The following is a 144,179-nucleotide window of genomic DNA, read 5'->3' as shown; positions in this document are numbered from 1 at the left end:
AGAAGAAGAAGATGAGGAAGAAGAGGAGGAAGAACACTGGACCGTGACAGCTGAGCTGCCAGGAACAAGAACTGGGGTGCTGGAGAGGATGTCTGAGGGGATGAAACTCATCCCATGGTTCAAAGAGTTGATGTATGACCCATAACCAAGACTGGTATTGGTGCCAAGTCCCTATGGAACAGAACATGTTGACAATGAGGGGGGAGGACCTGTGTGACATTTCAGGCATGAAAAAAAAAAAAAAAAGGAAAACATAGGTTGTTGCAGAGTTATTCTAAGGGTCTCACCACAGGCTGCATACTTGGCCCAGGGATCATCAGCTGCATCTGCTGGGCAAGCACAGCAGCAGCTGTCTTCTGCTGGATGAGGTTGTTGCGCCCATTTATCTCTAACTGGGTTTTCAGGTGAGAAGGAGGATGGAGATACTTGCAGTTTTCTCTTGAGCATCTGCCCTGCATTGGCAGAAAACAAAAACAAAGAGGGTCAAATTTCCTCTTGTGTTCATCTTATTATGAACATTACAGTTGATCTTCCAAAAAAGAAACAAGGCATTTTAAACAGACTCGTATAAAAAGAACCGTTATACTTAATGTTTTTATAAAAATATATTTTTAATTGTAATTGTTTAATACATTTTTGGACCTGATCTACAACATGACAGGCACTATAAGAATAAGCTTAATAAAATTGTAGAACAGCATTAATTGAAGCAAGAAAATTTGTATTTTAAGCATTTCAATACCAGAATTATATAATGTGCTAAATTTCAAAAGTATTTCTGATTCACAGAAAATTGTGTGGGTTCCTCAAACTCTCAAATTCCAGCTTTTCTTTGGGTTGTCTTACATGTTGCATCAGTATTTTTTGACAAATAACAGTACTAAAGTTTAACTATTATGGACTTCTTGTGTACATATTTATTCAACCTGCCTGATCTTCCTAAGATGGATGGATGGATGGATGGAAATAAAATCTGTAAATATGATTTTTTTTCTATACCTTTTTTGTCTTTTTCCTTCATTATTCTGACCTAGAAAACAATTGAAAATAATCTTTTTCAGGACCTTTTCTGACTGCGTTGGAACCCTGAAGAAACTCTGGGATTTCCTTGTAGATCCACCATGTGTGAAAACACAGGGTTTGGTTTAAATTCTCCTTTAAAAGGTTGGTTGTTAAACTTCAGCAGAAATCCTGTTAAACGTTCAAGAAATACAAAGTGCTTTATAAAGAGAGTATAAACATCAAAATGTTTCAAGGTTCACCCTGGTGTGTTGATAAAGTTTATATAGTAATGTTTAACTTCTAAAGGCAGGTGGTTGCGATAGATTATATTTAGGGGTATCTGAGTAAATGTGATGGAATACAACTGCACACCACATTTTTTAGACTTATTTACTTTTTTTTTCAGCACTAGAGGCCTTTATTTTTGATAGTAGGCAGACAGGAAGGAGGGGCAAAGAAAGGGGGAGACATTCAGCAAAGGTTCCAGGACTTGAACCCGGGACGGCCACTTCGAGGTCTATAGCCTCTATATGTGGTCATGCGCTAACCCCTACACCACCAGCGCCACGCCCAAATTTAATTACTTTTTTAATTTTCCCAGTACGTGGAATAGTTAAAGTTAAATACTTTCCCAAGGCACCGCATCATTGCACCATCAGGTGATTATAAACGGCAGCAAGTGTAGGGTTAAGTTTAAATAAAGTTGAAACTAGAGCATGCCTTGTAAAATGTTAGCCAATCATGGCCAAATTTGTCTGAGTTGTTATTTTTTAAAATAAATATCAAATGTTAAATAACATTTATGCCTCATTACAATTTTATAAGATGGTTTTGAGCAGCGGACTTAAAAATGCCTAGATGTATCTCCTAAGGGTAAAATGTCGAGCCATCAAAGAAACAGGATGGGTTTGTGCATCAACAAATTTGATCTGACTCACTTTAGTGAAAGTCAGGAGATACCCGTGAGTCACATATCAAAGCCTGTGTACATTCCTCTTTAACAGCAAGTCAGTTCTGGTAGGGCACATTTGTGCAGCTTCAATAATAATTTCTTTGATCTTCTTTTGTAAAACCTGGAATGTAACAGACCATACAGCCATAGCATGATGAAGACGGTTAAACATGAGGAAAAATATGAGAAAAAAAACCATCTTATGTCCGTATGTCAAAGGTTAGACAGAGTAAATCTTCCTTTGATAATAAAACATTCCTTCACATGGTCAGTGCAAATAAAAGCTACACAGTTGCCCTCAGTAAATCTATAGGAGGCAGTGATAATTTAAAGGTTCATAGCTCAAGTTTCAAACTAGATTCAGATGTTTAAAACTGAAAATAAGAATTACACTTTGAGCATTTGTACAACAGCCAGAACACCTTGGTGCCAAAGTCAGAGATTTGTGTAGTTATCATATGTGCAAATACAGGTAAATGAAGGAGGTTAATGTATGGTTCCTGCACTCCGCTCCACTGAATAATATCGCTAATATATGAGGCTGATCAAAAATTACAAGTGCAAAACTCTCTTTTAAAAAGAGAGAGAATACATAAAGAAATACTTAGTGACGACATTTAAAGATTTCTTTAAAATCTTTTAAATAGCATTGCTGACCCCATCTTTAGATAAAGAAATAATGGAACAGTACTTTGTGTTAATGCTTTTAGCCTCCTGACCACAAGGGCACATAGGAGCGGTTCATAAAAGTAGAAAAAAGAGATCAGGCAGTGACTCAACAGGAGAATAATCCCAGGAGCAAGGCTGTATGCGACTGAATGTGTTAGAGTGGATTAAGGCAGAGACGGTCCCATACAGGCCAACGGAGCAAGCAGGAGGATAAACTGGCTCTAATCCAATTGGCTGCAAGATTTATTTTAATTTTATTTTAACTAAATATAACAGCATATGTCAGTGGCTTATTTGTGGGAAATTGTTTAATTGGTTGACATTTTGCATGATACTTGAAATATTGAGACTAATGAGGTAAGTGTCTGGAAGTGTCTGAAGGTGTGGGAATCTAGATCCGGAGAGGGACTTTGAGAAATCTTCATAAGGGAAAAAAAAAAACAGAAAATAGAGAGGATTATTTCTGTATGGGTAAAACTTAAAAGGGGAAGATACAAATGATTTATCTCATTAAATATCAATTATTTGGTCAGTGCACTGAACTAAGCTAAGAAAGATGCAGCCCCCTCCATATTTATTAGAATTATTTTATTAAATCTTTTATTGGCTCAGCATAATCTCATTTTCCTGCAGCTCTCTAACAGTAAACTGTGAATATTTCTATGCTCTCCCATCACTATGTATCTGGTCAAGATCAACCATAATCCTTCCTCAGCATTGTTTCTATCTTTTAATCTTTGTCATTATTGCTCTGTCACATTACTTTCAGTCAAATAATGCCTTAAAAAGGGACTTAAAATGCAAAATTCCCATTTCTAGCCGTTTTATACAATTTGTTGTGTACTTTGAGTCTGTAGGAGTGCCCAAAAAGTTTATTTAGTCATTTCAGGTGTTGTGTATTTAACTTTATATTCTGTTTGGGTCATATTTTTCAGTCCGTTCAGTTTTCTCTATCATCTGTTACGTTTTTCCAACTGTTATGTCACAGTATTTGCTGCGGAACAGTTAAATAATGTCATGGATTTCTGGTTGATGAATTTCACGTATCGCTGCTATTTTGCAGTATGCCTACGCTGAAAGAGGATGAGATCGGTTCGGTTGTCGGGTGTATTAACCAACACAATTCAGTACACCATCCACCAGCATCAGAACCTCTTCAAAGTGCCTGGTTAAATATTATTTTTCATGGAAATGTTCCCACATCAGCTGGGAGAATTCCTATTTGCCCAGGACGACTATTTGAAGGACGAGTTCTTCAGTGACCTCCACCAGTATCAAGAAGGATTTGCTGAAAGACTTCATCTGATTAGGGGTCAGCTCCTTCTGTTTAGGGAAATGACAAATGCAACAAAGCTGCAAATAACGCTAAAATGACAACAAACTTTATTTACTGAATTTATTGTGTGTTGATATGACATCCTGCCCATTGTTTTAATAGCAGTAGCATTGTGCCTTCTGCTTATGTTAGCGCTGCGTGCTGCTTTTAGCTCCTTGAGGTCAGAACCGTGCTGCTTGCTTTGAATAGTCTTATTACATTAACAGTTTTGCATTGTTTTTGTCTTGTTTCTGCACCGCTATATAATTGTATCTCTGCTATCAAACTACAAAAATTGTTGAACGGGTTAAAGTTCAGCACTCTTTGATCTGGAGGGGGGCAAGGTGTGAGGTGCCTCAAGAGCATTTAAAGAGACGGCACCAAAACGAGTTGCTCTCAGACGCACCTCAGAACAGAAGTAAAAGAGGAGCCTGTGGAGCTACAATAACAAGGAATCTAGACCAAAGCATTGCAGTTCCACTTTATATAGACCACAACTGAATGATTTAAGGGTGAAAAGGAAGGATTTAAAAGCATGATATGTCCCCTTTAATTAACTAACAGTGGCAGCACAATATCAGGCAAAGGAGACAAATGAGTGAATGTTTACTATACATATTTAACAACGATCCAATTTACTACTTTTACTACATTAAGTTTACTTGTTTTAGTCATGTTGCTCCTTTATAAAGTGAGTTTTTCTTTAAAAATGTAATATAGAATCAATAATATATCTTACCTTAAGTGAGTCAAAGCAGGCAATGACTCTCCCATTTTCAACCTGGCAGCTCTTGGGTGGATGTGCAAATTTGCATTCCTCATCACTGCGTGAACAGTTTCCACGCTGAAATTGGCGACACACTTCCAATGTCAGCCATTTGGTGTCTCTTACTGAGGACGTATTTAGCGCCATGTCCAAGAGGTTTTCACCACACAGTAAATGTTAAAAGTTAACTTCACAGTTTAAAAAAAATGAATCACGCTGTGATGAAAGCTAGAGATTAAAACAACATGCAGCTTTGTCCTTTTTTAAAAGAAGTCAAGTCCACAAGTTATTTGAGGGAGACGTTCTTAGGTCATTTTTCTCTGTCCGTTTCTTCTTCTTATGGCTGAAGTTTAGCAATCTTCTCTGTGCTGAATGTGTGACAACTGGCACCCAAAGGTTTGCAGCCGAGGTATCATGTGTTAATTCTTGGATTTGTCTTCAAAAACAGAGCATAGACCAGCTATGACTTTGAACTAATGTCAGGCTGGGTGGGGGTTGTCTTCTTAAAGGCACTTCTGTTGCTGACCTGTAAGAAAAAAAAAAACGATTTAAACCAAAATTTATTACAGCTGAAGGTGTAATATGTTCAGTTTGATCAGAAAACTGATTATTTTAGGTCATATTGTAAACTTTTTCCAAATATTTCAAATGTCATGATTTGATTGTTTCATTTTTTTTTTATCTCAACACAAAGTTAAATTATTTGCATCATTGTTTTACTAACAAACACTCAAATTAACAAAGAATTTTCCATTTTACTGACATCTAAATCACAACTTTTCAACTAAAGGAGGAAAAAACTCAATGGATACTAAATACTAAAATCGAGTCCTATCCCATCTGACATGAGGCAAAAGACACCAAAAAACAACACGTTATACAATGAAAAAGTATTTACACCTTTACAGATTTTTCCTGTTTGCTTTTGTGTCACACTGAAATGTCTCAGATCAGCAAACAAGTAGCAACCAAAGATCACCTGAGTAAAGAGAAAAAACTGTTTTAAATGATCATTTGTATGTTTTGGATCACTGTCTTGCTGCGTAACTCAACGCACCTTCAGCCTCAGGTCACAATCTGATGGCTGGACATTTTCCTTCAGGATTTTCTGCTAGCAGCAGAAGTCCTCGTTTCCATCTGCTATCAAGCTCGTGAAGAAGTAAAGCAGCTCAGACCCATCACACTGCCACCGCCATGTTTGACTGTCGGTTTGATGGAGGCTTTCCTTTTTAAATGCTTAATTAGTTTTAAACACAGATGTAACGGGACGCACATCTTCCAGATAGTTACACTTTTATCTCATCAGTCTACATAATATTTTCCTCAATGTCCTGGGGATCATCAAGATGTCTTCTAGCAAATGTGAGACAGGCCTTTATGTTAATATTGATCAGCAGCGATGTTCACCTTCAAACCCTCCCATTTTTGCCCAGATTCTTTCATGTTGTTGAATCATGAGTGCTGACCATAACCAAGGAAAATAAGGCCTGCAGGGCTTTAGATGTTCTGGGTTCTTTTGATCGGGGCTTTTTGAGATCTTTTAGCTTACTTTATGTTTTTAGACAGGTTTTAACTAGGTCATTTCTTGATCATTGTCAAACACTGATTAATAAATGAAACCATCATTTGATAAAACTCTGTACAAACCTGTAAAGACATAAATTCATGAGACGAGAATCTAGAAATTATCTTCCCAGCGTCAAGGTATTCAAAGGTTTTGAGAAGTATCATAAAAAACACACCTAAAATTCCCCAATATGGTTCCTACATCTTAAAGTCCATTTAATGAGATGCCAAAGAAGGTTCTGGAGTGATCCGAGATTTCTCCACTCAAGCTGTACAGTAACATACAATGCAGTCCCTCCCCCTTCTCTTGGTGTGCACTGCCAGCCAGCTGGCTGAAAGAGGATTACTACACTTTTCCTTGTTTAAAAGAAAAATTATTTTTTTCCATTGGTAAAGTCAAGGTATAAAAACTAAAGGAGAGCCACCCATCATGATAAATAATGTAAAGCTGTTTTAAAACCTGGACAAACAGCCTAACTAGTTAAAAAGTCTACTAGCTATACTCCTTAAAACAGATACTCCTCGTGCATTACTACCTTTGGAGAGGTGCCTGACTAATTTCCTGTTTGAAACTAATTTCTTGGCGAAATGAAAAAATTATTTTAAATTTAAATCTTTCCAGAGAAAAATAGTTTTAAAGTGAAATGATTTTAAAAGCTTTAGGAATAATAATTGTTTTTCTGTTTCGAACACGATTACATCATTTTATGCTTTTCTCTTTTATTCCTGTAAATACATTGAAACCATTGAGAAATACATCTTTAAAGTTAGTTTGTCCTTTTTTTCCCAAACACACCTCTAAAGTCTAAAATATACTTAAAAGCAGAAATCTCTACATAGTGCTAAACCCTAAACACCTAACAACTGTATAGTAACAAATTGTATGCATCTGCAACGCATAAATAATTCACTTTGACAATGTTGCAAAATACCTCTCATTAAGGAAATGTTTACAACATTAATTAAAGAAAACAATTTAACCATTAGTAAGAGTTTTTTCTCTGTCATCTTGCTCCCAGCAAGAATTTCCAGTCTGAAAACCTTGCGTTATGTTTTCTGGTTTTTAGAGACTAGAAATATCCTCATTTATAACCTTGTAATGTCACAGCAAAGCAACACTTTTCACATAAAGGCACACTTCCTCAGCAAACATTAGCTTGTTGCGTGACGTGTGCAGAGCCTCAACTGTTTATCCGCTGCTCTGTGTTGCAGAGTTGAGTCATGAGAATCAATTAATCAATACCAATATGTGAACATTTCCAAGCTCCACTCTATAGTTACAGTACATGAGTACCAAACTTTGGTCACTGTACCATTCTACTTTAGCAGTACCTATTATGTCTTTTTTCCTGTAGCCTAAAGTTTATATGCAAACACTGTGCTCTTCCGGGTCTGTTAATGAGATTACGTGAACATCTGGACAGAAAGGCTGACTCTAAAAACATCGGGTCGTATCCTGAATACAGTGTCAGTAACAAAGAACATACACACCCCACGCTGTGAGAGATACAGAAACCACAGCGTCAAACCTGTATAGAAGACCTACGGCTACAGAGGTGCAAAATCATAATGTATATTTATATTTATATGTAAAATCTGCTTCAGAAGAGAAAAGTTTCTCCCTTAGGAGAAAGTACTGTGCTCAGACTCGTAAACTTACCTCTGACGTTCTTCCTCCTTCTCTTTAGCAACCGTCCGTGTAACACCAAAGTATACAACAGCAAATTCCTTTAGGCACAAGTCAGGAAACGGGGCAAGAAAAGCTTCCTCTCTCTCACTTCATGCAACTCTAAACTACTTTCTGAAGCTGAAAATGAAAGCTAGATGAACATTTATAGCTGCTTGGTTGTTAGAATCATGACAATAAAACACTCTAACCCTGTCCTTGCTGTCCTACCAATTCAATGAGCAAAAACTGGATTTTTTCCAAGCAGTCAAAACAAACTGTCTGCCAGGCTCTAACTGAACCATTTCCAGCCACCCCCTTCCTGTCTGTGTGCTGGCCTCTGGAAAGACCCCTCCCAGTCTGAAACCATCCAATAGGAAAGTGGCAGCAGATCCACAACTGGAGAACTTCCTGCTGATCCATCTATCCTGTTAGTTTGACTACTCAGTGATGTTGGAGTTCAATATTTACTCATTAAAAGGACAAAAGGAGCATCCACACCAGTGTTTTAAATATCCTAACATTCTCTAAAGTTAGTTACTATAAATCAACACAACCTGCCTTCTCATTAGCCTGTAAAAAATTACAACTTTATTTATTTGCATCATAGTAGTACATGCTGTTGTTTGATTCGTTTAAAGACAGAAACTGGTTGGACTTTTTGATGCATTTAATGAACAGGGGCAACAATAGTTGCCAAGCAACAATTAATAAACACTGAAGAAAAAGGATTCTGATTACTTGCTTACTGACTGGTGCATCTAAACACAGCTTTTCAGTAAAAGTATGCTTTTAAAAATTACAGAAAACTGAATCATGAAAAAAGGGTGATTGGAAATGTTTAGTTTCTGTTTGATTTTTGTATTTTGCAGTTAGGATAAAGTCAGCAGCGGTGAAAAACATTTTCACATAAACCTTTTTAATTAAAAGGACATCTCTGCCCCAGATTTTCTGCAATAATATTTAAAACAGCTTCAGTTATTTTATAACTGTACAGTAAACTTTGATCATTGCATTGCAGGACCATTTTTGTTTTATTTTGAAGCCACAGCATTGTTTATAACATATAATATGGTTATACCCAGGATATAAACTATGCTAATATGTTTGTAATTTTCGCAAAAGTTGTTTAAAAAACACTACATTGTTTGTAACCCCATTAAGTCATTTAACACAATTCTTCCCAAACATTTTAAACCCCAAACCCACAAATTAACAGTGGCAGAGACATGTGGTCCAACTGGTTAGCTAATCAAACAGGGGTGTAGGTATGTTACTACTAGCAGTTAAGGGTTGTTGTCTTTGTTCCAGTCCCTGGATTTGCAGTTATCCCCTCAAAAACAGCGTCGTCTTTCCTATAGGTGTTGGATTTATCTGACGATGGGTGGATTTTCTTTTTATTCAAGCATAAAGTATGTTAATTCATGTTATAAAGTACCCATCTATCAAAAATCAAGTGACCTGATGCTTCAGCACATGCTTTTCTAACCCAAAAACTGATATCCATGTCAAACATGAGAGGAGTTTTAAGCTAAGTCATAGCTTTTAAGCACATTTAACACCGACTGTTTAGGTAACTCATTTAAAACATTTAATATGTTTGTCTTTATTGGAGAATTTAACCGTCAGGTTTGTTTTGGAAATGATTCTCGCAGAATGACTTTTTTGTCTTATACCACAATGTTCCCTGTTTTTGTTTTGTAATGGTGAAAAAACTATGTTTCACAAATATTACCTTTTAACTGATAATAAGTCAAGTATGGTAATTATTATTATTAATTCTAAAACCCAAAACAGAAGAACATTAATCAGAGGACATTTGCTATAGGTTTCATGATATCTAAAATGAAAAATAAAAAGTTACAACTTTTCACTGGTTTCAACGTAAATTGAGAAACCTAAATTACCCCCAGAACTTTTCAAATGCAGCAACTTTCCCTATTTTTACCCTATATGTATGCATTTGGTAATAATGTGGAATAGAATATTCCTTTTTACATCCCTTAATGGGGGAATTCCTAGTTTACAACAGCATTTTAAAAATGGAAGCACAGAGCTACACACATTAAAAACTATCAAAACAAATATAATAATAATAATAATAATAATAATAATAATAACAATTCTACTGCAGACAACAATACAGACTGGTAAAAACTATACAGTAAGGAATAATTATTAAATGTAAACCCTGACATATACATCCATATTGGATATTTAAAAAAGGTATTTTATTGCTCTTTCAAATGAAACTATTTGTTTTGAAATACTGTACAACTCCTTCAAAGGGTTTTTACATATCTGGTACATTATTTAAACAAACAGCCTCAATAACCATTGTGCTGTTTTTAATGCATTTGTAAATAGTATTTTTAACAACATCTTGTAACATAAATAAGCTTTCACCAGTCAGTTTTGTTATTTATTTTAACTTACGAAGATGATGTTCACACCCCATCATTGGTGATTTGCGACCACCAGTGGGGCCCAGAGCCCTACTTTGAGAACCGCTGATTTATCTGACGCTATCCTGTATCACACCTTGTCACCAAACAGATTGATGGTTCAAGAAAACCGTTGATTTATATCCTTTTCCTGACCTAAAAGCGTGTTTCATATACTTAGGTGGCAACCTATATGCATCACCGCCACTATACAACACGACAGAGTACATTAACTGTAATATTTATTAGCTTGTGTCAGCGCTAATGAGAGGATCTGCTTACCTCATCGTTAGCAAACGGTATCACGCAGCAGCCAGGAGGACAGACGGACAAAACGGCGACTGAACTTGCGAAAAAAGATGTCAAGATGTCAAGTGTTTCCAATATGTCTGTTCGGCAGCCCGTCTAATTCTTGCCCTGCACCAAGAATTAAAGCTTGCTCGACCTAATTTCTTCTCCACTTTGTAGTGCTGCAAAGATTTAAGCAACAAGCTTTTGACAGCTTACTGTACGACCGTCATTTTAATGTTATGACGTAGTTTCCCGGGGTGAGCGAACAGAAAACAGATAAGAAACACACTAATATGCGTTATTTGGAAGCAATAACAATTAACTAGACGTTATATTAAACAGTAATATACCTAATTTAGACATTGGTGATACTTTGATACGAGTTAAACATAACAATTTTATGAGCTGGGTGTGCCATCACCCCCATTGGCCGCCGCACAGTGGTACAGTCCACACGAATGCCAGCAGGCTAAAAGGGCAAGGTTTTGCTTGTTACCAAGGAAACAGCAGTAAAACCATGTGGGTTTTTTTTTTAAATTAGTTTATGTAAACACGCTTAAATGCACACATATAAACAACTCATTAAAGAATTGTGAAAATATTTGTTTTACAAAATACACAAGTTACAATTTCACCAGATAATTTACAATTACCTCCGCAGCCAAAAGAAATCCATGTTTTTATATTTTATTAGAACAAAATATGGTTGACTTCTTGATAATAACTTCTATTAAAGGCTTTTCATGTGTGCAACTGTAGTCAGAAGCAAAAATAATCAACAGCAGAATGCACCACTGCAGCTATATGCTCAAGGTCAAATAACATGGAAGCTAACCCAGAAAGGATCATGCAGCTAGGAGGTGAAGAGACAGGGAACAATATTTGATTATAAAGTGCAAAAATATCACTGTGCTTTAAAGGTTTTGGAATTACTTCCAATCACTCATTTTGTTACCTAAAGCTACATGTGTCAGTTTTACAAATGATCAACGTTACATTTGACCCAGATGACTAGAGGGCTGATCTGATTTAAAGTGACAAAATGTTAAGACCTGGGAAAAAATAGTTGGCAAGTAGTTTTTTTTTTTTCTAACTAATCAGCCGTAACATACTGGCTGACATATAAGACCAATGCTTGCAAAAGTATTCATAATTATTGAACTTTTGCACTATTTGTCACTTCAGTGTATTTTATACACTGAAGTGACAAAGATTTAATATGATACAAGCTCACAGTTATACATAACTTTGCATTCAAATCCCTTGAGTAAATACAGCCAATTACACATAGCATTTTCCTGCAGGTCAAAAAGCTCAGTTTTATTCTCATTTGACCACAGGATCTTCTTCCACACGTTTGCTGCCCTGTCACCAGATTCTTACACCTCAGCTGTGACTCTCTGCAGCTCCTCCAGAGTTATCATGAGGCTGGTGGTGAGATTTCTAGTTGGTAAACAAGCTTCATTTCTCTAATGGTAGTTTCTATGTGCTGAGCCTATTGTGCCATTTTGAGGTGAATATACAGCTAATAGTATACAATGGCACTGGACGTACTTTGCACTGTTCTAACATGTTTACATTAAGTAAGTATTGGTTTCAAATGTTTTATGTTGTGGAAAACTGAGATTTTCCCATCTGGACCTGGCAGTATAGAGTATGTATGGGGAGTGTGAGTGAGTGTATGACGTCCATTGTTGTTTGTCTTTACGTTGGGTGTGTGGGTGTGAGTGTTTTTATGTGTACGCATGAGGATGGGAATGTGTGATTGTGACTGTGTGCCTGTTTTTTGTGTCAGGTTGGCTCTTGGGCTGCTCCCTCTCCTGGATCAGTTTAGGCGACCCATCAATATGGGGCCATTTTCTCCCCACCACACTACCTGCCGGTGGTTGGTGTACCTGCCCGCTGGTGTACTAATGGTTCATGGTATCCGGGGCTGGGTGCTTGGGTGTGTGCCAGCTCACCCCTGGGCTTATTCGGGCCTCTGCTTGTGGAGTGATATGTCCCTCGGGTCTCTGGCTCCATGGCTGGATCTGCTCTGGCATAGCAGCTGCCGGCGGGGCCTGTGGACCCGTCGCTGCAGCTCCCTGGGGCTTCTGCACTGTTGTGGCTGCTGGGTGGTTCCCTTGGGACTCTCCTCTGTTCTTCTCTGGGGGGGTTGCGGTAGTTGTGGCAATGGTTCTCCTGGGGTTCTTGTGCTCTGAGGGCTTTTGGATGTCTGTGGCTTGGATCCCCTCCATATCTGTCCCAGGTCCAGGGGGGCAGGTCTGTGGCTCCTCACATTCTCTATTGCATATTTTAATGGAGAAACCTTGTATACACAAGCGCACTCACACTCAGACCCACTGGTGTTTAGATTCAGGTGTTAACAGATACACAAATGTTCTTTATTGAGCCGCATTTACCACTAAATACATCTTGCATTCATAAGTACCGTGCACTTTTCGATAAAAAAGCTGTTAAAATGAATTTTTCTGCAGGTGTAGAAGCTAGCAGGGTCAGTCAGTCAGTCATTTTCTACCGCTTATTCCATAGTGGGTCACGGGGGAGCTGGTGCCTATCTCCAGCAGTCTATGGGCGAGAGGCAGGGTGTTATCTTGTAATCTCTTCATCCTTCTTTCTCTCCTCCATTCTTTTCTCCTTCTCTCCCCTTTTCCTTTTTGCCCACCTCTCTCTCTTTCGTGATTCTTATTTTGTTTTCTTTTCATTTCTGTCTCCATTTCTGTTATTGAAATAATCCCAAAGCAGTTTCTAATAAAGTTTCTTTTATACATATCAATCAGAGCTTTAAAGTGTTAGCTTCCACTTGTGAAAGTAAATCTGATGGGCTTCTTCAACAACTCTGAGTGCTACTCTGCCGGACAGGACACGGTTAAAAAAAATAAGAAAAAAAATAAGAAAACTTAGATTTAGAAATGTATGTTTCTTCTGCCCGAATTTACTATTTTCTAATCATGTGATTTAGTTTAACTCATTTATTATTTAAAGTACAAAAACCTGCACATTATATTTATATATTATATTTAGTTTTTATGATTACATTATTGTCACTAATGGAATCAGATTAAACAGTACTACTCAAGTATCCAGTATGTCTTTTTACCAAATGCATTTTTACTCCTACTTCAGTAATTTTTTTAATGACTTCTTTTTACTTATACTTGAGTAAAAATATAAAGTACTGCTACTCTTACGTTAGTACAGTCTTTGACTGTTCTTCCTATCTCTGTATGAAAGATATTTTGAAAAGTGATCAATGATTTTTTTTTTGTATAGCATGCTGAATTAATAAATGAGCATTGTTTGCAGAACTGTGTCTAAATGATATTTTTCTTACATAAAAGTTGGCCTCACATGGCTCACATTTCACAACTTGTCATAAACTGAAACAGTCACCAATATTTTCTCCTTCCTTTGCTTTTTTTCAGCCCTCCCAGGGCCACAGAGGAGCTTTATCTGATCTGTCACTGTGACAGATCTCAAACTGGAAATGTGGCACCGAGTGCCACAAAGAAAGGTCACCATATTGCTTCCTATGAGGAAAATGTCACTGTCAAAGTGAATCAGATATAAAAATAAAGAGAATACAGCAGCCAATGCTTTCATTTATTTGACCTTAACACTGATTGTTGTTTACTTTTTCACCATGTGGTCTTTAGTTGGTTTTGTGCATTCTCTTCTATGTTTTCCACATTAAATAATACTATTACCCAAATGGTTGATGTTGCTGTTTGGAACTCAGTTTGTGTACATATGCATTTATTTATTTAATCCACAGCAGTTATTGTGAAACTAATGAAAAAACAATCATAACTCCACTCAACAGAAAAGAAAACAAAATGAACTAACTTTTTTTTCTCATCACTATTTGTTTTTGGCAAATGGTTATTTGTTTTCACAACAGTACAAATATCATTAAGTGGATCTAAAACTGAATTTTAGAAGCACTTAAAGCTTCTTTTCAAATGTATTATTGTTATAAGTTGTAGTAGTAGTAGTAGTAGTAGTAGTAGTAGTAGCGCTTCTGGATTTTTAAAACAAATAACCTCTGATATGAATGTCCAAAACATCCCATTCAAAATACAGGGGTTGGACAATGAAACTGAAACACTTGTCATTTTAGTGTGGGAGGTTTCATGGCTAAATTGGACCAGCCTGGTAGCCAGTCTTCATTGATTGCACATTGCACCAGTAAGAGCAGAGTATGAAGGTTCAATTAGCAGGGTAAGAGCACAGTTTTGCTCAAAATATCATTATGGGTGACATACCAGAGTTCAAAAGAGGACAAATTGTTGGTGCACGTCTTGCTGGCGCATCTGTGACCAAGACAGCAAGTCTTTGTGATGTATCAAGAGCCACGGTATACAGGGTAATGTCTGCAAACCACCAAGAAGGACGAACCAGTGAAGTTGAACATCTCCCATAGCCTGCACAGTCACCAGATCTAAATATTATTGAGCCACTTTGGGGTGTTTTGGAGGAGCGAGTCAGGAAACGTTTTCCTCCACCAGTATCACGTAGTGACCTGGCCACTATCCTGGAAGAAGAATGGCTTAAAATCCCTCTGACCACTGTGCAGGACTTGTATTTGTCATTCCCAAGACGAATTGACGCTGTATTGGCCACAAAAGGAGGCCCTACACCATACTAATAAATTATTGTGGTCTAAAACCTGGTGTTTCAGTTTCATTGTGCAACCCCTGTACATCAATAACGAAAAGATTAGCAGCATTTACAGGTTCTGACCACAAGATGGCAGTCATAACTTAACTATGATTTCTTGACTTGGTCGTTTACTGGCGCTGTTCACATGAGAATTCAGGATTGCAACTTTGTGAAGAAAAGGGATTGGATAAAATTACTGTGCATTAGAAATGCAATTAGATTAGTAGTCTGCATAATTCCAACTATTTTTGCATGATAACATTTGGATCAACTGGGTTCTATTATCAGGTTTACATACTAATAACTAATGATAAAAAAAATCCACCAATCCTGAGAGAAACAATGCACATTTCCAATAAAGTTAAAACAACCTAAGTTATTTTCTATATTTTTAAATGCATCAGTGCATTTTTATAGATATGGTGTCATCACTCACTCAACAGTACAGCTAAAGGTGTCACAATCTGATATATTTTCTCTGTATTTACAATTTGGAGTTTTTAAGAATACAATAAAATACAAGAAAAAACAATGTCAATACCAAGAGCCTATCAACAAACCTTTTAAATCATTATACACATCGTATGGTTAAACTTTGAATCTGACTGACACTGACACGGTGATACCATCTGGATGGAAATGACTTGCCGCAGTCACCAGCAGAAATGCTGAGCTGGCAATCCTTACTATTAAACCTGAAGGAAAGCAGAAAGCTGGTCATGTTAGACACTAAGCTGGAATATATACTATGTTTTAGACCATATTAAGCTAACTCAGCATAAGCATAGATTGACTAACCATATGTATATGGGGATAAAGCTTCTGTTTCTTCAGGTAAAAACCCTACTTTGGAAAAGCAGAATTTGTTAATCTAATAGCACACTGTTAACATGAGAAGAGCAGCCTGTAGGTCTATGTGTAGATATAATTATCCTCAATATGTTTTTATTTAGATTATGAGGAATGACTCTCAGCAAGGCATTTTTTCCTGTGAAATATCATGTCGGAGAATTTCAAATGAGAAGCAACATAGGAGATTGCTTTGCATAAACCTTATAAAACAAACTACAGTATAACGCCTAAAACTATTTATGCCCCTCATGCTTTTTTATCTTTTTACACATTTCCACTACAAATGGCAGTGTATTAGGATTTTATGTAATAGAACAACACAGTGTAAGGAAAACACTACATGGTTTTTGAAATTTTTACAATAAATGTTACAAATAAAAATCTGAAAAATGTGGTGTGTATTTGTATTGACCCTTCCTGACTCAACTTCTGCTGCAATTACAGCTGTCGGAGTACGTCTCTACCATCAGTTTCCAAATCTTGACAATTCTCAGTTGGATTTAGGTCTGGACTTCGAATGGACCGTTCTAACATCTGAGTATTTTTTGATCTAAACTATAACATTGTACCTGTCAGTATGTTTAGGGCAATTGACCTGCTGGAAGTACAACCTCTACCACATTCTGTAGTGTTTTGAAGCCTCTAGCAACTTGTCCTCCAGAATGGCCCTGTACTTAGCCTAAAGGTCAATGATGAAGAAAAGCATCCCCACAGCATGATGCTCCCACCACCATGTGCCAGCATGGAGATGGTTTATTCAGGGTGATGAGCAGTGTTAGTTTTTTGCCACACATAGCAGTTTGCATAGAAGTCAAAAAGTTTAAATTTGGTCTCATCTGATTTTTACTAGTAAAACCTTTTGGATCCATCCATCCATTATCAATCAATCAATCAATCAATCAATCAATCAATAATTTCTCCTCCACTTAATAACTATATACTACTTTATCTAACATACAATCACATAAAATCCCAGTAAAATACTATAAAGTTTGAGGTTGTAACGTGACAAATGTAAAAAATCAAAGCGCTTTGAATGTCAAACTCAGAAATTATGAGTCTAACAGTACAAGGACAGTATACATCATAACACCATGGCTGTTTGGTGCATGGAGTTCTCATACGGCAACCCAAAATGGCTCTTATTTGTTTCGTTGATTTTCCGACAGGAAAAAGGCGGAATAAATACCCATTTTCATCGCAAGGCTTTTATTATGTACAGAAAAAACACAGAGAAAGTTCTCTTGAGATGTTACCAATTACAGTCAGACAAAGCCATTCTTCGGCAACAGTTAAAATCCTTTTAATTAAACAGATAAATCAGACCATCAGGGAGATTTATTGGAGTGGCAGTACCAGGTCATTAAACACTCCCTACAGAGTGGCATGTCTCATATTTGCTTGTCTTCATCACTTTATTTACATCATCGTGTGAATTACATTTCTCTTATTGAAGGACATTCTTCAGGGTATCATTTGTAAAATCCACAGAGGTGACGTACAGCAAATTTAACATCATGCTGTGGTTTTATGATGGCAACTGAAAAAAATATCATCCATAAAAGACACCAAATGTTTATTCATTGATTATTTGTTTTCATTTTTAGCTTTTGCTTCCCATAAACACACTTATATACATATCCACGGCGTGTGAGAACATTAAAAGAGGCCCAGAGTAAAAGGGTCATAGAAATCCATTGGCAGAAATTGATTGCTCTCTTATCGGCCATCGGTTGCTTGCAAGCAAAAATAATCACAGAATAATAGTGTCCTTCTGACTAACTGCTTGAGAAGGACGTCCTTGAGGCTCTGTGCCAGAGAGTCTGCATCCCATTCTGGCAGAAATTGAGCCAAGAGGAACAAATTCAGCTCCACAAACTGACACAAACAAAAACAGAACTAGGGCTTGAGCAGTTTCCCGTTTCTTTACACAATTATGCTGTGCAGCATAAAGCTGGAAGTGTCATGGTTTGGGAAGGTTTTTCTACAGCAGGTCCAGCTCAGTTCATCATCATAGAATCCAGCATGAATTATACCATGTTTAAGGAAAATGTGAAGCCATCTAAAAAAATTAAAGCTGAAGCAGAACTGGACCCTGCAGTATGAAAAAGACCCAAAATACCAGCAGATCCACCAAGCACTGGTGGAAAATTAGGGAGGGGGGGGGTGGGGGGTGGGGGGACTTGATACGGACTTTACATGTAAAAACAAACCTCAAACATCTCACAACTGAAAGTAAGGAGTAGGTCAGAACAACATCACAGACAAGAAGAGTCTCACTTAAGTTATTTCAGCCACGGTAATATCAGCTGTCAGGGACAGGATGTCCTAACCTTTTCCTCAGTAAGGTGGTTCCAATATAAACTGATCTTAACAAGTTTGTTGTAGCATATTAAGACTGTATGCAGATTATAAAACAATTTAACACACACAAAATAATATAAGTTTGGAGGAAATATTTAGTCTGCAGTACCATGTAAAGAAACCAAAGACTTGCTCCAGAAATTAAAATTTTTGTCCACTCTCTTTCAATGCACTTGGACATGAAGTATAGGTTAGTGTTACTCAGCATGAGTGACGTTTCCCAGCAGGTCTACCACCAGATGGCACTATATCCTGTACAATTAAGCTTTAAAGTAGCAATTCTACCTAAAAAAAGGACATTTTTTCCTGAAAAAAGTAAGTCAAACTAGTACTTTATTACATTAACAACTGCTCAATGACAAGTTCTGACCCTTAAACCTAGGGAAGTTCAAATACCAACACATGCTTTTCCTTTTGTTGGAATTTCTAAGCATTGTCTGTGTAAAACTTTATGGAACTAGTCAATAACCTGTTTAGAGGATAAACTGGTTTGAGCATTCATTGTAGAGCTAAACTGTTTTTCTATTTTTTAAAGGAATAAAAAAGTCTGCATCTGGCCTCTTGAGTTATATTATTCAGTCATTTAATATTCCATCGTGGGTCACGGGAGAGCTGGTGCCTGTCTCCAGCAGTCTACGGGCGAGAGGGAGGGTACACCCTGTACATGTCACCAATCCATCGCAGGGCTTAATTAATTAATTAATTCATTCATTCATTCATTCATTTTAAAAGAATAATACCTTTGGGTTTCAGGGGAAAGCCTTTAAAAGTATAGTTGTTTTGGAAGAAAACTGGAAAGCATTTTGAATTATCCAGTATGCATCACTCGACAGGGTGACCTTGAACTCTTGTTCCACAGCCATGTTAAAAATGGCATGAATGCATCAGTTCTTCATTATGCACAGAACAGTCCTATAATGTGGTGAGCTACACTTAAAACACTTGAGCATTTAAAATGTGCAACACACTTCCTCCTCTCACCTCACACTACAGATGTAAGTGCTTCCATAGCAGCAGGTGCATATACAAGCACACCTTCCCATTAGCTGACAAAATATTCATTCAACACATGCTCTGCAACGGCTCGATAAATCATTTAGACAAGATGGAGCAAAATTAAGCAAAACTGTGCCACATGAGGTATTTCATAAGAAAGTGCAATTAGGAAAAAAAAAAAAAAAACCAACAAACAGCATTAACATTATAGACGGAGATATCTGTGGTGACATTTATTGTACTTTTAATTTGATATACATGTGCTGAATGAGCGTGAGATAAGACACATAAAAGCAAAAAGGCAACTAAAGCCTTTCAAAGCAGCTAAAAACAAGCTTTGAGGGGCTGGAAACTATCAGGCACTGAGAAGTGACAGAAATGTTTTATTTTCCTCAACCATCTTCTTCTCTTAGGCTTCGTCTTTGAGTCTTGGCTCTCTGCTTTCATCAGTGGGCTCTCAGTGCCCACAGCGCAGATGCCGTCAGCTCTACAAATATGTAAGAAGCAGCCAGTGTGGCAGGGGAGGGGCATGACAACTGAATGCTGATCATCTCATTCCCAGTCAGGCCACATATCACCAACATTTACCCATCTCATGACATTCATTGTTTATCAAATATCTATCAACTCTTCCAAGAAGAACCAACTTACCAGTTTTGCAACTTTAATTTTTTTTCCTTACAACAGATACAGTGCTTGTTAAAAGTTACAGGTAGAGAATTGCATGTTTTGGCAATTGGATGTCCTCATCAGAGGTGTTCATATGATTTTTGTTTTAAAATCCAAAACACTAATTCGAAATACAAGTAATTTTTACTTTTTTGTGGTCTAAGATATGGTAAGTAGAAATTTAATTTTGGTTTGATTTTCTTTTCATGGTTAACATATAAAAAAAAAAACTTCCAGCATAGAGAAACCAAAAAATTTGTTTTTTTCATCCTTATTTCTGGGCAGGCATACATATATATTGTGACTTTGGGAAGTTTGTTATGTATACCTCAAAAGTGTTGTCCAGTTTTTGTTAAACCACAAAATAAACAGATCAAAAGGAACATGAATACAAATCTAAAATGTTAATATATTTGGATGAGGATAAGTATTTTGAAAAAAGAATGTTATTTTTACTGAATTCTGAGCCCAAAGTCAAAAACAACGCTACCACATCTGGACATTGATGTCCCGGGATGAAGTATTTATGTTGCTGGGGAAAAGTATTTGCCTGATGGTTGCAGTTTTTTTTCTTTTTTGTCCCCCTTGATACTTGAAATCAGTCAAAGCCAACCCGAGTAAATGCAAAAACATGTTTAAAATTATGATTGTATTTATTAAAGGAAAAAAAAGCTATCAAAACCAACCAGGCCCCATGCAAAAATATAATTCACTCCCTTGTAAAATCATGAATCAACTATGATTGACCAAACTTTTTGAAACGTTGAATTCAATTTTAATAGCCACATGCAGGCCTGATTACTGCCAGACCTAAACCATGAAATCACTTGGATGGAACCCCTTTAGGACATGAAGAAGGCTTAAGGATCTCAGCAGCAACTCATGATTTCACGATCTAAAGAACAAAGTTAGTGACATGTATGAATCTAGTAAAATCATTTCTAAGGCTTTGGTACTTCAGCAAACCACAGCAAAAGGTATTATCCACATATAAACACAATAGATTCACAAAAAGTTAATCTTCCCACGAGTGGCTGGTCTAGCAAAATTAGTCTAAGAGCACATTAAGGACTAACCCAGGAGAACGCAAAGATCCGCCTTGCGTTTGCCAAAAAAACATCTTATGAATCCCCAATACTTTTGGGAAAATATTTTGAGGACTAACAAGACAAAGCTGAACCGTTTTGGAAATCAGTGGTCCTGTTACATCTGGCATAAGGATAACACAATAATTCAGAAGAAGACCATCATGCCCACAGTCATTGTTTGATGGCCTGGGGGCTGCTTAATAAGGTCAGGCTCAGGACCTGGACAACTTGCTTTAATTGATTGAACAATTGGTCCTTAATAAAGTTTGTGACCTTAACCTCAAGACAATTTAAATCATGTGGGCAGGACAATAATCCACCTCTTTTGAAATGCTGTGTGTTGGGATCTTAAAACATTCATTCATGCCTAAAAACCCTCAAATGTGGCTCGTTTGAAACTATTCTGAAAAGAAGCGTCGACCTCCAAAAATTACTTTCCCATTTAAGACTCTGCCAGTTTTTGCAAATGCTTGATAGTTGTTGCATCCAAGGATGACACAATCAGTTATTAGATTTAGAGGCAAACAGTTTTTCAAATAGCACAATGTTGGTTTCGATGGCTTTTTTCTTCAATTAATGATATCATCATTTAAAACTGCATTTATGCAGATTATTTTTGTCAACTAGTTTGATGATCTGAAACAAGTGGGTGTGGCAAAAAAGCCAAAACCGAAGAAATATGTTGGGAGGCAAATATTTACAGCACTGTAGTTTGCTGACAAGTTGAGATGTGGAGCATTTCATAATATGCTGTAAGAAAATGGCCCATTTAGTCGTTTTTCTTTGTCACTGGTTTATGTATCTATTATTTCAAATATGAAAGCAAAATGTATCCAAATTTCAATTTCATCTGTTTTTGACCACCAAAAAGAAAAACAGCTTACAGTTCAATGTAAGGTTTGCATTTTGAAACAAAACCTAATAAGTATAATTTTTTTTTTTTTTTCATTACCAGATTCTGAAGATGATTTCAAATTACAAAAACATGCATGGACCAGACATAGGTTCTTCTGTTAGCAAGATGCCACATATTGCACATCGGAAAATATTGTAAACAACAAAACTGGCATCAGTCAAATTTTTTGAATAATTTAGTTCTGTTGGGTCCATGCAAACAACATTGTCTATAGAGATGCTTTAAATTAAAATAATTTTAATTATTATAGTTCAATGTTATTTACAGTTCATTATTTAAATTGGAAACAGAAAAAAAAACAGTATTTATTTTCTTGTGTGCTGTTGAATTTGCTTTTTCTGCAAGTAAATGAAAAATGAGGAGTATTTTGGGCTTGGTTCAGATACCTGAAAGAGCCCGTCTCTCACTTACCTCACCTCAAGAAGGTTCAAAGGGGAAATAACAGATGGCTGACCATTTTGGAGAGTTAAGATTTCCAAATCCAAAGTGATCCAGCACCAAAATACTGGTGGTCATAATGTTATTCACAGAAGACATCTGGACTCAGGTGAGATTATGCAAAAAATGCCTTGTGCATCTTCTGTCAAGTAAATTCACTGACTTCAACTGTATTGTTATGGTACAGATAAAATGTTTCATGTCATAACTTTTTAAAAGCTGTGTAAAATATTTTTTTGTTTTTCCAACATTAGAAGTCATTAAACTTGACAAAACATTAAACAGTTTGGACTCTTTTAATGTTGGTGGTTAAACAGTAGAACTCCTAAATCAGACATGGAGCTTTTTTCAATGTGTACAATATATATTTTCAAACTCTCTGCAGTTCTAGGTATACTGTGTTTGTGTGACATGCAACCATCTGTTCGTCTTTTAAAACTATCAGACAAAATATGATTTCTGTTAGGGATGTTTGTATTCCTGATATGATTAGTCATGATAGCTCTAGACCGATGCCTCGTTAAAATCAAAGCCATGGATATGCTTGAAAACTCAGTAGCTTTAAAGTGCAGCACTGGCCCTTCACAATCACAGCCCTTTTTGGTAAAATGCATTGCCGTTTCACCCCATTCACTTTAAATTTTGAACACATGTGCTTATACAATTGTTTACCAGTTTATTTTGGTTTGTATTTAAATATTTTCATAAATAACAAAGATAAATAAAATAACCACAAAAATGTATATTATTTTCTTAAAACTTTGCATTACACACCATTTCCATTTATACTTGTTCTGATTCCCATTAGAATCAGTTGGCTTTTATGAAAAATGACCAAAATAAGTGATGTCCTCCTGGTAAATATTAGGTATTGGTGTTATATAACCACATTTACTGAAAGTACACGGTTCGTGTGGCTTCAAACTTTGTTTTGTTGAGCCGACGCATGTTTCGACAGTTTTGGGAACCAAGCACAAGTCATCAACAGTGGGCGTTACTCAACGTGGTGGTGAGACAACAGAGCGTGCTGAGCTGCGCACAATATTCATTTTAATGCAAAAAGAAAGCATCCATAACTTACAGTTAATACAAAAAAGGAGACGGTGGCTAAGTGCAAGAACAATGGTATGTACAACGTTTTCATTTGCATATGTTCAGCATCCAAGAGTGTAACGGAAACGAGTAGTTATACAATTTGCTTTTAGTGTGTTTTGCAAACATATACAGTAAATAATGTTTATACGGTAGGTTCTTCGTCTTTGCCACCGTGCTCATTTCTTTTAATGTCTGCAGCTACGAACAGCACACGGGTAACGTTGCGGTTTGCGCTGAAAAGCCGTGTATTCTGCGGTGCTAGAGTTGAACCAGAGTTCGCGCTCTGGAACCTCTGTTCGTCACTGGAAACACGTTACTGCTTTGAAATCACGTTTGGGAACCGGAACGGGCTCCGAACCGTGTTGGTGGAAAAAGGGAATATGGGTAGAAAAATGCCTTGATTGGGACATCTCATACTTTTGTGGCATTTGTGTCATGGGTGTTCTACACTATATTGATCTCTAGGAAATTTCTTTACAAGCAACATAATCCTTGTGAAGCAGTTGAAAGGTAGGGGAAAGCCACACACATAACCCAACTTGATCTGCATTTTTCCTTACCTGCTTGTATTTACTTACTCATCGTAGACCTTAGATTTAAACCGGTGTTCGACTCACCAATTGTTTTGACAGATTTGGGCAGTGAAGTAAGTGAAGACCAGATTTAAGAAATGCTTTGTTTTGGAGATAAGTTAAGTATTTCACTTTATGTTTGTTGCACAGTAAAAATGTATGCTCAAGTCTACCCCCTCCATCCATTTATAATGTCTGGAACTCCTAGTCAAATACATAAACCTACTGGAGTGAAAACAGTCTGAACATCAATATTAACTTCAATGACATTCAAAAACTTTGTGTGAATATCAAAATCAATGCAGTCAGGATTTTTTTTTGTTCACTCTATCCTTTTGCAAAGTAAAACTAAGGCAGTAGTTAAATGAAAACAATGTATGAACAACATTTATAAATTTAAGACACTAAAGGCTCTCCAAGACTAAAAGACAGTATTTTCTAAAAGAAACAAAGCTCTCATATCAGACAAAACAGATAGATGCAAAGACAGCATAATGCTGAAGAACAAAGAGAGTGCTAACATGTACAAGAGAGTCTGATCTGGTCTGTTGCAGCTCTCTGTTCGATGAGGTCTCACCAGCGGACCACTTGGCTTGTATAATCCTCAGTGGTGGTGGGCAAGTCGTTTTCAGTTTCCTTCTCAAAGACTCTCCCTTTGTGTTTGGACGGCCACGGCCTGCCCTGCTCCCTTTGCTCCCTCAACCAGCGTCTCTCCTCGCGTCTCTTCAAGCGCACCTCCTGGTGCTCCCTCTGCCGGGTGTACTGGAACCGCTGGAGGAACAGGTCCTTCGCATACTCATACAGTTGAACGTCCAAGAAGTTGAGTTCCTCGATGCGCCTGCGCACAACCTCGCTTAAGTCTACGTTGGCCGCCCGCGTGCTGTTGATCTGCGTGAAGGCGGAGATGAAGCGCAGGCTGAACGTCCGCTCAAACAGGTACTGCGTCTTGCGCTGGAACTCAGTCAGGCCATAGAATGCCATGTTCTTCAAGTTGCTCATGGCGCTGCTCAGAAGGATGTCGTTGCGCTGGCTCTCGTTCATCGAGGACAGGTTGTAGCAGCCCACCAGGCTTAGATCAGCCAGCATGCGCACTTGGCGATTGTTGGCCAGGTTTGATGGGCAGTTCATGAAATCTTTTAGGGTGACACCAGACCAGTCATCGCCGCTATAGCAGGTGGGCAGCTCATCCTGGGTGGGTGAGCGTCCATCACACATATGGAGAGCTGTCTTCCACGTGGCTCCTCTCTGGACATGTTTCCACTCGCTCAGGTAGCGGGAGACTGGGTCTCGCAGCATGGTGATGTAGTAGAAGTTCCTGCAGCCAAAACAAACACAGTTAGAGGGCTGTGAGTGCACCATCATCACAGAGAGCCATCCCGCATTGTGCTGACAGATGGTAAGTTTTGTCTCCATATGAAACTTCAAGGTTGAATGCTAATTGGAAAACTCAAAGTCTCACTAATTAGATGATTATAGTTAGTGTCTGCATGTTGCCCTTGGAAATTGACCCAAGCACTAACTTTATAAAAAGGAAGTAAGAACTGTTTCCTTCCACACATTGCTTCCACCTGCCAACACAGGGCATAATTGCTTATCAAGGCATAGTTGTAATTCAGGACCATAGAGTAAAGTGTGAAAAACTGACCCAACTACATCCAAAACATTGTTAAAATTTAATGAGGCCTCAGCTTTTGTGCCACGAATCCATAGCATGTTTAACTGAGAATCCTATCTACAGTAACCCTGTCACAGCAGAGGTCAGATGTCTATTTACAATATTAAATTGTCAAATATGTCTGACCCTCATGTTCAAAGTTGTCTAAGTCATCCAGATAAAAGCATCTGTAAATGTTTTCTTAATTCCTAAAGATTGATATTCAATTTTCGTCTAAAAGGTGTCTTCAGTTTAGACTGTCTACTGTCCCCGGCATTCATGTGACCACAACCTCTCAGATGATGGCTGAGTAGGTAAACAACTCACAGGTCACAACAACTCAAAAGACCCACGGCCCGTTAGCTTACATGCACTTGACCTCAAAGCTTTTCAAGGTGTGGAAGACTCCACCAGAGACTCCTCATCATTCAGAACACCAGCAGCTTTTCAAACAAGAGGTCAGAAGTCATAGAATCTGGATGGGAAAACCAGCTGTCGTCTATTCAGCCACTTCCGTGTCCCAAAGACAAATCAAAACCTACTAAAAATTCTCAACACAAAATAAAAATCTCTGATGTTTTGCAGTGTTTTTACAAGGTTTTACAAGTTTTGTAATTTCTTTTACAATCTTATTTTAGTATAAGTATGTATATGTTAGGACTGGGAGACTGTGTTTCCAGGAGTTGCTGCACACAACAAAAGTATAAATGAACTTATGACAGTAAACACAGCATTTATCAGTACTTTGAAACATTATCTTTCTTACTTTCATAGTCCACAAGCATATAACTGGACCTATAAGTCACATTTCCAAAATAACTTTCTGTAAGCCAATATTTTTGAATTTGTTTTCAGCAACTCAAAAGAATACAGTCTTAAATAATCTGCTTATTAATGTAATTGTCACATAGGAAAAAAATAAAAACAAAAGTGACAAAATAAACCTCAAATGTAAATCTTTGCCTTATTCCCTTATCAATAATGATCCATTTTCACTTTTTATCTTCCATTAGCTAGCTGTGCTGTGATGCCAGTACTAGCTTGTACACAAACGAGAAAGGAAGTTTCAGTTTCCTTTTATTTTAAATTAGAGATGCACCAAGAAATCTGCTGGCTGTTTGGAAATCCAAAGATTTTTCCCGATCCATACATAAGAGTTAACATGTTGCACTGACAGCAAGTTTTGACTGAGTGAAAAAGACTCAAAGTAAGCTGTTCTCAGAATGATAGAGGTGTTTAAAAATTAAGTCAGAGGAAACCCAGAAATGTGAGAACCTCTTTAAAAGGAGACAGTTGTCTATATGCAGACATTTGTGGTTCTTTCAGGCTGTGTGACAGTGAGAGACACCAAGACTTTCAGCATGTAACAGGAAGGCTGAACAGAGTACAGGAAACATGCCAGTTTTTTTATGAGTTTCCAACCTCGTCTGTTATGGAACATGGTCTGGAAATGTTGGCAGTATTTAAGAAATGTCAGAGTTAAGGTAAGGATCTACATTCCCAAAAGGCTACACGCAAAGACTGCTGATTTAGTATTGCAAACCATGCAAATTATTAAAATAAGATGCTACAACTAGTTAAGTCAGTCTTTGTTTAAAGTATAAAGTTTTAGAGTGAGAACTCTCATACACACACATTGTTCAGCCACTTCTGATGCTAATATAAATAATTAATGGCAGGAAGGTATGTTTCTGTAAGCATGTATGCGTATGAAAAAGGAAAATGTTCTTTGCTGCTAATTTATTTGTTTATGTGTTTTCTGTTACGTTCCTATATATGTGAGCCACTACAAGGAGACTGAACAAATGTATCCTTTAATTTTTGTGGTTCTCTAGATTTGTGTCTGTTTTCCTTTTCTCTGATATGCTGTTTTATTGGATACTGTTTTAGGCTTAAAAGTGGCAAACTCCTTTAACTGGGGGAGTGCACACAGTTTAATTTGGTTCCCACACTAAAAGTTAAAAAAGGCACAAATATCTAATTCAAACCATGTAAAAGCCGTTTTGGTGCTCCAAAATGACATCAACATCTCTCACACATTCTGACAGAAAAAAAAGCCTGGACAGGTGAAGCTCTCCCAAGATGATGTATTTTGTGTGTGTGTGTGCGTCATGTGAATTTGTAATGACAGACAAACCCCTAGAGAGCAATGCACGTTGGTAAAGTAGAGTGCTGCACTGAGATCTCAGAGCACCATCAGAGCTTTTGATGCAGGAAATGTCAATGCAGTCACACCTAAAGGTGAAAATTTAGGAAACCTAGGTACCCTCCATTTGTTCTTGAGGTTCAGACTCATATCAGTGCCACATTCAAGTATGTTTTGTGTGGGTTTCTGAATTTGTATTAGACAGATCTTCCTACTTCCTCATGATATACCCCATTTAACTTATATAAAATTCATGGATTTTCTAACTTTTCTAAGGTATTTCATGGAACCAGGCATCTTAAAAAAGAGCTTTGTTGACACGGTATAAAACTGTTCAGTGCTAGCTGTCTGAAGCAGGAGATCAAAAAAACATTGTAGGCTTGTCATAGAGGTACCAAAGGAGAGCCACTGCTAAAAATGTGCTCCCGTATGAATCAAACAAGAAGCTGCGATCTCGGCCCTCGTAAGAGCAACAGCATTCTAGCACTTTGCTCCTGGTGTTGGTTTGCTGTGCATGAATCCTTGTTAAGCTGGGGATGTAAACACATGCGTTGTCTGAGAGCACTCCACAGCCCAAAGGTCAGATGGTGAGCACCATCAGTGTCAAAATACATCAGGATCAGCAGATCTGCAATACCATCTTGTGGTGTGCTTCCCAGAATGACAGAGATAGCTGTTGAAAGGGGTGAATGGGGAACAGGATCCTTTTACTTTTGTCTTCTGTTATCGTCAACATCAGCCCAACAGTCATTGCACACTCTCCACCAGATGTACTGCGAATAGTTTACCAGAGCCCATGGCTTTCCAACAGGATAAAAGCACAGCTTGTCTTGTTTTGTAGGCTTGTGCCAAAGCCATATTCCATCTTTACGTTTTAGCGAGCCTATTTTATAAGCGCTAAAGTATAAAGCCAGCACTGAACTCTAGTTAATCACGGATCAATAATGGATAGGAGGCATATTGCAGCTTATTCTGCCCCAGAACACTCATCTCTAAGCAGCAACACCAACAGCATTACTTCACTGAAGCAAGACTAAACAGGGGCCATTAAACAGAGATGGAAGATGAAGTGAAAAGTACAGATAAAAATGGAAACTAAAGCAAGGCTGGGGAAGGGAACTGAAAGAGAAGATGGCAAAATGTACTTAAGCTCTGTCTGAATTTCTGTCTGAAATGGGAGAGGTCTCATAGTCGTTTGAAGGAAATAGAGTAGATCCTTAAGTGGGGATATGTTTTTCGCTCACCAGAACATCCTGCAGCCTGCCTTAAATGTGCAGCATGAATATAAGGACAAAATCTGCCACAAAAGATAGATGTTAGCATGTTTAATGTAGCAAAAAGTATTGAAGCATGTTTTTGTGCCACCAATTACACACAATTTATTTTTTGAAGTTCATGTTAAGTCATACTAATCCACAGTCCAATACAGGACAAGACATAAGCTGGAAAACATAAAAATAAATTAAGATTGTAAAATTATTTATACCTAAACTGTGGTAATTTTATGCATTTATGGGTATGGCTCACCGGCCAGGGTGCCACCCTTTTCAAAGGTGGCAGCGTACATTAATTGCTTATTTACATGTCCAGTCAAAACAGAGTTGGGAAGCCAGTTGTTGACTGGTTCTATAAAGGAACACAACTAGAGAGCAAGCTGTAAATGGTGAAAGTTCACCTGATTTTTCCAAAATATCCATCCAGCTAGTGGGTTTAAGTAGCTAGTTCTGTGCTTGCTTGGACTTGCGGGATATTACTGTAGGTTTCACAGTGTCAGTGCCATAACACTATGTTTGGGCCCAGCCATGGGTTAAATCAAGGACTAAACTGCACACAGCGAATAACATAGACTGGCAAAAACTTTGAATCCCAGAATGCACAGCATTAACCAATTTTCATGCCAGGATTCCAGCTGTGACTCCTCCCAGGAAGAAGGAGTCACAGCTGGAATCCCCGTGACATCATAGAGCTACAAAACTCTATGTGCAGCAGCATTTCTTTCTCTATACCCATAGCTCTCCACAAAGCGGTGTGGGGGAAGACTCGCACGTGATCTTCTGGACCTCAATGGCCAATTAAAAGACTGCATCTTCGTAGAAACTGCATAACCGAATGCTGCTCCCGCCTGCGTCTGAGCGGTTGCTGGCCTGAGTTCCTAGACCGAGAGCAGCCGCCATATCTGTTCATCAGACCTGTAAGACCTGGGTGGGCAACTCCAGTCCTTGAGGGTCGGTGTCCTGCAATTTCTAGATGTGTCCTTGGTCCAACACACCTGAATCAAATGGCTGAATGACCTCCTTAGTATGCAGTCAAGTTCTCCAGAGTCCTGCTAGTAATCTAATTATTTGTGTTGAAGCAGAGACACATTTAAAAGTTGCAGGACACCGGCCCTTGAAGACTGTAGTTGTCTACCCTTGTGCTAAAGTCCCTAGCCGTTGGACGCACCGCTGTTCCTGAGAATGGGTCACAGTATGGGTAGAGAAAATGAATTGAGGATAAAACAATTTAAATGTTATTTATTTCATTGTGTTTTGCTTTCTTTGTGGCGCTTAACTGCTTGAATGCTAATAGGCCACTGAGCCTAGATTTGTTTTGTAATGTTGAACACTCAGAATCAATTTTATTGCAGAATTTATTAAGGAATTTAAATCCGGTACACTTTGCTATCAGTGAAGATTTTTTCTTTTTATTAATATATATATATATATATATATATATATATATATATAATAGAAAATATCTTTTTAAATGTACATTTATACACAATTGACTTTAAAATAAAATATAATTTGAAATCAGTCCAACTATGCATGGTGTTGTTCTGAAACTCTGAGAAACATCCTGGTACAGAGCTACTTTACTCCTTCAATGTGAGCTTAACCCATTTTTTCTGTCTTTTCCCTTAATCTCCTCTCTCTAACCTGCATAAAATATGTCCACATAGTTCATATAAACACAATCACAATCAGTCACTGTGATGGCTAGTTAACACAACACTAAGAATCAATTGTCCAAAGGGTTATTGATTTCTAATTTGACAAATAACTTTTAAAATATTATTTTATTATTATAATTTTGTACATACCCTTCTTCCAAATTCCTCAAACATTGCTTTGCTCTCTAACATACATATTCATACTGAACTGTGATTTCACTGCATCGTTTTATTGGTTTAATTTTTATTATGTTAATATTTATTTATTAGTTTTCCTAATTAATTTCCTTTTAATTAGCAGTTTAGTTGTATGTTACTAGCCTAGTTAAATAGTTTTTTGACTAAAGTATTTTAACTGGAAGTTGAAGTATTCCGTTACTAAATTCTTGTATTTCGGAGGGAAGTTGACTTTCCATGTTTTATTCTCACCAAAACTGGGTGAAAAAGACAACAGGCTTCTAATTACCTGTAATTAGCTCCAGTGACACCATTTCAGCCCACTGCTTCCCTGTGATTACAGGCTGCTAAAAGCAAAGTGTACTTTCAGCCATGAGTTTCTAGTGTTTTGAAGTCGCTAGGCTGAATTTAAGCCAAGCATGGTGGGTGTTATTTTTTTGTGGGTGCCTGAGGGTCCACTAAGAAAAAGAAGCAAAACAATACATGTATACTGGGCAAAAAGTTGTTTTGAGTGAAGGCTAGTACAGTGAGATATAACGAAAAACCAGGTCCTACAACAATGCCAGTACAAGAATGGCACTGAATATAGTTGGGTTATGGTGATGCACAAACAACAGTTGCATCCTCCCAGGTTTGAAGTAGCTGTTTTTGTGATGTGTGTAACCCCTTTTCTTTCCTGTAAACTGATTTATTCTCACAACGTGGCAACCATGACCTCCATTTATTAAACTGTGGCACAGGACAGCGAAGGAGTGAATAAAAGAATACAAATCATGAGAAATAAACATGAAACATGTGAATGCTCATATAAGTTGTAGAAGGTTTGAATATGAGCAGTGACTCTTGCTGTCAACAATAAAAAAGTAAAAAAAAAAGCTTTTATTAAAAAAATGAAAATCTCATCAAACCTTCTCTTTTTAAGTGACAACTCGTTTAGAAATTATGTTTTATCTCTTTTTCTTTTATAAAATATGCACTATTAAGGGGCAATTAATCTAAGAGTTTCATTCCAGTAAACATGCTTTATTGCTACTTTTCTAGGACCAAAAAAAAACTAATTGAATTTAATCCATAGTAGTTAATATCAGTAATATCAAAATAATTTAATATTTAATTTATCAATATAATAACATTAACATATGGCCATTGGGGATTAGGAATCCCCATTGAGCATTTGTAACCGCATATATTAAACACTAGGTGGCACTTATTAATTACAAACTCCAATTGGCTCTCTCCATTTTGCATGTGAGCACTTCAATATATGTGGTATGTCTTGAAAAAGAAGAGCCAACAGTTTAAAACCCAACCCTGCAGCTCTAGTTGTAATGAAGAAAGCTAATTCCCCAAGATGCCATTAGTGTGGGAGGATAACATTTTTAATGCAAGATCCTGTTCCTCAACTAAAATCAGCCTGGCTGACATTTATGGAACACTGCCAAACACAATCACAAGACAAGCATCAGTGGATGTGTGTTGTTCCACACTTTACCAACTCTTCAGTTGCTGCTCAGATGTGGTAACCTATTCAAAAGGTGACAAATTGTTGGTTGTTGTAAATGTGCTTGCTTAAGGTCAATTTGCCCCACTGCCAATTCATATTACCATTTCTTGCCCACACATTGGCATCTTGCACCTTCCCGCTTCCATTTCTTATCCGTAAACAAACCATTTCATACACACAGACTAAACCAATACATTTTAATCTATTTCTAAATCCAGTTGTATGATTTTATATTGTACCCTACTCAAATGGGTTGTAGCTCTGATTCTTGTGTGGACCAGGTGACTCTGGTGAAAAATAAGAGATAATCACTCTTGATCAAACCAAAATAACTGTGTGACGTCCTGTTGGCAGATATGATTCTTGTGAGTCATATAACCACACTTTCCTACAGTAGACTACACACAGACAGTGGTGGTTCTTGCAGGAATGTCGCCCTGGCCAAGCCCCTCTTTGAGCCCCCCAACTAATTAGAATACACGAAAAGCACAAAATGTAGTCTCCCTCTTCTCAGCAGCAAGCAGGAGGCACCAACTCCCTATTTACTGCAAATGCATAAAAGCACTAGTAGGTTTGTTCAAAACACAACTGACAGATATCTTCTATTTATTTATTTGGTGCTTGTCCGCTCCACTTTCTAATGCCTGCCTGTATGGCCCAGATTAAAAACTGCCATTTTAGGCAGGTTACAGAAAACTACAAAAACTGGTTGTCAAGAGAGGTAGGAAATGTCTGCATGATAGTTACGAAGTGACATAGGATTGGTACAAAACATCCTGCGTCTTGTTTTCGTACCAAAAAGGTCAGGAAAAAATTGACCAAAATCGCAGGAGTGTGAAACAGAAAAGAGGCAAAATTATGAGCACCCAAATTTTCCACGTGTATAACTGCTTTTTATGGCCTTGTTGTCAACTCTGCGCTTTTAAAGCGATAAGCCACATTCAACCCTTCACACAAACATTTATCCTTACATCTTTTCTTTTCTATGTGCTTTTTCCAAACACTAAAACAACTGCTGGGTTTTTTTTAACATAAATACTGGGTTAGTTTTACGCAAACACTGACCCGGTTTGATGGGTTAGAGAAAACGACCATTTTGAACTATATAATATCCTGATTAGACTTCACTCAACCTCTTTCACAGGATGCAACTAAAAATGCTAAGATGGTACCAGTATAATAATGTAAATGTCAGCGTGTTGTGTTAATGTTGTTAGTTCACATTAGATCAAGTTTGTTCTCTTATAAGGTTAGCCTTTTGCCTGCTAAGTATTTGGTGCTATATAATGCCTTAAGTAGCTATTAAGTAGCTAACATCAACATTTTTGCCTATATTGTAATAGTTTCAGTATATTAATAAAGGTCCTATTAGAAATTATGAGGTTGTTTTTTTTTATTTTTTCGGCAATTCTTAATGCACGATTAAACTAAAAAAAGTAATTCTCCACAATGTGACTAACTTCTCAGTAAGAAAAGTAAGTATTAGCTGTCCTAAAACTCCCTAGAAATTGTTAAATTACATCATCATCAGATTTGTCGAAATGTCAATCTGCATGTATTGAATAGTGTAATAGAGTTGAAGAACAGAACCTTCAAGAAGTCACAGTAAAACAATAGTTTTTGGCATCTTTTTTTTATACAATCTACATTAACAACGATTTAACTGAAATGCAGTGATTTTTATTAAGTGCAGAAATTTATTTCAGACAAAGAACATTTTCTATTTACATCCTATAATGAAGGGATCAGACTGGTGGGCAGCTTCTTGCATTCGTGATTCATTAGCAGTTTGAATGCAGAGGGAGCGGCTCTGACTGCTGTGGAAGGACTAGGTCGCCTGTGAGTGCTTTTGCACAATGCTGGGGCCCATGGTACCTGCTGCTTATGGAAAAAGAGTAGAACGTCTCCAAAAGTATTGAATAATACCAGGAAAACGTGACAGATTTGTTGTTTTTCGTAAAAAAAAAGCCATTAGAGGTGTCTGAAAAGTCATTTATTATAGTAACACAGTTGCTAAGTTCAAATCAGTGGTCATCCATTTCATTAAAAATAATTGTAGCCCATATTATGGGTCGGAAACCTCACCCAGTACACTGCGTCAAACCCATTATCAATCCCTATTGTATGTAATGAGCCAAGGGCAGTATTAGTCCAAATTATCCAGATTAGGTTAGCAAAATATCCTAAATTTGGTTGTTTTGACTCAAGCTTTTTTTTTGGAGTGTAATAAATGTTTAAACACTAATCAGCATATCAATAAAAACATAGGATTCAATGCCTAGACTAGGGAAACTTGGATGCGTTCAATAAGGAAGTCCCGTTTTAACTGCTAACCTGTCTCTGTCCCTCCCGAGTTACTGGCTCAGTGTTCTCCTTAATCGCTGGATGCTATGCGTCTGACTGTTGAGGGAGTCTCATGCAGGCCTTAAGTTGTTGCATTAGTGAGTCAGGCAGGCTGTGCTGATCAGAAGTGCTCAGGACAGCTGAAGCCCTGTTCCTCTCCAAGTGAGACGCTGGCATTAAAATCAGACAGCACATGTGTTCTCCTTAGAAACAGGAGCACATAGTAAAGAGAGAGTGTCGCAAGTTTCATTATATTCAAACAGACACAGCACACAAAACAAATGGAGCATTCTACTAATTTAACACCTCGCTTGACTCCTGCCCTTTTCTCCATTCAGCTTCTTTTGAATGTTTTGAAAACACCAGAGTTCCCTCCGGATCTCTAACCTTTTCTTAAAGGTTGTCACATTAATCAGACTGCTGATTTACTCATCAATAGCCCCCTTGTATCGGTTGTGTCTGTCTCTTGTAATGCAGTGTGTTGTTGCTCTCCACTGCCTCCCAGTTGAAGGACCGAATTCATCAATTTCCTCATCTTGTCGGTGATTTCTTTCTTTGAAAAGGATTCAGGTAAATCACTGTAATGTTAACAGTTAATGGATCTTGAAGGCAACATAGTGATGGTCGGATTTTGTTTGTTTGAAAAAAAAAAAAGATTTGATTTGACCTCTTTGTGTGCTCCTACTGAGAGTATTTGTTTTAAGATAGTGTGGATATTACAAACTGGTTAATGGTTTCTGAGTGCTTAGGAATACTTTATATATCACCATTCACATTGTCTTTGGAACTTTCCAAAATAATTAACAGTGAAAAAGCACTTAGTTTCATTTTGAAATATTATTAACAATGTAGATTGCAATAATGTAGGTTTTACAATATGTAAATTTGTACATCAAAAAAACTTTAAAGTTAACTCCATATTCTGCTGGCTTCTACTCTCATATTTTCTCACATCTTGTCCCAACTACATTTGACTATCCGGAAGATATCTGAATTTATATTCTAACTAGTGAGGGAAACAATTCAAGATATCTTCAATCACATTTTGACGAATCAAAATGCCTTTCAATATGTCTCAAATGACGTCACTGGATTCATCATTTGAAGTGTTACACTTCCAGGGTTACAATTCAAGGTATCTTAAACTTAACTATGACTAGTCAAAATTACATTTTTAGATATGTAAATTCAAGAAATTAAGCTAAGGCCCCCAAATATGCTGCCACTTAGCTGTCCTAACTGTTTTTTGGGTGGCTATAATGGCGCTGGATGTTTCGGAGAAAATGTCAGAAAATACTGAAAGACCTCAGCAGAATGGGATATGCGGAGAAGGCAAACTTTGTATACTTGAAGCCTGCCTTAAAAAAACAACTTTCTACCGACACACCATGTCTCTTTGTGACCACTGTTGCTTTTTCATACCGCAAAATGGCCTTAAAGAAGATGTTACAACAGAAGTTACGCTAATAGTGTGGTAGAGGAGGTGGCAGCGACAGATGTGACAATACTGTTCAGTGCCAGGTTTTTCTCAAAAATGTCCCTGAAACCTCAAAATACGGCTTAAATCAAACCTTTAAAAGATAACTTACATGTACGCAAGATTAAAGATCTTAATTAACTAATATGCCTAGTCATGAATCAATTTCAAGTATCTGGAATGAAAGTGTGGTGAAGCCAATTTTATGTTAAAACGGCCTGCAATAGTGCAGGGCTTTTAACCAGTACTTGAAATAGACAGCACATTACTTATGTTTTAATGTCTTTACATTGGCTACCGGTACATTTTAGAATTCATTTTCAAGTTTTAGTCCTCACTTTTAGAGCCCCTGTGTGGTCAAGCCCCTGCCTATATCTCAAACCATCTAGAACCCTACACATCTTCTTGCAGTCTGAGATCTTCCAGGCAAAGGCTGTTTGTTGTTCCACAAACACATTTGAAGACCAGAGGGGTGCATCTTTTAATGCTGTCGCCATAAGATTTTGCCTCCATCTTTGTGAATAAGTTTGCCATTACAACAAAATCATTTTTTGTAAGGTTTCCTCTCAGGACTCAGGGTTGAATGTTTTACAGACTGTTAGCAAGTCCAAACAGGCAGCTGGTTGTGTAGGACACCTGATCAAAGAGCACGTCAGCTCCTCACATTCGGCTTAGTGGGAATGCATGTATGCCAGTGGCTAGCCCTCAGCTGAATTGAATCAGACCTCAGATAGATGTCCCCAGTGCTCACAGATATGGATTGTTAGCTCTCTACACTCCGCTTGCTTTATATTATAGATGTAATTGCACTGAAGAGATGTTTTCGGAGACTCTGCAGCAGAAGTTGAAAGAAGTAGAAAAATAGCACAGACTTATCATTGTTGCTCTTGCAGTTATAGAAAAACAGAGTTTTTCAAATGAGTTACAGGAAGTCGGAATTTACAGGAATCAAAAAAGCAAATAACAAGCCTTCAAGGTGAAACTGAGAAGCTGCAGTCCTTCACCTTCTTTTGCTCTACACACAATATTACTGCTACAGTTGCATCTCAATAAATAAGAATATGATTGAAAAGTTGTTTTATTTCACTAATTTAATTCAGAAAGTGAAACGTTTTATATTAAATGGATGTATTACACATAAGTGATCTTTCTTTTTTAATTTTGCATAGAAAAACCCAAAATTTAATTTCTAAGAAGAATGGAAAATTTGGTGGAAGAAAAAAAGTGTTGTTTACAAAAGATGCACAACCAACAGGGATAATGTCAGGTTTGAAAGGATTGTACAGCAAAGTAAATTTTAAATTGAACCATTAAGACAAGTTGAAGGTCACTATTAAAGTAACGTTGGCTTCCTTAATGGCTTAGTAGAGCCACAGATTGATCGTGTTCATGCCATTATGCTTTGGTTCAATAATTCACTGGCGTGGCCTCACCGATTGCAACCTGCTGATGGTCAGTGGCGTGCACAGACATTTTGGGGGGCAGGTGCTCAAGTGGAAAGAAAGGGCACCTTGTGCGGCACATGGAGCTGTCAGTTGCCTTTGTAGTGTGAGATTTATTACAGGCATGAACATAATTTATATGTATTACTAAGCACCCCCAAAACAAACTGTCCTGTGGGTTGAAGGGAAATGACCACCCAGGAAACTTAAAACAAGAATGCATTTGACAAAATTCTTCAGATTAATAAGGCAACAAAATGATCATAGACTGATTTAAAGTTAGATTACTGATTCACAATCTGAACTTCCTGAGTCAAATTTGAAACTTACGTTATCCTTCATTTTCTTTCTTTTTACACACTGAGCACGTGTTTGTCTTGACTATATCTTTCTGTACTTTTATCACAAAATTTCTTCTGCACCAAATAACCTTATGTTGTAGCAAAGCAGGTTACACTGCCAAATTTACCAGGTAGGTCACACTAAATGAGTTATCTTCAGAAATGTGAGTAACCAGTGACCATTCTACAGCGTAAACCAACTATACCCAAAAAATGAGTTATAAAATCTTTATAGTCAAAATGAAACCAACATCAGAGAACATTGTAATGGAAAATTCTTTTAAAGTGCTCTGATATTCCCTTCACCTCTCTCCTCTGACCTCTGTGTTTTATTAGTGTTCTGTTATTTAGAGCAGATGGACTCTAAATTCAAATGCTGGAGAGTTTTATGGTTAACACTTCCTGAAGTGTATATTTCAAGGGAAGGTAGATGGGTGCCCTCATAAATAACTTTGTTAACTCTGACCCGGGGAGGGTCTAGGGGCCATATTTCTAAAACTCTTTGCAGTTGAGATAACACTGTCATGTTCTGGTATAAATACTGTGTGTAAATGTTGATCGGGGCTCTGTTTCACTGACTAACCTCAGTGTCAGGGTCTTCAAACGCTGAATGCCTTTGAATAAAACTTATAAGACAAAGTCCGGATTTTCTCTTGTTATGAGTCAACTTCTACCCACTTTGATAAATTCCACAACAATTTTAGCGTCACGAACAGGATCTAACGTGCCAGAGGAGACCGCAGGATGGGACACGGACGCCTGGCCAGCCTGGAGACGTTGTCCTCAGTCCACTTCCATTTTACGGAGGGGAGTCCTCATGTCCGCCTGCGGCTTCTGGCTGATTAGATCCGAACAATTTGTCTTCAAATATATCTGGGTGAGAAGTTGCTCTGTATGATATAATGTATATTATTATTTTTATTACACATTAACCATCATCTCCTAACTAATTAATTAGGTTCCAGAGTTGCGAGAGGGAGGACATCAGCTGAGGGCCCGGTTACCCTGCAAAAGGAATTGCAGGGAGGTTCTTATTGGTAACAATAAGATAAAGCAAAACACAGGGTTTTGCGGGTGGTTTTTAGCCATTTTCTACACCTCATAAAGGAGAAAAGCCAGTGGGCAGACGTGCCGCTGAACAAGTAAAAAAAAATGGTTCCGGAACCTTGAGGCATCAGGGGCGTCTCCTTCTTCATACTCTGATTTATAAAATAATGAAAGGAAAAAGTGGGGATGCTTGTGTTAAATGTGCTTTAATTTGGAAGATAAGTTTGGTTTTTCACAGCGTGGGAGTTTGAGTGTGAATAAGTTAAATAGTTTAAAAAGTTTCAAGTAAAACAGTTGATGGAAAAATAAATAAAAAAAACATAAGAAGAATATTAAAAAGCACAGAGTGCATCAATTAAGGGGTTAAAGAGTTAAAAATTCCTGAAGGAAGTTTTGTTTGTCTTAAATATTGCGATCAGTCGGAAAAGAAGGTAAAATTGAAAAGGGACATTAGAGATGCGAAAAGAAAGTTGTTTTAGAAAGGAGTATAGTTCATGTTGTGGAAGGAAGTGACAGGCAGGGGGACGACTGACTGACTGACTGATAATATGTATTTGTACAAAATCTGAACCTATACTAAACTTTTCATTTGCCTCTCTCACACACAAATACACACATATATGGGATTTAAGTTCAACATCTGCGTTTTTGAGTCTGGACCTTAGAAACCTGCCCTTCTCCATGGCTACTCCACCAGAGACGCTTCTCCAGCAAGGCCTGAAAGAGAGAGATCTGCCTTCCTGCATGTTGAAAATCGCAGTGTGACTTTCTACAAGGAAAAAAAAAAAAAACGAAACTCAGAAGAAGTCTGGACCCACTGAGATGGACAACGATCCATGCTGTTTGCAAGAGCCAGAAGAGTGATACACTGGATTTATATTGAAAGCACATCTTATGCGGGCAGAAGAGAAACCGGAGCAAAGTTTCTTCTTTCTCCCTCCTGGAGAAGTTGAAGTGGACAAAGAATGATTGAATGTCTCACCAACAGACCGGGGAAGGGCCTGGTTGTTTTTTGGACTGATAGAGGACTGTGTGCCTGACAGTCTGACTCTGGAGCGATTTAGAAACTGATGGGGGTAACGTACAAACACACATTTGCCTAAATCTTTTCCTATTTTCTGCAATGAAGAACGCTTATTAACCGCTGCTCATGTGACGCTGGCTTGACGTTGACAGATATAGCGGGTTAAAATATTATTTTAGGGTTAGAAAAGTATCTTTAAAAGGGTGATAACTTAACTCATTTGATACTTTCCAGTTAATTCTTTTAGAGAAACAAGTTCTCTTTTGTCGTGGAATATTCAGGGTCAATTATTATAGTTATTAAAAGTTATTAAAAAGCAGAGGAAGTTACAACATCTCCAAAACTCAGCAGTAACCAAGTGTTTCTATGTTATTCTCAGGACAGATCTCATGAAGGAGCATTTTTAAAACCCAGCGCATGCGTAAAACCTGATGGGTTTCTCCTTCAGATATTATTTTCTGTTGTCAGAGTTTGTATTCCATAAATCTAATGGGTAGAGACCTCATTAAAACAGGCTTAGTTCTACTGCAGATGGTCTTCATACAGTCTCTGACACAGTACTTACAGTTTGGTGCAGTTTTTGTCCGCAAGTGTTAACTGACGCTTATGGAAAGTACAAATTCATTGTTTTTCACAGCAGCTGCTGGGAAGAGGTTATATTAGGTTTTTTTCTTCCCTCTTCTGATTCATGCAGCGTGTTTATTTACACTGTACCTTATATCAGGTCCTGACAAAAACTATGAAAGGTTTGGTTCTGCAGGTTCTTTTTTCTCCCTTTGGAGAAGGAAAGGACACCTGATCAGTTCTGTGTTGCATAGAAATATTAAAACACTTGTTGTTTTCTAAGATATCACCAGCTAAAAACTTTTAAAACTTTGAGAGTAATTGGTTTAGTTAAACACATTTCCCTTGGTAAAACAAACCTTTAAAATGAGAATGAAAATTTGGGTTATTTAGAAAGAATCTGTTTGGACAGTGGTACCACACAAAAATTAAACTAATCTCATGCTTCCTAAAAGACTCTGCATGAAAAGGCCTTCAGAACCGTGGAGTTATTTTCCACCACAGTATCAAGTTTTTAAGGATGCTTTTTCTTTATTTTAAAACAGATCTGGGTTTTGTTTTGTTTTTGACTTTTTAGCATAATGTTTGTCTGAAGCTTCTTATGAACTGGGTTAGAAGCAAATATGATCTGAGGTAAATTAGGAGCTGTGAACTAATAATTTTAAACCTGATTATTGTCCAAGCAGAAATAATATATTTAGCCAATCCTTCAATCTCTGCAGAAAGTTAACACCATTGTTCAATGCAGTGGTTCTCAACTTGTGGTTCCTGGACTCCTGAAGCCTGTAAGCCATAGATTTTGGGTCCATGAAATTATAATACTTAATTAAAGGTAGACCGATTACCTATTAAAACAGATCTAAGCCAATGATGAGTTCCAGTCATTTTGGTGACTTTGAAATGCAATAATACTCAAAAATTCTACTCTGGGGACACAGATTGGGGTTGAAGAGTTTAGTTTTGGAACCAAGGTTAGGATTTTTATAACAGAATCAAGACAAGTAAAATCCTTCATTTTAGGAAAATAAAAGAAATAAATGCTCTCTTAACAGTAAGAGGATGGTCGGCTCAAACTCAAGTCTCCTTGTTTGATTTCTTAAGGTTTAAAGATTAAAAGAATACATATGAGTACAAAGATACACAAGGTAATTTCAGATTATTAAGAGATAAAATATTGAAACATTTATCAGCATTTGGATTATTAAAGAGGGGTTCTAGTAATAAGTTTTCCCCAACTCTCAAAATTTAAATAGCCAAATTAAAGAAAATGATGTTTGTTCTTTTTTAAACACTATGTGGGAAAAAGTCCAGTTTGGAGACAAGCTTCTTATCTTAATTTCTGATTAAGTCAAACACTGCAGTTTTGTTTAGTTTGGGTATACCATAGAAATGTCAATGCCGACTTTTCTAATTTCCCCTCGGGGATCAATAAAGTATCTTTGAATTTGAATTGAATTAAATAAAAAATACTTCTTTGCATTTAACTTGAAATTCTGCAATGCAGCTGCGATCAAATTGAGCCAAACAAAAAGAGAACTATAACAATAACTCTCAGGATTGTAGTTATTATTACAGAGTTACAGTACAAAGAATTAGCAAAAGGTTTCAGCATCAGTAAATTTGGATTCATATAAGAGAAAACTGTTGCTGTGCTTCTAAATACTTTGAGATCTCTTTGGACTATGTGCACTCATTTTTAAAAAGTATCCTGACGATTGTCATAACAAAATTGATCAATTATAGCATTAAAAGATATGGCTGAGAAAACATATTCTGAAAAGAGATTGTTAAAAATTTCTTTGAATTCTTGAAGCTTCAAATTTGGCCATTTGTCTGTCTTTGATGTTTTGTCTTTGTTTTGTTGGAATTAATGTTTGTTTATATGTTGCATGAAACAATAATCCATCTTTAGAATAATGTTTCTAAATCCCAGATTGATTAAAACTTTGAGTTTTCAGGAGAGTTAAGAAGCAGCTTGTTTCTCGGGTAGGTGCATGTTAATAGCTAAGCAGTTTAAGTTACACTAATGTGGGATGGGATGAAGAAACTGTGGGTCCGCCCATAGGCTGTCAATCAGAGGTTAGTTCTGCCTGACTCCGCCCACCTACTAGGTTGGTTCATGCCTTTGTTGTCATGGTAACGCTCAGCACCTCCCTTCCTGAGTTTTAACACTGTTTAAGAGACAATAGAATCAAAATGCTTGTAGTGATTGTTGCCTTAAAAACATGTTTTTTTTGTATAATAATTAAGGATGTAGCATGACTTTTAGATTTATGTGTTTTATTACTAAAAGGTTAATGAAATAGTTTAAACTAGTTTGAAGAATTAGTTTTGCATGCAGAATCATTGGTGATTTATTAGATTGAAAGTTTCCCTGGTGCCATTAAGCTAGCTGACAGTTCAAGATATGCAAAAGTAAGGAATATATTTTTGATAAAGAATCAAGCCTTTATACTTGGTGGGAATTATTTATTTGATTCAATTTGTAGGGTTTATTCATCCAAATTACATTGGATGTCCATTAATCTAATACTCATCTTTGTACAAGACAAATTAGGATGATGTGTGACTAATTTCTAAGTGAGACATTGATGACGTGAATAACTAAAGTTTGTGTTTAGTTGTTGATGGAACTGAATTGCAGTTAAAAACATCTGGATTTTCTTTATGTTGCTTTTCTTAAATTCATAGTGACACATAGTTATGTCAGAATTCATTTCTTTGGTTCTATGTAATGTGATCTTGGTTACTAGAACATTTTTGTACAAACTTTTTGCTGGATTGTTGCATGGGTCGGACCCTGCGCCAGAAGAGGGGAATGTCAGAATAAAGTAACATGGGGTTCCAAAAGTTTTAGCACTCATGGGAAAAAGGGTAGCTCAGACCTCCAGTGAGGACTTAGTGACAATGCGAGAGAGACGTTGTACTTTGTTATATAAATGGTGCATAGCTCCCTAAGACCACATTATGATAACCTCTCTGAAATTATGGTGTTGATTCTTTTGTGAAATTTTACATCTCCACAGATTAGACCATTTTTGAAATTATTTTTGGGTTTTCTGAAACTATGAAATGTTGACCTGTAATCAGACCTTCCTCAAACATCATGTCACATTTTTGATATTCAGAATATTTAGCTGATGGTCATTGCTAGTATATCAGGTGAAGTCAGAAGATCAATTCTTTTGATTTTGTTGGATGTTTTGATGAAGTTCATGTAGTTAAGCACTTAGGTTTGAGAATGGGACTTTGAATTGAAAATTAGCCAAGCGTTGTGAAGGCCCTGTTCTCACTTATATGAGATTGAGACAAAGGACACAGGCAAATCTCAGTCCTTTTGAAGTGCTGTGTGGCAGGTCTCCTATTTTGGACATGGGGATATTGCCAAGATAATTTTCTTCCACATCTTTGTGTGAAGATAGGATGTTGTTTTACTGTCAAAACCTGTCCACTGTGTTTTCTCTAGTTTCACAGACGGTGAAGGCTGCATTACCAGAAACAGCCACTTCCACCCTCCAGTCCGTTATTCCTGGCGACTGGATTCTGGTCAGAGAATCTAGGAGAAAACACAGGAAGTCCAGGCGCTGGAATGGCCCATATCAGATCCTACTAGACACCCAGGAAAGCTGCAGGAAAGCTCCAGCTCCTCCAGCTTCATCTGGCTTCCAGGACAAGTCATCTTCCAACTGGATCATCCACGGCCTGAAAGGTGTGAGGACAGCGGACCACCACAAGACAAAGAACTGTAAGCTGATCACTGGCGAGTGATTGAAGAGGTGGTTGAAGAACACTGTTCTTACAAGGACACAATAATCTCTTGGGCAGTGCAACGTTATTTCAGAATCTACTTAAGGCCATCGCATTGCCTGAAAGTTAGAAATCATAAGGTCATTTGCCTCACTGCACACACACACCACAGTGAGAGATTCTTTCCTCCCACTTTGACAGCAAGACTGACTCTGAGGAGGAAATCTCGGATGCTTTTATCTAACTTTTATGTTTATTGCTTGATATTTATCATTATGGTATTATTACAAATTTGAATGTGTTCATTTCCACCGTTGTTTAGTTGGACTATGGAAGCCTAACTTCCAGCAGGTTAGAGTTCCTGTTTCGAAACATATTTCTAGAGGAGCTTCCTACGACCGCCCACCTGTACCAGACTGGTAATAGGGCAGCTTGAAGCCACTCAGGAGAGTCAGCAGGATTCTTTGTTTTTTAAGTTGTGTTTATAATTTGTTTTCTTTAAAAAAAGAAACTGTTTGCTTTCAGTACCAGAAGAAAGGACATTCCACTTCAAGGTCACGATGCAGTTAAATGGAAGATAGTCTGTTCTGATGCTAATAATTGGTATTGCAAATATTTTTTATAACTCTTGTGTTCATTTTGGGAAAGGTACAGCAAAGACAATGTGTGGTTAATCTGACTAATAATATTCATCAGCGGATTCGAAGAGAGATTCATCACTTTTCTGACTACTATGAACATGCTGATAATGTCTGGTGGCAACTGATGCATCAAACCGTGAGGAAGATAAGAAATGATTGTTGTTATGTTTGTTGTTTGATTTCACATGCTATTAATGATCAACCATTTTTGGTACCAGTTCCTATTGATACTACTTATGCTCTAGCTACTTTCTTTCCAGATAACAGGTTGGTGGAGGTCGTTTTTTCTTGGGTGATGGTTTTGTAGAATTTTCTTTTAGTTATGTGATTATCTTGTAATCAGAAGAAAGGAGTGTAATGGAAAATTCTTTTAAAGTGCTCTGATATTCCCTTCACCTCTCTCCTCTGACCTCTGTGTTTTATTAGTGTTCTGTTATTTAGAGCAGATGGACTCTAAATTCAAATGCTGGAGAGTTTTATGGTTAACACTTCCTGAAGTGTATATTTCAAGGGAAGGTAGATGGGTGCCCTCATAAATAACTTTGTTAACTCTGACCCAGGGAGGGTCTAGGGGCCATATTTCTAAAACTCTTTGCAGTTGAGATAACACTGTCATGTTCTGGTATAAATACTGTGTGTAAATGTTGATCGGGGCTCTGTTTCACTGACTAACCTCAGTGTCAGGGTCTTCAAACGCTGAATGCCTTTGAATAAAACTTATAAGACAAAGTCCGGATTTTCTCTTCTATGAGTCAACTTCTACCCACTTTGATAAGAAAATTCCACAACAACATGATCATAAGAAGAATCATCTATACTTCTGCATGTAGCCAGTGTGATATATGACAGAAATTATTCTTAGAGAACAAAAATTAATGAGATTACAAGTTCTGAGAACTGATAAGATGTCTGCTATTTAGAAAATAAAATATGTCGATCACATCATCATTTTTACACACACAGAAGTAGAAAATACAACTTAGCCTACATGCCCCACATTTACTGAACTTTATTAAAGGTATTTTAGTAGTGAATTGTAATGTTAACCAGCTCATTTGGCCGTATTTGCAATAAAAAAAAAACCTGAGTCAAACAGAAGTCATCATGGATCATAATAGTAAATGTAATACCGACATCTATGAGATAGATTTGAATTTATTTTTTTCTTCTAATTTAATCTAAGAGTTAAATCGTAGACATTGTCCTGGCGCCTGGTGGCGGCCATAGAAGACATAGCGGGTAAAGGTATGCCTTTGATTGGCCTGTTCTGTTTAGATAAAATGGTGGCAGGTGAAGTTTTGACTTTTCCATCTGAAGTTTAGGAAGCAAGTATATTCATTTTGTTTGTTTCCTGGATGGTTAGCCGGCCTGTCGGCAGGGCAGGGCTCTATCTGACGGCGGAGGGGAGGAGAGAACAGGTAAGCTGGACCAGCGCAGGTCCAACTCTCCGCTCTGCACGCAGCCAGTCTCCATTGAGAGAAGGGGGGGGGGATTTTAAAACGTGGGGCGCTGGTATTATAGGCCTTTAAATTCAGACATTTTACCTTGGGCCCCACACTATACAGTGTAAAAAAAAAAAAAAAAAGATTTCAGGAGGGCACTTTTTTCTCCAAAGGATAAAAGGGCAGGTGCTCTAGCACCACCTAGCATCTATCTGTGCACATCCTTGCTGATGGTTGTGGCTAAAGAGAACAAATGGTGCAGTGCACCATGATGATTATGTGTAATGGGGATTCCAGCTATAACTCCTCCTTCCTAGGAGCGTTTCTTAAGAATGGATTAATGCTGTGCATCCTGGGATTCTGGGAATCTTTAATTCTTCCAAAATCATTGTGGACCATGTTGCTCTGAGAACAGTGAACCTCAACCTTCTTGTTAAATATCTGAGCTTCCATCAGCTTCAGGTATGATCATAAAATAACGTTTATAGTTGGAGCAAAATTAACTTTGTCTGATATTCAACATAGGGCAACACTCCTGTCTTCCTGTCTTAAAAATTTTCTGAACCTTATTTAAGAGTGAGTCACACACCATTTCAGGAACGACCCCGTTCATGAGCCCCAGAAAAACTGACATTAACTGCAAAGTCATAAAAGCAATGATTCTGCAGAAAATGTTAATTAAGACAACTCTGATTATAGAAGCACATTAAATCAGGAGCCTGAGATGTGTTTCATACTTGCCTGAACATATTTGAAGAGTGTATCATTTCTGTTAGTGCTGACAGAGCAAAGATAACACAACTTTCAGAAGCTTCAGTTGAGTATATATGAATAACGTGGCTATTTTAGCATTATGAGCATTTTTAGGAGGTGGGAAACAATGACTTGTTAAGCAGCAACTATTTGGAAATCTAAGGTATTTTGTAAAAGTACAAAGACTAAAACTATCCAATCTGAGCCATTTTACCAAACACATCAAGATAGTTTTTATTCTAAATAAACAAATTACTGCAATTGTGCAATGTCTCTAAACAGCTGACCAAAACCTTCTTAGTACCATGCTTGAAATGAATGAATGAATAATTTTAAACTGACATGTTGTGGTTAAGGAATGCTGTGACAAATCATTGTAATCCAGGCTCTCTGATGCTCATTACACAGACGTAAAATACTAGAGATGAGATATATCGTTTATTCTTATTTCGAGAAAAAACACATATTGTCAAACTGACTGAAAATAAGCGTTTATCACCCGGAGAAGAGCACACACCTCCAAATTGCCCCAGGCTCAATTTGGAGACTGAAAGTTGACCAAAACTTAATGTTTGTTGGAAAAACTTTATACGTTAATCTAGGGGCTCTTCATTATCTGTAACAGACCATGTATTGGTCTGTAGTAAGGTCATGGTTGTTTATTATTGTGGGGACACCATATCAGGCCTATGGTGGAGCATAGTGGAGTACTGCGACTGCAGTAGCAGCACTCCAAGTACCCCTGCTGTTTCTTCATTAAAAAAGTATTCCACTACCCCACCTCAACAAAGAATGAAGAACTGAGGCCCTTCTCAGCAATAAATACTGTGCTTGCTGCAGATAGGAAGTGGTAAACACTGTTCTCACTGTTGGTGTAGGGCTCCCAGGAGGGAGAAGTTCATACATCTCCAAATTGCCTAGGCTTGACTGTGCTGGTTGTTGGCGGACCAAAGAAAGTTGTGAGGTTTATAGACTGCAGTTTAAATGCAGCAGACCTGTCCAACAGCTAAACAAAAGACCTGCATCACGGTTAAACACTAAAGAGAACCATAAGGAGAAGATAAAAGATTAAGGATTTACATCACTTTGCAGTAGTTGCAGCATGGTTCTTAAAATTATAAAAAAAAAAAACAACTGTAGGTTTCATAACCAGTGTGATCGGTTCTTGTGATTGATGCACAAGCTCACAGACAATTTAGATTCTAAGTGTCTGATTTTTCATGACTGTACCCACCAAGCCAGTGTGCTGCACAGGTTCAAATGATCAAATTTGGGCATAGAATGGCAAGCTCTGCAGAGTGCAGGATCCTGGTCCAGACCAGACAACTGGACAGAGAAACACTTTTTCAGGTGGTCTCGGTCCGCTTCCAAACTGACTAGGTGCGGGATGCTTCTGGTGTGAACACAAACCGGCCTCGACTCAACCCAACTACAGGAAACATGCTTTAATGGACTTAACGAGCCGCCGTAGAACATTGGGATATCTGTGTTGATTGAGCGACTCTTGACATTCACAATGATTTTGCAGCTGCAATAACTGCATGAATATGCAGAACAGAAATACCAGAAGCATAACTTCTATGATAGTTTTCCTCCAGTTTCCGGTCTGTGCTCTGTCCCGCAAACAAGTGTACAAGGGACTTCCATGGTATGAATACAACCTAAGTACAACCTATCTGTCATGATTCCAGCCCTTCAGCTCTACCTTGACTGTGCTGAATACTCATTACCTTCACCTGCAATGGCTGCTGCCTATTTAAACAGCTGCTCAGTGCAAGATCGTCTGTTGCCCCAGTCACAGCCTTCAAGCCTTGTTTCATGTTCCAAAGGAGATTTCTGGTTTTTTGATCCTGCCTGTTTTTTGACCACAGATTTTTGCCAAGTCCTTCTGCTGTTTGGAAGAGTTCTGACCTCCCGTTGCTGAAACCTGCCTGTCTCTGACTCTGTCTTCTGATTACTGGACTTTCATTGCCTGAGACCCTCCCGTGCATTAGCCTGGATCATTTCACGACTCAGCATCTGGTTGGTGGATTTTGTCCCTGTCGTCTGTTTGTCCCCAGAGCCCCAAGACCTTCCATTATCCATTCCCCCAACCCTCCCCGGCTGGATTCCGGCCCCCTGTGGACCCTCCATTCCTGACCTACCAGTTTGACCACACCCTCTGGAGCCCCTTCTACCCTATTATTTTTGTAATAAAACTTTTGGTGGACCGCTCTCTTGTTTGGCTGCGTTTTGGGCTCTGGTTGATTTTGCTTTAACGTTACACTATCCCTGTCCCGTCCTTTATCATATATTGCACTAAATAGGGTTTTTCAGGGTTGTCTTCAATAATCTTGGGTTTACCTTCTTTGCAATGCCATGTTCTGTTGAAAAATTGTGCGGACGATGTTCAATCACTCCGGCATGCTGAATGCTTGAACAGACAGCATGTGTCCTACTTTCCAAATAATTCTGGTAATAATTATCACACCACTTGAAAGCACTCAGATAGCACTGAAATCTTACTCCCAGACATTTAGCTGATCCCTTCATATCAGATAAAAATACAGTAAGATGGTGACATCATGGCAAAACTAGCGCCATGACATTTTTGAACACTGTGATTTTCACACCTTTCATCCAAGACTTCCAGACTTTATATTCCACAAAGTTGCCCTTACTTCCTCATGGTAGACCTGCATAATAAGAGTTTTTTAATACACCAACGTACGTTGCATAGCCATGAAACTGTAAGAAAGCAGTTTTGTGTGCTATTGATCTTCTCTGCCTATAGGACACAAAATGAAAATATTATTATGGAATTTTTTGTGCTTTTTATTTAACATTTTGAAAAAGATAGGTGAAAGGTACATTATTTATTTTAAATAATCCCCATGAGCTGAAAGGATCCAAACATTGCTGCTTCTTAGGCCTGTCTTGTCTGTTTTATTTAGAGAGAATCGTTATGTACAGTACATGCATTGTGAGTCATCTGCTGGAAACGAAACAACTGTCACTGGGTGCCTAATTAACTAAGTATAGAATTACACCACAGTATTGCAAATTCTGTCACAAAAGCTCAATAGTTATCATTTGTAGTCAAACAGTAAGTGGACAGGTGGCTAAGGTTAGTTTTTTTGTTAAAAGAAAAACGTCTGCCCAGCTTTATCATATTTAACCATTTACTATAAGAGAGCATTCAGAAGCGTCACATTAATGGCTGTTTCTAATCTTAGCGCTGGTGTAGCTGTCACACCAGAAGGAGACGTAGATAGAGCAGGAGGGTGTTTGGGGAATGTTTGCTCTTAGAAAATACATGGTGAGTATTAAATAAGTGACATTCAGTCCTGTGCTGAAACTGTCACAAACCTGGCTGTGATCTCTGAGATGTTGTGCTCTCCATGGGGGACTCATCTTCTGCAGGATGTGGGTGTCTAGACATTCTTGATCAAAGGAAGAGAGCTGTGTATATATTTGTGGTATGCGTTTACTCCAGTATACATTTGCATTTTGCTCATCAGAAGTTAAGCATTTTCCAGTAGAGAGGTGCACTCAACCTCATCGCATGGTGTGAATGTGAAATGTAATGGCCATGGCCGGCGGTGTACCGAGGAACATTTAGCCGTCTGTTTGACATCCATCGTCTGCAAGGCTTTCATTCACCCAAAAATCACTGCGTATGAAGGCAATTTAGCTCTCTCATTAAAAAGACATAAGCGCCTCAGAACTTAATGGCATCTCACATTAAAGAGCAAGGTTTTAGAGTTTTCAGATGACATCTCAAGACTGCCACGCACATGAAAGTGGAAGGGCCCAATCCTGCTCCCTTTCATTGCAGTTTGAATCAAAGTGTTCATCCAGCTGTTTATCAGTGAGGTCCTCCCTCTTCCTGACATTATGTCAGGTTCTCAGCAAATGCCAATTCAAAAGTAGATCTGGGTATTACATGATGCCAGATGAGACATGGATGTTATTATTGTGTTGTAATGTGTTTCATTGTTTCTATATAACAAGAGAGCAATACCATCAAAAATGTTGACCAATCTGGGATTGCGATCTTAATTAAACATGAATGGTTTTCTTTATCAACATTCTTTATAAAATCTATTAAAGGGAGGTAATGTGGTGCAGTGCAAGCTTTATGGAGACACTTCTGGGCAAGCTGATTCTTTTCCACAGTGTGAACATAAAATTAACATTAGACTGAAAACTTTACAATGTTATGAGCTAAACCCTGTGAGAAAAAACTACCGGTGAGTGCTGAAGGAGAAAAACTTCCCTAGTAATGACTTCCTCCACACTTACAGTCCTAATTTGAGCACTCATTAAATCTTTGATGTCACTGGCAGCAGAACCAGCCGGGGATTGAATGATGCTCAAAGCACAATTTAATTACGAGGCCCACTACCAGTTCATCACCAACCAGCTACCACAGCACCACTAATATTGTTTTCATGGTATTAAACATCCCTAGTTACATGGTTTACTATTAGGTCAAACAATTAAAGTATATCCCAGAATGGGTTTTGCATGACCCTCACATTTCTCAGTTTATATTATTCATTAAATACAATCCCACACAAAACATTCATTGTTTTTCACATTACGCCACCTTGAAAAAACTAAATTATTTCTTTGTGATAGACCAACACAAAATAATGAAGTGGAGAGAAAACAATGCAAATAGGAATCTGAAAGTGTGACGTACATTTGTTTTAAGCCCCCTTCACTCTGCACAAATGTTCACAAAGTTCTCTAACAAATGTACACCAAAGGAAAACCAATGACCACACAGGCGGGTTAGGGATAAATTTGTAGAAGTCCAAAGCAGGGTTAGGTTATAAATCAATATTCCAAGCTTTGGGCACCTGACAGGGCACTGCTCAATCCATCATTAGAAAATTAGAAAAACATGGCACAACTGCAGACCTACCAAAATGATATCAAAGAATCAGCTAAGATGTTCCAGATCACACTGAAGGAGCTGCAGAGGTCTACAGCTCAGGTGGGAGAAGTTATTGACAGGACAACTGTTTGTTGTGCACTCAACAAATTAAATTGTTGAAATATAGCCATTACAAGTCCCATTTAGAGTTTGAAAAAAACTCATGAAGGGAATAAAGTAAATACATGGAAGAAGGTGCTCTCGTTATATGAGACCAAAATTCAACATTTTGGCCAACATGCAATGTTTGACATAACACTAACACAGGGAACACACTATCCCAGTAGTGAAACATGGAGGTGGCAGCATCATGCTGAGGGTTTTTTTTTTTTTTTCGGCGTGGATAGGAGAGTTGGTCATCGTCAATGGAAAGACAGATGGAGCTAAATAGAATCATTTTTGATAAACATTACTAGATGCAGTATGTGCAGTTTTAAGATCTATATTCTGTGAGAAATCAAATACCCTTTGGGGCCCCTCTGCTGGCCTAGAAGACCTAAGCAACAGCTGAGTTTGATTATGCTTTGGGCCAGTACTGATGGGTTTTCAGGTGACTGATGAGGATATCTTAATATTGTTTAAGAACTGTGATATTATGTTTGAAGCAAACAACAAAGACGATTGCGCTGCGTCATTTACTTGGAGGGAAACAAAGGTGCTGTGTCGTCTAACCTTAATATTATAGTTATATTTCAATTGTTCAATGGCTTACAGGTGGAATTATATGACAAGCTTCTGCCTTTACCTTTTTTCTGGTGAATGGATGTCTTGGTCTATGAACATAAGGGCATTATTAGGAAACCAAGGTCGCTGCAGTGCATATGTATTCCTGTGCTGTCCTGGTTCCCTCAGACAAGATGAGAATGAGACCAGAGACATGCATTATTCGTAACCGATACCATTTATAATGGTGACTGCGCTCCCCCTGGCAGCCCATAATGGACCATTTTTGAGGTTCTCTGCATCTTGCTCAGCTTTTTGATTGTGACAGAATGGGGACAGTGGGTGTCACCTGGGAAGAAAAAAGATGAACGATGGGACCTTTCATTTACTTGTCAGAAGGCTGGCATTGCTAGCACTTGACATTGTGTGCATGTAGGTGCTTGTTCAAGGAGTGGCAGACAAACCAAAGGTGAAAAAATTCCCTTCAAAAAAGTGTTTTATTCTGACCTTTATGGTATGTAAACAAAGGATAAATTTTATTAAATATTTTTTGATTATGAAAGACCCTTAAATGTATTTTGGGGGGCGGGGTTGACTTTACATTTCAGAGTCTGTTTACAGTTCTCTGGGTATACTCTTGCATATGTGGAAAGGTCTCAAATACTTTTGAGGCACAGCTACAAGCTTAGAAATGAAAACAGCTTCAAGGGTGGTGCCACAGAAGGTGCATTTACCAGACCTCTGAAGCTCGTCACACAGTTCTGCTTCAGGCGATCAGCTTCAGGTTACTGGGAATATCACTTTTGAAATTCTGAACTTTGAAAAGTTAAATATAAGAAAGCAAAGCCTTGAAGAATGAGTTAGTGAGGTACTTTGAGCCAAAAGCCATATTCTCAACAAACAAAATATATATTATGTGTTTAAAGCCATTGCTCTACAGTTGAGGCAGACTATGTCATATTGCCATTTAGTTTATAGTGCCAGAAGTGCAAAAAGATTTTGGCTTTGTCCAAATGTTTCATTTTATAGTGTATTTTAATTTCAAACAGAGCACATCCCATTATTGCAGAATATGTAGGGTTATTTAGCCAATATTAATATATTTCTATTCTTAATCATGTGTTAATGTCCTATCTAGTTGAGGTGTGAGTAGGAGGTAAACTAGTGGAATTCTATAACATGGCACTACAAGGTGCAGGGATGGGGATTCACCTTGGACTCAAGTAGCACTCAAGACTTCTCAAGACTTAAGACTTGACTGGAACTAATCCTCTAAAGATTGAAGACTTTACTTGGACTATAGGTCAAAAGACTCAAAGACTGACTTGGACTAGAGCTGTAAAAAAATCAAGATTTGCCTCATAATGGATGTCAAAAGATTTCAGGCATAACTTAAGCTAGAGGTCTAAACTTGAGACCTGAGTCGGTTTCAAGCTCTAAAGACTTGTAACTTGTAACTGACTTAATCTTTAGACTCCAGACTTGATTTGCAATCAAGCTCCAGAGTCAAACTTTGACTTGAAGTGAAGCTCTAAAGACCCAACACTCGACATAGATTTGAGCTCTAAAGATTTGGGATTTGACTTGGACTTGAACTGTAAAGACTTTAGACTTGATTCACAATCGAGGTCTAAGACTCCAGTTTCAAAGTCTTCACCCAAGGTTTGGGACTCAAGTCTTATGAACAATCTTTATCTTATTCATGGTGAAAGTAAGTGGCTACATAAGCCATGGACCAGAGCTGGACAGAGATGCCCAAGTGCTCCTATAAAATGCTGTTTTTGATGTATTTACCAAGGATGTTCACAGACAGTGGCATAGTTATGGTTCATAATTATCTGTTCATGTTTACTATAGTTTCATAATTATAACCATGTAATCACCACATGAATGCCTTTAAACTGAGGTCCTATTTTGACTGAAAAGGTTAAGATTATATAGCCAAAAATATTGCTCACTAAAAAAATATATGTAGCAATCTCATACATTGTATAAACAGATGGTTTGTCTTATTTTTTGAAAGGGAGCTGATAGGAAATGGAGAGAAATTGGGGAAGAAATGCAGCAAAAGTCAATGGGCTGGGACTCAAACTTGTGTTGGGCTGCGTTGAGGACTATGGCCTCTGTACATAGGTCGCGCACTCTACCCCTGAGAACTCTTTGCTTCTTCACTTCAGATATTTACAATCTAGTAAATAAATGGAGGGCCATTAGAGTTAGCAATGTTAACTGTGCTAAAGCAGAACATTGATAAATAAAAATATTCAGAAACATTTAAAAAAATGTCATCATTGTATGGGGCTATTGAACACATACACCCACAGGTGATTAGATTAGATTCAGGTGTTTCCAGACACACAGACATGCAGATATACTCTGTATTGAGCTACGGTTGCCACTAAAGACATCTTGTATTAATCAGTGTTTTATATATGTGTTTATTGTTTGCCCCTGTGGTTTTTCTTTTTTTTCTCTCTCTTTTTCTTTCTCATTCTGAAGGTGAAAAAGCAGATTTCTAGGGTGTTAACTTGTATTCTCTTTATCCTTCTTTCTCTCTCTCTTTTAACATTTGACCCACCTCTTTCTCTCCCTTTCTTTCTTCTTTTTTTCCCTTTTGTTTCTGTCTTCGTCTCCATTGCGTTTGAAAAAACCCTAAAGCAATTTATAATAAAGTTTTTATCTATATAACAAGCGGAGCATTATGGTGAAAGCCGTAATGCTGAAAGTAAATCTGTTGGGCTTCTTCTTGCCACCCACACAACAATTCTGAGTGCTACTTTGCCTGACAGGACACTTAAAAAAAACAACAACAATCTACTTGCACTAAAGGCAGCAGATTTCGTTTGTGTATTTTTTTTTATTCATAAAACGTTCTAGATCGGTATAGACAGATATTTAAATTCAGTAATGGATCGGAGCATCTCTACATTCAATTACACTCACCTCCTCTGACATTCTTTCAAAAGTTGAACATTCTCACTTAATCACTTACTATGTTGACCTCACGCTTGATTTTGTAATTTCTAATGTACACTGGAACATATTTACTACTTAAACTTGGCAACAAATATTTTTAAGTCAGATTTACTTCATGGTTTCCTGAAAGTCTTGCAAAGTCTTTGACTGCAAGTGAAGAGAAGAAAACCGTCCATGTACTACAGGTCCTTCTCAAAATATTAGCATATTGTGATAAAGTTCATTATTTTCCATAATGTCATGATGAAAATTTAACATTCATATATTTTAGATTCATTGCACACTAACTGAAATATGTCAGGTCTTTTATTGTCTTAATACGGATGATTTTGGCATACAGCTCATGAAAACCCAAAATTCCTATCTCACAAAATTAGCATATCATTAAAAGGGTCTCTAAACGAGCTATGAACCTCATCATCTGAATCAACGAGTTAACTCTAAACACCTGCAAAAGATTCCTGAGGCCTTTAAAACTCCCAGCCTGGTTCATCGCTCAAAACCCCAATCATGGGTAAGACTGCCGACCTGACTGCTGTCCAGAAGGCCACTATTGACACCCTCAAGCAAGAGGGTAAGACACAGAAAGAAATTTCTGAATGAATAGGCTGTTCCCAGAGTGCTGTATCAAGGCACCTCAGTGGGAAGTCTGTGGGAAGGAAAAAGTGTGGCAGAAAACGCTGCACAACGAGAAGAGGTGACCGGACCCTGAGAAAGATTGTGGAGAAGGGCCGATTCCAGACCTTGGGGGACCTGCGGAAGCAGTGGGCTGAGTCTGGAGTAGAAACATCCAGAGCCACCGTGCACAGGGGTGTGCAGGAAATGGGCTACAGGTGCCGCATTCCCCAGACCTGGGCTACAGAGAAGCAGCACTGGACTGTTGCTCAGTGGTCCAAAGTACTTTTTTCGAATGAAAGCAAATTCTGCATGTCATTCGGAAATCAAAGTGCCAGAGTCTGGAGGAAGACTGGGGAGAAGGAAATGCCAAAATGCCAGAAGTCCAGTGTCAAGTACACACAGTCAGTGATGGTCTGGGGTGCCGTGTCAGCTGCTGGTGTTGGTCCACTGTGTTTTATCAAGGGCAGGGTCAATGCAGCTAGCTATCAAGAGATTTTGGAGCACTTCATGCTTCCATCTGCTGAAAAGCTTTATGGAGATGAAGATTTCATTTTTCAGCACGACCTGGCACCTGCTCACAGTGCCAAAACCACTGGTAAATGGTTTACTGACCATGGTATCACTGTGCTCAATTGGCCTGCCAACTCTCCTGACCTGAACCCCATAGAGAATCTGTGGGATATTGTGAAGAGAACGTTGAGAGACTCAAGACCCAACACTCTGGATGAGCTAAAGGCCGCTATCGAAGCATCCTGGGCCTCCATAAGACCTCAGCAGTGCCACAGGCTGATTGCCTCCATGCCACGCCGCATTGAAGCAGTCATTTCTGCAAAAGGATTCCCGACCAAGTATTGAGTGCATAACTGTACATGATTATTTGAAGGTTGACATTTTTTGTATTAAAAACACTTTTCTTTTATTGGTCGGATGAAATATGCTAATTTTGTGAGATAGGAATTTTGGGTTTTCATGAGCTGTATGCCACAATCATCCGTATTAAGACAATAAAAGACCTGAAATATTTCAGTTAGTGTGCAATAAATCTAAAATATATGAATGTGAAATTTTCATCATGACATTATGGAAAATAATTAACTTTATCACAATATGCTAATATTTTGAGAAGGACCTGTATATAATGCAGTACACTGTGAACAAGAGGACAATTTGAATACAGGGAGTTAACTACGATATTACAAAGAACAAAAGTAGCTTCTTTTATTCATTCTTTGAGTGCTCAACTTTTTCTTCCTATATTTAAACATACATGCATAAGTTAAACAGGAGAAAACTAAAGAATGCTAGTAATTAGTAAGCAGTCAGACTAAAAATATTAAAGATGAAATACCTTTCATCAAACCTTGCTTTAATGAAAGTATTTTCTATAAAATACATTTTTACATAATAATAATTGCCCGGGTTGATGTTCTGATTTTCCTTTAGAAAAGTAATAAAATTTGTTGGATCGTTTTTTCCTTTTCGCTACTTAATGAAGGAAATCCTATCCAAAATTAAGCACCCTTCAAAGCCTGCTCAGTTGGTAAACATTTCTTTGGTTGCCTCAAAATAAAAGTGTGTTGCAGCCATCAGTCTCTGTGACAGGATTCATGGTGGATTTAGAGCTATTGAAGTATTAGTTTTTGTGCTATCTATTCAGAATTTCGTGTTTATAAGCTTTGTGTTCAGTTTTGGAATGATTTATATCGGAGATTTTTATCTCCCCTCCAAATGTTTCTCTTTTTAGGCACAACCATGCATAGAAAAGTTGTATCACTTGAGAAGGATAGAGAAGGCCCAACTTTGGATCGGACATGGATTGCAGTTGTTTGCTGTTGTTTACAATAAAATCTTGTGGAGCCTCCAAATCCTCATTTATCATCACCTAAATATCAGACTTCCATACCTTAGACCAGTATTTATGAAATAATGGATCCCAATCCAAAAGTGTGCTGTGGAACCTTTTTCAGTGGGTCACTGTCTGGACAACAAATGCCAAGAAATAAACAGAAACCTATGGAGTTTCATCTATTCACTCTGCTTAGTCGGTAGTCCTGTACTGCGAGTTGACAGCTATTGTTTACTTAACTTAAAGGATATGTGCATTATAATATTCTTTGCAAGCACCATATTTTTCTTCTTACTCTCTAGAAGATTAATTTGCATGAGTCACGCCTTGAAGAAATCCCTATATACTGCCTGTTATGCTGCCCCATAAAATTCTTTATACTGCAGACAGACAATATTATCTACTGAGCACAGCACCACTTTCAACCATGGTTCATCTGACATTTTATTATTTCCTGGTCAACTTTCTTGTAGACCTAAAAACAATCATATTTAAAAGATATTTAATTTTAAGACGTTTCAAGTATACCTATGGTCACTTCTGGCTTATTTTGAGATCAATGCATTTAGGAAACAGCAACACTGGTTAGTTTCATCCATTTTTGACATACATTCAGTATACAAGAATAAGTACATGTTGACTTCTAGAGATTAATGAGTTGTATGGATGTACTTGATTTGAAATAAGGGACAGATTTATACTTTTTCAATGACTGGTATCAAACTTCATGGCTAAAATGTTATGCTATTTACCAGATTTTATGTCAGCCACACCTCTGTAAGGCTTCCAAAACTGTTGGAGCCCTTAACACAGAGAACCAGTCTGAATGGAATGTTGTTTGTAGTATAATACAAACCCAGCAAATCAGTAACAGTGGAACAATATATTTCCAAATAAAAAATGGAATAATTTTTTTTTTAAATAACTTGCTCCTTTATAATGAGTATAACCAAAACCTTTCATGATCCACGGGTGGTTTTTTGATCATTTCTCAGTTGTTTATTGTTTAGGGCTCTCCATATTCATTTTATTTCCTTGTGTTGCTCATTATTGTTGTGTGTTTCCATATAGTTCATTCCTTTGTGTTTAGTTTCTTATTTATTGTCTGTGTTTTTTCCTCTGTGTAATTTGGTTTATTCTCTTACGTTAGTTCCAGGCCTTTTCCCTGTTTGCTCTGCTGTTTTTGCATTAATTAGTCTCCCTCCCTCAGTTTCCCTGCTCTCATTCTGCCACAGCTGTTTACATCCCCTCTGATAAGCTCACCTGAATCATTTTTCATTTTCCACCACTGCCTCAATATATAAACACCCTGCTTTTCATTGTTCATTGCTGGTTTCTTCTGTTATGCTGCCTGTCTTTTATTTCCTGTCCTCATCATGTCCTACCTGTTATGTTTTCCATTGTGTTTATCATTAAACCTTCTACTAGCATGCTAATTCCAAGCTCTTGTCTGCATTTTGGTTCTGTTTCAACCACACAATACATGTCAAAACGTTCCTCTGAGTACCACTAACAGCATCCCAGGTACCATCAGTTGTACTTGTGCCATAGTTGGAGAACCATGGCTTTATATTTTAGGAGATAAGTCAGTTTATTTCTGGAATGGCACATGAAGACTTCTTATTTTTCAGTCCATAGTCATACTTGCCTTTAATATTGTGTTGATAAGTTCTCACTGATCATGGCTTCAGCAAGTTACAGTATGGGTGAAGATGTTTTAGAGATGTAAAGGGATTCACTGGGATAACTGCAGCATACATGATACCATATAATCTGGTCAAAGCATGCTGTGATGAAAGGTATAGGCTGAACAAGAAATCTGAACGTCCCCTTACTCTGGAAAGTGGCTCCCTATTGTCCCTCTGTTCTCTTGTAATCCAAGACCAATTAGATATTGTAATACGACAGCAATGCTTCAATTACTATGATCCTGGAAATCCTCCTGTCTAATTATGCTCCCCTTTTTTCATCTTCTCATTTCAAAGATCTTTCAGTGAAACAGCAAGGGAGGAAACAAGGGGGGTACTCACACAGTGTCTGAATTAATAATACTTCCAGAGCAGAGGCACAAGTACACGAGCAGGCAGTGGAAACCACCATACGTGTCACATCACATAATGCCAAGATGAAGACACTGAAAGCTCTGCATGCTGCCATGAGCCTTATGAGACTCTCGACTATCACACACACACACACACACACACACACACACACACACACACACACACACACACACACACACACACACACACACACACACAACTTCACAATGTTATCTGCTCAGTTCCTCTCTGTGTGTCATAATTGTGCAAGAAAACACAGTGGTGACAGAAATAGCTTTTATCTTTAGTGTGGAATTTCATTATCTTCACAACCAATCGTGACTATGATGGCTCATCGCACAGTAAACGCTTGTATAGCTATCTCCCACTGGGTAGTGAATTAAAAAAATGAAGGGGGGTAATAATTAATGACATCAGCAAGTTTCAGTAAGTATTAGTGGTACTTCTCCTTTTCAGTTTATTTTTACGGTATTACTACTGAATTTTTTCTCAATCCAGCAGATACTAAATCAATCAGTAAGAAATTCAGGGGAAATTTCCATTTAGGTTCTGTTGGGTTTCTGCTCAGTCCAGGCAGTTCACTTCATGACAAAATAAAACAGAAAGTAATCATTATTATAGCTACTATGGAGATGCTACCATGCACATGTTAATAGAGTTGTCAGCTTATAGAGACTGAAATAGGAGCTGACTTGTTCTTTTGAATAACAGTTTAGGGTAAATTTCCAAATATGTATTTGCTTGATTTTTTACACTGTTTTAGTTCTTCATCTATGGAGCAGATTGCATTAAGTATACAGTTGCAAAAACAGCAAACAAGTCCAAGAGATACACACATGTGTACCTGTTTTTAGTTGTGTTGCATTAATCTTTGCTTCAGAAGAGGTCCAAGCCCTCCTCAAAACATTCAAAACAAGACCCAACTGTATCGGAGGAATCATGTTCAGAATGGGGTTTTTGAATCCATAAGTGATGAAAACCTTTTTTAATGCACCACTGCAGACTGTAAAAAACAAGTGACTCACTTGAAGATAGAAAGTATTGACTCAAGTGAAAACGTTTTTACCAATTTAAACAATTGTTACACATAGTCTACACAAATATGTACTGTGTGACTGTGTAATATCTTGACAGAGTAAAACTAAAGCCACCTCAATTTCTTGACCCCCTCAACAACATGATTTTAAAACAGCTCAGAGTATTATTTGATTGCTAATTGCAAAAGTAGCAAACAAGTGTAAATGAAAGAGAGGATGAATTATAATTTCTGTGACAGCCTTGCCCTGTTTCTTGTAAAGTCAGGAGTACAGCCAAATTACCACCAGCTTTCAGTTGATGGTATTTTATTCACTTAATGTGCATATTGCAATAGCACTGGTATTTCCTCTGCTTGTTAGGTACAGAAATATGATTGGGCTTTCCCTGAAATGCACACGTTCATTTAAATGCAAGCAAACTGCAGCACTTTTTCCGGAACCATCCTCAGGTTTGCTGTTTGAGAATTACACAGACTCACAAACTCTAATTTGCACACAGAGAACTGCACATGTAAAAATGACCTGTTTTGGTGTAAATCTTTGTTTTATAGCATCTCTATTTTTTCCAGCGTTCAGTCTGTTTTGATGTTATACACAAATTATCAATCTTTTTGATCAGACTAGTTTTCACAATTCAGCTTGGATGAGGTTTAGCTGACAAAAAATGTCAAATTTGCAAACCTGTCCTTTACATTGTGCCAGGAAAAACACATTACTGTTTAATTAAAACAAGCAGTACATTGTGGAAATGGATGCCAGAACAATCCTGAATATAGCCCCAGTTGCTGTGAACCTTCTCTTTATTTTTCCATTTTGTTTTGATTCACTGAAAGGTCTAGTGCATGCTTTTATATTAATATTGGATCTATAACAGATTGGGAAATCTCTTTGTTCAGGCATATAAAAGACACAACTAAAGCAATAATATGGATTTAATATTTATGTAGTCTGTACATTAATACTGTATGTGACAATGTCAGAGCTGTGTCAGATTTTTATTTATCAGATAGGACATGCTGGAGTTTATAGTGCTGCTGTCATTAAATAAATAACTGCCATGCATTAAAAGATATTCTCAGCACACATTTTTATGCAGGTATTCCTCTCTTGATTATGCTGTTAAATTGCATTTTCTTTCTTATTGACTGTTGGTTAATGTAAAATAATATGAACATAAAAGTCTGGGATGGCAAAGTAGATACTGATCAATAACTTAGTATTAATTTCACCTGCTTGGTAGTTTGCCTACAAACAAAACAAATTAATTGCTTGTTGATTTGGATAGAAAATTCAGTGGGTGAAGATTAATATGAGGTAGTTAGCTTAGTTTATCATAAGGTTTGTTGACACAAAGAAACAGCCGGGCTCTGTCAAAAAATAGGGTAATGAAATCTCCTATCAACACAACTACATTCACTAATTAACACATCCTTTCTTGGATCAAAGTCTCCACTGGTTGCCTGGAAACATCTTGCTGACAGTATGAATCCAGGAAGTCAGTGTGCCAGCCAAGAAAAGCTGGGATCATGGACATCACTTCTGTGAAATGCATATATACACATATATATTTCTTTTCACTGTGTACTGACATTAGCTAATATCATATATTAAAGGGTATGTGCATTATAATATTCATTGCAAGTGCCCGATATTTCTTCTTACACTCCAGAAGATTAACTCGCATGATTCACAGCCTGAAAAAAATCCTATACTGCCTTTTATGTGGCCCTTTTATATACCTTACACTGAACACTGACGTTATTATGTGTTGTGCCCAACACCACTGACAACCATGTTCATCTGAAATTGTATTCTTTCATGTAAAACCTTCTTTTGTATTGTTTAAAAAAAACAATCATATTTAAAATGTACAAAATTTTAAGAAATTTTATGAATAACTATAGCCCCAACCGTTTTCCAAATATTCTCACTTCTGGCTTATTTTGAGATCAATGCAGTAAAGAAATTATTAATAAATTAATAAATTAAGTATTTTTACTAGAACAAGAAAAATGAAAAAAAATCTAAAATTTGAAATGTCAAATTAACCTGAAATATCAAATTTTAATTATTTTCTTTAACCGACAGAGACAACATAAAGCCTTGCATCTTTATCTAAATCAAGTATCAACATTAATACCTTTAAGGCCAGTTCATGTTTTCTGGACCAGATGTAAGTTTTACAAATGAAAACACAATGATAATCAGTGGTTTTGAGAAATATGAAAGGAACAGGCTGCCACATGACTAACCTTAGACAGTCTAATATCACAAATATAATGACATATTGCGCAATTATTTTTTCAAGTTAAAACAGTATTTAGCTATTCCAAATAAAACTGTAGCTTAAGTGTTAAACTAAGTAATTCTTTTCTCTGGGAAATGTATTTACACACACTTAGTTAGTCTGTGATGTTGAGCAGAGTGTGGGAACTTTGATGCACAAATATTTCCCAGCTTTACTTTTCACAGTTCTTCCTAACTAAGGTGCAGAAATAGATTTTTGAGGATCCCACAAGACGTTACTTTTATTTTAGAGAAAAAAATGCTTTGCTGTGTCTGACTTATTGCCTTAACGATGACATTTATAGAGTAATGAATTCCTCTTAAGCATTAGCCTTGCACTGAGAAGGGTGTAGATGAGGCTGATAATCTAACTTCCAGAAGCTCATTTTAGTCTCTGTTTGGCACAGAGGACGAAGCCAGCAGAATTGGAAAGGTTTAAACCAAGGCGCTAATCCCTGTCCTGCTGAGAGTCAGCAGAATAGAGGGGGAAGATGAGTGTATGCATTATTATAATACTGAGAAAAGAGTAGGGCTGCAGAGAAGAGGCTGTTGAAGAAAATAATAAAAGCCATGAGTAAACAAAGAGTAATGATTTTGTTATTAATAAATAGACTGTGGTATATAGACAAGGGGTTGTTATCTGAATTAGTCAGTATTTAAATTAAAAACCAATTAGGTCACTATAAAACAATTTCTATTTGAAACAGAAGAAACATCTTTCATCAGAAAATAAAGGCTGCAAAACTATTTCAACAGTAATATGTACAAAGCTATGTTTGCTGCTATCTGTTAACCTGTAAATAATTCTAGACAGACACACACACAGTAATACGTCTTCTCATATACCACGGCCATCTTTTTTCTCTCAAACGGTTGCTTGCTAGCATTTTAAAAGAAAGTCAAGTTTTTAGGTAATGCTGGCACAATAGTGGATGCTGGGACGCTATTATTGCCAGGTGTGGCTAAAAAAAACACCACAATAGAATGTAGGAGATAATTAAAAACATTAAAATTGACATGTGGAGCTAATAACCGCTAATAATCGCTAAATCCCAGATAATTTTACCCCTTGTCAATCAGCCCTAACCCTTTGTTTCTAAGGGGTAAGGCAAGTGTTTCCATGGGTGAAGGGACAGTGTTTAGCTCTTTAAAAGAGAGTTTTTTCAGTGACACACTTTAAATCAAACAAATAGAAATATTTGTTTGATTTACATAATTTAGTTTACATAATTTCAATAGAACTCTACGTAGTCTAATTTGAAATCTGCAGTTAAAACCAGATACTGTAAAAACATACACTCTATCAATAGACACAATCGTTTTTTTCACTCTGTAATTTAATCTGACTAAACTTTCGTGACTAAACAAAGCTGTTTTACTACCCTAACTTTTGTATGTGCCAGAATAATTAGAGAGAGAATTTCTAGAGACCTTTTTGATACATAATTCCAAGTAAGAAAATTGCATACACAAATAATACTATGTCTCATTTTATGAAGTGAATGCAAATACCTGGCTTTAACTGGTGTTGGGCTGTTACATTATTCAGGTGTTTGTGCTTTGGTTTTCATTTGGGTTTTCATCATTTCCTTGTTGTTTATTTATGTTTTTTTATCAGCTGAATCCTTTGTGTTTAGTTTTTTGTTTTGTTTATTTCTTGTGTGTTGTGCTCATTCTATTTAAATCTCTCATTTCAGTGTTAGTATTTTCCCTTTGGTTAGTAGTTCATTTGTGTCTTAGTGTTAATTGGTCTCCCTCCTTCAGCTTCCCTGCCTTCATTCTGCCACAGCTGTTCCAGATGTCCTCTGATTAGATCTTCTGGTTCATTGGTCATTTTCCACCCCTGTCTCAGTATTTAAACCCACTGGTTCTCATTGTTCATTGCTGGATTCTTCCAATAGAATGCCCTTTTCACAGTCGGTACTCCTATACCTGCTCCTCCTGCAAGTCCTCTGTGTGGCATGGGCTGCATGTAGTGCAGTTGTTAGCATCATTGTCTTGTGGCAAGAAGGTCCAGGGTTTGCATGTTATCCCAATGTGGCATGGGTTCTCTCTAGATACTCTGGCTTCCACACACAGACCGAAAACATGCATTATGGGCTAGTTGGCTTCTCTAAATTGCCTTTAGGTCTGATTGTTTGTGCATTGTTGTTTGTCCTGTGTGTCTGTGTTGCCCTGTGATGGACTGGTAGCCTGTCCAGGATGTTCCCTGCCCACTGATGCTGGAAATGGATGGGTATAGTAAGTGGAGTAAGTGGTTATACACAATGCATGCATGTAGGGTGCTAAATTTGACATGTTAATTATCATTGGTAAGCATCAAAAAATTGTTGAACAATAGCAGAAAACCATGGATTTCGAACTGAAACATGACACAGTGACACTACTTAAAATGCAGGGCAAAAATAGTTGAACTGTTTAGGCATAGCCTGCCTGCTATTTCCAACACACATCATGCTGTTCCTTATTAGTCTAATGTACACTGTGTGTGATGATAAATTGAGGCTATTAAAAAATTCTCTCCTGCATACTCACTACATGTCTGCAGACTTTAAAGGTTTTACTTTGTGATTCATATCGTAGCTTATTTTTTATACACTGATAGGATAACTGCTGAGTGAATTATTCACAAGTAACTGCTGCTTTCCTGTTCAAGGAATCGTAACTTTGATCAAATAATGGTGGTTTCTGGTAGTCATCCCACTAAAAGCTTGCCTTAATAGAATGATCAAAGCCTAATCATGTAAACATTTTCTTTACCAACACACCAGGCAAGTCTATATTACAAAGCCTGATTTTTTTGGTAACATGAACTCCTAGAACGGTAATGAGGTACGACTGCATGCAGTGCACAGAGGAGTGTGAGGGTCTGAATTCCTTTTACAAAGCCACTAAAAAACATATATGGCTCAGTCAACCCTGCAGTCCTTCTGTAAAATGTGAGGTTGGGTCTGCATCAATCTGAAAACACATCCTTGTCCAATTACTCAAACAAATTTGGAGGTCAACACCTAATCTATCCTACCAAAGTGACATTTTACATTTTTCCTCTGTCCAACGCAGCTAGTGCAGGAGTCACTCTGCATACAGTAAAGCAAGAAAAAATATTAAAATTGTCTCGTGTAGAAGCTTAAGGGGTATTTACAACATAGAATTTACAAGAATGACCACCATTTTGTTGAAGTTTATATTGAGTTTTCTTCTCCACTGTCGCTACATGCATGCTCAGTATGAGGGATTGCTGCAAAGTCAATTAAAGCGTTTGTCCACTGTCTCTACATGCTCATCCAGGAGGAGCGAAATCTGCAAGTCACTGACTCTATGCAATCTGCTGGGTTTCCTTAGGTAGAAAACGTTTTAACCAATTTGAATAATAAACGGAATCCAACTGCACTGTTTGATAGTTAGGATTAACTGAAATGTATGTACCTGACTTGAAATCTGTATGATTCGACTGAGGTGACTTTGTAGAGTGCCTTGAGATGACATGTGTTGTGAATTGGTGCTATATAAATAAACTGAATTAAACTGAATTGTTTAGGATGGCAAAGATACCCTGTTTTTTTGCAGCTGTTATTGGCAGCTGTTCATTTGTCCAATAGCAAGAAAAGGATCCCTCTAACTGCTGCAGGTTCCTACCCCAGTTAAAAAAGGGAACTGTCCCTATAAACCATTTTAGTGGAATGTAATGCCAGCACAAGCATGTTTAGTAATGCATTAGTCTGAATAAGAAACAAACTTAGAGAAAACACAATGGCAATGCACGCAACTGCACTGTGATCGTTTTCTGGCGTTGTGTGCTAGTTGAGAGTGCCATGCTCTGGCATGTAGCAATCCACAGGCTTTGTTTATTGAAACCAGACAGAAAACGCTTCCTTGGTCCATCAGATCAGCAGGTAAATCAAACAACAGACAGCAGTTAGCTGGATCTGTGACAAAAAAACAATATATTATTCACAACAGTAACAGATGTACACAAATGACTGCACCTCAGTGGACTCGTCCGTGAAACTCCTTAGGTTTGCAGATGACACCACTGTCATTGGACTGATCCAGGACGGTGATGAGTCTGCATACAGACAGCAGGTGGATCGGCTTGTACACTGGTGTTGTCAGAACTACCTGGAACTCAACCCACTCAAGACTGTGGAAATGGTGGTGGACTTTCGGAGAACGCCACCCATATACACCCCCCTCACCATCCTCAACAACACCGTGTCAGCTGTAGACCACTTCAAGGTTCTTAGGAACCACCATCACTGAGGACCTGAGATGGTCTTCACACATAGACACTGTTTGAAAGAAGGCCGAGCAGAGACTGTACTTCCTGAGGCAACTCAAGAAGTTCAACCTTCCACAGGAGCTGCTGGTCATCTTCTACACTGCCATCATTCAGTCTGTCCTGTCTTCATCAATCTCAGTGTGGTTTGGATCATCCACAAAACAGGACAGGTCCAGACTGCAACGAATAATCAGGACTGCAGAGAGAATAATCAGGGCTGACCTTCCCTCCATCCAGGAATTATACAAGTCCAGGGTCAAGAAAAGAGCTGCTAAAATCTCTGCAGACCTCACACACCCTGCACATAAACTGTTTTACCTTCAGGCCGCCGCTACAGAGCACTGTTCACTAAAACCAGCCGCCACAGAGACAGTTTCTTCCCCCAGGCTGTTTCTCTGTTGAACATTTAATAGAGTACAGAACAACAGTATACAGATGTTGCAAATGCACCTTTTTATTTATAAATGTGTATATTTGTATATTGTATATATGTAAATTCTTTAATGCAAAAAACAAAAACCAGAGAGCAAAGTGTACCGGAGTCAAATTCCTTGTTCATATGCACAAACTTGGCAATAAAGCTGATTCTGATTTTCTAGAGTGGGCTGACTGTAAAGGGCTTGAGGGTGTGTGTGTGTGTGTGTGTGTGTGTGTGTTTGCCCTCACTCTATTTTGTGTATGGAACACTTAAAAAAATAAGGTAAGCTGGATTTTCTTTAAATGAAAGGATTTTTATGATGGTGAAAAAGTTTAAATCTTCTTTTAATTTTTACATCTAACACATTTACATAATTTTCTTTTTTAGCTCTCGTTTATTATTACATATTCTTAAGAACAAGAGTAGAAGCATTGAAAAATAGTAAAATTCTTTAACTAAAGATTCTCAAAACCACGTTTTTGAGGTTCTGTTCTGATTCTGACTTCAAATATCTGCAGATACCAATAAGTAGGTCCCCCTGGTGGGAGGAGCAGGGCTGCTAAAGTACTACTAATCATGCTCGTCACTGAAGCTTAATAGGAGCTGGCTGTCGGTCTTTCATCGTGTCAGCCTTAGCGGTACCTCTAGCCATGGAGAATGTTCTCTAAACGTTTCCTCTTGAATTTTTGCCTTTTGCTGGTCTTGGTCTTCCCTCTCTGTTCCAAGGTTACCTGCCGGAGGATTACCTGGAGAACCTGCTGTTGAAGGCTTCCAGCGCACCTATTTCAGACTCATCATTAAAGAAACCCCCACGGATCTCTGCTTCCATGACCAGCCACCACAGTCCTTCCCTCCTTGGTGGCTTTATTCCATAAGAGACCTGTCCGCCCTCTAACAAATTTTATCCCAGAACCAAGAGCACCACTCTGACCTGCACTCGGATCCCTGCCAATTCACATCCTGGCTTGGTCTCCTCTGGAAGATCAATTAAAACCTCCCGCTGCCCACTACTCTCCATTTAGCGGTCATTTCCTTCAATAACCATTTCTGTTTTCATTCTCAGTGGCTCATACACACCCCTTCCTGGATCAAGAACCTGCTCCGAACCTAGTCACTGATCAGTGTTGTCTCCTGGACTTTCTGCATATGGGTCAGAAAATTTCCTAAAGCTATGACAATAATAGTGTGTAAACTATTAGGAATAAACCACCCATTCACTGTCAGCTATTCTGTTGTATTTTTTACATATTTGCAGGCATTTTATATTCAAAAGATTGGCCATTAGAGATCAGAGAACTGGTAATGCACAGAATTTCTTACATTCTAAATTGAAATCAGAACCAGCTTTAATGGTCAAGATTGTGTGCACGAACAAGGAATATGATTTTGGTTTCAAGAGCTCACAGCGTACAGACATTCAAAATAAATATGTAAACTTTAGAGGACATTAAATAAAGGATAATAGGAGCAGTACATGTATGTGTATGTACAGCAGGTTTTCCTATGTAAAGAAAAAGGCAGGTTGTGAAATTATGCCTATTTGGTTTCACAGCACAGTAGCTACCCACTCAGGCTGTTAGGTATTCATTGTGTTTATCAGAGAAACAGCAAGGGGGAAAAACTTTCTCTGTGGCAGCTGTTTTTAGCAAACAGTAGTGACAACCTGAAGATAAAGGTCTAAACAGTTTATGTCCAGGATTTGTGGGGTCTGCAGAGATGTTAGCTGCTCCTTGTTCAAATGATTTCATATAGTCATTTAATAACAAGATTAAATGACTACATGCCTTTCTTGAGGACCGGGAAGATGGAACCCTTGAACCAGCAGCAAACCTTGCACAGCTCCAAAAACTTGTTAAAGATCTTATGCCCCTTTTCCATTAGAACCTAATATATTTGGTACATAGATATGTATAGGAGAAGGGGGGAAACCATGGAGCGGTATCAAACAGAAGGATATGAACTAGAGGATGTGTGAGGGAAAGCTAACGCTACCTAATGCTAGCTTGTTATAATAGTGCTCAAATACACAATAAGCCCAGGGTAAAACGATTTAACAATTGAAAATATTAGTTATTGAAATATGCTGTGACATGTGACGGCGCACTCTACCTAATAAGTGACCGACAGTCTTCTGATGTTCTGGCATTTTCAGTGCGACTCGGAATTGTTGGAACCACAGGCAAGCATGTACCTAAAAATAGTACATTCCACATAATCGTTTCTAGTAGTGTAGCCGAAAAAGCGAGCCGAACTGTAGTGAAACGCTCTAAGTAGGGAGTAGTGGAAAAGGGGCATTAGTGAAGACGGGGCCAGTTAGTCAGCGCAGGCTTTCAGAACAGAAGCGCACAAATGCTAACAGGTCCTGCGGCTTTCCTGTTTTTTTTATGCAGAAAGAGCCTGTTTCCATCTTCCACAGTGATCCTTAGGGCAGGAAGGGGGGTGAGGGGAGGGGTTATAAAGTTGTTGGTGGGGGGTGTAGGTAGTCCTTTTGAATGGGAGTGAGACGTGAGTGAATGGGTTGACCTCATTAAGGTCAGTGGCTGAAGCTCCAAAAACCCTCCAATCTGTGCAGTCGAAGCACGCCTGTAACATCTGCTTTGACTCATCAGTCCACTTCCTATCAATCCTAACCACGGCCCAAGAGGTTTTCTGTTTTTGCCTGTAAGTTGGAATGAGATGAAGAAGACAGTGATCAGAGTCTTAAAGCTGCATAAGGGAATGCACAGTATGCTTCTTTTATGACTGTGTAACAGTGACCCCACCTGTTTGTGTTTCTGATGGGACACTCTACATGCCGTTTGTATTTTGATTGTTCATTTGAGAGGTTGCACTGTTAGAATCCCCGAGAACAATGATGACAGAGTCTGGCTGTTTTTTCTTCTTGTTTGTTAATTGCTCAGTGAGCTATTTCTCCGCTTCTGATGTGCAGGCTTGTGGTGATATGTAAGCACCGGCCAGAACAAACAAAGAGAACTCCCTCAGTGAATAAAACGGTTTACAAAAAAATGAATCCAGGTGAGGGTTACATGTCCTCTGTAATACTGAGACATCAGTGCCTCAACCTTTGTTTATATAAAGACATATTCCACCTCTCTTTTCCCTGAGAACTCTGCATTGCAGTTCACTTGAAGCAGCGGGAAGCCCGGCGTCTGTTATGCGCCGTCCAGTACATGTTTACAAGCTAGCTTTAAGTAAAGCAGAGGGAGAGAAGAAGAGCACCTAATATATTTTGTTTGCAAGGGAATGGACATTTATTCAGTCCCCACTGGCGAAGCTTGATGACTGTACCTGCAAGTTTCCCCCATCTGCATCTCCGGTAAATCCCACACTTTCAAACAGGATCTCAGAAAAACGCTCTCGATCGATGAAAACTGGAGAAAAACTGTTCATAGATGACTGGTTTTAATTACACAAGAGTCTACAGTGGCTTTTTCTGTTGTGATCAATCATTAATTAATTTTATTAGGACCATATGATACATTACACTGTGTATGAGAAAGAGCAGTAAGTGTTACACAGCTCTGCAGTTAAACAGGATTTACCTTTTATATCACAACAAAGACAGTTTTTTAAAGTTCTTTTTAAAGAAGCTTTAAAAACGTACTTCCCCTGAGTTCATTTTAAACTCCTTATTGATACTACAAATAGATGAAGATTTTCTTTCTCAGTAGAATTTTCCACACCCTGTTTATATTTCAGTGCAACCTGCTAGCCCTTATGTTGCTCATTGAAAGCAAATATATTTTATTGATATTTTCCCTCCATTCTTGTCTGTGGCAGTATAGTTGACAAGGCACATATATTTTCTGCTACATATAATCAGAGCCAATTTCTCCAGGTCCTGAAAGATGAAGGGATTGGTATAATAAAATAACCCTCTTTTAAAAGGTAAAAATTGATGTTCCCACGTTATTTGCAAATAACTGCTTTATTTCCTCTGCAAAAAACTGTTTGCATGCAAAAATGCTGGACTGGAAGTTGGCAACAGAATTTACCTTATTTACAAATAAGGTGGATAATTCCCTGCTTACCTACATAAAAGGGTTTAAAAAGCACCTTTGTGCAGAACATTGCTGCTACCTGAGTCTGCAGGATAAGCCAATGCACATAGCAGTCCAGAACCTTAGTCACAACTCTTCTACCTGGCTTCAGTGGAATCATTATGTATTAAGGGTTTCTCCAGAGACATTTGAAGGAAAACGCTAAGCACAGCTATTGTGACAGGCAGTAACACATGTATCACTTTAAACTGTCTTCCGTCTTTTCAAAAGGCTACATTTAAATGAACAGAAGACACCTGCATCGGACCAGGTCGCTTTTCAAAAAGATACATGGGCCTTTAAAGGAAATGCTGGCTGGACTGATCTTGGGATGTAACCTCAGAGGAATCTGACTGGTTGACAGAACACAGGGCACAGAGGTAAGCTTTTTGTAGCGAATGCTTGGTGGTGAGCCATCCACTCTAGGTAATTGAATCGGTATTTGAACCAAGAATGGCAACAGCGTTGCGTCTGATAATTATCATAGACTGGATTGGGCTCATCTCTACGAAATTCATTCTGAATCTGACTGCTGTTCACTCCATTCCTTCATATGGTTCCCAATCCCGACATTTTATCTTATGAAATATTCCTTAGACCTAATGTCGAATGGGATTTTTTTTATTACTTTTCATATCTAATGATGTGTAAAATAGATGTAATCAGCAGGTAATGACCAATAACTGAGAAAATTACCTCCTACATTGTGAATTAAAGAAGTGATTTACAATGATTTGATAATTATCAAGTAAAACCAGCGCAGTTAGAAAACATTCGCTCCTCTCTTGAAGACAGCAAGTTTGTCAGGAAAGCTGTTCTCTCTCACATTAGGCAATTATTCATACAGGCTTTGATGTGTGCTGTCAAACTGACGGCCAGCAGACCTAAAGCGCCTATTTGCTCCACTGACTCCATCAAACAAAACCACTCAGGTTCAGTGGACCATAGCTCTGCTGAAGTTTGCAGCACACCTTGTCAATCCCCACAGCTAACAGAACACCGCTCCACTTATTTAGCGTATTTGGGCCCATCACCTGGTAGACAGCTAATATGAATGTAGCTTTTACTTTTAAGAAGCAAATTACATTAATCCCTCTCAGGTGTTGAAGAATATTTTATCTACATGGGTGTGCACACATGCAAGTCACACTTTTTGAAAAAAAGGGCAAAGTAAATGAGCGAACCTTCAAATTTGAAAATGAGAGCAGTCTATGACATTTAAAGGGTTCTTTTTTTGCCCACACTACTTTCCTCAGTTTCAGGAAATTGAGCATTTAACCTCTTCTAAAGTAGAAGACACACTGCACAGAAAACAAACCTTTACCTCTGCTCCTGCTTTGACAGATGGACCTGATTTCCTAGCACTGGCTGCTCTGAAATGTCTCAACATATTTGCAATAATAGTTTGAGTTACACATCTAAAACCTCTTACATTCACAGTTTTATTCCAATTGTTCTGAAACTATTGATGCAAAACTATTTGTGCATTGTAACTATGAAGTTTTCTCATTGTAGAATGTTTTCTGTCTTTCACAAATACAAAACAAGAGTTATACCTCTTCAGTTTCTTAAGTACAAGTGAAGAAATTGTATACTTTGAGTTTCACATCAAAATACTCTTACATTCACAGTTTTGCACCAATTGCTCAGAAACAAATACATTTAGAGGTATATTCTTCCTGTAACACAAACATAAATCAGTGAATACAACTGCACAAATCTGCTACTGTGAGTCACAAACGCTGCTTTGCAAGTTACACCTTCTTTTTGGTGCACTTTCACTTTTGCCCCAATAGCACTGCTGACGATGGAGCAAAACTATCTCTGGCTTGTGGGTTATTCGTATGGCTGTACACCAGAGAGCGCTGCCTGCTGCAGATTCCGTAGGTATGCGGCAACAGGAAACACAAACACCGCCATGTTGAGGACTACGGAGGCCCTGTCCCAATTCCTATACTACACCCCATGCCCCTCTATGAAGTGTGTGCTTTGTAAAAGTGCACGTATTGGTTGAAGTGCACAGGTTACAAATGTGCAAAATTGGGGAATTGGGACAGTAGTTATATCAGCGACTTGTACCTCTGCGCCATAACTGCGAGATCAAAAATGGCGGGACCCGATGATGACATGATTCATTGTGGGTTGAAGCAGATTGTTCAAATGGAAGTAGCAATGACAGAGGAGACAGAAAAACTTTGAATAAAGTTGTACATATTAATATACATATATATATTAAAACAAAATTAACTTTTACAATGGTTTAGGCAAGAATGTAGCTGTGTAAATCTGAAGTATATACTCATCTTATTAAGATAGTGCTTGATTGCAAAAGTGTTCTGATATGTTCAGACATGTCCGCTCCCGCTGTGTCGACAGCCTGCTCGCTTCGCAGGTAACCGGGTGGTCGAGGCGCGCTAAACCTGGAGAGAACAGCCAACTCTTTTTTTTATGTTAGATTCTCTCTTAAACTCTCAACTTGTAGTTTTTATTGTGATAAAATGTGTAAATGTTCAAGGAGTGTGAATATCTTTGCAAGGCACCCTTTGTGAACCAAAACTTAGGTGAAGGAAAATGCAAATTTCACAATGTCTGTGACCATGTTTTTTTTTATTACTTGTTGTTTTAGCCAAGCCAAGCTAACTTAAAGCACTTTAAAAACAGCAGGTACCGAACAAAGTGCTGAACAACAAGAATGAAAATAAGTGAACTAAAACGTGATTTTAAAACAACTAAAGATATCGAAATAAAAGTAGCAACTAGAAAATACGACATAAACAGGAACAAATAAAATAAAATCAACAACTTATATTGGGTCATACACCAAGGAGAAGAGGTGAGTTTTAAGAACAGATTTAAAAATGGCTACTAAAGAGGCTTTTATAATTTGTAGCAGCAAAGCTTTCCAAAGTTTGGGGTCTGCAACAGCAAAAGCCCTATCTACCCTGAGCCCCTGCTGTGTCCTTAACACCTCCAGCAACAGCTGATCAGCTGATCTGAACGGCCCAGAAGGGGTGTGCAGGTGCAGTAGCTCAGATAGGTAGGGAGGGGCAATATCATTTAAACTCTTAAAAACAAATAAAAGAGTTTTAAAACAAACTCTAAAATGGACAAGCAGCCAGTGCAGAGAGGATGAAACTGGAGTAAAATGCTCTCTCCTCTGTGTTCCAGCTAAAAGCTGTGCAGCAGCGTTTGCACCAACTGAAGATGTGATAAGCATGCCTGACTAACTCAATGTACAAAGAGTTACAGTAATCCAACAAGTTGTCATAAAGGCATGGATTACTGTTTTAAAATCGTCTTTCGACAAGACACTTTATTTTGGCCAATTGCCTCAAGTGAAAAAAGCTAGATTTTACTAATGTACTGATCTGCCCATCCAGTCTAAAATCACTATCTATTAGAAAAACCACGGTTTGTAACAATGGGTTTTCTATAATTTGCCAGACAGCCAATGTCTACACAAGAAGACCCACCATTAACATTTGGACTAAAAATCATCACCTCAGTGTTTTTTCATAAAACTTTAAACAGTTAAAAGCCATCCAAGCTTTTAATTCATTGAGACATTCATTTAAACCTTGCACACAGAAGTTATATTCCTGTTTCAGGGGCACATAAACCTGAGTATCATCTGCATAACAAAGGAAGGCAAACTTATGCTTTCTGGTAATAAAGCCAAGATGCAGGGCAGAAGAAACAGGGAGAACAAGAGAGGTCCAAGAGTCGCGTCTTGTGGGACCCCACACGTTAATGGAACAGAGGAGGACCTGAAATCATTAAGACCAACGCAAAAAGTTATCTCAGTCAGATACGATTCAAACCTCTCCAGTGTAGTTCCCTGGATACCAGCACAGTGCTCTAAGCGGGATATCAAAATGTTATGGTCCACTTTGTCGAAGGCAGGCGTTAAATCTAAGAGAACTAGTATTGCATGGTTCCCTGAATCTGTAGTTAGAAGGACATTATTAAAAACCCTCAACAATGCAGATTCTTTGTTATGAAAATGTTTAAAACCAGACTGAAAACTTCAAGCACCTTATTCTCCTCCAGAAAGACTTCCAGTTCGCTATAAACTATTTTGCCCAAAATCTTCGAGAAAACGTAAGCTTTGAAATAGGCCTAAAGTTTGATGGCAAAGAGGGATTGAGGGTTTATTTTTTGATCAGTGGTTGCACTGTTGCCTGTTTTAGTCTCCATTTCTGTTTTTTTTCTATGTAGCACATAAAGGGATGTTTTGCAGAAGTTAAAGCTGGCGTGTTGCAGAATGAGCATGCAAAATGCAAAATAAAACATTTTGGAAGATATTTTGTTTTCAAGCAATTGCAAAGTTCTCTAGTTATTTTCTTAAAACCCAAACAAAGAGAAATTTCTCTATATTTAATTATTCTGGTCCCCTGTGATGATGTTTCAATTACTGCACAGTAAGTGTATCATATAAATAAAAATAGAAAAACAGTTTTCCACAGTTATAACTACTACTAAATAAGCAACTGCTTGTACAAGCAGTATTATGTGACTTGGTACTTCACAGTGACATTAAATGTGTACCTCCAACTTTCTACTTGGTTTTGGTACATTATTAATGTTAAATTAAGAAAACATTATTATATTTAGTAACTGCTCTGCAACACTGCAGCATCTGGAGAGAGACCTGCCAGTGCATTTAATGGAATCTCTGGAAGGGCCAGTGTCATGCCGCCCAGTTAGCTATTCCCCAATGTGCTTTTTTTTTTTTTTACTAGTGCTTTAACCACATAGATGTTGTTGTGTTGACTGATTACTTTCATGAAGCAATTAACTGAGCCACCAACCTCTTGTTTTGCAAATGGAATTTTATTGATTGTAAGAAAACTGTAGCGAGGCTTAAATGGCTTCTCTCTCCCTCTCACAGCTTCTCACTTACACTGCTTTTTCTCCAAGACTGCAATTGTGAAATGAAGCCTTTGAAATCAATACGCGCCAAAGTCAATTGATACCCATTACCATCAAGACACTTGGCGTAGTTCTATAGCAGGAAAATGTCTTCATTAACAAAACTGGATTCGGATACATTAACTCTGTTCAATTAAACCTTATATTTCACACTTTGGATCATTTTAAACTGAGTGCCTGTGGTCAAATAAGAGGAAATGAGAAGAATTCATATCACTTTATCATATTATATAAACAGATGCAAAATGGATTTTAGAAACTTTACTACTATTTAGTGATATGTAGCAGTGTCAGGGTTTGGACTTTGTATGTGTTTTTATCTAAGATGTTTATAATTTGTATTTTGGTAGTCGTGGTTATTTTGGTTACTTCCTCTTACTCCTGATTGTTTATTTCCTCCTAGTGTTTGTTTTCTCCCTCCTCGTTTGTAGCTCCTTTAGTTATTGTTGTTTTTCTTATGACTTAGTATGGTTTTCTCTTTGTTGTCATTGTTGCTATTATTATTATGATTATTATTTTGCTCTGTTTTCCTTGGGTTCTTTAGTTTAGTTTCCCATTTAATATCTCTGTGTTTTATTTATGGTTAGGTATTTGTTCTCCCCCTTGCAATCTTCTGCTTATTAGTTTCTTTTTCTGTTACTCCTCTTCAGTTATTTTGTATTCGGTCTGTGTTTCCTAGTCATCCCAGCCTGGTTCTCTAGTTTATCTTATTTCTCCAGTCCCTCCTGAGAGGTTAGTTTAGTAGTGTTTACATTTTGTTTATAATTATTCTAGCCCCCGGGTTCTCTGCCTTTTTCCAGTCAGTTCAGTCAGTGTGGTTTTAGCTTTGTTTACTTTGTAATCTGGTTTGCTTTATGGGTTCCTTGTTCGTTCTTAGGTTATGGTGTTTCTTATGTTCCCTCTAGATTCTTTGTTCATGATTATTCTTAACTCTCATGCTTCATTTGGTTATTTGTTTATAGCTTCGTTTCGGTATTGTTTATTAGTCTCTTTGCCATGTTTTAATCTATGTATTAGTTTCACCTGCTCCCTCTGCCTTCCTTGTCACACCTGTTCTTACTTCCTTGATTACCTGCCTTTGTTCTCGCTCTGTATATTAGTTGGTTTTGTTTTATTGTCCTTTGCTGGTTCCTCCGATCACATTACCTGATTAAGTTCAGTGTTTGCTACGTTCCTGCAGTACAACTCAAGTAAGTTTGGACTGTCTCAAGCTTGTGCCTGCTGAGTGATTCGCTGTGTTCGCTTCATCTTAACCTGTGAAATAAACTGAAGACCGATTCACAATGCTGCTGCCAAGCTCCTGTCTACGCTTCGGTCCACCCTCAAAACCCGCCGTGACAAGCAGCTGTAAAATTTCTACAATAGTATCTTGTGAGAATTTAATTATTCTTCAATAAAAGTGTTTCTTTTAATGAAGCAGCAGCCTTGACTCTGAACATACAACAGGAGCAGGTAAGGAAACATATTGATCACTTTGGCATTTAAAACCTTTAGAAAAATTGCAGCAAAACAGGAAAATGCAGCAAAAAGGATAAGGGCTAAATAACAGATCAGAACATAGCCAATTATAGAACTGCTGCCATGTAGAAGCACAATGAAAATGTTTCCTGCTGACACTAAAAAAAGAGGAACATGGCTGGAGTCTGTTGTTGCCAAGCTACTGAAGTCTGGATGTACAGATAACTACTTAGCTTGTCAGCTTTAGGTGCTGTTAAAATAAAATAAAAATCACCATACTGTTTGCCAAATCTACCAGGACAAGACACATTAAAACAAACAAACAAACAAATATATATATAAATAAGTAAAGCATCATTCCTTAAGCCACCAGGAAATGACAACTTTTATGTAAAAAAACATAAATGAAGCTAAAATAACAACTTTAGAATCTAATGTTAGTGCTAATGTTAATCTTTCTCCGTAAATAACAAATCACTATACTGAGTGTCGAAACTGCTAGCTTAGGACACATTAAAAACAGGAAAAATAACATTAAAAAATCTATTAAAAAATTTTTCAAAAAATCATCATACTTTTTGCCTAGGCTGCCAGGGTACAACACCATAAATAATAATAAGACAAATAACATAAACAAAAATAAAAAAGCACTCAGAGCGCAGACCTCTCCCAGGGCAATAGGGTCATTGACGCTTGTCAGCTTTTTTCTATACTGATGAGCTATGCCTCTTTTTTATTAGTATCTGCTTGACTCGGTTGAGGCGGGTTGGTTTGAGTCTACACAGTTTGGATCGTTTTCCATCACTATTGAGTACAATCTCAATGTGGGTGGGATTGTAACATGATGTGATTTGTATGTGACACAAACACAACAACAGCCTTGACTGCTTAGTCTTTGGCTGTTGTCAGATTCAGAGAGAAAGAAGAGAGCCAGAAAAGTCTGTGGGCAGACAGAGGAAACACTCTAGATAAGTACAGGAGAGAGAGGGAAGCCATGGAGCAATATAAAACCAAAGGGTCCAAGCTAGATGACATGTGAAGGTAAGCTATCGCTAGCTAATGCTAGCTTTCTAAAATGCTCATAATGGTTGACAATATCAGTTAATTATTAAATTAAAATCCCCTACCCAATCAGTGACCGACAGTCTTCTGACGTTCGTATTTTCAGCACAACTCGGCATGGTTGGAACTGCAAGAAGCATGTACTAAAAACAGTAACAGTTCCACGTAAGTGTTACTGATGGAAAAGCCTAAAAAGCAAGTAGAACTATGCCGAACCACGCTGGTAGGGACTAGTGGAAAAAAGCATAGCTATACTCTGGATGACTCCTGGCCCCTGTAAAGATCACCATATTGTTTTCCTAAGCTGCAAAAACAGGACTGCTACAATAAAATATGACGCATAATTACACAAAAAAAACTAATAAATCAACTAGAAATGTATTTGTGTCCTTCTACTGAGAATTTGCAGTGATATTTTACACTAATCAAAAACATAAACATAAACAACAGATTTACTATAGTATCAAGAAAAAGCTCAGTAATACTTCCAAGTTGGTGTAAAAATGCATTCTTAGATCTTTTATCAGTGTTGCCAATCATCAGAGACTTTCGGGTTTTTTCAGTTTATCTTTACAAGAGGAGTCAAAAGGAAAGGTTCACCACATTTCAACCAGACAAAAATAAAGATTGACTACAACTGCAGATGATGCTTTCAAGGGTAAAAGTAACACCTGTCACCAGGTTACATCACTTTCTGTCTTTACTGATGCACTTTGTAAGAAATGTTGTCATATACCTTGATGAATGCTTTATACAAAAATGTTTTTGTTATTCTGTAGCCAAAAACTACAGAATTTTAAAGAAATACACCAGTGTTACAACTTTTGGCACCCTAGGGATAATGCTGCCTTGTGATTGGCTGACTCACTTATTGTGTTAAGAAATAGTTAAACAAATGTACCTAATAAATTCGCTGGTGAGTGTATTTGCAATGCCTTTTTTGTTTGTGCAACCTTGATCCACAGTATTTGAGCCCTGGGTAATGTTAGTATTATGAGTACCTTATTTGAATGTACATACTTTTAAAACGTGCTCCAAATAGTAGTGCCTGATAGGAATTAAGACTGTAGTAAATACATTCCCAAACCAACTGTCCTGACAAGTTAATTTATTTTTAACTCTGTGGGAAAATGATGGGAAACAGCAAAACTAAATCTTTAATTAAAATTGGAGCTAATAGAATGTCTTTCTAATACTCAAAGGTACCATCCTACAGTACTTAAAGGATTGGAGGACAAAGGTGTAATCTCTCCTAAGCGCAGCTTTCCTGCAGTAGTAACTCATAATAACAGCTGCTCTGAGCTACTAATTGTTGACTCATCAGTTATTGCCTGGATATTGGTATGTTCCCTGCTCAATGCTTTTTTTTAATCATGTTTCATCATGTTCATTTTTTCCTGGCAGGGGAAACTGAATTCATCCCCAGGTTGACTGCAGTGTCAGGGCAACAAAGGGAAGCCAACATCGTGACCTGTTGGTCCTTGAGTTTGTTTTGTTCCTGGACTGTCAGCACAAGTCAGTCTGCAGGTAGACCAGCCCCAGCGGGGCCAAACGGGACTGGAGCGGCAATTCCATCAGTCGATTGACAGAAACTACGAGGTGTTGGCAGCAGGATATGTGTTGGGTTGTTTTGTGATCACATGTCTACAGATCAACTTAAATCTTACGTTTATTACAAATAAAGAACAAAAAATTGCATGCCTGTATGTATTCCAACATCCTCTCAAATAGAAAGTCCACAGTCCAACCGTCCAAAAATATGACGTGTGGTCACCTAATGAAATATTTGGTTAAAATGTTCAGATACAAATGCGTAATTATTTTAGGTATTTTTCGAAGACCAAAGTGGTTCAATCGTATTTAAACATCGAAAAAAAAACTTTATTTTACTCATTAACCAAGAGATATCAACAAAAATATGTTAATTTTCTAAATGAGAAAAAAGGTAGGACTCCATACCTCATAATAGCTAGCATTAGCTCATTTAGCTGAAATAACTTTGATGAGGTGTTTCTTGTAGCCACCTAACAGTCTCTGAAATCAGTTGAAGGAACATTTGTCATACTCCTTACTTCTAGCTGTGATGTGTTTGAAGGTTTTCCTAAATGCACAGCCTGTTTTAACTCATCCCACAGCATCTCTGTCGAGATCATGATCTAAGCTTCCTACTCAGCCCAGGACTTCCATTTCTTAGTACTCTGATAGTCCTTGGCAGTTTTTGGATTTTGTACAAATTATGTCAAATTTTTCTCAATAACCCTGTAATACAAGGTAGAATTAATTGTGATCTGGCCAGGTCCTGCTGCCAAACATCCCCTAACCATGACACTTCCACCTCCACACATCACAATTAGTATGAGGTGCTTTTTCTGGAGTGCTGTATTTCCTTTGTGCTAAATAGATCCACCTTTCTGGTATCCAAATAATTAAATTAAAGATTTATCTGTCCAAAGAATAATTGACAAATGCTTTTGCACATTAAGCCCCAAATTATTCATACCCCTGGCAGATTTCAAATTAAAAATATTTTTATTCAACCAAGACATTTCTGATTCGAATAAGACAGGCTTTTGTCAAAAGATAATAAAACAATGTAAAGGTGTATCAGTAGCACTGTTGCCTTACACCAAGAAGGGTTCAAATCCTGGCCTAGGGTCTTTCTGCATGGAGTTTGCATGTTCTCCCCGTGCATATTTCGGCGACCTACCACATTGCTCTCTCTAAAATTGCCCTTAGGTTTGAGACAATCCCCTCCCAGCGACCCTGCAAGAACAAGGGGCTATAGACAATGGATGGAAGGATGACATTAAAGCAATCAACCCTTGTTACAATTTCCACTGTTAATATGACATTTTCTTTGCTGATGATCTCCAAATCTCTGTACCATGTCCCTAATCTTTAGCTCCCTTCACGGATTATCTATTCAAATCAAGACTTTTCCTTGACCGCTTCTAAACGTTATTATTACTTCAGGTCACAGAAAACATGTTGATAAAATTAAAAGATTACATTTAAATCTGCCAGATGTATGAATGATTTTTGGCTTAACTGCACAAACTCACTGATAACCTTCAGTCTGGCCTTCAATGTTTCTTTACATCAAGAGTCAGGAGAACACTAAACTAAAATGTTTGAGGTTTAAACAAGGTAAACCTCCTTTAAAATCCTGAGTATCAATGTTCTTATCACGTGATATGCCTGTGTGTGATTTTTGACAAATGGGAAGAAGTGTGGGGGGAAATCGAATTTATTCCTCACCAGACACTACTTTTTTATTATTATACAGAACATTTTAAAAGGTATTTCTTCAGTTTTTATGGTTTATTCATTTGACATTTATTTATTAGAATTAATATTTAATATCTGAAATGCCTAAATCTGTTAGTAAGAGACACAGGCTGTAATAGTGTCACAGTTTTTGGCATGACTATATATAATCTGGGGGTATGTTTAAAAAAAAAAAAGCATGATAGAGTCAGATGAGTCTTTTCCATTACATACCAATATCAGAGTTAATGAGTCAGATCAGCCTGTGAAGACCTGCGTTATTGATGTTCAGATGTAGCTCAGACAAACTACCATTTAACGAGAGATAGCTATGTCACAGCACATTTCCACGGTCTCAATCCAGGGAAAATTGGATGGTTACAAATAACTTGTATTTAAATTATTCAGGCTCATCATGGTGAAATGAAGATTGTTCAGCCTCTTACATTGCATTGAGAATGATGAGTGAAATGTAATGCATGTTTAATGCTTTTTCTCTTCATAGTTTTTCACTTTAGGTTGTGCTCAAGGTAACTGCAACTCTCACAAAAGGCTAAAACAAGTCCATGCCTGATAAGAATTAGTTCTGAGCTCAGCCGACACTGATAAAAAAAAAAAAGTATTTGTATTTATAGTTCATCACTTTAAATTTCTGAGATAAAATCACAGTTCCAAAATGAACTGAACATGTTTCATGTTTTTTTTTACACAGAAGTCTTCCAAAAACAGTTAAATAATGGTAAATTTAAAAAATCAATGACTCTCAATACTATTGGCATCAACGCATGGTATTTTTTATTAACTCTTATTTTATATTGTCTTATTCTTCCCTGTTCTCTGTGCTCACACAGCCACTGTTATGGATGAATGCGGTCCCAATAAGCATGCTCTTCATTGGTGGGAATGCTGTGAATTGTAAAATGTAAAAACATTTTTAGAGTAAATATTTGCTACTTTATGCAGAAAGAAGTTTTAACATTGACCATAATGGCAGATTATTGGTGACTGATGTGTGTATATGAGGTTTGGGCAGTTATTCACACATCTATCTGCCTTTGTTGGGACTAAGATGCTTTGATAACTTATGGCCCCCTCTTGCAACTATAGTATAAACAAAACAGTTATGTCATAAGCATAAAGACTGATACATTATGCTGAGTTGTTCCTATCCCCCAGTGCTGTTCTTTCTGTGCAGAGCCTACTGCAGGCAGGAATTGTGACCAGCTATAGGGTTTGTAGGTATGGCAGTAATGAGCAGAGGAATAAAGCTGCACCTTAAGACATTCAGACATTTGTAAAATTTCTGTCTGACCATCATAGAGGTAAGTATGGCTAAAATAACAAATGTTTTCTTTATATCAGGACTTATTAAAGAGAAACATCAACCTTGTTATGCTTTGAAAGTGGGCTTATTGTTTATCGCAACTTTTTATTTCTATTGCTTTCTGTTGGCTAAAGCGGGAAAATACGAGAATGGCAGCTTTTCTGAGACATAGTAAAATACAGTTTATGTCTGCAAAGATAACAACAGAACATGAAACAGAAATAAAAAGTCTAAGTTGCAAAACGGTACATGACAACATAATCAGTATGCTAATTGGCATCTCATCTCTTTTTATAGATCTTGGCTCTGGGATGAGAGGAGTGGGGTTTTATTTTTGTGCAATTTTATTTGTTAAAAATATTCTTTTAAGATATTGATCAAAAACAGACATGATCAACTGAGAACTAGTTCATGTTAGGATTGGGATTTTTGTTCTGAATTTGGACTATGAACATTAATTCAGTTTAAATCCATCTGAACTGAACTTAAACTTGTTCTAGTTTAAACCAAACTTGCACAACAGTTTATATAGAGTATTAATGTGGCTAAATTCTAAATAAAGTTTTTTCTTGCAAATGTTGTCAGGCTTTTAAAAAAATCTAAAAGTCAGACTGAAAAGCAGCCCATCCAGATTTTATTGAAGCAAAATCTCAGCTACCACTCAACTAAATCAAGGAAAACGTGACCTCCAAAACTAAATTTTAAAGATCAACATGGGGTCCCCAAGTCTCCTTAATTTATGTTAAAACTTTTGAACATGTTGTTACCTAGGGTGGCAATTAAAATAGAGGAGGATATAAATGTCAATGAGAAAAAAGTTAGAAGTAGCACGATTCAAGAAGCTGTTTATTTCCAAAGTGAAATGTTTATATTTCACCACAAGATGTGCTCACTATGCTATATTCCTATTATAGAAAATCGGAGTTTGCATTAGGGGGAATTAAAAAATGTTTTCTTAATAAGTCTTTTTTTTTCAGGTTTTGCTCATTCATTTTTTCCTAATTTGCAAAGTAACAGACGTCATGGTGGTATAAAAAGCCATTTCACCCTGCTTATATTAATTGACGGCCCAAGAATATAAAAATCCATCAGCCATAGACTTTAAAAGCTTTCATTTCCTTATCTCACCAGATACATGAAAACATTGCCTCTAAATATCAAACAGCTTGCAAATACACTTGACAACCCAGCATATCCCGGAAAACAATGCATAAAAATATTAAGACAATATCTAATAGACAGTTTGTTCAAAGTTGTGTAATTTATATTCTAGTGAATAGCTTTATTGAGAACTTTATTGCAGGAAATATGTACTCGAGGTATATTCCTTAATCTGTTTTACTTTTACAATCTGCCTGAGTTTCAGATGTAAATGAATGTTTATTTGCTGTAAAATCAGTGAGTCTGATTGTTCAGAATTACTTATTTCAGCAAGGCGGCGCTCCTGAAACTGTTAAACCTTTTCAGGAGAATATTTAACATACATTTAAACACATATCTGAGTAACTTAGAATATAATTAAACAGTTAATTTATTTTATTAATTCAACCAAAAACTAAAATGTTTAGTCATGCATTACAGGTCCTTCTCAAAATATTAGCATATTGTGATAAAGTTCATTATTTTCCATAATGTCATGATGAAAATTTAACATTCATATATTTTAGATTCATTACACACTGACTGACATATTTCAGGTCTTTTATTGTCTTAATACGGATGATTTTGGCATACAGCTCATGAAAACCCAAAATTCCTATCTCACAAAATTAGCATATCATTAAAAGGGTCTCTAAACGAGCTATGAACCTAATCATCTGAATCAACGAGTTAACTCTAAACACCTGCAAAAGATTCCTGAGGCCTTTAAAACTCCCAGCCTGGTTCATCACTCAAAACCCCAATCATGGGTAAGACTGCCGACCTGACTGCTGTCCAGAAGGCCACTATTAACACCCTCAAGCAAGAGGGTAAGACACAGAAAGAAATTTCTGAACGAATAGGCTGTTCCCAGAGTGCTGTATCAAGGCACCTCAGTGGGAAGTCTGTGGGAAGGAAAAAGTGTGGCAGAAAACGCTGCACAATGAGAAGAGGTGACCGGACCCTGAGGAAGATTGTGGAGAAGGGCCGATTCCAGACCTTGGGGGACCTGCGGAAGCAGTGGACTGAGTCTGGAGTAGAAACATCCAGAGCCACCGTGCACAGGCGTGTGCAGGAAATGGGCTACAGGTGCCGCATTCCCCAGGTCAAGCCACTTTTGAACCAGAAACAGCGGCAGAAGCGCCTGACCTGGGCTACAGAGAAGCAGCACTGGACTGTTGCTCAGTGGTCCAAAGTACTTTTTTCGGATGAAAGCAAATTCTGCATGTCATTCGGAAATCAAGGTGCCAGAGTCTGGAGGAAGACTGGGGAGAAGGAAATGCCAGAAGTCCAGTGTCAAGTACACACAGTCAGTGATGGTCTGGGGTGCCGTGTCAGCTGCTGGTGTTGGTCCACTGTGTTTTATCAAGGGCAGGGTCAATGCAGCTAGCTATCAGGAGATTTTGGAGCACTTCATGCTTCCATCTGCTGAAAAGCTTTATGGAGATTAAGATTTCATTTTTCAGCACGACCTGGCACCTGCTCACAGTGCCAAAACCACTGGTAAATGGTTTACTGACCATGGTATCACTGTGCTCAATTGGCCTGCCAACTCTCCTGACCTGAACCCCATAGAGAATCTGTGGGATATTGTGAAGAGAACGTTGAGAGACTCAAGACCCAACACTCTGGATGAGCTAAAGGCCGCTATCGAAGCATCCTGGGCCTCCATAAGACCTCAGCAGTGCCACAGGCTGATTGCCTCCATGCCACGCCGCATTGAAGCAGTCATTTCTGCAAAAGAATCCCTGACCAAGTATTGAGTGCATAACTGTACATGATTATTTGAAGGTTGACATTTTTTGTATTAAAAACACTTTTCTTTTATGGGTCGGATGAAATATGCTAATTTTGTGAGATAGGAATTTTGGGTTTTCATGAGCTGTATGCCAAAATCATCCGTATTAAGACAATAAAAGACCTGAAATATTTCAGTTAGTGTGCAATGAATCTAAAATATATGAATGTGAAATTTCCATCATTACATTATGGAAAATAATTAACTTTATCACAATATGCTAATATTTTGAGAAGGACCTGTAAACATATTCATGACATGCAGAATGAAATATTTCAATATCTAACTTTGATGATTATGGCATATAGCTATTAAAAACCCAAAACTCTGTTTCCCAGAAACCACCATACTACAACAAATTTTACAATGCAATATTGGCCTTTTGAAAAGTATCTCCATGTATTGTAGAGTATATGGACTTAATACTTAGGACACCTTTTGCATGAAATACTGCAGTACATCAGTACTGCATCAGTGATCAGGCTGTGGGTCTTCTGAGGTTTTACTGAAGGTCAGGTTGCTTTAATGGCTCTGGTGTCTTATCCTCCTCTAGACAATGATCCACAGATTCCCTGTGGGGTTAATGTCCGGCCAGTTTTCTGACCAATGATGCACATCAATATAATGATCATTATAGCAGGTATATTGTATTGGTAATTTTAGAATTTACCATGAAGCCTGTCAGTATAAGGAAGCTGTGGACACAGTAGACCCTCCCAAACTCTTGAAGGGGCTTTGCCTTACATTCCTCTCAAAGTAGCAGTTATCCTTGTTGCTTGTGGAATTTTTATATCACACTCGGTCCTTTCACTAAACTTTCCAACAGTTGACCTGGAAATAGCACTCTGAACAGCAGCGTTCTTTTGTAATCACCTTTGGGCTTTACAATCATTATGGAAGGTGTCAGTGACTGTCTGGTGAACAACTGTCAAGTCAGCAGTCTTCTCCATGATTGTGTAGGCCATAACATAACATTTATGTATTACAACGGATTTTTATCCCTCCTATGTTATAATTTAATCTTCTGATAAAATGTTGTGCTTCAATTAACTGAAAGCCATAGTTATTAAAATTAACAGAAATAAATGCTCAAATATATTACTCCTATACTACTGAGCTTGGTTATTGAGGAAAATCTTCTTCTAATCGAATTGGTTTTCCAACTTGCAGGAACACTGTCAAGTTGGAGGTGATGCCCTTCCCAGATCTGATAGGGATAAAGTAAAATAGTCTCATTAGAATCAAACATTTTTTAGACATTGAATTTATTACACAAATTCTGTACAGTTATGTGATTTATGTATTTTTTTAACTTATAATTTGCCAGCAAAACTTTCACCTGCAAATGTGTGGATCTTCTGGTGATTCAAGCCAAAGCAATCAGCTCTAGATCGAGTCGAGCAGTTGATAATGCATCTTAACATTTGATGCCACCCACCAAAACAAATCCAAGAACAAGAGTCGAGCAGCTTTTAGCCAATCAAATTACGCTCATTTGGCTCTTTATTAAACTTTCAAACATTTCTGAATGCAAATTTTTCTAGGCCAATTTCCACAGATGAATTTTTTCAGGCGAATTCTTGCGAATATTTGCAGGTGAAATTTTTGCTGGCCAATTTAAATGAAAGAAAAAAACAACACATAATTGCACAGGATGAAAATTTTGTGTTATAAATTCAATGTCTAAAAAATGTCTGATTTTAATGAGACTATTTCACTTCCATATAAACGGAACACAGCATTAATATATTTGACAAATCCCAGCTGTCATGATTAATACAGACCAAAGTGCAGAGGAAGAGTCACCAGGAGGCTGATGATTACAGGTAAATTGCTTTATTGGCTCGCACTGACAATATGCTGACCAGGCCACAGACTTCTCGACATCAAGACTTATCAAGAACAACGTAGGGAACAACAGAAATATCAGGGTATAAATACAAACTGAGAAAATAAGTAACCTGGAACAGGGCCAGAAACACAAAACTACCCAAATAGGGCAAGGAAACAAAATCAAAAACAAGCCGACAGAGCGGGTAGACGGGGCCTCGGACAAACCAGAAAACAAAACAAGAGTTCAGGTGGGTGACTCAGAGGTCGTCCCGTGCAGACAGAGTTCAGGAGGTCCGCAGGGACCTCCTGAACTCTGGAGGCCGCCGACGAGAGATCCGAAGATCCAGAGGTTGCCGATGAAGCCAGACATCCCAGCAACGAAGCCAACCCTGGAACCGATGCTGAATCAGCAAGGGATCAGGAGGCCAACTCCACGGAACAACGGACTCTCTGAGTTCGCAGTCCGGCGGCCAGCGGCAGAACCCTGTAGATTTGCGATGGAGCCCCGTAGATCCGCGATGGAGCCCTGCGGATCCACGACACCGTTAAGGTCCAAGAGACGGAGGCAACTCGTCCCTGAGCACCCCCGGAACAAGAACAGGAGCCTGGAATGGAGCCAGTCGGCCCACGGTGTCCAGACCTCCAGTAATGAGAACAAACAGAGGACCGATCTTGGCCACAGCTCTCTGCCTCTGTCTCTCCACCATCCCAGGACTTAGGGGATTCTGGGGGAAGAAGCCCCCCCAATACCTCCAGCCAGTCCAACATTAAGTTCGCCACCTCCAAATTCTCCCAAGGCGAGCTACTGGAGGAGAGGAGATGGGAGTAGCGCCGGAACAGCTCCTCTCCAGCTCTGAACCCGATCAGCCTTTCCCCTGCTTGATCCACGTGGCGTTGTTCTTCTGTCATGATTTGGTTTTAATTCGAACAGAGGAAGAGTCACCAGTCGGCTGATGATTACAGGTTAGTTGCTTTATTGCCTCACACTGACAATATTCTGACCAGGCCACAGACTCCTTGACATCAAGACTCCTTGACATCAAGACTTAATAACAACGAGACAACGCAAGGAAAAACAGAAACATCAGGGTAGAAATACAAACAGAGAAAACAGGGAGAACCAATGAACAGAGGGACAGAATAATCCTGGGGAACAAGAAAAAGGTGTGGGTCAGGCTACGGAGGAAATGAGGCCAATTAACATTATAACACAGACAGAAGGTTTAAAATAAACAAAACACAAACTAAAACACAGACAGATCCTGACACCAGCGTAATGAATCCCAGATATATTTGAATAATTTAGCTCAGTTCATTCAGAACAATTTTTTAAACACTTTATTTAGGAAACACTTTGATGCAGATGAGCAAAGCAATTTTAAATAAACACCCTGGATTTTTTTTCTTCAACATTAGGATGTTGACACTTTCTCTTTGACTTTTTGCAGAAACTGCAGGAAGGGGATAAATGATGCAGGAATAATAGCTTTGACTTATCACCATGTGCGTCTCTCTTTTCACCTCAGCCGGTCCTGCCATCTAGCATCTTGTCTCCTCAGCCAATTACTACTCATACTGCATTCCCTGGGAGGATGGGGGGGGGGGGGGCTGCCCGCGGTGGCTCAGTAGCAAGATGACAAGGCTTTCTTGGGTAGCTGAACATCCGCCTAATCCATCTCCTCATGCCCCGCTGTCTTCTCAGACTACAAGGAGGTCAAAGAGACTAATGCTCAGTGCTACCAGAGCAGTTCAGATCTGATGCAAAATGAAACAAATGCAGATGGACCCCTTTTGATGTATGTGCTCCCCACAATATCTTGTCACATTGTTTCTTGGAGGAAGCCTTTGTTACTAGAGCCATGACAATGAATGAATTTCCTCAAATTCATCTTGTTCCATCTCTGTCCACTTTGTCTGCTTCCAGCCTCATAAGCAACCTCTGCATGGGGACTCAATATGTATATAAAGTAGAATAGAAACCCAAAGAGGACTACCGGGCACAGCAACTAGCAATAAAGTATCACTCATGTCCTTTGTGGTGCAGAACATGAAGACAGCTCTAATGTAGACTGATGTACATGTATGGATAAAAAAAAGTTATTTTTTTTTAAATGGATAAAAAAGGTTGACGCTCCGTTTCCCAAAAAAGTCTCTAAGGCAATATATAAGGAGAGTGATGAAGGCATTTGTAAAGGTGAAGAGGAAGTTGGAGTGCTCATGAAGTGTCCTTGAGTCAGACGGGCGCTCAGTGTCTAATTATCACATTAAAACCACACTGCTCTGTTTGACATCTGCGTCTGCAAGGTGCTGGGAGATGAATACTGACAAAGTGAAACAACATAAAGATAGTCTTGTCACTGGAATAACAATAAAGGAAAACTGTTTATTTCCATGACAACGCTAACTTTTTTACAGAGAAATGTAGAATCTCCTTTGTGATGGGTACCAGCCCCTATGTGAGCAAGAATAGGACCAAGTGGGTCCTATTCTGGGTCCTATATATATATATATATATATATATATATATATATACTTCTACTCATTGCTTGCAGTCTATAGGTTTATGAAGAAATCAGCATATAAAAAAGATCAAATAAATATGATTAGGATAAAGATGTAAATTATCTGTTTGGAGAAATAAAAATGTGTTGTTCCCAGGCACACGATGAAATCTTTGAGTACTATTTATTACAGTTATGTTATAGTGCATGTTTAAAAGAGAGCTTAGTTATTGTTAAAATTGCAAGTTAATAAGTGTGTCAATACTGTATTTGATACTTGATTTATTTTGCTTTTCATCCTCGCAGTTTTTTTGTTTTCTGTTTGCTTTGTAATGTTCACCCTATGAAAATATAGAAATGAAGTGGCTATTCCTTGAAGTTTTTGTGAATATTTTTCTATACCCAGCTGAAACCACATGTTTACGTACAGTTTATTAAAATACGACCATTTCTCACTGTCTGACATTAAATCAGACTAGACCTTTCCTGTTGTAGTTTTAATAAATGTTACATTAGGAGGAAAAAGTGGGAAGCTTGTAAGCATGATATCCCAAATGTGAAGTATGGTGGTGGCAGCATCATGTTGTGGGTGTGTTTTGCAGCAGTTGAGACTGGCACGCTTTAAAAAAATAGATGGCACCATGAGCAAAGAACATTATGTGGAAATACTGAAGCCATATCTCATGACACTATAGCCAGGACGACTTTGTGAAAACCTGGACCCAAAGGGTTCCTTCAGATAAACAATGAACTGAAACATTTTACAGAATTAGTCACAACATGATGTAAGGACAACACAATCAATACTTCTGGAGTAAACATCACAAAGTCCTGATCTCAGTTATAGAAAACATGTGTGGTGAAAAATTGAGCTTAAAGTGGGCCTGCAAACCTGATTTTTTTACACCAGATCTGTCAGGACGAATGGGTCAAAATTCCAACCAACTGTTGTGAGAAACTTGTCAAAGTGGACCTAAACGTTTGACCTAAGCCATACACTTAAAGGCTCTCAAATTAAGGAAATGTATGTAAACTTTTTAAAGAAGTTTACAAAATATTTCTAAACATATTGTCTCATTATTCTGGACTTCAGTAAAAACTCCTAACTGACCCAAATAATCAGATTTAATCTGAAAAAATGTAATATGTCTTTTTATAGAGTGTACATAAATATCTGGTCTGAACTCTGTCAGTCTGTCTAAATGTCTGTTCTTTTCTTCCAAATTATCTTTAGTCAGGGAGTCGGTTTTTGCTTGGCTTTGTGCAAATTGCTTTTATGTATAATGTGTGTAATGTGACTACACATTGAATTCAATTGAATTGAATTCAGTTTTATTTATATAGCGCCAATACACAACACATGTTGTCTCAAGGCATTTCATAAAAGTCAGGTACATACATTCCAATTAATCCTAACTATCGAACTGTGCAGTCAGATTCAGTTATTTATTCAAATTGGTTAAAACGCTTCTCTATCTAAGGAAACCCAGCTGATTGCATCCAGTCAGTGACTTGCAGCATTCCCTCCTCCTGGATGAGCATGTAGAGACAGTGGACAGTCACTGGCGTTGACTTTGCAGCAATCCCTCATACTGAGCATGCATGTAGCGACAGTGGAGAGGAAAAACTCCCTTTTAACAGGAAGAAACCTCCAGCAGAACCAGGCTCAGTGTGAGCGGCCATCTGCCACGACCGACTGGGGGTTTGAGAGAACAGAGCAGAGACACAAAAAGAACAAAGAAGCACTGATCCAGGAGTACTTTCTATGGGAAGGAAAAGTAAATGTTAATGGATGTAGCTCCTTTAGTTGTTTCACCTAGAAAGAAAGAACAGATAAACTCTGAGCCAGTTTTCAAGGTTAGAGTCTGAAAGAGAGCACATAGAGTTTGTTACAGTAAAAGCTCAGTAAACTGGACAAATGGATGGACTAAAAAAAACTAAAACTCTTTAAAGGTTATTGAGGTTGTGTTGTCCCCATTTAACTGGCTTATTAGCAATGTCTGTTGACTAACAGGTTATAGTAGGGGTCTCAAGTGTCTGTGTAAAGTGTGTCCATCAGAAGTTTTTTTGGTCATAGCATCATTATTTTATCATAGAACAGGGTTACTTGAAAACTGGGTGAAATCTTGTGAAATCATAACTACAGTAAAACATATTTAAGTTTAAATTATTAAGTATGCTGTTTCTATATCCTAAAAGCTGATGTATAAAAAGAAAGAACTACTTCTGCACTGATGTCCGGCTTAAAGCCCCAGAACACATGGGCATGAGTGGCACAGCAGGCTGAATATCTCTGATTCAGTCTCACTCTCTGAAGCACACAGCTTTCCTAAAGCTCCACTTTGCCATGAATTAAGCTTTAATGCGACTCTTCTGTCCATTGATTTTTTAGCCATGCATTTCCTGTCCTGCTTTGATGTCATAGTATTGTCAGTGCATGGAAGATTCCAGATAAAATTATGGAAGGTTTTAGCTTTTAAGCTTGTTATTTCAGGGGATTATTTGGCTGCAGTTGAATTAACATTTTATATTCTTTTTTGTGGGCCCCAAACTGGATTATGCGACTGTGCTCTGCAGAGACAGTATCAAATGGCAATCGCTGATATGCAACAGCAATGAACCCCCCCACCCCACTGCAGACCATATCTGTGCTGATTGGGTCTGTGTAAAGGATTTCACCAGCTTTACAACACTGTGCCTTGGAGTCGGAAATTAGAGCAAAATAAAAAACATTCACGAAATGCAGAACAAAGACATTGTTGTGTATTATAGTTGAATACTCTCACACTCTGTGGGTTCACTGTTTCTAAGTTGGCATTTTAATATTGCTTATTGACTGAGCTGACCTGAAATAGCCTGTCGTTGTGGCTCCCAGTTTGTGAAAGGGCAAAAACAATTGTTTTGCTTTCTTTTGACCTGCGAGGACCCTATCACTGCTTGCAGGGAAGGAGTTGAACCTCAACAGGAAGACAAACACAAAACAGAGTTTGAAAGACTGGATCTGGTTTGTCTGTGCTCAGTCCACTGCATGAGAGCCACAGCCCAAGGCACAGAAACAATGTGATGCAAAACAAAAGGCAGATTAATGGTCTGGATGACTGCAACCAAGAGATTTATCTCCATGTTTGTTTTCTATCTGATAGCATTTGTTTTATTCCTCTTGATTTTCTTAAAAATGAAAAGCATGACTGCAAACAGCAACCGGGCTTCAGCTTTATATCCATGTTCTCATGTAATAACTGAGCTGCAAGGCAGCACCCAACACAAATCAAACTCCTGTTTCATATGTACAGTAAAATACACAATTTTTTTGTTCGCATCTGACATTAGCTCAGACAAAACATTTCCTGTTTTGGTACAGTTAGGATTAAAATTATGTCTATTGAGAGCGAGAATTTTCTCTGAGTTTTGAAATTTAGAAGTTTACATACATTTTCTCAGTATTTGGTAGAACTGCTTTTAAACTTAGGTCAAACATCTTGAGTATACTTCAGCAAGCTTCTCGTTATCACATTCCTCCTGTCAGAACCGGTGCTACTGAGTCAGGTTTGTAGGCATTTTCCATGGGACTGAGATCAGGGCTTTGTGATGGCCACCAAAAACATTAACCTTGTTTTTCTTAAGCTTGTACCTAATCTGGTGGTAAGATTAGGTCCTATGATTAATGTCAAGTCAAGCTTGGAAGCAAGAGAGTAGGAACCATTCTGTGATAACCTGATCGCCTGTATAACCTGGATTTTACAAGTACCAGGCAGGCAGCCAGTAAGGAAGAAAACTTTTCAAACAATACTGCCCTGGACATTGCTGCTTCAGAGATGTTGCTACAGCTAATACAGTCACAGAAATAATTGCTTAGTAGGGTGTGGACCAAACATTTCTGATCAGTACCTCTTTCCATGCGTTGTTTGGTTTAGAACGTCCTTCCGAGCAGACTAGATCACTCTTAACACACAGCAGGAATATCTCATAAGATTATCTTTAGCGCCATCAGAATGATCGAGGCATGTCAGAAAGGGAAGATCGGGTCAAACATCGGTGTGAAGCAGGTATAACTCGCAGCCTACATAACCATGACCTCATCTTCTGGGTTTTCCAAATCGCTTATCGGAAACATAATCTTAGTGTATTTAAGCTTCAATCGTTAACAATCTACTCTTTGAAAAGATTTTCCTCATTATTCTGGCATTTAGCAGATACAGATATTTAAGGTAAGGTAAGTTTATTTATATAGCGCTTTACAGTAACAAGACATTCAAAGTGCTGTACATGAGGAAGAACAATTACAATACAATCACAAAGAAAATAAATAAATAAATAATTCTGAGCTTAAAGCGAAAATGTTTAGACCTAAAATGTCAACAAAGTCTATGAAAACACCGAATTTTTTTCTTTTGAGACCATTTTTCTAATTTTCTAAAACTTTTGTAATTTCTGTGAACTATTGCCTACAATAGAAATGTAATCTTGTGTATTTTTCAACACTCATTAGAAAACCCAAATGTAAAAATCTAGGATTTTTTTTGCATCTCAAATGTATAAAGAAAACAATTTAACCAAAAACTTTTTTGTATTTAATAGAGTTAAAAACCAACTGGTTCCTCTGCACATTAAATTTCTCCAACTCGTTGAGAACTAGTTTGGTCTCTTAGCTGACCACCCAAATCATGCATTTGAAAAAAAAAAAAACTGAACAGTTTTCCTAAAAGCTGTAACAGAAGCAGCATTGGACGACCACTGTGAAATGCTTGTATTTTTATTTGACACGTATCATTCCAGTATCCAGCTCTGAGCGTAAATTACGCACACAGCTTGACACGCAACGCAGTAAAGGCTGGAATCTCCTGACCCTTTTTTTCATGCAGGTTTTTATTTGAGGTGAAATGACTTCTGAACTGAATGCTCTTTCAGTGTGTATTCTGCTTTTTCTCTCCCTTTATTCAGATCTCTGTAAATAAGATATTTTTTCACCACAGGTTCAGTGAACAAAACCTTAATAAAAACTACAAGGGGCAAAAAAAAAAAATGAATTGAGGAGCAAGTTAAATGAAAAACAGATGAGTAGGAAAATAACTTCTCTGAGCCTGTCCTTTGTTCGTTGAGCGAATATAGGACCGAATAGACTTCCTGTCATAACCTCTAAGACAGACACTGAGTCTTACATTTCATCAACATGGGAGGTAATAAGAGTGTCGGATTAGGTTTTCATAGGACAGGATCACAGAACAAAGCTTCCAGTTTCACTTAGACTATATTAATAAAGTCACACAGGATCAGGATAATACTGCTTACATTGTTTCCAGCTTATTGGAACCTTAACTTTGTGCAAACTGAATTTTAGTTCAGCAAAGCCAGCTTCATACAGACATACATTTAGTCTATGGTCCTCGCACTTTTTCAGTGAAGAGTGCAGGGGTTTAAATCAGTATTGATTCTTGACTACATGTCATCTTGTTTCTTCAACTAGTCTTTTTCTTATAGGGAAACAGATCCAGGTCCATAAAGCATTTCAAAACACTTTATACCCCTTAAACCTTTTCACAATTTGTTTAGTAACAACCAGAAACTTTAGAGCATTTTATTTAGTTCATGGTTGCCTAATTAATAAAGAAAGTTCACCTATGTGTAATTTTATCAGGTCTTTATGAAAAAGTGGCAGGAAGAATCCTTTGTTGAAACCCTGAGGATGAAATATTCTGTAGGGATACTTTTCTCCTGGAGGGACAGGCAAGTTGCTCAGAGATGATACATCTCACAGAGCATTGTTCATCCAAAATGACAACTGAAAGCATAGCAAGACGTGGCCATAGTGACGACCCCATCCTACTTCACTGCTGATTTTGGCTTATGTTTTCATTGCTTTGGTTTTTTAGTTGCAGATACTTGGCTGGCTGGGTCATCAGATAATACTTGGATCATCTGAGCTCAGTGTCCCACCATAAAAGATGCAACAGGTAAGTGTCTCACTGGTTCAGAGGGAATCTCTATTACACCACATGCCTGCATTTATACACTGATTTACTCACTGACATTTTCAGAGTATTATTTGGATTTACTTGACTTAAAAACTAATGGTCAAATTGCTTTTAGCTTTATCTTTGTGTCCTGCCTCCCTACTTTTTGTTGTGATTTTTAGGCAGCCATAGCAATGCCACCCTAAACTTACAGGCCCCTGGTAACTCTGGAGGAGCTACAGAGATCTACAGCTCAGGTGGGACAATCTGTCAACAGGACAAGTATTAGTTGTGCAGTCCAGCAGTTTGGACATTTGGAAGAGTAGCAAAAAAGAAGTCCCAGTTGCATGTTACCACAAGCCATGTAGGTTACATAACAAATGTGAAAAAAGGTGGTCTGGTCAATTAAAACCTCTGTGACCTACAGGTAAATGCTACATAATGTGGAAAACTAACACTGCACATCACTCGGAACACATCACCTCCACTGGAAAATGTGATGGTGGCAGAATTACGGCGCGTGAATCCAAAGGCACAGGGAAGGTGACTGAAGTTAACAGGAAGCCAGGTGGTGCTAAATACAGGGCAATCCTGTAAAATGGACTCAGAATTTATAGATTAGTCGATAGTACTGAAGGTGCAAATATTTTGCTGGACTTTGTCTTTATCCAGCTTTCATCTTTTGACAGAGGTATGGACTTGAGTCATGTGACTTAGAATCGAGTCAGACTCGAGTCACAAATTTGATTACCTAAGAGTTGACTTGATGAACTCATAAAACATAAAAGAGTCTGGACTTGACTTGGACTTTCACACCAATGACTCATGACTTCACTTGCACTTCAACCCTTTTACTTGATAATACTCTATATTTTACACCAAACAGAAAGTTTGTTACAAAGGAAAGCACTAGGCATGCAAGGATGGAACTATGATTCAGCTCACTGCGCATCCCTTGCCATTTGCCAATATTTCCTCCTCCTGTTGCTGCAACAAGCACGCTGCATCTACAGTGCTGTTTATATGCTTTTCTTTTGCATCATACGATGACAGCAAAGACTCTGAATGAGGTAGAGATGTTCTGTCACCCAGTACTATCAAAGAGGCGTGAGAAAAGTTGCAAAAAAAAAAAAAAAAAACGATGGGTAGGCTGCTATGCACCATAGCAACTCTGTACCATAATGTTCAGGCACTTTCAGTAATACTTTAACTCAAGAGAGAAGCAAGTGTCTCAGACTGATTCCTAATTGCAAGCCTGGAGACAGTGACCCAGATGCTGCCAAAAATGTAGGCTAAATACTAATGTAGAGAGGCTACAGCTACATCTGAACTGACACAAACAAGGATGAATAAAAACTGATAAAAGGACTAATGTATGATTAATATCAGCTTAACAACTACGTTTTTTGTGCCGGCTAATTTTTTCATGGAGACTGAAAAGCCACAGGTTCCAATGTGTCTCTGCGCTTTGAGTCTAAACCACAAAGTTAGTGCATTCAAGCTAATGATCTGATGTTACTCATATAATACTGTAAAAGCAGGTTTGTACTGTTGCACCTGGTTAATATGGAAATATGTATTTTTTCATTGTGGATCAGTTTGCTCATTATTTCCAAAAATTACTGGATAATTGTTTTTTATTTTAGTTATTATTTTAATTTTAGTTATTATTTTCTGTAAAATCCAACATTAGCACAGATTTTCTGACCATTGTGAAGTTCCCTTAATCTTGCTGGTTTTCTGTCAAATAAAAACACCTTTTAAAATGTCATAATTTTCATAATTATTATTAGTCTAATTAAATTACATATTTGCTTAGATCTCTTGTATAAGGGTCAAAATTTTAAGTTTTGGACTTCGACTCGACTTGAGACTTGCATACCTTGACTTTGGACTTGAGCTGGGACTTTCAAGCCTTTACCTCTACCTCTGTGGTGGAAAGACTGGATACTTGCTGGTGACTTGCAGTGCAATGACTTGGTCATACCTCTGTCTTTTTAAACAAGTTGTTTTTAAAATATTAAATTCACCTGAAAGACAATGAAAACTGTCTTAGAGGAGGAAGATAAAATAATTCATACAAAACATTTGAACACATCATCTTACTAATCACAGGTTTAACCTCGCAAATAAGGAGCCAAACACTGTTCATACTAAGGGAAGCAGAGTGGATTTCCTCGACACAGCCATACTTATGCTGTTTTAATTACAAACCCTGTGCTGACTACTACAGAATCATATAGCTTTCTGCTGGGTTGGACCAGAATTTCTAACAAGCTTGATTTTCTGACAAAAATCGTTTATTATTTTTGGGGAGTAAGCCTCACTTGGCGCCATTGACAACTCGAGCTGCCAGCCACATATCTGACTGGTGCTGATTAATATTCACAACCTCTGCAGAGTCATCTAACGGGACCGAACACCAATTGTTCACTTTTCCACTGAAAACAAAAGCCAGATCAATGTTGGTGTTTTTATTATCCAGAATGAATAGACCTTTTCAGACACTGGTGATCCGCTGAATTTTTATATTTCCAACCACCTGCCTTGGTGGAGGACGCTTGCATTCACCCTTGTGAGATACAAATAGTGACCAGAGGCTCATTATCCTTATAAAGCAGCTAAAAACCTTACAATAATAGAGTTATACAGTATCTAACAGAGAAAAACTACTCTGCCATATTCCTCTAACAACCTCTTTACTGTAATCTAATTTGGTTTGTTTATAACTTAAAACTCTGTCAAATCTATGATTACCAGTATTTGCATTAATTTTTCATAAAAAAGCAGTTGGCTATGATATTTTATTAATCGATTAAATTAATCCACATGTGAACCATTCCTCAACAGTTATGTAGTGTAGCTTATTGGAGTGTAGCTGTGAAGCAGCAGGAACATTTCATATTTATCTGCTTCCAACTTTGTACACACAACACAAACAAGTCCCACTGTGCAACACATAAGTAAAAAATACATCTGCTCTCAGTCTTTCATAATCTTTTCATAATTATTGTGACGTGAAACCCTTTTTTTTGTCCAAACATAACTTTCCATTAGTGCAATGTACTAGTGACGCTGTGCATTGTAAATTGGTAATATTCAGAATTTATGCCCAGATGATCATTCAAAGAATAAACTGCTTTCTTTTAATGATAGTAACAAGAAGGAATGTTCCATATTTTTCAACTCCAAAGCAAGCCTTTAGTTTTGTCCTTCTCCTGCCGCTCAACATCATGGAAGAGGCATGATTACTCCCTACAAGTCATCTTTGGCTTAGTTTCTGTCTTCCTGAGAAATGAACTGACTATACAACATTGCAACAAAATGCTCAAGGTCAACTTTATTTATATAGCACATTATTAATAACCATGTTGTACCAAAGTCCGTAACAAACCAGATACAAAACTAATTAATGATATACCTCAGTAAAACATTTTAAAGAAAGAAAAAAATTCACTGCAAATCAAGTAATTAAGAATCTCTAAAAACCTTGCCTTAAAAATCCTTAAAAAGTAACCAAATTTGGTATACTTATATAAGGCCAATTCATGACATAAAGTCGAAATTAGATGTTTAAATACACTGTATGAAAAGACACAAACATTTTTCCCTCACTGTTTGACATTAAATTAGACTAAACCTTTTCTGTTTTAGGTCAGTAAGAATTAACAAAATTATTTATATTTCTGTACATGATAACATTATTACTTCCTTCAAATTGAGATGTTTGCATGCATTAAGATTACTATGCCTTTTCAACAATTTGGGAAAACCCGGACACAGACTTCATGGATTTGTAAACTTTGGATTTACAACATTTAAGTTAAACAAACGTGTGTATATTTTAAGACAGCACTTCAAACATACTGCTCTGTCGTGTGATATCTAGTTAAATGTATAAATAAAATGTACTGCAATCATAACATGCAGAAAGGAGATGGGTTTTGTGTCCCAGATATGAGCGTATTTTAGAGCGAACCCCAAACCAAAAACCAAACCATTGTGAAGATCCTGATAGAAGCTGGTAAGAGAAACTGGTCCTGTACCAACATGGGCTAAAAACTCAGTCAGGGGGGAAGAAGCAATTCCTCCAAAAGAATCATAAAAATCCAGATTACAGTTTACAAATGCACACAGGGACAAAGATCTTAATTTTTTGAGACATGTTCTAAGATTGCCTGCATGCTGGCGCAGTTGATAGCACTGTTTCCTTGCAGCAATAACGTCCTGGGTTCAAATCCTGGCATGGAGTCTTTCTGCATGGAGTTTGCATGTTCTCCCGGTGCGTGTATGGGTTCTCTCTGGGTACTCTAGCTTCCTCACACAGTCAAAAACATGACTATTGGGTTAATTAGTCTCTCTAAATTGCACTCAGGTGTGAATAGGTGTGTGCATGGTTGTTTGTCCAGTGTATTGCCCTGAATTGGACTGGCGACCTGTCCAAGGTGTACCATGCCTCTCACCCATAGACCGTTGGAGATAGGCACCAGCTCCCCTGTGACCCTGTACACATGAAGTGGGTACAGAAAATGAATGGATGGAAGTTTTATGGTCTCATGAAACTAAAATTTAAGTAATTTTAGTCATTAAGTTTGCAAGTCTGAGAACACCATCCTAACTGTGAAGTACGGTAGTGGCAGCATAATGCTCTGTAGGTGTTTTGCTAAAGTAGAGACAGGTGCACCTCACCTGGATTGCATCATGTGGAAAAAACGTCACGTGGAAATATTTATTCTTATTTATTCTTATCTTCCTGGCTGATATTTTGAGACCTTCTGTTTAATTTTACTCAGATTTAATGTCAGACAGTAAGTAAAAAGGTTTTGTTTCTTTTTATATAGTGCATTTAAATATCTACCTCACAGCAGTCTGAGACAACACAGCTGTGGTTGCCCGATTTTAAATTAAAAGCATTGCTCCTCCAGATATTCAGTCATTTTACTTTAGAGCCATTTTCAGTTGTAAAAGTTATCATGACCAACAGAGTTTTAATCCTGGGTTCCACCTGTGGGGCATGTCCGGAAAACCTCAAAAAGGAAACGCCCAGGAGCCACCTGGATGAGATGCCAGAACCACTTTAGCTAGCTCCTTTCAAAGCAACAGAACGGTGCCTTTACTCCAAGCTATGGATTTCGGAGATGACGGAGCAGATTTTTGGTGCAACACTGAAAGTCTAAATGTTGGCTTCTTGCTTGCAGATTTTAAGTAGTAAAAAAGCTATTGCTTTAAGAAACCTTTCATCTGTTTCTTTTTCAGGAACTTTCCATGGTTACTTCACTTTCTTTTTTTAATAAAGAGTTAAGGCATTGCAAGGATTTTGAGATATTCCATTTGCTATATTAGGGGTTGCTTTCCTCGTTTGCTTTCCTTTCCCAAACTATACTTTGTATACTGGCTACCATGACATGGCAAATCTCTTTGTAATAGAAGTTAATTATGTCCACCCCTCGCCTGGTCTCCAGCTTCTGCTCAGCACTATGTGAAGGCAATTCTGTAAAAAGATGATACTGTCAAAATGACCATTTCCCAGGATTCACAAGCCACCCTTTAATTGGCGCTTTTCATAGTTGTTAGGCGAGGGAAACAAAAAACGGTCCCCTCTGAGCTCCAAACTGTCAACAGAATTGAATTGAATAAATATACAGTACAGACCAAAAGTTTGGACACACCTTCTTATTCAAAGAGTTTTCTTTATTTTCATGACTATGAATATTGTAGCTTCACACTGAAGGCATCAAAACTATGAATTAACACATGTGGAATTATATACTGAACAAAAAAGTGTGAAACAACTGAAAATATGTCTTATATTCTAGGTTCTTCAAAGTAGCCACCTTTTGCTTTCATTACTGCTCCTCACACTCTTGGCATTCTGATGATGAGCTTCAAGAGGTAGTCACCTGAAATGGTTTTCCAACAGTCTCGAAGGAGTTCCCAGAGATTCTTAGCACTTGTTGGCCCTTTTGCCTTCACTCTGTGGTCCAGCTCACCCCAAACCATCTCGATTGGGTTCAGGTCATCTGGCGCAGCACCCCATCACTCTCCTTCTTGGTCAAATAGCCCATACACAGCCTGGAGGTGTGTTTGGGGTCATTGTCCTGTTGAAAAATAAATGATGGTCCAACTAAACGCAAACCGGATGGAATAGCAAGCCACTGCAAGATGCTGTGGTAGCCATGCTGGTTCAGTATGCCTTCAATTTTGAATAAATCCTCAACAGTGTCACCAGCAAAGCACCCCCACACCATCACACCTCCTCCTCCATGCTTCACGGTGGGAACCAGGCATGTCAAGTCCATCCGTTCACCTCTTCTGCACTGCACAAAGACACGGTGGTTGGAACCAAAGATCTCAAACTTGGACTCATCAGACCAAAGCACAGATTTCCACTGGTCTAATGTCCATTCCTTGTGTTCTTTAGCCCAGACAAGTCTCTTCTGCTTGTTGCCTGTCCTCAGCAGTGGTTTCATAGCAGCTATTTTACCATGAAGGCCTGATTCACACAGTTTCCTCTTAACAGTTGTTCTAGAGATGTGTCTGCGGCTAGAACTCTGTGTGGCATTGACCTGTTCTCTGATCTGAGCTGCGTTTAACCTGCGATTTCTGAGGCTGGTGACTCGGATGAACTTATCGTCCGGAGCAGAGGTGACTCTTGGTCTTCCTTTCCTGGGGCGGTCCTCAAGTGAGCCAGTTTCTTTGAAGCACTTGATGGTTTTTGCGACTGCACTTGGGGACACTTTCAAAGTTTTCCCAATTGTTCGGACTGACTGACCTTCATTTCTTAAAGTAATGATGGCCACTCGTTTTTCTTTACTTAGCTGCTTTTTTCTTGCCATAATACAAATTCTAACAGTCTATTCAGTAGGACTATCAGGTGTGTACTGTATCCACCTCCTGCACAACACAACTGATGGTCCCAGCCCCATTTATAAGGCTTGAAATCCCACTTATTAAACCTGACAGGGCACACCAGTGAAGTGAAAACCATTTCAGGTGACTACCTCTTGACGCTCATCAACAGAATGCCAAGAGTGTGTGGAGCAGTAATCAAAGCAAAAGGTGGCTACTTTGAAGAACCTAGAATATAAGACATATTTTCAGTTGTTTCACACTTTTTTGTTCAGTATATAATTCCACGTGTTAATTCATAGTTTTGATGCATTCAGTGTGAAGCTACAATATTCATAGTCATGAAAATAAAGAAAACTCTTTGAATGAGAAGGTGTGTCCAAACTTTTGGTCTGTACTGTATAATTTAAAATGTATTTCAATACGTCTAATATGAAAACAAAATATTGCATAATATATTGTTGTTGATCCATGACACATCTATAGACAGGTTTATTTTGCCACTCTACTTCAAAAAAGCTCAAGGTTTGTACCAAAGGAGGAGAATATACCATTGAATTTAGCGATATAATGTTTAAGGATAATCAATCTCAACGGGCAGCGTTATAAGAAAATCGTCCTCTCATCAGTTCATTTTTAATTGCATTGTTGTATATTTACATGAATTACGAAAACACTTACAGCTTTTGTGCTCCATCATTTTCAGGTAGGTATTTACCATTCTGATGTCAAAAACCCACACTTTCCTGACTCAAATTTCAAGAGTTTTGAGTGAGACATTTTAAAAAACAAAAAATAAAGTGTCCTATTAATTTATGACAAAGATTTGTACAGAGGTCAAGCTTTAAACATGGAACCTAGAAATTGAGTGAATGGATGTTCAGATAATGGATAGATGGATTATTGGAAGAAAAAACGGATGGATAGATTGATGTATAACTGACAAATGATGGGTGGATCGATGAACAAATGGACAGAAATCAAAATATTTTTGCTTCCTCAGTTTTCTTTTTCCATACTTATCCAGATCTGAAAAATTGTTAAATCAGATTCCAGACTTTTCCATTGTAAGAACCCAGATTACTCCTTTAACTGAACAAATAAAGTCTCTATCTATGCATTCACCAAGACTGAATCTAACTATCCCAGACACCCTTTTCCACCACTACATCTTGTCATTTTTTTAAATTGGAATAAATTCCAATTTTCCAGTGTTATCTCAGGATTTTAAGACATATAAATAATCTTCATTATTGGTTCTGTGTCCTCAATCAAAAGACTGCTGTTAGTTTCCACATTTCTTACTCATCACACCAGATGGACCCACAGATGGACACAGTGATGTTCTATTAGCCCAATCGCCTCAGTCAGCAGCCAGCACGTCACGCTCGAGTATATCGTATCTCTTTGTCCAAATTCCTAAATTAGATTCTTACTTGCCCGCAAATCACAGATTTTTCATCATCATGTATTTGGCAAGTGATACAAATGAAAGAAAACAGAGGGATTCTGCTGCGCTCAGCAGATGTATGAGAAGCCCCACACTGCAACAGAGGGTTCCTTTATTATTCTGAGGGTCATGCTTCAGAATCTTGTTAGTGCACTGGAGCTGTGGATTTTGTCGAAGGACTCTGACAGGATCAGTCAAATCTCCCCTCACACAGTTTGAAGCTATGCTGATGTCAGATGCCCCCACCTGCTTTGTCGAGGAGAGCCAATCTCTATTGAGAATTACTGAAGGGGTATAGCAGATCCTGACCATCATTATCAGATAAATGTAACCAGTGCTCAGTCTTGCACTGCAGGATTTGATAGCAGCGTTTACCCAGGAGCTCTACGGCATTTACAGCTATCAGCTTAGGGCATTTCTGAGGAGCAGAGCTGTTCAACCTCCCTGATCACCTGCATAGTAAAGGAGAATCAGTGCTGCCACAGATCTTAACCTGATAAAATCCACAATTCCTCTGTGCCTTGTCATGCTGCTATATTGTAGTCAGCAGACAGATCCTGGACCTCCTGGCTTTTCCTGAAGTCAGATCAGATCAAACACAAATCCAGACATGTAACCTTTGTTTTAATGCGGGGAAAAACTGTGAGGTAAGATAGGACATAGTTCAGCAGTTAGCCTTTCTCTGACTTAGTCTCTCCAGACAGCTACACATATGCGTGAGCTGCAAAGTCTGGCACAAGAGAAGCATCAGGTACCAGGAATATTATGCAGAAATAAATGTAATTGGTTTTTCTTCAACTATAAGTTGGAGTTTGTAGTTTTTGGTCATATGAACTAGCACTACCAGTCTCTTATCCAATCTCCTAAAATCTTGTAGGAAAATGTGTCATGGTGAGATGAAACAGAAGTTGAACATTTGAAGCACAATGCCAAGAGGTAGGTTTCTGCCAAATAACACAAGGTCTACAGTTAAACTTAGTGTTGGCAGCATCATGACCTGGGGTTCTTTTTTTTTCATATGGAAATGAGGTTCAAATGGCCTTGCAATAGAAAATTAAAATTGAAGAGTGGCTTAGCCAGAGTTTAGAACTAAATCAGAAAATCCTGTTATCTGAAGAAGGCTGTAGATAAGATTTCTTCACAGTCTGATTCCATTGTGCTGTATATGTCACATTAAAGGTAGAAAAAAGTTTTTAAAATGATCCCATGTGTGCCACTGGCTTAATGCTAATAACTATTTTGTACATGCAACTTTTGCTACGATTTCTGCAGGGCAGCCATGTAGGTTTCCGAACTCTGAGCCACTTGGTGACCTCCAACTTTTCCAGTCAGAAGTCTGACCTCAGGGTGCATTCTTGTTATACTTCTGACTGGGAACTCAAAAAATCCAACTCATGTAAGTCATGTATTATTTGTATGTGTTTATTTTTTGTGTTGCACTAGACCGAATGTTATTTTGAATGTGTGCATTTTATATGCATAACTGCAAATAAACAAGGTGAATAATAAAAGTCGACATTGAATTTCTTCCAAAACCAGTTTATTTTTGTGTTTACTTTACCACAGTAAAATTACATGTAGAAATATGATTAGTCAATTATGCATCTTAGCTTCATAAAGGTACAGTCATACTGGGAGTTGCATTAGAGATACTGGAGTTATAATGCATGTAATACCATGTATGTTTGTGACATCAAAAAGTCAATATTTAAATAGAGATCTGTATCGGTGCAGTTAGCATGACTTTGGCTAAACTAGCACTGTAGAAACCTTCATCATTCTATTTGGACGGACTTGGATACCCAGCAGTAAAAAACTAAGGGGTGATATAGTCATTGTTGCCAGATTGGGTGGATTTCCACCTAATTGGGGCTGTTTGTTTAACAAAGTGGGTTGGAGAGAGTAGCTGTGGGCAGGTTGTTAAAATTTGGGCTGCTTTTCACAACATTGTTTTGAGAAATTATCCATAGGAAAATTAGATCAAAATAATTGTGTGGCAGAAAAGTAAAAACTTATCTCAATAAAAATGTGTCCTTGCACTCGTATCATTAGTTCATTTATTTTGAAATGTAGAGAATCTGTCGAACTTGACATCATCAGTCAGGGATAGTTTCTGGTTTCTCATCTATCACCTTGAAATGATATTGGTCAATGTTATTTGTACAAGTCCTAAATGGGGTTAAGGGTTCATCTAAGATACACTGGTGTGTTAGCCTGAAGGCCTTTACTGTTAAGTTTTAACTAGAGATTGAGAGAAAGGGGCGGAAAATACCAACAATATACAGAAAACAGGAGTAAAGCAGTGGACTGCCCATGTCCCAGAGGATGAATCCAATGTTCATTGCAAGTTATACAGAAATTTCAGTGCAACTTCATCATTTGAAAGAACTTGGCACCACAAAAAGAAAACTAGGTCTCGTTGTGTTCCAAGTGTCAAGTCTTTAGCAGTCCCAATGGGATCTGATGCTGGGCACAACATAATAAAGAATAACCAAATATGGTCGCTTGTCACAATTTTGGTGATGCAGTCAACAACTTGTCGGATATTACTGAAGATGAGGTGGGAGCATTCAAAGGTTTTTGCGGTTGATATGACAGCATGATTAGGAAAGCGATCTTTGTGTGATGGTTATTTGGTTGCCTGATTGCATACTTTGTGGACATCCATACTACTTCTAATATGAGTTTCCAGAGAGGCTGAGATTTGGGTTGGTTCTTATTGAGGTGGGCGGGTTTTACGTTGTGTTTGGGCTGGAAACTGTCAGCCAGATCTAGCAACCCTGGATGTAGTGGGCTACATGTTGGGGTGCAGCTGGTAGCACTGTTGCCTTGCAGCAAGAAGGTCCTGGGTGCAACTCATGGCCAGGGGTCTTTCTGCATGGAGTTTGCATGCTCTTCCTGTACATGCATGGGTTCTCAAGCTTCCTCTTATAGTCCAAAAACATGACTTTTAGGTTTATTGGTCTATCTAAATTACCCTTTGGTGTGAATGGGAACGTGCATGGTTGTGTGTCTCTGTGTTGCCTGATGGACTGTTGACCTGTACAGGGTGCACCCCGCCTCTCGCCCATAGACCGCTGGAGGTAGGCACCAGCTCCCCCTTGACCCCATACAGAAGAAGCGGGCATTGAAAATGGATGGATGGATGTTTAAAGAGTTTTTAATAAACTTTTATTACTGTATCTGGTACATCAGGGTTATAACATCAATAAAATTGACAGTGGTCAATGAATTAGGCTGGTATAACCTTTCCCAATATTTAAGCCTATTAAGGTACAATTATGACAAATAATACATTATCATGAATCAAAAAAGTTAGTCTTTAAAACAATTTCAACCAAAATGAGAATTTACATCATTATTCAAAGGCTAGATGAGGAGCCAACACTATTGAGAGACATGAATGTAGGACAAATTGCAGTAAATTCCAGGATCAACAAGGTGGGCTGATTAAATGCATTAAACATTTTCCGCATACCCATTAGCAACTCTGCTCTATATGTACCCATAAGTACTCTTGATAAATATGCAAATAACCATTTAGTAAAGGTACAAGACTATTACCTACAGCAATATAAGCTTGCACAGCTTGTACATTTCAATAAAAATCTGCAGGCAATTGTTTGCTGCCTTCTGCAGCATTTAGACTTTACAAATAGCATATATTTCATGTTGCATTATATGACTACTTTGTAAGAGTATGTTAATATCAGTGAGAATCCAAACACTACTAAATAAAGAAAAAATAGATTTGTGGATGCATACTGGTTTGACTAAACCTCAAGTCATAAAGTGTTTTTCTTGTCCTTCTTGTTCCACACATATCGGCAGTTTTGTGCTTCACGGAGACGTGGCTGTGTGGATTAATACCGGACTCTGCGCTGCAGCTGGCAGGATTCCAGCTCTATAGAGCGGACAGAGACACGGAACTCTCCGGCAAAGCGAAAGGTGGAGGAATCTGTTTTTACCTCAACGGTGGTTGGTGTAACGACGTGACAGTGATTCAGCAGCACTGTTCTCCAGACCTGGAAGCCTTCATCATAAACTGCAAGCCTTTCTATTCCCCCCGTGAGTTCGCTTCGTTCATCCTGGTCGGTGTTTACATCCCGCCGCAAACTAACGTGCAGGTCGCACAGCGCATGCTCGCCGACCAGATACTGAGTGTGGAGCGGACCAACCCGGACTCCTTAGTAATCGTCGTTGGCGACTTTAACAAAGGTAATCTGACCCACGAACTCCCCAAATATAGACAGTTTATAAAATGTCCGACCAGAGAGGACAACATTCTGGATCACTGTTATACCACCATCAGAGACGCTTATCACGCCGTCCCACGTGCTGCACTGGGCCAATCCGACCACATCATGGTCCACCTGATTCCTGCAAACCTATTGTGAGGACGACAAGGAAGTGGAGCAGTGAGGCTGTGGAGAATCTCCAGGCGTGTTTAGGCTGTACAGACTGGGATGTGTTCAGGACTACTACCAACAGTCTGGACGAGTACACAGAGGCTGTGACTTCCTACATCAGCTTATGTGAGGACAGCTGTGTACCATCATGCACCAGGGTGAGTTACAACAACGACAAACCCTGGTTCACAGCTAAACTCAGAAGGTTAAGACTGGATAAGGAAGAGGCCTTCAGGAGTGGGGACAAAGACATATACAGAGAGGCTAAGTACAAGTTTGGCAAGGCAGTGAAAGAGGCCAAACGACTGTACTCTGAGAAGCTCCAAATCCAGTTCTCAGCCAACGACTCTGCGCCTGTCTGGAAAGGGCTCAAGCAAATCACCAACTACAAGCCGAAAGCCCCCCACTCCATCAACGACCGACGCCTCGCCAACGACCTGAACGAGTTCTACTGCCGCTTTGAAAGACAAAGGGACAGTCCTGCAACCATCCCCCACGACGCCCCCCAACAGCTGCAGCCACAATCCACCACCCCCACCTTCCCGACTTCAAGAGGGGCCTTGGCACCTCCAACCCCCACCCTGAAGTTCCCCCCCACCAGCCCCCTACCCACGCCGAGGACGGCTTTTTCCATCCAGGAGAGGGACGTCAACAAACTCTTCAGGAGACAGAACCCCCAGAAAGCTGCTGGTCCGGATTCTGTCTCACCAGCCAGCCTGAAGCACTGCGCTGATCAGCTGTCTCCAGTCTTCACAGACATTTTTAACACCTCACTGGAGACATGTCATGTGCCAGCCTGCTTCAAGTCCTCCACCATCGTCCCTGTTCCCAAGAAGCCAAGGACCACAGGGCTTAATGACTTCAGACCCGTCGTCCTGACCTCTGTGGTGATGAAGTCCTTTGAGCGCCTTGTGCTCTCACACCTAAAAGACATCACCGACCCCCTCCTGGACCCCCTGCAGTTTGCCTACAGAGCCAACAGGTCTGTAGATGATGCAGTCAACCTAGCCCTTCACTTCATCCTCCGGCACCTGGACTCCACAGGAACCTACGCCAGGATCCTGTTTGTGGATTTCAGCTCTGCCTTCAACGCCATCGTCCCAGTTCTGCTACAGGAGAAGCTCTCCCAGCTGAGTGTGCCCGACTCCACCTGCAGGTGGATCACTGACTTCCTGTCTGACAGGAAGCAGTGCGTGAGGCTGGGGAAGCACGTCTCTGACTCCCTGACCATCAGCACCGGTTCCCCCCAAGGCTGTGTTCTCTCTCCTCTGCTCTTCTCCCTGTACACCAACAGCTGCACCTCCAGTCTCCAGTCTGTCAAGCTTCTGAAGTTTGCAGACGACACCACCCTGATCGGACTCATCTCTGATGGTGACGAGTCTGCGTACAGATGGGAGGTGGACCATCTGTTGGACTGGTGCAGCCAGAACAACCTTGAGCTCAATGCTCTAAAGACAGTAGAGATGGTTGTGGACTTCAGGCAGAACCCAGCCCCACCTGCCCCCATCACCCTCTGTGACTCCACAATTGACACTGTGGAATCTTTCCGCTTCCTGGGAACCATCATCTCCCAGGATCTCAAGTGGGAGCCAAACATCAGCTCCCTCATCAAGAAAGCCCAGCAGAGGATGTTCTTCCTGCGGCAGCTGAAGAAATTCAACCTGCCAAAGACTATGATGGTGCACTTCTACACAGCCATCATTGAGTCCATCCTCACCTCCTCCATCACCATCTGGTACGCCGCTGCTACAGCCAAGGATAAGGGCAGGCTGCAGCGTGTCATTTGGTCTGCTGAGAAGGTGATTGGCTGCAGTCTACTGTCGCTCCAGGAACTGTACACCTCCAGGACCCTGAAGCGGGCAGGGAAGATTCTGGCTGATCCCTCCCACCCCGGTCACAGACTCTTTGAGACTCTCCCCTCTGGCAGGAGGCTGCGGTCCATCCGGACCAAAACCTCACGCCACAAGAACAGTTTTTTCCCATCTGCCACCAGCCTGGTTAACAAAGCCCGGAAACCACCCTGACACTCTCCCTTTCCCCACACCCCCCTTTTTTGCTGACAGGACACCTGTAACCTGTAACTCTATGCGTTACATTAACGCTCAGCATGGACTCCTGCTTTACTTGCACTGCCATACTTGCACAATGATCACCTGCACTGTTGTATTGCTCTTGCATCCTATACTGCTCTACATTTACTCTCACTCACTTAAAACTGTGCACATATATTTATATTATATTGTAGATATGTTTATACTGTTTAATTTGTACTGTATTGCACCGACTACGCCAAAACAAATTCCTTGTATGTCCAAAAACGTACTTGGCAATAAAGCTTTTCTGATTCTGATTCTGATCATATACTTCAGGCTGAATTAGTTGAGTAGACAGCTGCTGCAGAGACTCCCCTCACTGTACACCTTAACATTATCAGAGGGCAGTGTAACTGCTGTGCCTGACAGATGAGTAGGACTTGAAGTGTTTTAGCAGGCTTACACTAAGTTTCATTGACAATCGAAGCGGAACAACTTGCTCAATAAACAAAGGCATCTGCAGTGCTGACAAGCCGATCATGGGGCTGCAGGGAGAAGAAAAAGACACAGGAAAGGAAAAAGCAGGCTGATACGTTTGTTTAGTATCTCTGTTGCTGACTTGTTTCTGATCTTCTTACTGTTGCACAGTCAGTGATGAAACTTCACCATTTATCCTCACTCCAGACTACAGAGGACTTTTTATCTTGTGAGCAACTACAGTGGGAATGCTGTGACACTAGTTATATCCCTTTGCAGGGGTAGGACATCCCCTTGTCTATAAAGTAAAAAACACCCATTTTATGCAGTTCTATGAAGGTGACCCTATGTCTAAGGCTAATTTATCCTTTAAATTGTGGTGTCATACCAAGGTGAAATAATCTTACTTAATTTTGTTGTTTGCTAGTAGCACCTTAGTAAGTGCTATTACTTTAGAAGTGTGACGCTAATGTTTCAGCAGTTCTTTTTATCTGCTAGCTTAACTGTTAATGAAGAGTTTCCAAGACTGTATAATCTAAAGATAAACTGTGGTTAAAACATGTTAAAAAAATTATGTACATAACTAAGCTGTATATCTTATCATAAATAACAAAAACAATCAGCAATTTATTTTTATTTATTAAACTGAGATTTCTCTAATTATTTATTTTATACTTTTGTAAACTTCTTCTCATTTTGAGTATTTCTTTTATGATCTTTGGATTTTATTTTATTTATTTTATTTTCTATTTAATGTTGATACACTCATTTTACATAAATATATATATATATATATATTATTTTTTTTCCTACCTGTTATATACACTAACTTGCTTTTGATGTGCATGAGTGTATACTTGTTGAAATTCACAGTGTCAGAACTGGGAAGGTAATTTTATTTCATGATGTCTCATTTTAATTTTTTTCCAAACTTTATGATTGCCTGAACATCTGAAGATAGAAGTTCAATGTTGTGTCAAACGGTGTGGCTAACAGCTAAAATTGTTATTGGTTGAATTAATAAGAAAGTAAGTCGCACGGATGTTAGTTGGAGCCACTTAAAGTATTCGGCATGTTGAAGTGCGTGAATTTTTAGCAGTGCAGACAAATCATTGGCATGGTGAAACATGAGATCAAGTTGCAACATTTGACTAGCAGTTGCATTAGTATATATGGAATTTTTCTACATGTCCTTGTTAACCTAACTTGGGTTGAGATCAGACTGAATTCTGCTGTATCACATAACTAGGAGGATGACGCTGGAGCATTATTTACCTAAGGCAGCTTATTTTTCTGCAAATAGCAAATAAACATGGGTGTGATAGGGCAATACCAATGAGAGATTTAAAAGACCTTTTCATGTTGGAGAAAATGTCTGATTAGTGTCAGCCATTGTCATGGATTTTAGAAAGACAAAGTAGTAAATTTGGATTTACCTCTGCATGTCTCTGTTTTGTTTTTCAGATGACTGTTAATAGGAGAAAGATAAACATCGGGCTAATATCAAACAGTTTGTAAGAAATCAATAACAAGGAAATAAAACCAGACAGACCGGATGACTTGGCTGCAATAGATTAAAACGTTTTGAGGAAATTTATTTGATGGTTGGGAGAAATGGACCAGAATTTCAGAGACTAACAATATGCGTCTGACAAGTGTCTGACTTTGAAGAAATAAAAAGATTTTTCCAAAAAATGATCTCTAGCAAATAAAAAATGTATTCAGAAATACCAAACTGACCTTACCCATTAAAGTTTTAGTGAGGAAAAAAAAAGGTGATTTGTCTTTTCATATAATGTTTGTAAACATCTGAAATAATGTCTGGCATAATTTCCAGAACCCAAAGACAAAATTCTTAAACTGCTGCTTCTTGTGTGCTTATCAACCCAAATCTCCACAGCCTAAGCTCTACTGAAAGAACAATATGCCACAAACAATCTGAGCCAAAGGGTTTGTCTGTCTTCAGAGAGAAATATTGGATGTTAACAGCAAAAACCTCTGTTCAATAAAATACCAGCTTTGCTAATTAAATGCCATATGGAGATTGAAGGGAAATATTTTTAGATGTTTGCCCCAACGGCACAAAACACTGTTCTAAACACATTGATTTAGTCTCAAAGGGGAGACTTTATGGTACCTGCCTCCTTCCTAACTACTCACACAGACTTATCCCCCTGACACAGTCTCAGGAAAAACCGTCTGCTGGTAACGGCAGAAAATCCTAGCTGAGGTACATTTGAGGGCAATTAGAAGGAGCTGCCAGCTCCCGAGCACTGTGCCTGCTCCCTGCACTCAGATTGGCAGATTTACCGTGTGTACTCCTCAACAGGCCTGTCTGTGCTTGTTATGTCTCCAGTGGCTGACTGAAGACCTTGCTCACCCAACGAAAAGATATAGAGATAGCTCAGCCAGCCATGAAATTGATTTTGTATTAACAAACAAGGGGGTCTGGTTTTCCCTTACTGTTAATCAAATCATTTTGCGGAATGAGGGGGAAGAAGAGAGTAAAATCATTACCTTCCACCAGTAAATCAGGTTCACTGCAAACCTGTTGTCCCATTAACCCTGAGACCTGCTCAATAGCTAATTAAGGCAATTACTTCAGGCATGACACGGCAGTTAATCATGACTGACTAGCCCATTTATAGTGGTGGCTTCATTACCATTGGCAGGGTTCTCTGATGGCCCCACTCATTCCTACACACACAGAGGAAACAGTGAGGATAAACGTGGCTGTTGGTCTGTTATTCACCCATTCCCCACTTCCAGGGCTATTTTTGGAATAGATAACAGTTTTAAAAATGTCTAGTGCAAATTGTTTGCTTAGGTTCTTGATGAGCCATTTGCAATCATACTGACAATGTGACAGAGCTTCAGTTTTCAACATAATTAGAGATTCATTTTTTTTGTCATTTAGTCATTTATGTTCATACTGAAGAGATGATGAGAGATGAGGAAAAAAATGTTTTTTAATCCGTCCGTCCATCCATCCATCCATCCATCCATCCATCCATCCATCCATCCATTCATCCATCCATCCATCCATCCATCCATGTATACTTTAAAAATTGGCTAGAACAGAGAACTTTGAGAAGTCGAGAAAGTAAAAAAACTGATCCTAACAAGCCCAGGGCTCTGCTGTGATGATGCTGTGAAATGGATGTTGATTACACACACAATTTTGTTCTTGTAATCCGGAAATGTCTCTGAGGAGTGAGGAGAAAAAAAGGCAGATAAGCCACCGTTTGTGTCTGTGTTTGCGTTCGTGCCTGTGGTACTGAACAGGACTTTGCACTCCGACAGTATGATCAGCACACCCTGACACCCAGCTTGTCAGCAGTTCCCATCCAGCTTGAGGGACTGATTCTGACAGACTGCTGTGCTGAGGGAGGCCCTTGTAGTGAACTGTCCTGAGTTGGAGTATTGATTTTACTGTTTGTCTCCCTTGACTGCAGCAAGGTGGAAGCTTGATGAAATAACTCCCTCAGCCATGCGGCCCGCTCCCCCCTAAGGCTCCCATTACTTCTTTTTTTTTTAAAGATCAGTAGGACTGCTGCTGTATGTTTACAAGGCATCTGGTGCGAGCTGGTCAGAGGCTTCTCATCCTCGCGCTGTTAAATGTCACTCTCTCTCCTCTGTTGCACATCAGTAAGCGATGTTGGCGCGGCAGGACGCCCCTCTAGGTTGTTTCATTTCCATTTGCTGCTGTGAATAAAAAAAAATCTGGATGACCTGTCAATCTTGTAAATATGACAGGAATTTCAAACCACAACTGCTTTGATGAGTCAGAGCCTCCAAATGTTCACTGACATTACAAAAAAAGAACAAAATACAAGCAGTGCTGCATATTTCCCTGTAGCTTTCCCATTATAGTTATTAAAACAAGCAAACGCTCATCTGCTGGGACACTTTTGACTTTGATCCACTTTAGGCAGAAAACTCAGCGGACAAGAGAATTGCTGTGATTGCAAGTGTGGCGAGGTAATTAAAAACAGCGTGTCTCCCCTTGCTTAGAAGTTATTTGTCTTCTTAACTTGGAAAGCACAGCTGCTTATGAAAGGTTTATACAAACATGCTTTGAATTATCAAGCATTGCTGTAAAAGGCCTCAGAGACCTTGGGTCTGTGTCTTTGCTATTTAAACAATTTAAATTTGACATAGATGTACAGACTTATATTGTGATGGTTTTCATTTCAAGGTAAATAGCAGATTGGTATCTCTGTGGAAAGGCTCCCAGAAAATGCAACTTGTGTGAAGCCTTTAGATTTTTTATTAATATTAGAAAAAGCACTTCATAAAGCAGGAGCAGGACAGAATAATACGCTACTGAGAAAATAAATTACTTAATTTTAGGTTCACCTATCACATTCAGCCTGAAGCCCAAAAGAAATATTTGTTTGGCTATGATACAATTCCCTAAATCAGCCATCATGGACTGAATGAGGCTGAATTGTAGAATTGAAGAATTAATCACACCTCTTTTTCACAATTTGTCACATTTAAACCACAAATCTCAGTCCATTTTATTGCGATTTAATATTGCAGACCAACACAAAGTAGTGCGTAATAGAGATGTGTAAATGAAGGTGGATTTAAGCATTTTGAAAAAGAAATCTGAAAAATTTGTCGTTTATTTGTATTCAGCCTGTTTTGTTCTGATATCCCTAGATAAACTTCAGTGCAACCAACCGCCTTGTTATTATTATGTCCTGTAGTTTCATCTTACCATAAATACAGATGTTCCTGAAAGGTTTCAGATTTTAGTTAGAAAGCATTAGTGAACAAACAGTATCATAAAAGCCAAGAAACACACCAGGGAACAGGTTAGGGATAAGCTGTATAAGTGTAAGGTAGAGTTATATTAGAAAACAATTACCCAAGCTGTACAAGCCATGTCACTGTAACAGTGTGGCACCACCATCAACCTACTAAGACATGGCCATCTATCATACTGACAGGCTGAGCAATAAGAGCACTAATAAGAGACGCAGCCAAGAGGTCCATTGTAACTCTGGAGGAGCTGTAGAGACCTACAGCTTAGGTTGAAGAATCTGTCAACATGACAACTGTTGTGCACTCCAAAAATACGGCCTTGATGGAAGAGTGGTAATAAGAAAGCCCTCGTGAAAAGGAAGCCATTAGTCCCATTTGCAGGGCGTCAGGAGCTATGTCCAAGACACAGAAGATGTGTAGAAGAAGGTGCTTGGGTTAAAATGTGTGCCAAATTCAATGTGTGGCAGAAAACCAACACTGCACACAACCCTCAACTCTTCATTCCCACCACATGGGAGTGGGAGCATCATGCTGTGGGGATGCTTTTCTTCAGCAGAGCCAATAAAGCTGGTCAGAGTTGATGGGAAGATGGAGGGAGCTTAAGACAAGAAAACCTGTTAGAAGCTGGTCAAAGTCCATTCCTAAATCCAAATGAGAATTTTTGGCAACCTTTAAAAAATGAGGTTCACAGAAGCTCTCATTCAATCAGACAGAACTTGAGCTACTTTGCAAAAAACTGACATTTTCCATCTCTAGATGTGCAAAATTGTTAGAGACATACTCCAAAAGACTTACAGCTGAAACTGCAACCAGAGGCAATGCTTCAAAGTCTAAGATTGACACTAATGCATCCCACATTTGTTTAGATTTCTATTTATTTAACTTTGTTTTATGATTTCCCATTTCACATGTATGCATTACTTAAAGATGGTCTGTCACAGAAAATCCCAATAAAACATATTAGTTTTTGGTTGTAAAGTGACCTAATGTTATACAGGGGTATGAATACTTTCGTAAGGTACTCTTTCTCAATTCGCTGGCTTTCATCAGACCTAAAGTCTCAGTAACTGCATTTAATCTTTACCAAGCTTTAACTTTAGCTGCCACGCTGAACATAAGGAACGTCCTGCTGTACAGAAACTCATTATTTCACAGTCTTTAAACATAGCGACTCGCCCCACTGAGAAATCCATTATCATAGCTAATGGTAGGAGCTTGTGGGTGGGAGTGCAGCTTGTGCAACAAAATACTCAAGGCCAAATATAACAAAATCAAAATACATAGATCAATGGTTGTGGTTCTTAGCAGTTTCATTTGTCTTTCATAATATTTGACCAAGGTATGTGCTTGAACCCAAAAATACAGTGGAGCATTCCCTTCTGGTTGACAAGAAGAACATATGAGAAACTCCAGCCAGCTCACAAGTCTCAGGATGATAATGAATGAATGGACCATTGGATGAATAACAGCAAGGCTTCTGAAGGTGATTTAGCCAAGCAGGGCAAAGGTAGCCTGCTGGCCAGAGTGATTTAGTCCTATTACAGCCCACATCTGTCAGGCCAGAAAAACAAGAAGAAGACAGTATGGAAACACATTGGAGAGTGTCCAGGTGCTAAATGGATCTGACACCCTTTCAAGCCCAAATCCTGGTCATCACACACCATGTGTTGTTTTACTGAAATCTGACAGACATTCGAGGAGCTGGATTGCCAACATTCCTTAGGGATGCCAATCAGATATCATTTAAACTAATTGTAACAAATAATATTTAACGGTTAGGTTAGGTACTTTACATCAAGTTACAATCTTCTACTGCAGGTGAAAACACTTTAATTCTGATCTATGAACATCTCTGTTGCTTCAACCCAACATTAAAATGTGTTAGATCCTTAGCATCATGTTTGTGTCATTCTTCTCCATCATTATCATTTTAAAACACAGGCCTTTTGTAACTTACAAATTGGGCAACTTGGCAGTGTTCCTTGCAGAGGAATTTAATGCACCTAAATTCTTTCTATAGATAGTAAATGTGTAATGCATTGTGATCTGTCATGAAGTGTTGCCTTCCATTGCATCTCTATGAGACAGCTTTAGAAGGAAAAAAAAAGCACAGTTTAGGAACTTGTACATCTAAATTGATCAAGGTAAAGAGGCAATTTTGAATGACAAACATGTAGATTTATTCTAACTGAACATGAGCTGAGTTGTGACACCCATGGATTTGTGGGATACAATAAGTAAGGATGAGTTTAGACAAATTTCAGCCAGTGTTGGTTTTCAAGATCACATTGCATAGACATATTTTAACTAAACAAACCCAATATATTTTTGTCCTTAATTGTACGAACAAGGTATTTTGGAAGGATCCTCCTGTCATGAGGAAAATGGATGTGGAAACATTCCACATTGCTGCTTTTTTGTGGAGCGCGATGGATGGTATGTAGGCGATAAGACTGGTTTGAATCCTCCAGAACTGAATCCTTTTGGTGTTTGGTGATAAATGCTTCCTGTGTGGTAATGCCGTGTGATTAACGGACACAGCCTGAAGCCCGATTTCTCCTCTGCCTCCTCAGTGTACCTGAATCAATCATCTGCACGGATAGAGGATACAGTCTTGAGCTGAACCAGTTGCTTAAAGCTACTCTCCCTCCTTAAAGAGATAAAAATAAGATGTAGCTTTGGGACTCAGTTTCAGACAGCAAATGCAATGAGGCACTCTTAATTGAATTAGATGTGAAAACTGTTTTGGCTTTTTAAATAATGTCTTTAAAGTGCATAATTTTCTTACAATGTAAAAAATCCTTTAAAGGTTTTTATTTTTTCCATGAATCTTTTCAAGCATCACATGAGGAGGTTGACAGCTTAGAAATTATCATTTATTTTTTTTAATTTACCTGTTAAAGGTCTCCCATCTTTTCTGTACTGTTGCCACTTTTCTTAACTGTGGTCAAATGGATGAACTGGGAACCTTAAATTTCAAATGTATCCCTTCAAAAAGAGCTTTCCAAACAAATTATTCTAACATCTTAAATCTTTTTTGTAGAACATTTTCATTCAAATCTATTTCTCAGAGAAATGTTGTGTTAATATTTACATCAGGGCCAAAGTCACCACCCTGATCCACTTTGTACATATAGGCAAGAGTTAAAAATATATAAGCTTCAATGTAAAACAGGAGATATTGGTGCCATTATATTTTATTTCATTTGGTAGGTAGTCATATATTTAGACATTTCTTTCTTGAAACCTGACTTTTACATTCTTTAGAGGTTTGGCTCTGGTAAGTCAGGAAGATGCTACTTTTTCAAATCTAGACAAAGATGATGTTTCTCTAAATTTCACTGAGTGGGATCAAATACATTGAAATGCATGTTATTCTTTGAATCTTGTTATTAATCCAAGTTTATATTAGCTGGCTAAATAACCATCCAACATGAGCTTGGTGTTCTTGTTTTCTTCATAAAAACAAAAACTGCAACAAGACAATATGAAGCATAGCATGTACGTGTATAAAATCTAATTTTCATTATTTTAGCAGCTAGATTGTTGTTTTTCTGTTTTAAATTTCTGTTTTGCATTTTTTGTAAAAATATCACAATACTTGAAGCTTACGTTTTTCTTTTTCATTCAAGGTTATTACATCGTGAGAATCACATTTTGGCCACTGCCTAGAGAGCAACAAAGTCAGTGTCAAATAACACCAATGTGATAAAGTCACAATATTACAGTATATTTTGGAAACTACTGTAGCTTGAAGATTAGATTGCCAAAACAGGTGCTGTTATGCCAACCGTTCTCTTTCTTGTTTTCCCTTCTGACGTTGGTCTGGTATCTGTCTGGCCAGACAGCTATACCTTCTTTCTTGGTTTTCACTTGGGTTCTAAACAAATTTTTTATGGCAGAATGTTATTTGTGTGGGAGAGCAAAGCGGGCTGGAGAAAATGCAGGGGCTTTATGAACACCTGCATTTCTCATCTTGAACGTTTAAAGCTTAAACTTTAATCCCACACAAACATTTGTTCATTCATGCTATGTAGACCTGACAAGGTGAGCTGAACTTCAAAGAAAAGCAGCGCCCGGCTCCAAAGGGAGTTGAAAATGCTTAAATCAAATGTCACCTGATGTTAAAAAAGGGCTGTTGTAGCTGTTTTACAAATAGGCGTGAAACCGTATCAATGGAGCAGAGATTATGGTGGTGGTATAAGCAGTCAAATCAATCCCTGAGTATTTTTGTTCAAGTCGATAAAAGTTCCAGGTTTGGTCCATTAGTCATGTTAGCGCCCAACTTTGCATTGCAACTGAATTGCCAAACTGCTACTGAAAGCTCTCAAAGTGGCTTTTTCAATTTTTCTGGTATACACACACACAAGAAAAGTACATGATAAGTTTGTTTGTATTTGCAGCACTTAGCTCAAATATAAAGCCAAACTTGAAGTACCCAGTAATGAAATAATCTGACTCCTAATGACACTGAGACACTTTTTGATTATTCAGAGGCGGCACTCAGAGACACTTAATACCGTTTCTTCCCTCCGTGACTTTTTATGATTCACAGACATGCCTGGCTCTACCAGGTGCAGGAAATGCCACTGGTGTCAGGACATTTCCCTCTCATCACAGGCGACCTGAGAACAAACCAAAGGGAAAACTCGATTTCCGAACGTGAGAGTTGCACGGAATGATGAATGAAGAGTGTTGCCGTCCACTCCTTGTAGCTGGATGGGGACTGATGAGAAGTTAAGTGATCCTGGGATTTGTGGGTGGGATTTAAAAGCTCTGTGTTTTAGCCATTCATCTGGCATGTCAAGAGGCAATGACTCACGCCGAGGGACATCAGATTCCTACCATGAGCTTGATGTGCTGTGTCGCAAAACATGCTGAGACATAATGCTATTTGTTCCACTTCGGCACATTGTGATGTCACAAGGCGTTACCCCAGTCTCAAGCACCACATACTTGTGAAGACAGTTTTTTAATGCATACTTATTACATTGTGACCCGGGACTTTATCCTGCAATATCGTAGGTGGGCATGAACAGAAATTGATTCCAGGGAGGAAATCCTTTTCCTTTGAGAACAAAACTATTATTTGTTCCCCATAACATACAAAACACAAAGCTCAAGGGTTAAAAATTTGTTTCATAATACATTAAATGCAACATTCAGAGATGAATATATATCACTGAAAACATTAGTTTTTTGCAAAAGGATAAATACTTGAACTTTCCCACATTTTGTCACTTTACAACAATTTTAGGTAGATTTCATGTGATAGACTGAAACAATCTTTTCTTTAATAGAGACAGGGAAGCTGGTCAGAGATGATGGTAAGATGGATGGAGCTAAATATGGTGCAGTCCTCAAATAAAATCAGCCAAACACTGGGGTGAAAGTTCAACTTTAAGCAGGGCAGCAACACAAAACATGCAGACGAGCTGATTTAGATCACAGCATTTGCATCTATAACAATGGCCTAGTCAAAGTCTAGACTTAAATCCAATTGAGAATCTTGGTACAGCTTGAAATTTGATGCTGTCCTTTCAATGTGGCTGAGCTTCAGGTATTTTGCAAAGAAGAATGGAGGAAACAATCAGTCTGTAGATGAGCAAAGCTGATAGAGAAACACCCCAGGAGACTTGCAGCCACAGTTACAGCAAAATGTAGTTCTACATAGTCCTGACATAGTCCTGAGGCTTAATACAAATGCCTGTCACATTTTTTAAATTATTGTAAGTATAACATTTTAAACACAATGGATCATATTTCATTTTACAAACACAAACATGAAAACAATGTGAAAAAGTGACACGTTTTTTTCAAGGAATTGTACAAACTTAACTGAAAATGAATGAAAAGGTGTTTGAACACAGTATGCTTCTGCTCAAACATCTATAACTATTTATAAATGCAGGATTTTAAGTGGCAATCTGGACTTCAATCTGTTATGTGTGAGTATTCAGATTCCTCTCCCAAGTCTGATTGCTGCCACGTGACAGAAAAGATGGAGAGGAGCCCAGCAGTAAATATTCGATTTGCTGAACAGATTTCACATGCTGTGGGCAATTTTGCCGCAATATTTCTTATACGCAAATGTCATTGCAATGCTCCTTGTGGGGCCATTCAGAGGTGCAGCACTTAAAAGTTTTTTACCAATCTGCCAGCCAGTACAAACTGTTACAACATCAAAAACACGGAGGACTTAATCCTGCTGGGTGGCATGCTCATGCAACAGAGGATTAGTCTGTGAAGGTGACTCTACCTGCACTTACACTTTAAGTGTGCCAGGTGCTCATTCAACCTCTGAATCCAAATAGAGGAGCTCAACAAGGCTGTCTGTTTAAACTACCCTCCCCACAGTATAACTTACCTATCACCAGGTCGCCCCAGATAAGGACAGATGACCTTTCTCTGGGTTGTTACAATAAATCAACTCCAAAGGTGGTTATTCTTGGCGCGCTCCTTTTGTCAGTCCTTGTAGGAATCCGCAGGGAAACAATGCAGCCACACACCTATGCTGTCATATTATTCCTGTTTGATATGTCAATCTGTCAAGTCACACCATGTCTGAACAAATGTGCCCAGCACATTTATATGGATCGCTGGTAAAGCTGTAAAATAAATTCATCCTTAATTATAAGAGCATATTGCTCACAAAAAGATTGCGTCAGTACTTTAACAGTGAGATGTTTTACCTGACTGCAGGTATGCATGAAAGCTCAAAGCATTCACCAAAAAATAAATGGACATCTTTTCCCATAATTATGAGATCAGGATCTCATAATTATGAGAAAAGATTTCAGAATTATGAGTTAAAATGTCATATCTCGTATTTATGAGAAAAATCTCGTAATTATGACGTTGCAGCTTCCGATTTGGAAAACAGGGCAATTCCATCTCATTTTCATTATCTTGAGCATCTTTAACTATAGTACTTCGACACTTCAAACCTGGACTAGATTGTTCTACACTAATAGCAGAGTCTTATAAACACAATTTGGGATTTGTGAAAGTTCCATAAACAGCCTTTAGGCCACATTAGAACTGGTCCGACTCCAAGGCAGAGTAATCTTGCCTTTGATGTAGTGAGCACATTCAGTCTATGTGATTAGCTGGTCACACAAACAACTGCAGCAAATTATTTGTTTTAATGCCAATAAATAATAAAAAAAAAGGCAAAAGGATGTCTTATTGCTCATAGAGCAGAAGAAGAGACATCTGCGAGTTATATTTTGTGTAGTTCTCATTAGCATGGTCTTCCACTTAACAGTTCCTATGGTCCAATGACTGAGTCTTTTTTTGAAGCTCATGTCTGGAGATATTTTTTTTTATTTCTGAATTTATAAGAAGTTTAATGGTAAACTTTATTAAATTAACTAAATCAACAGAAAAAAACAAGAACAATCTGAGAATTATGCAGAGACAATTATACAAAGCAAAGTCATGAAGAAATGAGTGGCTCATTAGAAGAGCAGGTGCACCATAGCAGGAAGGTTAAAGTCCTTGATGAAGCTGTTCTGAGTGAAATTCCCAAGCCATTTACTGCATGTCTTCCTCTTCACTTTCTGCCTTTCTTACTGCTTAACTACTAATGAATAAAGGCCAGTAATCCCACAAAAAAGAAAGATGCCAAAAACAGAGTCGAATTTACCCAGTTTCTTAATAATGATTTCACAAATTTGCTCCACAGGAGGTTTCTGTCCTCCCTGAGCTCCTGCTTTACAGGTGTACCACCCCAGTCAAACACCCCACCTGCCACTGTCCCGAGCGGGTCACACCGTGCATGCACGAGGTGCTTAACCCAGGAACTGTATTTTGGGAGCAGGACCAGTTTTAATGTGGTCCTAATACCAAATAAGCACTAATATGGCCCTTTATGGAATTTTCACAAATCAAATAAAGCTTTCACAAATCCCAAACTGGGTTTTAAACATTCTGCTATTAGTGGAGAATAATTTAGTCCAGGTTTAAAGTGTCTACTTTTTGAGTTGGAGCAGATTAAAAATGCTCAAGGTAATGAAATATTAAGTGGACTTGCCCTTTAACTGTTTCCCGAATCTGCAATGTAGTAATTCCGAGATCTTGATCTCAGGATTTTGAGAAAAGATGTCTATTTCTTTTCTTTGGAGAATGCAACGGGTTTCCGTAGGTATGGGCAAGTTGATGGAAGAAACAACTTATTTTGTAGCCATTTACTGAGTCATCAAGATTACCACATATCTGCCTATTTAACTAGCCTGCTCACCCATTTTGATGAGTGCATATAGGAAATGGGTCTCTGTCACATCATATTAATACCCCAGGAAGGTCTAAATTATTAATTATGGAGCTGATTATTTAAAAAAAGTGAAGAATGCATTAAAGAAATCTTAATTTACATTTATCCCATAGGAATTGTTAGAATGACACATGTGATTTTATTAAAAGAAACATAATTATTTCTTCATGTGGATTTTTTAACCCACTAAATACATATACTAAAAATAAAGTGTAATTTTTCAAATAAAAAAAATTTTAATACTTCAATACAGAAAAATATTTCAGGCAATTACACATTTATACATATTTTTACATACCCATGTGTCTCTTTGTTTTGAATTAACTGTACACCCATCTTCTGTTTCTTTTTTTATTGGTTGTTCTGGGAGTTACCACTAGGGCCTGATCTTCAAAAGGTTTACGTGTACAAAACCACACGCAAACCTGTTTGCGTCAGCAAAGCTGATCTACAAATGAGGTGGTAATTGGATTGCCTGTGCAAAATCAGCGGAACTATGGGCGCAAACGTTTTAGCGTGTCTGCCTTCATGAATATGCCAAACAGATGATAATGATCAAATGTGTAAATTCATAGGAGGAGGATATGCAAATGTAATGCCGTACCTACCGCAATGCGATTTTCAAAGTCTGAAACGGTTTGCGGGTGCAATTTTTGCGTGAGGATTTAGCAGGTTTGAAATGCAGGTGCTAACTGGGATGCAAAAATGTCTACGGTCACTTTGGCCAGAAGGAGGCATAGATAGAATGACAGATGACAGGAATCTTTTGTACATGTGCCAACAGGTTTTGGTTGTCAAAAATAAAAATATTAAAAATAGATGAGAATAGAGGATTCTATGTAGGGTTATCTAAACTCTGATTTGGAGCCAACCACAAACAAAAGCCATGATATATCTACTATGGTAAAACTCCTTGCAACAGTTCATTCAACATCATTCCAACGTAACATCGCTGTCAGTGATCATCTGCTGAACGCGCACAAACCTGATCATGGCAAAATGCGCACAAAACTGATCAACCGTGCACAGCCTGTGCACATCATGCAAAAGACCCACTGTGCTTTGATGTTGATAATATAATTAATAGGAAAGAAATAAAGACATTATGAGGCAGATTAAATCCTTCATTTGCAAACTGGATGCAAAAAATCACTTCTTAGCAGGTGAAAAATCACAATTCTAAGGCAGCTTTTCCATGTGGTGACAAAGACAATGTATGCCTTAACCTTGCCACTAAACTAAACACATGGTATTATTGACAGTAACGTTATTTAACTATTTTGCAGGCCAGTGATGTGATCCTATGTTTTAAAATTAGCAAACTATAACATACAGATTGCCAACTCCTACAACAATCTATTTTTATGTTGCTAATATTACGTTCAGGCTTACATATTGTGGCTGTTTATGATAAACTCCAATCTCTTCAAACATATACTCTCAAAAAAACAACAGAACCCGGTGAGTCTCCGAAAAGAATTAAAAGATCAAGGAAGGTAAATGAATTAACAGACATATATGTCTTTTATATTGTATTGATTGGCCAATTTGTTGTGAGTTACGTCAAGCAAGATAAGATAAATAATCTCGTCAGGGAAGATGACAAACCTGCTGTGAGTAGCACAACAAAAGTTCACTAGCTGTAACAGTCCAGAAAAGCAAGGACCGAATGGAACAGAAAGAAAAAATCAGCAACTGGATCATTTATAATGATGCAGCGTAACAATCCATGCATATTTATAGCAACACAGCAGAGGATCTGTTTACTCTTGTTCCAGCCAGTAGCACACGCAATTTCCACATTTAAATAGGGCGGTCTGCACCTGTTATCCATTGCACGCTCAATCTTTGAAAATCCCACGCAACACGCCCACTTATCGCACGTGCAATTTATTTATAGTACACGCAAATTAGCACCCACTATTTGGGATCTTTGAAGATCAGGCCCTTAGTCTGGAGTGCCACATTACATGTGGATCCACAACTTCCTGTCGGGCCGAAGCCAGAGGGTCAGACTGGTTCAACATACTGTATATCTTGGGTCCTTAGCTTCAGCACCGGCTCTCCACAGGGCTGTGTGTGAGACCCCTGCTCTAAACCCTCTAGACCTATGACTGCATCTCTTCTCAGCACAACAACACCATTGTCAGATTTGCAGATGACACCACAGTGGTGGGGCTCATCTCTGGGAGGGATGAGTCCATCTATAGGGACGAGGTGAAGCGGCTGACAGTGTGGTGCACAGAGAACAACTTGCTTCTCAACATCTCCAAGACCAAGGAGATAACAGGGGACTATAGGAAAAAGAGGACAGACATTTCACCACTGATCATTAAGAGGGACTGTGTGGAGAGGGTGGATGACTGTCGCTGCTTCCTGGGAGTCCACATCGAGGAAAACCTGACCTGGAGCATGAACACCTCTGAGCTTCTGAAAAAGGCCAGAGAGAAAGAGCAGATTCAAATGATAATGATAAATTAAAGCTGCAAGCTGTATTGGGCAGCACTCGCAGCTTATCGCCACTCAGGTCTGTATCGCATCGCCACCTCCAAGCCACAGATGAGCCCGCTAGTCGATTCTGCATGTCAGTATTAGGTGGTACTGTGAGCAAGCTTTAATACGAACTCCAGTCATGCCGAGTTCTGGTCCTGCGAGAAGCATTCAAAACTTGGCCGGAATCCGACCTTCCTAATGGAAGCTTCGCTTACTTCCTGTTTGGTGGTGAAGAAATAACGACAACTTCCTGTCATTCTTTAAAAAAGTCAGCAAAATTATTATATCTCATTAGACAAAGTTTAAAACTTCTGTCTGGCACCCATGTTCTGTCAATCAGCTAAAAAACCTGTCATTTTGTTGTTAGTGAGCAGGCCATCTGCTCAGTCGTGGCAGATGGCAGCTCACACTGAGCCTGGTTCTGCTGGAGGTTTCTTCCTGTTAAAAGGGAGTTTTTCCTCTCCACTGTCGCTACATGCATGCTCAATATGAGGGATTGCTGCAAAGTCAACGCCAGTGACTGTCCACTGTCTCTACATGCTCATCCAGGAGGAGTGAATGCTACAAGTCACTGACTGGATGCAATCTGCTGGGTTTCCTTAGATAGAAAAACTTTTTATCCAATTTGAATAAAAAGCTAACTCCGACTGCACTGTTCAATTGTTAGGATTAATAGTAATGTATGTACCTGACTGTTGTGAAGTGCCTTGAGACAACATGTGTTGTGAATTGGCGCTATATAAATAAAATTGAATTGAATTGAATTGAATTGACTAAAGTGGTGTCATCATTCATCCATGATGATACATTCCAAATTTTAAGTGAAGCCAATGATGTATCCGGAAGATAAAGTGGTTGAAGATTCCTAGGGGGCGGCTTTGATCCGAATTCCAATGCAATCCAATAAAGCTGTTTGGTTGTTGACAAAGATCAACCATATTCAGTTTGGAGTAAATCGGACCACGCATGTGTAATTTAGAGTCAAACGTATGGCCATGGCATAAAATTGGACTTCGTGGTGCCGCCACAGCCACATCCTCCAGCCAAACCTCTCAGTACTGGAAACCAACCATTATGTTATCTGACACTGGGGATAGTTTCATGTTGATTAGGTGAAGGGGATCAAATATGGCCTTTCCAAAGTGAAACATTACACTTGCTGTTCCCAGGGGGCGGTGCTTCGATAACGTCAGGATTTGACCATTGAATATTGTTCAGGGCCTGATGTGGATCAATCCCAGACGGTTTAATGTCTCTGTGACATTCCTTATAGGAGCTATAACAATAAAAAATTTTCGCAGAGAATTCAAACTTTGAGGTATGGCTCGACCCTTTCAGCATATTCAAAAACTCGTGATTTTGGTGACTTTAGATCCCCCATCACTTCTGAGCAAACTGACCCATTTTCAAACCAATCGATCAAAATCTCTAGGTGGAAATTCGATCAAATATAGAGGTTTTAAACTGCAAAAAACTGAGTCAAAATCAGAAACTCAAGATGGCCGACTTCGTGTTTATTGTAGAACATGGGTACAAGAGAGTTTTATGTAAGTCTTGGTGAGTACTACAAGTGTACCAAATTTCATGCCTCTACGATAAAGTAAGGTCAATTAGGGGGTGTTTTGAAAATTTCAGGGGGCGTTGTTGAGCTATTTTTTATGTTTGCGAAATCCTTAAAATACATACGTTTACACCAGGATTAACAGATCTGCAAAATTTGGTGAGCTTTTAAAAATGTTAAAGGCGCCAATAAGGCACTTCATTTGATAGATGAATAATAATAATAAATGGAACAACGGAGCGACTACAATAGGCCTGCACTGTGCTTAGCTGCTCGGGCTCGCTGTTTCTTGAGAGGGTTTTCTGACCTCCCAAACAGTTCCACTGTTTGTATATTTTATAAATGCAGATATGAGGGCTGTTTTTGTTTATTTAGATATTCAGTGAATATACAGTCTCTAATTTAATTTGGATAAAACTTATTTTTCAAGTATCATAGAGATCTGTTTTGGTGTACATTCCTAAATTAACATCAATTAATAATGTAATATACTGAACATTAATTTGTGGGTAAGGTTCAACGGGAGATATTTCCTTGAAAGCAAATTTTCAGTCAAATATAAAACATATTTTTTAAGACATTAAACAAGTGTTTCACATATGCTGCTGCTGCTGCACCCTCTGTGGAGGTAACAGTTAATTATTAGACCAACTGGATTACTGCTCAGGCCTGCCAGCAATGATGACTTGAATTAATGACACATGAAAAGCAATCTCCATGCCCTGTAAGGCCTGCAAGGGCACTCTGAGCTTCACACACTATAAAGACCCCGTCATACTGATGAGCGCTCTGCCTACTACATCTGATCATTGTGCCCAGACCTGCAAATCCACCCAGCTTTCTTCATTCGAGCTGATCTGTGACCAGAAGGCGTCAGCTGCTCTGCTGTCTCGCTGTTTCTCATTAGGGTCCTGCACTCTCACCTCCTTCCTGGGCAGGAGAACAGCCAGAAACAGCTGGAAACGTGTAAATCCATGATGTCCAACAACAGTATTCATCCATTCGCTCTTCTGGCCGTGTCATATTAAAGTTTTATATTTGAGCTGCTTTTATTATCATGTACCTCACAGAACTGTGCGCAAACCGGTGCAGTGTTGGTCTCCATAACTGGCACCTCTAAAGATTTGTAAAAACCCTTAATTCCCCTTGGGTAGCAGTAATATCACAGTAACTATTACAGAAAATCCTACCTTTAATTTGAGTACATTTATTTGATGTTGAGGAAAACAATCTCAAGTTTAAAAATGTTTTTAACAAATGTTTTTAACAACATTATTGGTGGCACTTTACCAAAGCTGTCAAAACTTTGGTATCCCCTTTTTACCAATAAGACAGCACTCCATCCTCTCCATTAATATTTCAAGGTTTGATTGTACAGAGATGGAGGGATCTTTGACCATTCCTGTTTACACAGTCTCTCTAGATCATGCTCTTTTCCCTTCAACTCACCCCAGAACTGGGTACTGGGATCACCATGGAAGATGGATGAATTTGTCTCAGTTGAATCATTTCTGTGTGGATTTGGGCATATACTTTGGATCATTATCCTGCTGAAAAACCCAATGACAATCAATTTTCAGTTCACTGGTAAAGTCTGTCGTATTTTAATTTAAAATCTCCTGGTATTTTGAAGAGTTAATGAAGTCATGCAGTCTAACAAGGTTCCCTGCACCTTTGCAATAGAAACAGGCACAAAGCAGATCCTCCACCATGGCTAACAGTGGGCTTGAGGAGCTTTTCATACCTAACCCAACCGGAGTATTTGTTGCCGAAAAGCTCAATGTGTGTCACAGTAATGCTTAGCAAACTTCTTCCTGAAATGATTCCCAAACAACTGGTTGCCTTGTATATAGCGTCTAATTGTTGTAATGGTGATTTGGGGAGCCCTGGATGCATCTTTTTGCTGCTGTTCTTTAACAGCTTTGGGGATTTTGTTTTCTTTTTTTTTTTTACTACACTGGTCATCCTACTAGAGGTGCTTTGTGGCCAGCAAAACTCAGGTTCTCATCCTGCCGAGACGCCAACGGCTAAAAAAAAAATCCTTCTGTGTTAATACTTCAGGGAAATGTAATTAGTCATTACTAACTTAAGCCTCCTAGAAACTGTTCCTCTTCCAAAATTAGCATATAAGTTTAAAAAAATGTATCTGTTACATTTACATTAAAGTGATTGTGGGGTTGCCAATAATTGTTTGTTTAAAACTGTTTTTTTTACATAGTATTGTTTTCCTATCTATATAAATAACTTCAAAATAAAGATTACACATTTCGGCCAGGTGGGCTAAAACATATGGCCAGCACTACACACGCTAAAGAAAATGTCAAGCATTGTAGGAATGTGATGCATATGTAAAGTATTCATGATTTACTAATAAAAGCTGTTAAGCTGAAATTGCAATAAATATTTGCTTTGCTTTGTATGCATAAACATATGAAGCATTAGTTTGCCAAGGGATTGCTAATATCGTGGGGTATCTTGGTAGTATAAACATATTTTTTACAAAATGTAGTAGGAAAAAATGCAGCCATTACTTCAAAGACAAGTTAAAAAAGGAAAAGCATATAAGAATTTTCTCTGCATAAAGTTAATGATGAAAGCGTCCTATTCAAAGTTTTAGACAGATTAATTATTAATAGCAATGCCAATAACCCAGTTTATCACAAGGCTTTTTGATTTACTTTGACTGTATAGTTTATTCAACCCTACAGCAGCTTTTATATTATACAAATACACCAATAAATCCTCAACTTGAATTATGTTAACACATTAAAATTATACTATAGTAGTTTCCAGTCTCCTTCACTTTTTCAGCAGGTGAGAGCTGTATATGCATAACCACATCAAAAATGAACAATGGAAAGCATTTGTAGTGTACCCATAAAAGGACGTTTATGTCTTTGTGCAACAATACAGCTGCTCGTAAGAGAGTACATCTTCAAAAACTACAGCGTAGGCATCTAATTCCTGCAGTAAAACAGAGAAGGAAATAAGACACAGCAGTTAAGACCGAATAGCGTGGATACTTACATAAATATCTATTTATCTCATTGTTTTTTTTATAATAATGAAATAAAATAAAAATAAAAATGATTTCATTTATATGAACAATCTTATCCTGGGTAGAGTGAAGAGAACTGGCTTTTGCCATTGGCACTACATCAATAGAGAAAATAGTTGCAATGATGATTGATTTAAAGAGGAAATCTATTTTTATATTTAAAATATATATATTTTGTATAAAATATATATAATAATTTAATATATTTATATATAGTCCTAAAAATGTGAATTATGATTTATTTATCTCTCAGTTTAAAATCTATAAATGTTAAAAGTATGAATGATAAATAAATTATAATCAGCCAATTTAATTATTTTTCAAAGCAGATTAGTTATTTTACAGGCACTTTTGACAACAAAAAAGCCTTTTTAGCCACACCTCTCTTAAAAAAGTGAAGAGAGTACCATATATAGATGATTTTTTGTCATCCAGATCAGAGTGTCTGATGGGCTACTGTTGTAAATGGGTCATGGAGTTCTTGATTAAAAAAAAATAAGTTTTTAATGGATGTGTGTCCACTATGACAGAAAACATCTTGAGAGAGCACCTTTTCTACTAAGATCTATGGAGGAAACGTGGATGTGTTCCTTCGAAGTAAACAACGTAGGCCAGAAATCTAAGACAGTGAGTTGACAGACAGAGCCCTGAAGCAATTGCAGCCATTGTCTAATAGCATAACATTTGCAGCTGCAGTCTGATTGTATTTCAGTATTTAAACTGCCCCTCCATCCATCAAATCACAGAGTTTCCATCCATAGTTTTGAAATCTATCTACAGATAAGCTTATAGTGTTTGAGTAGCATGAAAGACTGTGTTCTCAAAATAACATTTTGACAACTTCACAGTATAGTTAAACCGTCATGAGTAAAAACACTGATTAGGTGGAGAAAAGTGAGACTTGCATAGCCACTGCATGGTATGCTAATATAAAATAAGCTACTTTGGTGACACAGTTGTTTTAAGCAGCGATCTAATCCATGTTTGTGCCATCAAAGTAACAATGCTGGTCAGAACTGGAGCAAACTGAATATTCATGTGAGTGCTGCCAGAATGTTTGTGTGCACACCAGCAGCATCAGACACACGTCAAAAAATATGCCCTTTTCTTACACATAAACAAAAAAAATGTCTCGGAGTAGGATCCAAGTGCAGACAGGCAGGCAGAGAAGTAGAAATGGTTTTAATCAAAAAGTAAAACTTATAACATGCAGGTGGTAGCAGATGCAGGCATGAACATACAGTCATCCATATGTGTGCCAAGGCAAACAGATTACTCCAGCAAGGAGTAAACAGAAAAGTAGGGTAAATGTAGAGCAAAGCATGAGTGAAAGCAGTGAGACTGATTAGCATTAAACTGGCGGACCGAATGAAGCTGAGTCCCAACAGAGCCCAAGGGCCCAGCAAGCAGCCACCGGGAGCGAGCTGGCACACATCAAAGCACCCACTGAGAACCACAAGTACACCAGCAGGCAGAGACACCAACCACCGGCAGGTAGTGTGGCGGGGAGGAAATCGCCTGAATTGATCCTGGAGAGGGAGCAGTCCAAGACCCATCCTGACACAAAAAACAGGCACACAGTCACAATCACACATTCCCACCCTCATGCATACACATAAAAACACTTACACCTACGAATCCAACGTAAAGACAAACAAAAATGGACGTCATACACTCACTCACACTCCGCTGTCGATACCCCATAGGAGCAACCAGCCCCTAGACCTAGGAGGTGGTCCCCTTCCCTCCGGGGTTGGAGACAGGCAGACCGCCCCAGCACCTGAACCTGGACTGGGCTAGCCTGGGCTGGTGCTTGAACCTGAGCGACCCCGACCCCCCGCCCCAACCCCAGTCCCCAACGATGCCCCATGTACAAAAGAGGGGTCTACATGGTCCAAACTAGCCCAACAACCAGAGCCGCCAGAGAATGAAACAGCCCCAATCCCCCAATAAATTCTGATCCTACCACCATGAGCCGGGCCCCAATGAACCCCAACATTAATTTCCCCACAGGGCCAACCCCAACCAGGACACAGATATCGAACACAGGCCCCTGAACCCAAACGCCATGAATCCCCTCCCCACAGCACAGGGGTACAGCCCTACAGGCGAGCTCCATCCCCGAAAAGCCGACGAAGCCACACCTGCAAAACGCAAGCTCCACACACAGCCCTGCTCCAAGCACCCCCGCTGCATCCTGCCCCCCACCACACAGCGCTCCGTGACGGCAAGGCAAGGGCCCTGCACAATGCTACCCCAGCCCCCAGCTCACAGGCGCAACAGGGCAGACACCACCGAGCACCGCGCCCACAACGACCCCCCGACCCCACACCAAGATGGGACAAACTCACTCAGCAAGAGGTCCCTGGCCAGCGGCAAGCACCCGGGGCCGGCGTCCCCCACCACCCCCCGCAACCACACAAACACACCACATCACTGCCACTGCAACAATAGCCCAGAGAGAAACAAGCTCAGCTCTACCATCGCCGCTCAGCCGATCCAAATGTAGGGGACCCCACATCCAAGAAGAGAACACAACCCCCCAACCCCACACGCTCTGCCACCCCCACGCCACCCTCTAGCCCACCTCCCCGATGACCCCCAGGACATGACCTCCAGCAGAGCAGCACACCGCCAAGCCCGTCTTGAGCTTGGCTCCAGGCCAAGCTCAAGACCGCCCCACCCACCCGACTGCCAACCAAAATATAAATCTAAAAGTAACAGAACTAAAATGCACTATAACCAATAAGAACTAAGAACCTAAAGGAATGAACTAAAGAACCACCTGGAAAACATAAACAGTCAGGATCAGAGGCAAGACCCAAAGCAAAACTCAAACGCCTTCAAATTATGACAAAAACACCTGGATTAAGTTTTAAACACTTACTTAAGATGTTGGCCTTTTACCTGCTAAGTAATTAGGATAAAATAGTGCAATATTTTATGTAGCTTTATATACTGAGGATGAATGTTTTGTCAGTTTATGTTGTGTTTTGTTATCCTGTCCTAAAAGACAATGTGATGTTGTTGTTTTAATGTTTTCTAATATTATCATTTTAATACAGGATTAAACAAAAAGTAAAAATCTTTAATTTTTACCAAAATATTTATTCTTTATTGATTTATGTCATGCGTTATTCTTTTCAACCCAGACATTGATAGCCTAATAAATGAGACATTTTAACCCATTCTTTGGGTTAAAAACCTAAACTAGTTTGGTGCTTCAAACCCATAAACCAACCCTGTTGTTTTCAAACAACCCAGTGTCTGGTCCATATCTGACCCAGAACTGGGCTACAAAAATATCAAAATGTGGGTTGTTTTGAACTCAGCCCTTTTTAGAATCTAAATGTCTCTTGTGCTAGGCACAGGGCGACTAATTTGTAAAAAGTGATAAAAAAAAGCAATGTAGCCATGCTAAAAGATCACCAATGATACACACTGGTCTTTGTATTGTACAGCAGGAAAGATGTCAAACATATGATGACGGCCACATTTTATTTATAAAATATTAAAAAAATTAACCTGACCTGCATCAACCTTTCTTTATTTCATTTAAAATGTTTGGAAAATATATGAAAGTGTCTATACTATGGTCAATTTAACTTAGTCAGTTAAATAGCAGGTTGTCACTTTTCATTTTATCCGTTGCATTAAAAAGATGTTCATAATTCATTCCTCTACAGAAATGACTTTTCAAAGTAATTTAAATGTCTACGTCTATCATAGCTATAGGAGCGAGTCATACAGTATAAAGAATGTATACACTGTTAATTTTGCTAGTTTAGATAATTAAATGTATAGCTCTTATATCCAAATGCATACAATATATGTACATAATTTTTTTTTTTTTTTTTGTTAGCATAAAGCTCTGCGAACAAGAAAATTGAAAATTAAGCTATTCATTTATTAAAGAATTTGGAGAACAAGAGTCCAACAGTAGGTGACACTGATTAATTTGTGGTGTTTTCTGTCTTCATAAATGTAAAGATTTCAGGCTGTATGATTTATAGTTATGGTTTTACCTCTTTGACTGTGTTATTGCTGCTTCACCTGTGTCATTGACAGATATTTGAGTGTGCACGAATGGAAAGGCATTGTAAATTGCAACAGAGAGAAACAAAATAAGCCTGTTTTATTATCATGGGATGGCCATATCAAATATTTTTGTGATTTTTAAGTGCAGCCTTTTACCACGTAGTTTCCCAAAGACATGATTTACTCAGATCATTCTTTGCATTCTTATGAAATAAATTTTTCAAAAGTGCTCCATGCTCTGTGTCCCAGTGTCACACTGAATATATCTACATGAGTAAATCCAGAACAGAATGTTGGATAATGAACATGTAGCAATCAGAAATAATTCTTCCAGCACTCCTCAGACTCTGCAGGCCTTTGAATTTGCCAGAGAGGAAGAACTATCTGCTCGGTGAGCCCAACCCCAATGAAAACAGATAAGTAATACCAAGAAACTCTCCGCAAAGCAACTTAAGAGGACAGCACTTAAAGGTTTGTTTCTCCACAATGCCCCCGAAGAGGGCCGACCTGCCTGCTCCACTTCTCCCCTGACTGACAGCACACTCTAGAGACACCACGCCGCAGGACACGCGCACTGATCCAGCCTGACACGCCTGACCTTTCCTGGGCCACGCAGCTGACTCACTGTGCGGTGTGCCCTGTTTGGCTGAAAAGGCCACGCAAGGCCACATGGGGGATGCCATCGCAGCTTTTCTTCACCTTCTCCTACTGCCACCTCAGGAGCAGGCAACTTGTATGTTTCAGGAAAGTCAATCTGAGAAGTGTTCACCTGCAGAACAAGGGCAATGTATCTGAATCTGACATTGACATTCTGTTTGTGTTCTGTCAGTGCAACCTTAAAATCTTAGATGAGAGATCATAACTTTTTAACTACAAATGACAAGCAAGGTACTTTTTTTCACTTTAAACTCTTTTTTTTATTTAATTAAGGAATTACTGGGACACATAATGATAATGCATAATGCTAATACGTATTTCATTAAGCAAATCCACGTCGAACAACAGCTGGCTAGAAAGGGAATTCAACATTGAATTGTCTTGTTTGAGAAAGAGAAGCCTAAGAAGAGATGCTGCGGGAGGCCACTGAAGAACAAGCGACAGGAGGATTGTAAGTGCAGAACAGATGCTGCAGCTGTGAAATGAAGAGCTGTCGCATCCAGCGAGCACTTCCCTGAGTACAGAAAACACTTCACACAGCAGAAATAAATCATGTGCTTGCGTGCTTTGCTGGATGATTGTATTTTTTCTGAAAGAGGAAGGACATTCTCTGCAGTTTAGAAATCCAGCTTTTGTGACGAGACGTTTTGGTTAGGTTAGGTATAGCAGAGTGCTTCCATTTTCAGATGACAAATCGCACTAAATTCTAATGAATAAAGTTTGTGGTTATGCCATGAGAAAAACAGCTAACACGTTAACACATTTGCCCTTTGCAAGGTTGTATATGGTACTGTTTGTTCGCCTACTGATGATAATCAAAGGGCATTCATTATTCTTTGGAAGGTGGTCCTACAAACTGGATAAGTCTGAGCACAATTTAATTGAACAGACAGTAAAGACAATGCGTTTTTTTCTGTCTAAACAACATGAGGATGTGATTGAAAAGATGCCTAGTGGTGTTTAAATGATGTTCAAAGGTGGTTCAGTGAAAATCAAATGATTTGAACAAGTCTGACTTTCAGCATCCTTGTGTAAAAAAGTCACATTTTCAATTAGTTTTTTCTGGGCTTAATAAGAATGTAGATTGAAACACCCTTAAAAAGACTGATGCCACAAGTGTGTGACGTAAAAGGAGTGAAGAACATTTGCTGTATTTAAAAGTTATCAGTGGTTAGAGAGGTAAATAGAGACGAATTTACTGAGAATAGCTTGAAAGGCAGTTGGTACAACAATGTCATGCAATCTAAGATGTTGGGTTAGAGGTTATTACAGCTGAATTATGCATAAGACATTAAAAAAAACTTGCATTTATAACAAATCACTTCAAAATCATTTGTTTATTTGCAAAAAACCTGTAGCAGTTTTAAATGTCTGTGAACTGAGCATGTTATTACCTTTTATTCCTCTGGGCCTCCTTCTTATCCATCACGACCGGAACACAGTTCGTGAGCTCGGTCCAGTCGGCGTGCAGCCCGCAGCTCCAGCCGGTGGAGAACCGGGAGAAGAGCCAGGACTCCTCTTTGCCCGGCCGATGGCAGGTGCACTTCTTCTGCCCGGACTTGCAGTCGCACGGCTGCTCCAGCCGGATATTCCTCACCAGGTGCCGACCGAAGGTGGTGCCGCCGGTCTTCTGGATGTGCAGGAACACGATCACGTCGTCCCCTTTGATGTTGAACTCCACGTGTCGGTCCAGGTCCCTCTCGGAGAAGTTGAATTTCGACGGCAGCTTCGGCGGACCGTCATCGTCCAGGTCGGGATCTATGTAGAAGTCATCGCCGTCCTGATAAGCGGAGGAAAGCAGGCTCACCCCTCTGAATCTCTCCCCGGACTTAAAGTGGCATGAATTGCTGCCCGCAGGACATATGTACTGATAGCCTATCATAACAAAAAGGACTGCCAAGATGGGAACCAAAATGAGCTTGCTGGATCTCTCATCCATTATATCTCAGGATAGTGTCTTCATTCCATTACTGTAAATAACAGGTATCACCCGGAGGCTGTTCGGACGGAGATCAGTATTCCTTCATGCCTTTTTTATTTAAAGCGCCAAATGTTGATCACTCTTCCGGACACGCGTTATGTGGACAGATGAGATGGTTTTTAAAATGATCCACGCCGTCTTCTCTGCGCTGCCTAGGGAATGTCCAGATTCAACAGTCATGGCATGCAAATCTCTGGCTGTCCAACTTCTGAAGCCGCTGTGAAGCTGCATCCGTTCCGATCACCGCCGTGAAATAGAAAAAATAAAGAAAGAGGAAATTAAGCGTTCAGAGAGAGTTTTCAGTTTCACTCTCTTTTACGTTTATCGACTCAGTTCTGCTCGGACAGCAGCATCCCACCTGAACGGACGGACGGAGCCTCACTGACTGGCTGAGCAGAAAGCACTGCTTTCAGAGAGGATGCTGCTGCTGCTGCTGCTGCTGAATCCACGCCGAGAAATGTGCGTTATGCCCTCATCGTGGAAGGACTGCAGAGCTCCATATCCCATATTCTCTATCCCATCCACAACATAATCTTGTTTTACAGAGAGCAAAGCCAGAAGCACGATAGACGCAGACAAAATAAAGATTTAAACCCACATTTAAATGCCAAAATCCTCTGCAGCCCAACTTTATAAAGAACATTCATCCCTCCTTTGAAGATTAAAACAGGAAAATATCCAACTATCAGAAAATCTATAGTTAGTTATAGTAAAATTAGAAGGAAAAGTAGAACCAAAGTCTGCAAAATCTTTTATAAATAAAAATCTGTTGTATGCATTTGTATTCAGCCCTCCTCTGACACCCCACCTTTTGCAGCTGTTACATCCTTGAGGTATTGAACACGTTTGAAATCAAAGAAAAACAAGAGAGCAGCTGAAATCATTTAGAAGCATTTAGGAAGCATTTGTGCTGCTGTGTACAAATTAGCATGGTTTAGCTGGTTTAATATTTATTGGCTAAAAAAAAGGTTTCTTGTTCCCAAGTTCTTGAAAGAGTGGTATGGTTGGTAAAAGCAGAGACCTTCATGTCTAAACATGTGTTTGGGTCAGTTAGATGATTGGTGGAGTCATAATCCAGAAGTGAAAAGAACATAATTTCACTATAAACCAACCAATAGACAACTTGGTTTTCTGTCAGAAAACCAAGTTTTTTGAAATACTCAAGGGAAAAACCCAAGGAGTTGTCCAAGTCTAGGAGCACTCACAGTTCCGGAAAGATATGGAAATAGCTGGTACAGTTTGCCCAAGCAAAACTTAAACATTAAGCACATTAATAATGCAAATAGTTAAAGAAAAAAGATTTTAAGCAAAAACGTGTGAATAAGAATATCTTCAACTACTTTTAAGACTCCTTGCACAGTTGACGTGCAACAGTCTGTAAAAAGCAATTCCCTTGAGTTTTATCCATGGTTCTTGGGACTATATTTTTGTTCAAGGACCTGAGGGCTCAAGTTGGAATATGTGGCTTCCTATGCTTAACCATGGAGCATTTTAAAATGAATACTGAAAAGAACATGTAACCAGTGCATAGAAATTAAAAAAGGAGTGATGTTAGTTTATTCCAGTTTGTTCCAATTGAGAGTCTTGCTTCAGGGTTTTGGACCAACTGAAGGAATTCAAGTGTTTTTATAATGATACATTTGAAAAGTCTTATTATAGCCTAGACTAGAGAAAAGAAAACCAAGAAGAACTATCATAAGTTTCTGTTTTGACACCAGCCAGCCTAGTTTGGAAATATTTCTCATATAATAAAAAATTTAGGACAACTTGTTTTAAATTACCTTTAAGAGACAATGATTTGTTGAAAATAACAGCGAAATTCCTTAAAGATAAACTTAAGGAATTTCTTAAGCTTAACTTGACCGCTAAGTTCAGATGTTTGATCTATTGTCTGAGCAGACAAACCATACCTGTTGATTTGAAGTAAGGCTGGATAAATCAGGCATAATCTTCCTTAATATTTCCGCCCTTTTTTCCGCACTGCAGTGTACAAAGTGGTTTGAAGCTCCAATTTTTTTAACTTCGTGATTTTGACTTTATGATTATAAGATGAAAATTCAAAATAAATTCAAACTTTTGCACACAATTACAAAAATAATAGAAAACAATGAAGGCGTATGTTGCATTGTCAGTCCACACCCCAAAAAAGAATGGTTAAAGCAAAGAGAAGGTGTAAGCATAAAAACAATTGGATTATTTAACAATGGAGTATGGAGCTAAAACTGCATTTATAAGCAGTTGTCTGGTTTGGATTCTGAGGTATTCTGCTTTTTAAAGAACACAACTATGCAAGGTTTTTTGGTTCTGCTGCACTCTAAGATTATATGCTTTCACTCTAAAATAACTTCCTAAATGATCATGGATCATGATTATTGTTTTTCACTGCAGATTAATAACATAAAAAGTATTTAAAAACATAATCTCTTGATGGCATTAAATTCTGTTTCTGACCCTGGGAGTGCAGAAAATTTTAATTTATCAATCCATCTTTTCTACCTGCTTGCTTTTATTCATGGTCAGAGTCAGCGGGTGAAAATGAGCCTAGACTAGCGGTTGATATGAAGGACATGAGGGACATCCTAGACAAGTTCCCAGTCCATTACAGAGCCAATACATACGACCAACGAGACAACCATGTTTTTCAAAAAACGTAAAATCTACAAGAAATCTAACATGCATAGGGGTGGAGAGTGAGGGGTGAGAAGAGGTTCAATTCAATTCAGTTCAACAATTTGCCATACCTCATCCTGTTTTGGGGGACAGTGGGTGTTAAGGGGTTGCACAGTCCACTTTACTTGACTGCACTTCACTTTAATTCAGTTTTAGCCCATTTCAGTTAGATTCCATTGCATTCCATCACATTTAGTTACAGTCATTCAATTAAATTCTGATTTATTCACCTGGAAGGTTGCCTCATGCAGTCAAGGTTCTGTTAAAAAGTTCAAACATGCGCCATCCACTTGCAAATTATCCATTTCAAACCAACACACTGAATAAATTCTTCATTTGAATTCCATGTCCTGTTATGAGCATGCAGATCTGAACTAGACTTAAGAAGGGTGGGTATGCCTCAGCGGCTTGGAAGGTGACAGGAGGGCGAAAAACGATACTTACAAAGTCAAAAAAAAAAAAAAAACAAGGCCAGTAATGTATTTGGAGAAAAGTACAGATAAGACAAATAGATACATCTAGAAGATGTAGACAGCAGACTGAGGTGCTCAGAGTAATGTCAGATACCAACAATCAGCTGGGTTCTGTATTAACAAAACTGAAGAGGTGCCTCAAGGTTCTGGCCCAAAATTACAAAGTCAGAAAAATATTTATCATCTGAAAAACATTTCCAGGATTAAAGGATTACTGTGTTCAATATCTGTGTCCTGGTTGGTTGAGGTCCTATGGGGAAATTCATGTTGGGTGGAAGGTTCCTGGGGTTGAGATTAGAGTTCATTGGGGGTTTAGTATTGTTTTGTCCTGGAGTGGCTTTGGTTGGCTGGTTTGTTTGGACTAGATGGACCCCTTTTTCATTTATTTATTTCTTCTTTTGTTTATTGTCCTGCCTCTGGATGGGGACAGGGGTCGTTAGGGGCCAGGGGCGGGGCATAGTCTGGACTGTTGTCTTGGGTGGTGTTGGAAGATTTGTACATGAATTATCATTGCTTAGTTTAAAAAGGTTCTTTATCCTTATAATTTACCATTAAAAGACATTTTCATTTATTTAGTTTGGTGAACTTTAATAGAAGGGGTTTGAATATGTTTCACATTTATTTTCGAAGTACTTTTATGAACTATTAACAGAATTGTCATCTTGTCTTAGAGTTGCATTTGAGTGGTTGCTATGCAGACTGAGCAGGAACTTGTGTGTGTGTGGAGGAGTTTGGGAAGCAGTCTGTTCACACCCCAGCCAATCTTCGTGTCCTTGGATGCCAGATGTGGACGTGTGTGCTGTATCAGTATCTGGCCAGAAACAGTTTTATCCAGTAAGACTTGTATTTGTGAAACTGTGTGTCCCACAAGGCTGTAACATGAGTGTTTTTTCTTTCTTTCTTTAATAAAAGGCTGTGACACAGGGCTGCTCCTCTGAGAGAATGGACTGTCTCTCCCTGGCCAGCCAAAGATAACTTTGACTCGCTTGTGTCTTCATTGCATAAC

At 38.5% G+C, this 144,179-nt stretch overlaps 2 protein-coding genes across 5 annotated transcripts in view; both read right to left on the bottom strand.

Annotated features, from left to right (window-relative positions):
• Positions 1-10,922, bottom strand: part of LOC124871185 (muscleblind-like protein 2a) — a 25,918-nt gene extending 14,996 nt beyond the window's left edge. The window contains exons 1-5 of one of the 4 annotated variants that reach the window (XM_047370279.1): positions 8,168-8,183; positions 7,931-8,077; positions 4,678-5,230; positions 288-452; positions 1-171 (exon numbers count right to left, since the gene is read on the bottom strand). The exon at positions 1-171 is cut by the window's left edge and continues 36 nt beyond it. In XM_047370279.1, the coding sequence (XP_047226235.1) occupies positions 1-171; positions 288-452; positions 4,678-4,851 (510 nt within the window). In that variant the 5' untranslated portion in view covers positions 4,852-5,230; positions 7,931-8,077; positions 8,168-8,183. Of the gene's footprint in view, positions 172-287; positions 453-4,677; positions 5,231-7,930; positions 8,273-10,662 lie in introns of those variants that run through there. The other 3 variants (XM_047370277.1, XM_047370281.1, XM_047370278.1) reach the window with 3 other exon arrangements.
• A 12,011-nt stretch (positions 10,923-22,933) lies between these two features.
• Positions 22,934-140,785, bottom strand: hs6st3b (heparan sulfate 6-O-sulfotransferase 3b). The gene is made up of 2 exons (XM_047370275.1): positions 139,444-140,785; positions 22,934-25,638 (listed from the first exon to the last, which is right to left on the bottom strand). Exons 1-2 carry the CDS (start codon positions 139,986-139,988, stop codon positions 24,897-24,899), a joined length of 1,287 nt encoding a protein of 428 aa, XP_047226231.1. The 5' UTR covers positions 139,989-140,785; the 3' UTR covers positions 22,934-24,896.
• Positions 140,786-144,179: the final 3,394 nt, after the last annotated feature.

This window comes from Girardinichthys multiradiatus, chromosome 7 (assembly GCF_021462225.1).
Source record: "Girardinichthys multiradiatus isolate DD_20200921_A chromosome 7, DD_fGirMul_XY1, whole genome shotgun sequence".
NCBI lineage: Eukaryota > Metazoa > Chordata > Actinopteri > Cyprinodontiformes > Goodeidae > Girardinichthys > Girardinichthys multiradiatus.
The sequence above is the reverse complement of the archived record's forward strand: the minus strand, read 5'-3'. Positions and strand labels throughout refer to the sequence as shown.

Coding starts and splice junctions, on each gene's coding strand:
- hs6st3b (XM_047370275.1), bottom strand. CDS start 139,988: ATGGATGAGAGATCCAGCAAGCTCATTTTGGTTCCCATCTTGGCAGTC. Junction 25,639..139,443: donor GAGGCCCAGAGGAATAAAAG/GTAATAACATGC, acceptor TTTTGGCTGCAG/GAACTTCTACTACATCACCA.